At 40.1% G+C, this 144,179-nt stretch overlaps 3 protein-coding genes across 4 annotated transcripts; 1 reads left to right on the top strand and 2 right to left on the bottom strand.

Moving 5' to 3' along the window:
- Window positions 1-28,127: 28,127 nt before the first annotated feature.
- Window positions 28,128-52,993, bottom strand: SPMIP7 (sperm microtubule inner protein 7). The gene is given in 12 exon segments (XM_065669130.1): window positions 28,128-28,282; window positions 28,285-28,328; window positions 31,646-31,753; window positions 44,550-44,662; window positions 46,337-46,395; window positions 46,839-46,886; window positions 46,889-46,909; window positions 46,912-46,968; window positions 47,624-47,665; window positions 47,668-47,717; window positions 51,185-51,372; window positions 52,898-52,993. Coding segments are annotated over 12 exon segments (981 nt in total).
- A 908-nt stretch (window positions 52,994-53,901) lies between these two features.
- On the top strand, window positions 53,902-80,076 carry ZPBP (zona pellucida binding protein). The gene is made up of 8 exons (XM_065669315.1): window positions 53,902-54,064; window positions 60,162-60,242; window positions 63,151-63,276; window positions 69,707-69,850; window positions 71,626-71,844; window positions 72,143-72,216; window positions 73,772-73,949; window positions 79,885-80,076. The coding sequence occupies exons 1-8, from the start codon at window positions 53,938-53,940 to the stop codon at window positions 79,974-79,976; spliced, it is 1,041 nt and encodes a 346-aa protein (XP_065525387.1). The 5' UTR covers window positions 53,902-53,937; the 3' UTR covers window positions 79,977-80,076.
- Window positions 80,077-87,783: 7,707 nt separating this feature from the next.
- On the bottom strand, window positions 87,784-143,254 carry VWC2 (von Willebrand factor C domain containing 2). 2 transcript variants are annotated; one of them, XM_065669313.1, is made up of 4 exons: window positions 143,131-143,254; window positions 141,329-142,110; window positions 134,524-134,653; window positions 87,784-88,167 (listed from the first exon to the last, which is right to left on the bottom strand). In XM_065669313.1, exons 2-4 carry the CDS (start codon window positions 142,040-142,042, stop codon window positions 88,016-88,018), a joined length of 996 nt encoding a protein of 331 aa, XP_065525385.1. In that variant the 5' UTR covers window positions 142,043-142,110; window positions 143,131-143,254; the 3' UTR covers window positions 87,784-88,015. The 2 variants fall into 2 exon arrangements, with proteins under 2 accessions (XP_065525385.1, XP_065525386.1); XM_065669314.1 differs by lacking the exon at window positions 143,131-143,254 and adding an exon at window positions 142,289-142,352.
- Window positions 143,255-144,179: the final 925 nt, after the last annotated feature.

Below are 144,179 nucleotides of genomic sequence, written 5' to 3'. Positions count from 1 at the left end.
GCTTCATTACAGCCATAAACCTGTAGAATTAGCTACAGGTCAGATTCAAAAATCAGTGCTAAATAAGTTTTCTCAATATAAATTATGGAAAGAGGGCACTGATGTGCCTTCAAATCAACTTTATCCCCTTTCCCAAATCAAGTCTCTATGCTACAGATTTAATACTAGATTAATATTTCTGCCTCTCCTGAGTACATGGAGGAGGGCTATGATATCCCATTGTTTTTTCTCTTAAAAGAACCCTTGAAAACCGAATGCAGAGGACAGTGCATGCACCACTACTTCTGCATTACCAAATATCAGAGTGCAAAACAATTCCAATGGAGACTGTCCTCCACTTGCGTATTTCCTATAGAGAATTAGATGATTATATATTGTATCATGTGGCTTTGTAATGGCACACAATTATACAATTATGCTTATATGTCATATACATACTAACGGTAAAGTATGTACTTTTTTAAGTTCGGATTAAAAACCTGCTCCAACAAATTTGCTGTCCAAATTCCTTCCAATTTCAATGGAAAGATTTGAGGTTTTCCTGCAATACTACGTGTTTTTTCTAGCTTTTAGCTAGTACAAATCTTCAGGAATGTGCAATACAGGCAAATTTTAAGTGTTGAGTTCCAAAGTCAGACTTCAGGGGCACATGGAAAGAAAAGTCAATACACAAAGTAGAGCTGCCTTTACTGTTAAGCCTCACTAGATGTGTGAATTTGGGCAAATACCTGCTCCCTAAAACTAGTGTTCTCTATTGATGAAAAGTATTGTCAATAGACCAAGGAGCTATTATTGCTATATACTAATTAACCCTTCAGGGAACTGTAAGCAAAAAGCATAAAAGCTGACCTAACTTTTCATCTCTCAACTGGTTAGACTTTAGGCATTTTGGCTTTGGGCTATGTTCACAAGAGGTAATGGAGCACATGAATCCAGCATACATGTGATACTGGTATCCATTCCACTCAACAGCTGCCTAACCCTACAGATAGTTTTCTTTCTTCCAGGCAAATCCCTGATCTCCAGGCACACCAGACAACTGCTGAAGTCTTGATTCCTCTGTGCTAAACACTTCACTCCTGCCAAGCCATGATGGGATTTGTATTACTTCTGGGTCACCAGCGCTTAGTACAGCAAGTCCTGTACAAAAGAACAAAATGGCAGTAGTAGGATCATTTTACATATATTGAATACATTACCTAGCTAGAACACAGAAAATGCAAGATTGGGCCCTACTCTGAGAGGTGCAGAGCAAGCACTTTCAATTCACTGCCTGAGTCTGCTGAGGGGACAGTTTTCCTGGGTGTGAGGCACACGTTGGTCTAGAGGAAGAATGAGAATGACATTTGTAAATTGGCCATTGCTTATGGTTTCCATACCTGCCCTGCTTTGGTTTAATTTACCAGAAAGAGAACTAGTTTTGATGTAAATATTTCACTCTTGGAGAAGCAGCATGAGGCAGTTTTACCATCTGCTTCCATCTTGAGAGTTTTGAGAAGGTTGTATCAATACTAATTTTATGCCTTTGCTTTCAGGTTCCTCAAGCGTTTCAGCGAAGGAGTTACCTATAAAAGCAAGCTCATCTCTCTCCAAAGCATTTTTGAAGTAAGTTAGGGCTACATCCTTGTGCACAAACTGAACCACAGATGTCTTACATGGACACAATGTCAGTTTCAAGAAAGTGTGCTTACCAGCTCCACAAATAATCCAGAACTGTGTAACCAGCATCTCTCTGCAGTGCTGCTCTGGCATCCATTCTGCTAAATTCTCTAGTGAAAAACAAGGAGGCCACAGGAGGGCTTCAAAATTACTGAACAGGTATTTAACCTCTGAAAAGTGTGAAATCCAGGAAGAAAGGCACAGGTGATGGTGGATTCAATTCCTCCATTGTCTTCCAGTTTGAGCACTGACTCAAAACTTCCAGGTACCCTGCATGTTCACACAGTGTAAACCTATATTTCTATATGACACCTCACATTACTGAAGCTGGAGTCAATTTGGTCATGTGTGGAAGCAACTCGAGGTTTGCAGTATGGGTGGTCACATGCTGAAAGTACAGTATCACTTATCCTGGATAAAATCAGAGTGCAGTGCCGATTGTTCCATCAACTGGGAGTGACTATCCAGATACTAATGATCACTTAACTGTAATTTCCTTGAATTTTAGTTTAGCAACTGTTAGGGAACGTAAACAAAACTAACTTTCAGCATGTTACTTTTGACAGAAAAGTATTAGCCTCACATAAGAACACCTTAAAATATACATTGCTACAGATATTTACTGAATTCAGTAGATGTCTGCAAGGACTGACATGATCTCTTTGCTGCTATGAAGAAGTAAAAAAAAGAAGAGCTGGTCATCGACCTAACCTGACAGTTTGCCTTAAAAAGCATGAAATGACAGAAAGAATAACTCTGAACCTGTCTCTGCCTTCTCTTTCTGACTGTAATGGTTCTTCAGGACAACTTTCAAAGTCTGATTGATCCCCTTTAAATTAAGCCTTTCCTCATCATGTGTCTAGACACAGAGAAGAACAAGCACCTACTTATTAGCAGGGATCAGATCTGTTACTGATAGCTGTCTGGAATTCCCCACATGGGCCAGTCAGCTTTGGAGAGTGCAGAAACTTTTGCCTTTCCATTTTTGGCCCTTCTTCGCTCAGGGTAGCTACTGATAGTAATGTCTAAATTTTCCTGGAGAAAGAGTGACGCTTTTTGATTGTTTTGCCATTGACATACAATTAGTAAATGAGTCAGCACCTTCTTGTAAAACAGTAGTAAGTTCAGAGTGCTGAATCACAGTTTCAAAGGTACTCTAATGTTCTCTTATCTGCATAGGCAACACATTTTCTGTTTGTTTCAGCAGGGAGGCTATTATTCTGAGGCTGAAAAAATGGTTTTGTGGTCTCATGTCTTATTCTGAGATCAGCATTTAACTGTTTCATTTCACTGTGTCTGTAGCTGCACATGAGAGTTTTAATTCATTTTTCTAAGTGATGTTTAAAATCTTCCTGAGGAAAATGTACAGCCCACCCAAACTGCTAACTCCATGTTGTCATGGGTTTGGTTAATGAGTGTGGGTAGGGAAAGGTCATGCAAAAAAAGAAACTGTGAAAAAGAGGCAGAATGTTCAGTTTAGATTAAAAAACAAAAAGAAGTTTTTGAGTATGAAGTATGGTTTCCTCTGGAATGAAATACCCCATTCTTCACATGCCCCACTTCTACAAACCCCAGCCCCCCATATGCCACCTTGACCTTCCTGTGTACCTCTGTGTCACTCTTTCCTCCCCCTACTCTCTTCCCACATCCCTTGCACACTTGGCCAAGAGGGGGATGGTGTGCTCGGTGTCTGCCTCTGGATGATGTGTGTTGGTAGCCCAGCAATACGTACATTCTGGCTGGTCACCTGCCCTCTGTCACTAGGTTAGGCAGCGGCCAGCTTCTCTGTGCTTTCTCTTAGTCCAGGCTCTTTCCTCCATATAGACTTGAATTCTCTAGAAAGGCTGGTAGGAACTTAATATACGTGTGATCGAATTCAGCTGAACCTTGCAAACCACTCTGCTTGCTGTCTAAGGTCGTGTAAGAGCACAGCCCCATAACCCTTATGTCTTTAAGAAGGAGGGCAAGAAGAAAAAAAGATCAACTATAAACTCTCTGCAGATGAGGAACATGGTGAACTTAGGTGCTGGAAAACTGAGATTAAAGTTCAATAAATGTGATAATTTTACATTGGCTAAACATGCACTTCACAGTCCTTCTTCATTCCCTTGGTTTTCCTGAGAAGATAGGGGCACCATAGCTCTAGAGAAACCAAGAGGAATAAATGTTTAGGCTGTTTTCTCCTCCTTCTCCACAAACTGTCCTGTTCCAGTGAAAACAAATCCAGTTTTTTTCACTCCACAATGGGACTTCATTATATCACAATCTGTCCTTTCTGAGCCAAACCCTCCTTGTGTTGAAACCACTGGCAGGACTGACTTCACTGGGAGTAAGAGGTTCCTACATCCGTGCTGCCAAGTGAGTTCAGAGTTGGGGCTGTGAAGTCATTCTCGACACCAGGGCTCATTTCCAAACTCATGAAATCAATCCTATGCAATTTTCCCACCAACCTCATGTGTGGAAAGAACAAACATGCATTTCCCTGTAGAGGTGGAAGTATGCAATCACCCTATCTGCTTTCAAGGTATAATAAATTTTACACTTTAGCATTGATTCCATAGCCTAGTGCTTAGGTATTAATCATTTTGTTGCTTGTTTTTTATTCAGGGATTACTTTGGTAAAACCTTTCCTTCATATCCCCAAAGGAAACTGGAATAAACAATTGCCAAATGCCACATTTCCCATTGGGAAACAGCATTCTCAACCATCTGAACACTTGGTGTACCACCGAACAGCAAAGCTGTGCTACAGATAGTATTTATAGTACATTTTATGAGACCAAAAGTTGTCAGTTAAACCACTAGAAACTAATAAATGGGCCTAGTGTCATTTGAGTTGTCAACAGGATATAAGCTGATGTAAGGGGAACACCTACATTTTGTAGGCTTCTTTTGCACGCATAACTCTGCAGTTGATAGTCACGCTTGACTTTGTAGGAATGTTTTGAGTAAGGAATAAAGTAGTTTCCTCCACTGCAGCAGTAATTATCATCAGGTGACTAAAAGACATCTGTCATATAGACATGCTTAATTCCTGAATATGATGATGTCCAGTAACGTCTATTTTACAGTAAGCATTCTCATATATAGTTGTTTAGTTGAGTGAGAGTGCTAGCAATAGAAAAATCACAATATTGAAAACTGTCACTGTGCTGTAAAGGGTGAGCATTAAACACACAGAAGAGGGAAATATGATTTAATTTCATAAACAGAAAAACCTTTTGAATTAAATAACATTTTTTCAATGCATTAAAGCCATTGAACGAATTATCTGAAGAGCTTTGAAACTGTATTTATATATGTATATACAGGTCAACAGCAAAGCCTCTTTATATAAAAGAAATCAAATTCTTAGCTGGTAAGATTCTATTCTTTGTTTTTTCCCCCAACCATGTTCTGTGAGAGTAATTATTTCAAACAGCTGCTCTGCACTGCAGAGGTACATCAGTATCAGAGGCACAGGTTCTTATTGCCATTCTGTCATAAACATAGAGCATCAAGAAACTCTGACTGAAATGTAAGTCTAACCAAAGACAAAGGCTTGACCACAAGGTCTGAATCTGCTAGATTCAGACCAAGTACTTCTATGTGTCAAGATATGAATCTATTTATTTTTTGATTCTAATGATTTTTAATGATAATGTCTGGTTATCATTAATACTTCTTTATATGAAAAAAAAAGAAGAAATAAAATCAAACTTGATTACAGACCCCTAGTATAAAAGGTGTGTAAGTGGAAAAATCTGAAATTTTCACTGACAGAACAGCCTGACACTCTTATATGTTAAAATCTTGAAAGTTTCACACAAACATATAAAGTGTACCTCATCCCTTCCTGGAATTACAGGATAAAGCACACATGGCACCCTGGAAACATAAATTACAATCTCCTTAGAGAACATGTGCTTTTAAACAAAAGCAGAAATTTCCCTGGAAAAGAAGGCCAAGAAACTTGCCTGTGCAAACAGTTACCATGAAGAAATTGGTGCCATATTCTTTTTGGTTTGGAATAGGAAGTGTATGTGAAAAATATGGTGGGATTTTTTTTTTTTTTTCTAGAAATACATTAGGCTGTTTGAAAGAAGGAAGTAGTGAGAATCTCAAGTAGTAGTAGGATTTTGAAAGATTTCTACTATTAAAATTTACATAGGGTTGTGATAAAAGCCCCAGCGAGCCTTTTAGCTATGCCTTTCCTCATTAATCCTCTCCTGTTCAATATATACAGAGAGAAGACACCACACTGCTCACTATGAACTCTGAATTTATTTCAAGTTGATCTTAAAGAGAGAGGCAGTCTGGGGAAACATGTTTAAAACCTAGGAAGTGCAAATTCATTGTCAAGAGTTTTTATTCCTATGATCTGCTAAGAACAAACACAGTAACAAAGAATACACATCTCAGAGATAAACCAAAAATTTTAGAGTTCTTCAACACTGAAATTGAGGTAATAAAAGAAAACATAAAGAGCACACTTCATTCTCATACAGCAATGTTTCCAGCACACCTAACATTTTGCAGTGCAGACTCTGCCTTTGGTCAGATTGTGCTGGAGTATGGCTGGGAGGAGGAACTGACATTAAGGCAGATCTGCTGGTATGAGTGAGCTCATCAGCCCCTCTAAACAACTCACAGGGCATGTTTGCATTTACACATGGAGATACAACTCTCTACCATGGATTGACCTAACCAGGACAAGTTCAGCCTAGCAGTGAAATAACAGCACAGACTTGGTCTGGCTGTCCCTGGGACTCCAGGCAGATCTGTACAGCCCACATCGATTGGCATTTTGCTGACATGGTTATAGTGGCACTGGGTACTTGATCTCAACTGAATTAAGGCAGAGCTAGACCTGTGGTCACGCACAGCATGTCCCAGGTTCAGTGCACAAAGTCCATACAAGCTCTGAGTTTGATTCTGCTAGTAGGGAGAAACCTTCTTTATACAGCAGTTCTCAGGCCATGGCCTTTCTTCTGCCAGACAGTACAACAGAGCTACTTTGTTGGCTCCACTCCAACCCAGGATTCCTCTGGCGTGAAGGAGACTGCTGAGTTGCAGGCTTGTTTTGGTGTAAGGATGCAAACCATCTTGGTATGATCCTTTCCTGGATCCCGTATGAAGGCAAGGTGTTTATCAAAACAGCTTCCTGGTAAGCCCTGCCAGTTTAGGTCACCTATAAAGCTGTATGGCCATGGGCATTTGTGCTTTGCATTAGTATGTGATTTTTTCATAGACAAATGAGCTCAAATGGGTTATTGCTAAATATATTTTTTTTTCTCGTTCTCTTATATTCCTCTCATTCTCATTACTCTAGAATGAAACACAGATGCCCTTACGCTAGTCAACTTGAAACTAGAAATATTCATTACTAGATATAAATGACTGACATTTAAAACTGAAGGCTACTCCTCATTTCATAACTAACTGGAATGAGTCACTATCTGGGACATTTATCCTACACCTGTAGTCCAGTTTTTATTTGAAATCTCCCAGGAAAGAATTAGGATTTCCCAAAAAAAATGTCCTATACCAAAAGGTACTTCTTTCCCTAGATGGAGAATGAGGACATTCAAAAAAAAAAAAAAAAAAAAGCTAGATTTGCAGAACAAAACCACCAATACATTCACCTTGCAGTCTAGCAGAGCTTACTGCTCTGACTTGAGCACTTAAAATCCCTACACAATACATGCAGAAAACTTAAATGCTCAAACATGGGAGCCCACAAGAATCAGGAGCTCTCCAGAGCATGCAAAACCTGCCAAGGAGGTGAGTGCAGCTACAGCCCCAGCTAGGAGAGCATGAGGCATTTTTCCTACTGGAAGAAACCTCCTCCCCCAAGAATACATTACCTAGTTGTGAATTAGGGATCTAAGCCAAGCATCCCTGCAGAAGAGGAGCAACTTACCTGGAACTAAATGTTTATGGAACTCTTTCAGCATGTGAAAGTTTTCCTCATCTGTGAAGACTTGGACCTGCTTCTCTAGTGAAAGTCCCTAACTGATCAGAAAATAGGTCAATTTGTATCTAAAGCTGTCTTAATCCCATGTTTCATTTCCAATGGACTAGGGAAATATTTGTGGGTCAGAAGATATCTCCTCAACTTGGAGTCTTTGTCTCCAAGCTGGAGAAAAATCTCAGTGGCTAAATATAAATGATTAAACATTTGCTAGATCACGTCTTATCAAACTCTGAACTACTGACTTGATTTCACACACAAGATATCTTTCTTTGTTCTTTTAGGTTCTGCAAACTGAAGGTTATGATGATTCATTTTAATTTCTTCACTTGTTGGAAATTTATTTGAAATTAAGACATCCAAGAACAGATATCACTGGGATATCAAACTGCTTAGAGAAGAGGAAGAAAGTGAATGTGTGAGTGAATTCCCATATAAAAGGGAAGTAGTAGAAGAAATAAAAGCAAGGAAAATTTTAGTACATTTTTTGTCCTTTACTTGGCTATGAAAATGGATTTACTTAAAAAATAACTGAGTTTTCCATGGAAGAACTTTCCTAAGCAGTCATCTATCTATTCTCTATCACCTAGCTACCAATCCGCTGGTTTGATTCTTTTTCACCCACTCAATATCAAACCACAGCAGTTATTTGCACAGTTTGCAGCAGACTGACTGCTCCAGGGATTTCTTTCTCTAAATTCTGTCACTCTAAAGTGAAACTAGCTGGGCAGTCTTCTTTATCAATTGGCATCATAGCATGATATTATACCTTTGGCTCCGATTTCAATGCGGACATGTTTCAAGTACCTGATCTATTTGCCAGCAAACAGGCCTGTCCCAAGCCCACTGAAGTCAGTAACAGCCTTTCTGCTGGTTGGCCACATTGAAATTAACTAATGATCTAACACAAATAAATCAGAATATTTAACTGGATGTAAGAATGCTAAATGAGGATAGACCTTTCTTGAGCAGATTTTTAATCATAATTTTAAAGTCGTGTCTTTGGAAGAAGAATAATCATAGAACCATAGAATCAGCTAGGTTGGAAAATACCTTTGAGATCATCAAGTCCAACCATTACACCAGGACTCCCAGGATCACTATTAAACCATATCACTGAGGGCTTCATCTACACGGTTTTTGAACACTTCTACAGATGGGAATTGCACCGCTTCTCTGGGCAGCCTGTTCCAATACCTGATTACCCTGTCTGTGAAGAAATTGTTCCTAATATCCAGCCAAAACCTCCCCTGGCACAGCCTGAGGCCATTAATTCTTGTCCTATCATTTGTTATTTGGGAGAAGAGACCAACCCCCACCTCACTACAACCTCCTTTCAGGTAGTTTTAAAGAGCGATAAGGTCCCCACTCTGAGCTTTCTCCACACTAAACAACCCTAGTTTCCTCAGCTGTTCTTCATAAGACTTGTTCTCCAGACCCTTTACCAGCTTTGTGGCCCTTTTCTGGACCTGCTACAGCACCTCAATGCCTTTCTTGTAGTGAGGGGCCCAAAACTTACCACAGTATTCAAGGTGCAGCCTCATCAGTGCCCAGTACAGGGGGATGATCACTTCACTAGCGCTGCTGGCCAAACTGTTTCTGATACAGGCCAGGATGCTGTCGGCTTTCTTGGCCGCCTGGGCACAAGCTTGCTCATGTTTAGCTGGCCACCAATCAACACCCCCAGGTCCTTTTCCACCTAGCAGCCTTCAGTCATTCTTCCCTAAGCCTGTAGGGCTGCATGGTGGTTTTGTGGCCTAAATACAAGACTGGGCACTTTGCCTTGTTGAACCTCATATCATTGGCCACAGCCCATTGATCCAACCTGTCCAGATCCCTCTGCAGAGCCTTCCTATCCTTCAGCAGATCCACAGTCTCAGCTAACTTGGTGTCATCCACAAATTTACTGAGGGTGCACTTGATCCCCTCATCCAGATCATTGATAAAGATATTAAACAACACTGGCCGCAGTACCAAGCCCTGGGAAACACCACTAGTAAACGGTCGCCAACTAGATGTGACGCAATTTACCACCACTCTTTGGGCTCGGCCACCCAGCCAGTTTCTAACCCAGTGAATAATACACCTACCCAGGCCATGAGCACCCAATATGTCCAGGAGAATGTTGTGGAAGACATTGTCAAATGCTTTACTTAAGTCCAAATAGACAATGTCCACAGCCTTTCCCTCATCAACCAGGGGGGGTCACGTTGTTGTAGAAGGAGATCAGGTTGGTAAAGCAGCACCCTCCCTTCATGAACCGATGCTGACTGGCCTGATTCCTCCGTTTTCCTGCATGTGCTTTATGATCTCACTCAGGATCATCTGCTTCATGACCTTTCCTAGCTCTGAGGTCAGGCTGACAGGCCTTTAGTTGCCAGGGTCCTCCTTCCTGCCCTTTTTGTAGAGAAGCATCATGCTGGCCACCTTCCAAGCCTCAGGGACCTGCCCACTAGACCAGGACTGCTGATAGATGATGGAGAGTGGCTTAGCAAGCTCCTCTGCAAGCTCCTTCAGCCCTCTTGGGTGTAACCCATCTGGCCCCATAGACTTATATACATGTAGGTGGAACAGGAACTTGCTAGCCACTTTTTCCTGAATTATGGGGACTTCAGCTCCCCACCTCTGCCATCCAGCCCAGGGAACTGAGTACCCTGAGGATGGCTCATGTGACTATTAAAGACTGAGGCAAAGGCTTCATGAAGTAAGTCAGCCTTTTCATCGTTCTCAGTCACTAAGTTTCTCCTAGTATCCAGTAGAGGATGGAGGTTCTCCTCGGTCCTCCTTTTATTGCTAATGTGTTTGTGAAAGTACTTTTTATTATCCGTTATGGTAGTGGCCAGATTTAGTTCCATCTGTGCCTTTGCCTTTCTAACTTTCTCTCTACATAACCTAACAATCCTTGTACTTTTCATGGCTTGACTGTCCCTTCTTCCCCAGGTGATAAATTCTCTTTCCTGAGTTCCAGCACTGTCTCCCTGTTCAGCCAGGCTGGTGTCTTCCGTGCTGGCATGATTTTTGGCACATTGGGACTGCCCACTCCTGTGTCTTAAGGATTTCATTCTTGAAGAGTGCTCAGCCTTCCTGGATCCCTTTGTCCTTCAGTAAGTTTTCCCAAGGAATTCTGCCAACCAGCATCCTAAACAGGCCAAACTCAGCCCTCCAGAAGTTTAAGATAGAGGTTTTGCTGACTTTCTTCCTGACTTCTCCAAGGATTGAAATTTCACATCACATTGCCCACCAGTTCTTTGTTTGCAAACAGCAAATCTAGCCAGGCACCTCCCCCAGTTGGCTCACTGACCAGCTGTGTTAGTAAGTTATCATCAGCGTCCTCCAAGAACCTCCTGGATTGTCTCTTCTCTGCTGTGTTGTACTTCCAGCAGACATCTACTAGGTTGAAGTCTCCCACGAGAACAAGGGCAAGCGATCATGAAATTCTCCCAGTTGTTTGAAGAACACTTCATCTGTATCTCCATCCTGGCCAGCTGGTCTGTAACAGACTCCTACCAGGTATCTGCTTGGTTGGCCTTCCCCCAGATCTTCACACACAAACATTCAGCCTTCTCACTCACAACATTTAGTTCAAGGCAGTCAGTGCACACCCTGACATACAACTCAACCCCACCACCTCTTTTTCCTTGCCTATCTCTTCTGAAGACCCTATAGCCATCCACTGCAGCATTCCCATCGTGTGAATCATTCCACCACGTTTCTGTGATGTCATATTTCTCTGCTGCAGAATGGCTTCCAGCACCTGTTTGTTGCCCATGCTGCAGGCATTGGCATAAATGCATTTAAGTTGCCCCGTGGATCTGGACTCCAGCAGCAGTATGCTACCATGTGGCTCATTTCTAGCAAGCCCCCTTCAACCTCGTTTAAAGCCCTCTCTATAAGCCCTGCTAGCTCCTGGGCTAGGATCCTTTCTCCCTTTGGGACAGGCATACCCTATATGCCTCCAGCAGGCTTTTTGCCGTGTAGACTCACTGATGGTCAAAACCCACAAATTTCTGGCTCTGATACCAGTCACGGACCCACGAATTAGTGAAATTTTTCTGATGTAACCCTTGTCATTGATTGCGAGTGGCAGGAGGGATGAGAACACTACTTGGGCTCCTGAACCCTGAACCAGTCCTCCCAAGGCCCTGAAGTGCTTCTTGAGTCCCTTCAGGCTTCTTGAGGAGATTTCCTCATTGCCCACCTGGAAGTCTAATAAGTTGCAGGGCCATACCAAATGAGTGAGCTTTCTCATGAAGTTCCTCATCCTGGCTTTAGAAGCATGGCTTTAAGCCACAACAACTTAAGCCTACCTTACATCCAAGTACTGGTCATATGGTTTGTCTAAACAGTTCTTTTTTTCCAGCTCTTAAATACAGTTCATGCCTGGAAGAAAAGACTACTCAGTCCCTAAAAGCCTTTGTTTTGATTTATGAGAAAGAACACTTCAAAATTGCAAGGGTAATCAAATAACCCACTGCTCATATCAGCTGGCAGATTTTAGAACAGTAAGTGTATAAATTACTATAGATCTTCATACCAAACAGTATGGTGGTTTCTGGGACAGAAGCAGAGTCTTTTCCAGTTTTAGTTCCTAGATGTCTGATATTCTTTTCCTCTACCTCTTGAGGCTAATGTCCAAAATAGAAAACAAACAAAACCCCCAAACCAGTTCCTGTGTCTAGCTTCATGACATGTCAAACAGTTTGGAGAAGTAGGGGTTGTTTTGGGGTTAAGGTTTTGTTTTTTTTTTCTGTGTTGGTTTGGGGAGGGGGAGGGAGACGAGTCTTAATTTTTTCAGTAAAGTTGTCTCTAGGTAATGTGTGTTGGATTCAGGTGGTTAGTATTTACGCTCAATGGTTACCAATTAATTCAGTAGTAGCAAAGTTTCTCCATAGCTTTTCTTATTTTTTTTCTGCAAGCCCAAGACCATCTGTTTATAAAGCAATGGAAATTTTGGCTTTGCCCTTAGTAGAAAGAAACTTTTACCTATTATCCCCATACACTTATCTGTTCTTACCTGTTTACACACCTAGGCACTCGCTTTTCTGCTTTTACAAATAGATATTTGTCCTCTGCCCCTTAAATCATGTACACCTCTGCACCTCTTCCTTTTATGATTCCTCTGCTATCGCCAGCCATTTTATCCTCATCTCAATTTCTTCCTCCAGTCATTGCATTTTTCAGTCACATGTTCCTCTTTCCCAAAGTCGTCCAGGCTCGCCACTTCCTTTGTGATCTTTTCCACACCATCAGCATGTTCATTTCCTGTCCTTCCCCAAACCTTGATCTTCCCTGACTGCTTCTTCCTCAAATAGGGAATTTGCAGACCATTAATTGTGATTCAAGGATGAAGGCTATGTCAAATGTGAGGCAAGCTGAATTTTCCATTCCAGGTGTCTTTCCTGGAGCACCTGTATGGCATGGGAAGCCTTGTCAGCCTGCCTGTGCTGATAATGTCATGGAGGAAAGCAGCAACAGGTCCCAGTCTTGAGCTTCCCCAGCACCTGGGTAAGTTCCCCTCCCTTAGGCAACCCTGCAGTCTCCTTGCAGCTTCCTCTCTCCTTCACCTCTTCCTCTCCAGCAGTCAAAATACCAGAAAAGGGATTTATCTAGCCAATTGCTAGCCTGCTTACATATATATTTATTGGAATGGGCAATATTGTTGCAATTAACAGAAACGTCTAATGTGATGGTGCTAAGCACCTGCATAATTATTCATAGAATGGGGATTGGCAACTGCCATCTCTTTGGAAAATGGCAGCGCTATTCTTCACTTCCCTGTCAGGATTGCTGCAAAAGGCTCCAGGAAAAACTCAGGGGTCACAGCTGAAGAAAACCCCCCAGCCTATCCTATGTTATATTAGACAGCCTCAGCTATAATAAAACATAATTATTAAATCATAAGCCACAAAATCACTTACTTAGTGACAAGAAAACCAGAATTGAAATGAATTTAGCTCAGAGAAAGCCTTAAGGAAAAGTCTGTTGTAGGGTAATTATTTTCCTTTAACTTAATATTGACTTTTTACAGAATCACAGAATCTAAGAATCATTAAGAGTCGGAAGGGACCTCTGGAGATCATCTGATTTTGAAAAGCAGGTTTGGAAATTATGAGAAAGAGGTGTACAAGATTTAACGTGCAGATGTGCCTTCAGATGTGCCCCTGGCTGCCTGCAGTGTGCGGTGACAGGGTCTGCCTCACACGGCTCTAGCCGAAGAGTAACCATTGGGGTTTACTTTTGGATTGTCTCTTGAACTATATCCTGGTCAAGGCAGGGCCACCCAGAGCAGTTACGCAGGAATGCGTTGAGGCTGGTTTTGAATGTCTCCAGAGAGGAAGATTCCACGACCACCCTGGCAGCCTGTTCAGCGCTCTGTGGCCTTTAGTTTATGGCCATTGCTCCTTGTCCTATCACTGGACACCCCTGATAAGAGTCTGGCACCATTCTCCTGGAACCCACCTTTGAGATATTTACATGCATTAACGAGATCCCCTCTCAGTCTGCCCTTGACTAAACAGGCCCCGCTGCTGCAGTCCCTCCTTATAAGAAAGATGCTCCAGATCTTGATCATCCATGTGGCCCTCCTCTGGACCTTCTCTGGTAGTTTCTTGTCTGTCTTGTACATGGGAGCCCAGAACTGGACACAGTACTCCAGATATGGCCTCATTAGGATCAAGTAGAGAGGGAGTATCACCTCCATCGACCTGCTAGCCTCTCTCCCCTCGATGCACCCCAGGATGCTATTTGCCCTCCTGGCTGCAGGGGCACACTGCAGCTCATAATCAACCTATCATCTACCATAGCCAACCTTTTAACAGACCCACACTTTAAAAAATCTGCATAAAGCACATACCTTTGGACAGCTTGAAGATCTCTGCTGCCAGCGATGAAGCCTCCCACACTCTGCTTTCCAGCACCACCACACTTGTGCAAGGATGGCAGGGACTTACCTGAGCCTTTCTTGCCTTTGCTCCACACCCAGGGCCTGATGGTGGCTGTGACCAGCACAGCTGGATGCAGACTGTTGAGGAGCAGCCCTGCTGGGGCCTGGTACCCTGCAGGCCTGAGCTCACTGCAGAGCAGCAGCGCAGGGCAGGCTGGGTACCTGCAATGGAGCCTGTGGGCAGAGGGGTGGGTAAAGGCCCCAGGTGAGGCTGCTCACGGCCATCAAGACCCACTAGTGCTCTCAGGACCCTGCCATTGTTTTACAGGGATTGCCCAGCAGGGTCAGTGTCAGGACAGGAGTGGTGACTGCTGCAAAATGGCTGCTCCCCAGAGCAGCGGGAGAGCCCAGGTGGTCCTAGAGCTATCTTGCTTCTTAAAGAGAAGCAAGATGAGAATCTGTCTGCTCTTCTGCCTGAGTGAGAAGCAACTCTCTTTCTCATTACTTCCGAACCTGCTTTTCAAATCCATACTCCACTCAAAGCAGTGGTCCCTTCAGATGCGCCCCTGGCTGCCTGCAGCGTGCAGTGACAGGCTCCGCCTAATGCAGCTCTAGCCAAGGAGTAACCATGGGGTTTTACCTTTGGATTGTTTCGTACAAAATATCCTGATGTTTTCTGAACACTAGGAGCCCAAAGATCTCAGGCAGAGAGGCGCAACTCGGCTTTCCCGGGAAAATCCCTGGGAATGAGGTCCTTGCTCTGCACTGGTGTAGGGTATTTCATCTCTCCTTCTCTGAGCTGCTCTGCAGAAAAGGACCTGGGATGCTGACTGATGGCTGGCTGTACATGAGCCAGCTTGTGCCCACGCAGACAAGAAGCCAACAGCATCCTGGCCTGTATCAGAAATGGTGTGGCCAGCAGGGCCGGGGCAGTGATCATCCCCCTGTACTCAGCACTGGTGAGGTTGCACCTCAAATCCTGTATTCAGTTCTGGGCCCCTCAGTATAAGGGAGACATTGAGGTGCTGGAGCAGGTCCAGAGAATGGCCACAAAGCTGGTGAAGGGTCTGGAGAACAAGTCTGACGAGGAATGGCTGAGGGAACTGGGGGTGTTTAATCTGGAGAAGGCTCAGGGGGGACTTTATCACTCTCTGCAACTACCTGAAAGGAGGTTGTAGTGAGGTGGGGGTCAGTTTCTTCTCCCAAATAACAAGCGATAGAACAAGAGGTAGTGGCTTCAAGCTGCACCAGGGGAGGTTTACATTGGATATTAGGAACAATTTCTTCACAGAGAGGGTGATCAGGCATTGGAACAGGCTGCCCAGGGAAGTGATAGGGTCATCATCCCTAGAGGTATTTAAAAGACATGTAGATGGAGAGCTTAGGGGCATAGTTTAGTGGTGGACTCGGCAATGTTAGGTTAATGGTTGGACTTGATGATCTTAAAGGTATTTTCCAACTCAAACAAATCTGTGATTCTGTGGCTGAAAAAAGTGACATCAAACTGCTCATTCTTTTGAAGAAAAAAAAAAGAAAAAAAAAAAAAGGAAGAAGACAAGGGCAATCAGCAACCACCATGTTAAAAAATGGTCTCTGGTTACCTTCCAGTGGAAGTTAGGGTTTTTGCTACATGCTGGAAGGGTACAGCATACCCCGTTACATATTCTGATTATCAAACCGGTCTATTACAGGAATGGTATCCCCCTACATGTCTCTGTTAATGTTGTGCAATAATTTCCACTCTAGCCCACTCTTATCGGTCACCCACATAAATCTCTTGCTCAGGCTTTTATACTTCAGCTTGAAAAATTCCGCATTTGGCCTCTGCTGTAAGCTACAACATTTTTTGGAAATGTGAGGTAAAACTGTCTTCTGAGTATAAGGGAAAAGGAAAACACACTTCTCTGTGTCAAAAAAACCCCAAAACCGAAGCAAAAAATGTCACTGCTTTTTCACAGCTCTGGGGATGGCTGAAGACGAAAAAAAAAGAAAACAGTTATAAAACGAGTCTTGTAAAAAAGCAGGATATTTCCTAGGCTAGAAGGTTGCTGGGTTGGAATTGACAGCAACGTGTCTGTCCATGTCTTCGTGAACAGTTGTGAGTTTATATATACTTTTTCATACATATAGTAGATAAAGTATATACTTCTTACACTAAATATATTTTTATGTATCTCTTAAGGGATACATATATAGTAAAAATTTATATGTGTAAGTGTGCACTGTCCTCCATACAGGTACTGTGTATGTAAGTTTTTAAGGTACCTATAGAGAATCACATGTTGAGAGCAGGCAATGCAGTACCCAGCAAAGGCACAGGTAAGGTGCCAAACCCACATGCAGATTAAGTTAGAAAATGATTCAGAAAGTACAGTTAGAGATACTGAATGAGGGCCCATTGAATTTCATAGTTTTTCCTTTACTGATTTTGAAAATTCTAGGACTGGGATTTCTTAAGGACTGCAAATACCTGCGGGAGGGAGGCCTTGGTGTGCTTGCACAGGTGATAAATATGCCTCCCCAACTGCTCATCTCCTAAGCTGCCAAGGCCCCCCTTTCTGAAACATGGACAAGCCTAGCTTACTCTTTAGGCAAATAGCCACCACGCAGGATCTCTTCTCAGAGAAAGGGATTTCTATGTAAGCTGGTGGACTTTTGGCAAGCTACAGAAAGTGAAATAATTGCTTTTAAACTATTGCTTTTCTATTGGTTTTAATTTCCTCAGAAATTCTGTAGAAGAATTTTGCTAGCAGACGCCTGACCATGGTTAAAAACTGAGGAGAAAATATTTTCCATTGTAAGTGGTCTACTCACTTGGAAGGCAAATAACCTGAGCCAAGCACCACAGCAGGCAATGTCTGCTGCAAGCAGCTGATGCTCCCTCTTGCTTCTTCCACCCCTGCTAGCCACCCCTTCCCAGGAAAGCCATCACCTGGGAGAGATGTTAACATCAGAGGCGTGCAGTCCCTTCCAGCTGTGTAAGGGCACACTGTCATATCCTCTGTGCTTCCGCTGCTATCGATTGGCCCTTTTCTGCATTTTGGGACATTCTTACAAGTGCAGCTCTTCTAAAAAACAACTACTTCGAAGTGAGCACTGATGTCATTGCTGACATTATGCTCTTTCTATTTTACACATTGCATCTAGGCTTGTAACTAAAAGTGTCATGGTTTTACCTTGTATTTTGGAAATAATACTGAGTCATAGAATTCCTTCCTCCTATTTACAGTTTCTTAGCTTCTCTTCAGCAAGTACAAAAAAGTGTGCTTTTGACAAAACTGTTTTAAGAAAAGACAGACAGAAACTATTTTCAAGGAGATTATCTGAGGCACCAACAATTGGGCTTACTCTATCCCTACTGAAATAGTTCTTTGTTTTTAAAGTCTTTTATTTAAATAATAAAGAATAAGAGAAAACACCATCTGATCAGAAGTTGTCTGCACAATCTAGAAATGGTTATTAGACCGTGGGTGGTCAGGAGCCGATGGGCTTTCTCCAGTTCCAGACTAAAGCAAAAACCTCCATGTCCTGATTCTGCTCATAAAGGGGTTCTGGCCAACATCATTTCCAGAGCGTCATGGGATAGGAGCTTCCTAACCTCACACAGGGCACTTTAATCCAGTATGAAAAACGTGTCCTGAGAGAATATTTTAAATCTGCACTAGCTCTGTGCGACGGTTACAAGGATGAGGTAGCTGCAGATCCTATTCACATTCTATTGGTAGATCCTGCAGTTCACAGGTACTTGTCATACACTCTTGACTGTTTTCAGTTTTTGTTCTCTGACTGTACAGCCTCATGAAAAATGGAAAGAAGGAAAAGTTGTCTTAAAATCTTCACTAAAACTTCAAACAAACAGGAAGTAAAAAGAGCACAAAATTCCATTGCTCCAAATTTCTGGTTGAAATATTAATAAGGAAGTTCAGTGATCAAAGCAAAGCTTCTGGACTTCATAGAAGAAGGCTTTTCAGGATTTTAAAATTTTATTTTCCAAAAGACCTAACCTTTTGGGCTTTCCTGGTTGTGCTTTGTGTGTTCTGCTTGCAAGGTATACATGCTGTAGGTTAGAAAGAATGCTTTCTCATGGAGAGTAAACATTTTTATAGTGATCAATAGAATTAATTGAATTACAAATCCCATGGATTTCTCTTTAAGTAATCTAATACCCCAAATTAAACAGAAGTTAATCACCTTGCTTAATTGGGAACTCAGCAACTCCTTCATGGTTTTATAATTTTTGAAACGTTATAAGCAATTTGTATTTGTGAATAGGACTGAAAAGGCTTTCCTGTCTGATGGAGTTGAGGTGGAATGGGTTGATATAAAGGATCTATTAAAACATCATTGGAAAAAGCTCTATAGCTCATGCATTGGTTCGGTTAATCTCTATAGATTTTTTAATGCTATTGCTGGAAGGCTGGTTTTGGAGAGGAAGAATGCAACCTTCTTTTTTGTACTTCATGGATCCTTAACCCTTATTTAAAGAGGACTTTGGATTTTAGACCAAATAACTGTTCTGGTAATTATACCAAACAGTTTAAAAAAAAAAAAGCTAGTTAATGATGTTCAACATAAGTAATCATGTTAAATAGTGAAATTTAATTTCTTAAAAACTTAAATCCTCATATCTTTTGGAATGCATTGTACTGTAGGATGTCGGAGTAAATTAAATTCTCCCCTGCACACTAAAACATCAATTTCCTTATGGTAATTATCTGCTAGATTGGATCTGTCAGTAGCAGGGAAGCATGCCTGACATTATACCCTTTTTACAAAAAATGATTACAAAAAATTAAGACGAATGAGTAAAATTAAGGCTGCGGCTGGTAAGCCCATATAAAGCTCTCATAGATCACTTTACATAAGCTACCATTGTACTGGATACTAAGCTTTTAATGACTAGTTGCATAATGAGGTGAAGGCCATTAAAGAACAGCAGAGGTAACCGATCACAGAGATAAGAGCTAAAAAATGATTTTCAGCCAACTAGAAGCAATTTATTACACACAAAAAACACAGCTCTAACTGAAATGTCTGGATAGATGAGGAACTTTTGAAAGTTGACAGGATTTCCTTCCTGGGGAAGTTTTACAAATACGATGGGAGCCTGTCTCTGTCATATTAGATTCTTTCTCTCTGCTATTCAGTACTCCAGAATTGGTGTGGAGGGATTTTTTTCATGTTGTTTCTTAATATGGCTGGACTGTAGCACTGCATTTCATTAGCCCACTTGAAAGGTAAATTAGAGTGAGAAGTAACTATTATAAAACAAATTCTTAGCACACTGCCAGCGAGCAGTGTATGGAAACAGGTTAGTGGTTGCAAGTCAATTGATACCCTACCCTGGGCTGAAAAATAGCATCCATGTTACAGAACTGCCTCTCGGGATGGCGGGTGTAGGGTTGCAAGGTAACATATTGCTCCCGCGGCAGTGTAGAAATGAATATGTAAGTAAATTCTCTTATAATGAGCAGCCACTCTGGGCCAAACCAGAAAAAGTGCCTTAAAGGTAGCACAGAGTCAAATCCTGAGGTATCCCCATCTCATAAGGGAAACCACATCCCTAATTTAGACCAAGGGAATGTGGGAAAGAGTGCTGAAGGAGAGGCAGGAACTGCAGGTGCAGGTGAAAACCTGCAGCTGGGCTGTCTGAAACACTTGGTGTGCAGCCACCTTAACCGAGCCAGTGGGAGATACACCCATGGGTATATAAACATGTATATAAACATATGCACAGACACACACACAGACACACACACATATACATCTAACATACAGATGCACACACATACTAGCATATTTACTGTGTCTATATAAAACCCTATTGTTTACTGAAAAGTATAATTTTCACAGCACTTTATAACAAAAAGCCAGCCTGGGAAAGCTACTTTATCTTCTTTCCCCCTTCTTTTCCACATCTCCTTTACATGCTATTGAAGCTCAGTGGAGTCCTGGCTTACAGGATTCAACAAGGCTGGAAAAACCATAAGCTGCCTGGAGATAGGGGAGGTTACCACGGACAAATAGGAGGGTGTCCAAAGGAGGGACACAGAGGTGGGTGTGGGGCTTAAAGCACATCATCTAAGGACTAAGGAACTTTATCCTGAAGAAAAGGAGTCAGATGAGAGGGTGTAACTGCAATCTTCAACTAACCAAAGAAAGGTTAGAACTTTGTAATGGAGTCCAGTGTTTCTGTGAGGTGCAATTGCCGAGTTACATCAGGCAACAGTCACAGACCCTAACAAAGACAACACAAAGAAAAGATGCTCACAGGAAGAGTTGGGAAAGACTGGAATGTGATGCCCACACAAGTGTGGAGTCTCCATTCTTGGAGATTTTTCATAAGCCAGCTGGGCAAGACCCTGGGCAACATGCTTTGCCTTCACTTTGAAGGCCAGATTTTGAATGGGGGTTTATATAGATAACATCCAGAGCTCCAAACTACATTTTTCTATGACTCCATGATTCTTTTCTGAAACTTATGGTCATCTTATTCGCATAGAAGTTGTGAATCCTACCCTTATCGCTTCCTCAAAAGGGCATATCCTGATTCCCAGGATAGGCTTCTTAGGGAGCTGCTCCTTTATTGTCATTGTTGTCTTCTGGAACTTGATCTAGCTTATGCATGCACTGTGCCAGGTAATTCCGTGCATACTCTGAAACAGATTTCTGCAACTGTGTCTACGTGAGCAAATTAAACACCTCAGGGGACTGTTCTTTGCTATACAACTGGAACAGCTATGCTATTAGATTTTTAGCATGGTGCCTGACCTATTTTTGGTTCATGCTGAATGGCATTCTTCTCCACTGGCCCAAAAACATCTCAGACATAAATTCAGAAATTGGCAGGAGTTACCAATTCTCACCAGTGGCATCCTTGTTTTGGAGTCTCGCCAAGTTAACAGTACAGACATTGGCTGTTCCTTGATCCAAGTGCCATCAAGTGGCCCTTGACATGTTTTATTTCATCAGTACAGACACAGCCTCAAAGTCTAGGCAACATTCAAGTCAAAGGGTCAATTTCAGGATGCCATGGCAGTTGTGGACCTTGATGTATATTGTGGGGAGGAGTATTAATCTCAGTTTTCGATTTGAGTAATCAAATCCCATCTGATTTCTGCTTTAGGGATATATTGCCCTCCATGCACCAAATCTTCAGCCATTAGAAAGCTGCAGCCTGATTTACAAAGCACTGAATTCAGTGGAAGCTTCTGCTTTTATTTTTAGTATTTTACTTTTGCTTGTAGCTTGTCCAGTTTACTGATAAGGTGCATAGTTTGAGTTACCTTGCATTTAGGCAGCTTTATCAAGGCTGTCATTAATACTTCTCTTTTTTAATCACTTACATTTATGATGTGGCTTGCCTTCTATAACATCTTCAGTCACTCCAGTCATTTCTCCTTTATCTTCTAATTATTTTAAGTGTAAATCAGTTTGATTTACAGCCTGCTGACTGTGTCATTATCTGAGATGTGTACATACTAGCATATTTACTGTGTCAAGCTGATGGTGGCTAATACAATTATATGCTTTTTTCACTGATATCTGATCTGCTAATTAACTGGAAAATATTTTGATTGGGGTGACTGCTTACCCACATTATTTAATTGTCCCATGCAAGGGTGTCAGCAAAAAAAATTAATAACGGAGATGAGCCTAGGAAGTTCTGTGAGATTTTACACTAACAGCTTTTCAGCATAGGGCTGGAATTATACGACTAGAGGAATAGCAAGAGCAGCATGGAGCCTGCAGGAAAAGAAATTAGCTCACATTTTAATTTCAATACAGAATAATGGTAAGAGGACTTAGGTTTTATCTGCTCCCTTTCTGACTTGATTTTCTTACTTCCTTTACAAAGCAAGGTGCCCCGATCTCTGTACTAAAAGAGTATGTATGTGGAAGAGATAAAGTTTAAGAGAACTGAGACCATAATGCAGAGAAATTGGAAAGCCTTTAATCTGAGGTCTGTGCCAGGTTAAGTGGATTGGACTTTTTTAACAATCTTGGGTGGGCTTTTTAAGCTGAATTGACTGCCAGTCACTGTTGAACTGAACATGGTAGAAAGCTGCAAGTAATTTTATCAGCTGTGAGTTTTTACTTTTACCCTGTGCAAAATACGTTGGACGCTATTTCTTCAAGAAGCATAGTGGTCCTGTAAGAAACTTTGTTTCGTTTTTAAGCAGAAAGTCTAAGAATTACTTTTTTTTACTAAGAGTAATGAACTCACTGAATACTCAAATGTTCTTGTTGAAGGAAATGTCTGGATTTAAAAGATACGTGTCTGCTTTACTAAATAACTGCAGTATTTGTGTATTGTGAGATTTCTTCCCTGCAATGAAATGATTAACTACTGTAAGTGGTGCTGAGTGAGTGACCTATAGGGTTTTTAGTGGTCATTGATAGAAACAATAAGGTTTACACCACAGGATTCAGCAGGATATATGTTGTTCTAAAATTGAGAACCAGCGATGTGCTTGTGCTCAGTTTTGTCTGTAAGTACTTTGTTATAAAGTGGTAATTTCGTGAATCAAAGGGCCATATCAAAGATGAGAGAAGCTGCTGTGGTTTAGATCCTTATTAAGAAGTTCTGGAAATTTTATTTCATTTGAGAATGCTGAAGAAATACACGGCAAAATCCTAAACTGAGTTTACACATAATTTATAGGTACAGATTTGTTTCATGCAGAGTGACAACAAGGAGCCATATAATGCCTATTATCTAAAGATGGAACCTGTTTGTTATCTTTTTAATAGCAGCAGAGATAGGACACTGTCAGAGGCTTGCAGTATAAGCCATGGTAAAAGGAAGAATATTTACCATAATGTTATCCAGCTGCTGAGTTAGTGGTGCTCCAATGTTGCACAGTCAGGCAAACAAAGCCATCAGTCAGTGGAACATGGATGCCTAAAGACCTCTGACTTTCAGGGTCTGCATATATCTAAATCATAAATTTACTACATATGCTCATTACTAGACTAAGCAATGAGCACACAGCAACAGCAACTGCTTTGGTCCCATAAGCAGCTACACTTAGGACTGATTTCTATTTCTCTGAAGAAACCCCCAATGAAAATCAAAGTTAGTAAATGAGGAGATGATTCGGGCAGTTATTTTTATTCTCAGCTTTTACTGAGACACATTTCATCAGGCTTATCTCAGAGCTGCTGTTTTTCAGTGAAGATATGAGGCATAGTCTTGACTTCTTACCATCCAGGATGTACTCATTCCTTACTACAAAGCCAGCAATTGCATTTTTTAAATACAAATGGATCTGGGTGAGATGACAAGCAGCTGTTCTGACTCCGCACAAGATAGGTCAGTAGTTTGGGAGCAGTCTCCTCTGGGATGGCTGGATACCTCAGGACTGCTTTGTATTTCTGCACACTGGAGAAAACACAAAGTCCTGTGCTAAAGGGTAAGCCAAGCCTCTTGAGTCCCGCTTTACTGGGGGGAAAGAAAAGACAGCAGTGGCTGAGACATGATGAGATTTGAAACAAGGAGCTTTTTTTAGCTATCAGTGGAGAGGGATACTCCACTTAAACTTTGTTTTCTCCTCTGCTCTGCCCAACTTCTCCAAATAAATCGTACTTTATCTCTCAATTTCTGAAGGCCACACAAATTCTCTACTTGCTCATGATATTTTTCTAATTTTAATTGTACTTTATTAAATAGGAAATGTTTCCATCTACAGCAAAATGAAACAAAGTTTCCAGTTATGATATGCTTCTGGTTTCTGTCTCCTCTGTAAGCACCTTATTTTCTCCAGTCATTTTCAAGATTTCAGGCTAGGATCACCACAGCCTCTTATATCATATTATTTTCCTACCATGAAGTTGTTTATGTGTATTGTTTACCCAACAGACATTTCTCTTTCACTTGGTATAGTCATTACTAAATAATTCTGTGAGAAGATACAGGCCACTGATTTTTTGCAATTTGCATCCCCACACTCTAAGCTATGTTGAAAGCAAAGCTTTTTGGTCCTCTTGCTTTGGAAGTACATTAATATTTCTATGACCTTTACTAGATGGCAGATGAGAAGCATTAGGAATAAAATAACAAACAAACCAAAAGAAACCAATTTTTAAAAAAATGCATATTTCTGAACAGAGCAAGAGAGAAAAGAATCTAGTCTAAAAAAAATATGAACTTTAGCTAGTTATGCTAATTGTTCTGCTGTAGCCTATTTTTCCATGTCAAAATGTTTCTTTATGATCAATTCATTCAACATAATGCAAAAATGTATTTGAAGGGGTTCAGTAGCTATGCATACAAAAATATATAGATAGTATTTAGAGATATTTAGAAAGAAATAGAATAGTTTGAGGCATGTTTTTAGAGATATTTAGAAAGAAATAGAATAGTTTGAGACATGTTTATATACTGTGTATATTGAAGTGATCATATTCAAAGCACGGTCACTGTGCTAACAACTACTTCACATAAAATTACTTAAATAATTAGATTTCCAAAGCCTGCTGCTTATAAAGAGAAATTCTGTGAAACAAGCTGCAGATGTAGTGACTTTTTGTGTGGTGCAAACACTCTGCTTTTAGAAGACTATACTTTCTGAAGCCTTTAGAAGACTGTAGAAGAAAAACCAACTAAATTCTACCCAGGAAACCATTTCCCTCACAGCAGCACTGTTTTTCAGTGGTTTTACTACACACCGGAAGCCAACTCTGTTCCTGTTCATCTAGGTGTCGATGCCATAACTCAAAGGAACAGATCCAAAAATGATTTTTAATGACTTGAAATTTGACTGCTTTATGAACACTGTGTATAGATCAACAACATCTATGATTCAGCAAGGCATTTAAAAGATAGAAAGCAGAAGTTGCCCCACAAACTTAAGTATCTGTTCACTGTTTTCCAACTGGAGGCAAAACTGGCATTCTATAATAGCAATCCTCTTTCATATACTTTGGATCATATACTTTCTATCATATGCCAAACTATCAACTAGGGGGGTGTGTCTGCGTTATTTCTCTTTAGGATAGTGTGGAAGAGACAGAAAATTTTAAGACAGCAATAACCAGTTCACCATACCAGGAATCACATGAATCTAGAAGAGATCAGATTAAATCAAGTAGTGCTATTTATAGGATTGAAATGATGAGAAAAATCCCTTTTTGTCTTCATTACCAAGAGCAATGCTATTACAACCAGTAAAAACAGGGACGGATAGGCCTTATATTTAATGTGTCACATACCTTTTTTTTTTATTAATACTTTCATAAGTTCGTCTCTTTCAATACATGAAAATTTTCCCTCAAGGTTTCAAGGAATAGTCTCTCATAATCTTGGAACTAAAATATAGATTTGTTAAAATCAAATTAATTTTAAATTAAATGAGTTGTTGCTTGGACACAAGCATTTCCATTTCATTTGCAATTAAAGCCCAAGAGCTTCTTGATCTTTTTTCAAGTTTTCAGAGAAACTGAAAGTAACTAGAAACTGAGTTTAAAAACCTCCTTTCCTCCCCACTGTTTATTTTTTTTCTACATTTCTTCAGCTTGATCTAGCAGTATAGAGAAGTGTAAATCAGCCTTACATTTTTAACAGTTTTATCTGGAGGATTTCTAATACACAGCTTTCACTCCTTAGATGCAGAGATTCTAGCTCTCAAATAATCTGTAAGGTCAGAGAAAGTTATGCTGAGTTATCCAGCTAAGAGCCTGCTCCATTTTAAAAATAGCCTCCATCTCCTTAGATTATTGTGCTTTAATTATGCCATGTGTAAAATATTTTTATACATAAAGCAGCCAATCTGAACTTACTCAAGCGACGGCATCTGTCTTTGCAGTTAACGTTCTTAGCTCACTGCTGGTTTAAAATCAGTTTTCATCTGCTAGTTTGAATGGAACTGAAGTTTATGCTAAAGATATATCCTGTGATGCCACACTGTATTGTGCAAAGACAGTTCCTACACTCATAGCCAGAGTCAGATCACTCTCCTTGCACTGCAGCATAGGGGCTCTGAAAGATTTCATTGCAATCCTTCTCAACCATATAACAACATAGCCCTTGTAAAAGATTTGTAAATGCTTTTATGCAGTACATAATTCCATATGATATGATAAAATAAATTTTCAAAAGAGACTATGTTTTTATCTAAAATATTCACTGACTTGCATACATGCATAGCTCCAAAATGAACAAGCACAAAAGGCAAAGGCAGGTTGAGTGCTTTCTGTACCTATACATGAGCTTTAACTTTGCGCATGTAAATGCAAATTCTAATTTAATGCATACCGAGAAACTGATTAGATGAGAGCATCTTTTTTTTTAAACATATGGTATCGGTGATTTGTGCACAATGAAAATACAGAAAGCTAGAAGTGCTACAGTTTCTTTGTTAGGTCAGACATTTCAAGAACTGGAATCATTCTACTCCACTCTAGGATAAACAATCTGCTACAGTCTTATTAGGAGAAATGGCACACCTTAACATCAGTGCCTGCCTTGTTTAGCTGTCATCTCACATTCCTAGAGGCTTGTTTGTCCTCTATGACTGAGATCTGTACAGCAGTGTCAGGGATTTGCATGCTCGGTTCCCATTATTTTTGCTGAAGATCTTAACCCCTTTGTTAAGGGATGTTAGTTCTTTTTGTGGATTTGTTGTCTTCTGGGTCTGTGATTTATGTTCCTTACCTTTCAGTACTTCCAATGAGTCTTCAGTCTGCTCTTAAAAAGGCCTTTTGCCACCGGTGCATTTTAAAATCATTCACAGAAAGCCCTTAAGTGGCTATGGGAAAACTATTGCTTACAAACAAGTTACACATACGTACCTCAAAAGCCTGGAGAAAGCTTGCACTGGAGAAAAGCAAGCAGTAGAGGTAACAGAGCAGGAATATAGATGATTTGGATAATACAAGAGACTTTAGGACAGAAATTTCTGAGCAACTTGCCAAGATGTCCAAATGAAAATATTTGGACTATGTTGGCTCCTGGAGAACAGCAGAACTCTCTGATCTAAAAATTTGCATTTGGTCTTCTCTTCCTCATGGGTGCAATATCCTCATGTTGTCTACACCAACATCAGAAATAAAACAGTGCCAATACAAAGACTTAAGTCCTGGCCCTCCATCTTCCCTATTTAATGTTTTCAACTTAAGCATAACAGAATTAAAGCATGGATGCAAGCCACACAGTCTTAACTAGCCTCCAGACCAGAGATCATAACCTGGCTCCTTTTATTCACTACTACCACACACAGAGCCAGAGATTAAAATCTCTGAGGTTAAAATCTCTAAGATTAAAATATCACTCTGTGACATTTAACCATCTTTGCAAGGCATGCTTATGACAGCTGAGGAGAAGGGCTACTGCTCTGTAATGATTTCTTAGTTAGTAATACATTTACATATGTATGTCCACATGTGTATGTATATATATATATGTATGTATACACACAATATATTTATGTAAACAGATGGAACAGCTGCCACATCATTTTCAACCTTACTTAAGAAGGCAATCCAGTACAGAGAACAAGTTTCAAGCCTTTGATTCCTTTTGTTTTTAATATGGTTTTAACTGTCAACACTAGAAAGTCATAAATATGAGACTAATGCAATAAGGACTACCACAAACACCCACTTCTATGTTATTTTATTTTTGTTCCCTACTCAAAGTATCCACACATCTTCACATATTTCCTTCCTCCTCACTGTCAGACACTGAGGCTCTAGGTTATGGAGGAAAAAGGACTGACACTTTCTGAACTGTACCAGTTTGTTGCAAGAATTATGAAGACTAACTGGAGGCACCCTTTGAGAAAAATGTTCTGGTAATTATAATGAGATGAACTTCCATGTTTTGCTATGTATCTGCAGCCACAGAGAAAGAAAGACTTTCAAAATGTGTTCTTACATTGCTAAACGTGCTCTCTTTTACCTTCTCACTGCTTTGTTCATAAACAGTTATGCCCATTTGCCTCAGAGAATATTAACAATTTGCAGTATTTCATAGTATTAGGCTCAGGTCCCCTAAAAACAATGGTGGGAAATCTTCATAAGAGTTTTAAATCTTATTTTAAATCTTACTTTCTGTTTATACGTAAAGTGCTGAAAGACAGATCCCTACAGCAACTGTTAACGGGTATGCTCTCTGCCTCTTGACTCTTTTCAGACTTTCTTGGACACACAAGGTTGTGTCACAACTAACCTGCACTGCATATTTGAAGAACTGCCACGAAATGCCTCTGCTATGAAACACCTAAAGAAAAGCAGGGCTGCTTTTTCTCTAAGTGTTTTGTCAGTTCTGTGCTTTTCTGACACAGAACTGACCACAGAATCTTATGTTCACACACTCCCCAAACATTAAATACTTTCTTTTGACTTAAATCCCTTTTGAAATCTCCAAAGCAACTTGCTGAAAGGGTGCAACCTTTCTCTCAAAAATAAATTATTAAATTAATCTTACATTAACTATGATGATGCCAGTGAATTTCCATACAACTCGTAATGCAAATGAATTTGTGTTTTTTAGGTGGCAATGGGCACTTCATTTAAACACAAATCAAAACAAAACATAAAACGTTGCTTCCTATGCAAAAGCTAAACAAAGAATTTGATTGCACTAAAGGACTTCGAAACCTAATTTGCTGACTTCACCTTGGGATTACCTGGAAATAAAAATACATTAACAATACATCAATAAACTTGACATATAAAAATACTACTCATATTTGAAGATGAAGAAACTGTGTTTCTTCTGTGCTATATCCTGTACAGTCCTGTTGATTTCAGAATGCTTAAAACAGGGTATAATGGATTTTGTCCCACACACTGTGGAAGCTCCATGCAATAGAAACATAGTGCAGAAGCGGTTGTGTGCTGCCTGGTCTATCTGGTATTGCTGATACTTTTGACAGGAACATTTATTAGACCATGTTAGCAGTAGACAAGAGACTCCCTCTGATACCCATAATTGTCTTCAGGAGACTCGCCATATATTGTAGACACGTCAAATAAAGCAGCTATAAAAGCATCCACCACATGCAATCTGAAAGCACACTGCTGCTTTCTGACAAATTATTGCAGTCATGGCTTGAGAATGATCAAAGGGTGAAAAAAAAAAAAGGGTTGCCATTTTAAACACAGTAAGAATGAGATCACATCATCCATGAAAAGCATGTGGAGGTGAAGTGGGGTAGTCCGACCTCAGATTCCAGGAATAAACTCTTGTCTCTTCACCTCTCCACTACAGTATAGCTTGATCTGTGTCCACTGAAATCAGAAGGAATTTTTATAATTTATTTCACAAAGGGAAGGAACCAAATGTTAAGCATCCCTCTTTTATGGGCATCACTGTCTAATGTTGGGGGGAGATTCACAACATCCCTAATGGTATTACATAGCAGTTTCAAAGAGGGCTATGATCCCCCATCTTAGGTCAGTGAACACTATCTTAGACCACAAGTAGGTCCAGAGAAAGTAAAATAGGACTGTTACAATTCTGTAGCCGCAGGTACTACCCTGGGGAAATGTACCACTCAGCTTAGAAAAAGGGTAGTAAAACCTGCCCTACAATGTCTGCATATGAATGTGCTTGCTGTATGCTTCCTATACGTGCTTCTTCAAAACATCAGGGATTAATTCCTGGTTATGGAAAGTATCTGTCAGCACAGAGCAAGAACCATGTTCTTGGTATCTACTGAAAACTAAGAAAATTCACTATGAACTACACCCACAGTAACATCTGTGTAAAGTAAAGGGAAGTAACAGATGTGTTTTCCTTTCTTAGACCACAGTGGTGCCTACTTTTTTGCTCTTGAAGTTTAGTATCTGTCTGGAGTCTGTCGATGATCTTTGCCAAGATGCATATGTCTTTTTGCCCGTGACATTTACAAGCAAGTTAGTCTTGCATCAGGATGCTCTGGGTTCAGTTTTATTAGCCTACAGAGGCTCAGGACTCTCTTGCATCGTTTCACTCCCTGTCAACAGCAAACTGCGACTACAGGTGACTGCCTATTGTCTCAGTATAGCCACAAGAGAAAAAGAGCAGAGGTAAATAGATGTAGGGCAGCAGAAATGTAAGTCAGTGCATTTTTCACAGTGCTGAAACACTTGACAAGGTGAATTCTGTAAAATCCAGGCAGCTCCTCAAGGCTTTTCTGGATACTTTTCACTGGCAGTGCTGAAAAAGAAGGATTATGTGTTGTGAACAGAATTCTAAGGCAAATTAAACAGTTTAATGGAAGATAAATATCTCAGGAAACCATGGAAACTTGGGATAGCATCACAGTGTTCTAGATTACTATGGATAAATAGAAATCAGAATCATAATGGAGAGACAGGAAACAAATAGTTATTAAGCTGTTCTGAAGCTACTGGGAGAAAGGCTAGGTTGGTCCTTTGCTGGTGTCAGAATTCTTTGTGCTAACAAAAGGAAAAGGGTTTTTCAGCTGTTCTGAATTGTCCATCTCCTTTGAAACTAACAAGAGTTAGACACCTAAATACATCGTACTGGCCCATAGTTTTAACAAGCCTTTTATGAAAGAGCAAGAGAGACTAGAAATTACTGATTCACTTCATGAGGCAGCCACAACTGTGATGTGGGGCTGTGATGATTTCATAGTCACAGGGTTCTGAGCTGCATTGGTGTGGGGGCATGGCATGATTTTGCCTCTTATTGCCTTCTAAGTAAACCCACTCACTTTTAACAACTATTTTTGTATAGCAAACACACATTTCATATATCTGCCAGCACCAATTTGGAAATACAATACCACACAGTTTTCTTTTGGGAATTTTAAAGTTTGACATTCATAGGTCTCTTTCAAAACACACACAGATCAATCAATCCGGAAAAAAAAAGTAACTTAAACCATGACTTAGCAACCGTAGCTAAAGAAAAAATTCTTAGTGTAGAAATAATCCACATTTTAAAATTATGATTTACCTCAGTGTTCAGGTACCTCCCCAGTACATACCTTCCAATGTTCCAGAAAAAATCTAAAACCGCAAAAGGACTTCAGATTAGCATGACAATAATATGATGTGACCCAGCACCGACTGTTCAGTATTTTTTAAGCCAATGGAATGTCACGCTTAACATTTAATTGTTCTTTAACTAAATAAATGCAATTAGGATTTTCCCTGTAATCTTTCTGAACAAGCTGAGAAATATGTCTCATACCTACCCATGCATTCGTGCAATTATTGATGAGGTTGTTGATGGAAGATTAGAATTTGCTGGGTGAGTTGCTGACCAATGAACCTTGCCAGTGTATCCAGGGATATTTGGAGTGCTAAAGGAAAATTGGAGAAAGGTTAAATTAAACGACTATAGGCTTGAAATATGACTTACAGATCAGTTCTAAAATAGCTAGTGCTTATCAAAGATGGATGGGGTAAAAAATCTTTATAATACGATCCGTAGTCCTTAGAATGTATGAATTGTCATGGCTTCTTTAAGATCAATGAAACAACTTTATGATGATAACAAATGATAAACTAGCTGATGATCTGGCCTAAAATCTTTACTTAGACATGGCAAAAGTGAATCTTTTAGTGGCTTTTCCTTTTTTGTTTTCCCTGCTTTAGGTTGAATATCTGTATGATATTCATGATTACAAGCAACACTGAACCTCAAAGAAAAAAGGGGTCATGGGATTTGCATAGAACACAGAAAGCAAAGAATTACTCTTTTAAAATACGATAAAGATTTAGCTCATATTTAGGTTCCAGCTTCAAATACGGAGTTTAGGCAGCAGGTTTTAGGCCAACAGGTGTGATTTCTCACAGCCTAAACCACAAATGATTTCCCAAATGATTCTGAGGTTCACTAAATCTCCCCTAGAGTCCATTAAAAGTGTATTTACATTTATATGTAATATTATTAACACAGCTTAGACACATCAACCTAAATTCTAGCCCAAGTACACCAGTGGACTGAGACAGTATGGGCCACATCTTGGAAGACTAAAGCCTTGTGTTAATTCCAATGCTAAATTTTAATGTGAAATACAAAATAAAAGAAATTGAGAAAAGAATTCTACTTCTCTGAGGTAGTACAATAGAAAATTTTGATAGCAACTGAGGCAAGATGAAGCAGAGATGGACAAAATTAAAGAAAAAAACACAAAGGTGTACAAATAAGAATTCAGAGAGATAATCCTTAAGATTGAATCTATGAAGATAATTCATTAAGATAATCCATGAAGATTAAAGACTAAAACTCTAAGCCCCTAATAAAATAGCTTTTTTCAACACAAAGTTATTCAGAGAGCATCATCAGTACTGTTCTATATTGACAGCTCAAAATAGGACACTGATGAATTATACATATATCCAGCCTGCCTATACGCATGGAGGGAAGAGTGCATGACAAGCTGTTTCATCCTCTGAATCAGCTAAATACTTGGGATTGTAACCTTTACCTCCACTAGACCTTCGTAGGTCTTCAGACCACAAGAATGATAGATAACAGTGCCTTCTTTAAAATATCACCAAGGTATTTTTTTGTTTCCCCTGTACTGGATAAACTTCAACAGTTCCTTTAATTATAAAATGCATACAGATACTGGATTCAATACAGCCGATCAGATACTTCTCTGAAACTAAGTTCAGCACAAGATGCAAAACTGGACATATGTACCAAATGTGGTTTATCAGAAAATTCATTGACTTGTGTACTAGTGTCCTGGTTTGAGCAGCAGCAGTCAGTTTGGAAGTCCCCTCAGGCATCATGGCTTGAGCTCATGGGAGAGTAGCTCCGGCTCAAGGAAGGGGGGAAGCGACACTTCGAACGCACTTGCGGCCCCGGGTTCCTCCCGGGGCTACGCCTGTCTGAGCGTCGCTTCCCCAATATGTCCCAATATGTCGTTTAAACCACGACAACTAGGAAACTTGGATCTGGAATTCTTAACCAGAATAGCAGAGGTAATGACAAATTCTCTATCTACTTACCTCAGTTATAACAAAGGACTGCGACTGAACTATACTTGCCACAGGAACATTGGCAATATATGTTGTAGTCTTTGTATCCATAGTTAGCAGAAAGACCATCTAGTTCTTTGTCTTATTTTGGAGTAGCCTTGCACTAACTCAAACACTGTTATATTCCCTGGGCCATGCTCCAGTACATGACCCTCCAGAGAAGATGGCTTTGTAGAATCAGTACAACAGTTCTGCAGCATGAAGCTGCTACCTATAGTAAGTCACCAAGATGTTGGCTGAGCAAGTAACAAATCTGCTCTCTGTCTTGACAGAAGCCATGCAGGGATAACAAGTAGGCCTGAAAACCTGCTCAGCAGTAGAACGTATTTTCAGAATTAGCCAAAATGGCTCACAGACAAATTTGATTTTTTGTGTCAAAGTAGACAAGGTTTAGGTTACATGTGGATTAGGTAACTGTCAAAAATTTAATCTGCATATGCAGAGATCACACTGAGGGACACAGTGGACATTGGGTGTGTGCAAGTACAAGTGCATGCATTCATCTAAACCTGAAAATGAGAGATCACTTTGAAGGAATCAGTCAGACCATGAACATCACAGTGGTGGTGTGCTACATATCAACATGCATCTCTCACATGCAATAAAGAAATTCCATTGACTTCCTTAAAATTGTATGAGCATCACAGAGGAGGCAATAACAACAAGAAGCCCTGTACTAACTTGCAACATTTTAATAACCTATTTGAGTTCACTGACATAATAACTACGCAATTGTGGAGATATTAGAATACATTATCCACTGTGAGCCACTTGATTGATAAAATCTGACCTTAAAAACTACAAAACTAGAAGAAGAGAAAAAGACATAAGAAATGGCCAAATATGACCCAAAAATTAAACCTGAGAGATGGCTCAAGATGAAGACTTGTTTTAGACTTGTTAGAAAAGATTGACAGGAATTGGTATATTCATAACATGTGGGAAGGATGTAGCTCTGAAAGAGAAGAGAAATGGGCAAAGAGAAGCTAAAAGAACCAGGACAGTAAGAAAGCTTATACTACAGTAAAGCAGCTGCTCTCCTGGAAACCTGCAAAGAAGATGCAAAAATGAGCTGCGGTTATGTACGTGATAAAGCAGAAGAAACTGAGGTTAAAAAAATACCCCTTTTCTTTTTTTTTTTTTTGTTTTGGATCATGGTGTCTAGCTCCTGTGTGTGCTTTCTGATGATCCGCTAAACCCAATTGCTGCTGCTAAAGAAAACAATCAAGTGCCAGGCTATCACTGGGCAACATGCAAAACTTCTCTGTGGTTATGCTGTCGTCATCAAGCTTTCTTGCTGTAACCATGACATCTCTCTTGTTCATACACTTCCTTGTAATCACACTAGCAGCTCTTAGTCCCAACAGTAAGAAATATACAGTGTTGACAGTTGAATCTGTGCAAGCTCTAAGATTTTTCAGACGGAATGTAGCGATTCTGGGTGTGTCTGCTTTGGTGTGCCTTTGTTTTGTATGCCCACATAGGGATATCTTTGAAGATTTTTATTTCCTGGTAGTGGTCAGGAAAATAGTGTAGAATCAATTGAGCTGGCAACTCGTGCTGACATTTAGAGATATTTGATATGCCTTAAGGCATTTCAGATAAGCCCCCCTAGCACAGGACCTGCAGGAGATCCATGCTGTCCTGAAGCAGCAGCTGGAAGTGATGGTATAGGGTGCCTCCAGGGCACTGGATGCCCAGGTTTGCCATGTCAATACTATATCAGCTCTTTTTATGGGAGCAGAATCAGGATTCCCCCAAATAATTTATAACTCTTCAAAACCTTGGATCTAGCATTTTAGCTTGAATGACTGAGGTAGACAAGTTCAATGTGCAAAACTTCTGTCTAGTGAAAGCAATCTGGTAGATACTTACCTTGCACTTACAAGCAAGGATTTCCTAGCATCTTACTCTTTCTTAGAAACACTGTTGTATAAATCTCATATAACTAAATCACCAGATTACATCATTGTCGTGGTTTAAACCCAACCACAAATGATAATATTGATAAGAGAAAATAACAAGAGAATACGATACCACCGCCGAACGAGTTCGACCCCCCCGAAGAGCCAGGACAATCATTAACTAGCTCTTCTTGTTACTAGAATTATAAAATAGGCCTCTCGGGTCTCACGCACAGTGCGTAAGACTCGCAACTGTCCGCCACCTCAAATTCCCTTCCAGGAAGACTTAAATGGATTTGGGGCTTCTGAAAGAATAAAACCATCAAAATGGTAATACCCCAGAAATATTTTGAATCATGTTGAACTGAAACATTTTGTTTCTACAGTTCCAAACAGTTTTATTCTGCTTTCACCCTTTTCACCCCCACCCTCCTTCCCCCCATAACCCCACCTTACCCCCACCCCTCAAGCTAGCCATAGAATCTCAATTAGAAAATGTCAAAATAGGATATTTCAGCATTCCCCACCATCCATCCCATGCATAACTCAAACAGGAAAATCACTAAGGCATACATGGTGGACAAACTGTCATTTTCTGAAGAAAAAATACAAGATGGGAAAGCTTTTAGGCAGCTGAAGAAAATGACTACACAAGGTGCAAGGTGGCAGAGAGTTCTGTCCCCATCTAATTGTGGCCTGTGAGCTTTCTGTGGTAACTTGAAATTATAATGGGTGCTTGGACACAGTCAGTTGGAAGCTGACTGCACTGACAAAATATGACCAAAGTCACTACAGATACACTGATGTAATAGCATTTTGCCCAATGTCCTTGAGGATCCAAGGATAAAGAGTAGTTTCAGAGTATATCTTTGTGCAAGAACTGTAGGACTTGAAACACTTATGACATTGTCTTCTTACAAACTGCATGTATTAAGTTCCCATTTCAATCAACTGCTTCCAGAAGTGGATTTTGGTCAGATCCTGTCCTCTCTCTCTGACACACACAACCTCTTCGGCCTTGGACAACTCACTTCAGTCTTCTTAGTCTTCATCTTTCAAAAACTAATACTATCATCTACTTTACCAGTGTTATGGTAATGAATTAGTCAATGCTTCAAAAGTGCTGCTAAGTAAATAACACTTGGTTAGAATGCATATGTATTGTGTAAGCACTGCCCTCTACTGAGTCTTATGAGAGCTGATGATGAGTAGGAAGTTTTAAAATGTTAATGATTGACAGTTTTTTGTTTAATTGTGGAGGACAGGCTTTTCACGTGGAACAAGAAAACATAATCTATGTTCTAACTTCTTTTGTCAGATTTCAAGGGGCAGGTTCCAGTAAGTATCACAGTGAAAATCAGGAACACAAAAAAAAGAGAAGAGCATAAGTCAGATATAAAACTTGATAGATATGAACTGCTGCTGTGTACGCTGGAATGCACTAAATATGCTACAATACTACTGCACTAAGTACTGCTAACTCACTGAGTACAAGGGAGTTCTAACAATGCCAAGGAGGTGAGTTACTTGTCAGGCTGAGCATTTACCAGAGCCCTGCCCACGAATGCTGCAGTGGAAATCCCCATCACTAGTGTGGGAAGCTTTTTTTCCATTGACCCTTAGAACACCTGCAGCGCTAAAATACCACATAAAGCATAACTTTGTTTCAGCAGCTGATTGGGGAAGAGGTCAACAAAGGAAAAAGCTAGTGATGAGGGGTGGAGGAGAGCTATACAAAATTACATTCCTATAAACATGTTAGCGAAAAAGAGGACAGCAGATTACTATGTTGGGAATCCATATGATGTAGTAAAACTAGTTTCTCTATGGTTTTCAAAATTATTAAGTTCAAAATGCAATTCTGAATAAGAAAATCTTTTTCAAAGTAGTTGCTAATTACAAGAAAGAATGAATTGTGTCATCACTTATTTTCACTTATTAATAACATGGAAGCTCTCCAAAGTGCCCAGAGAATTTAGCAGTCTGAGTCTTCCTGGAGATCACTGTAGCTGTGCTATGAAGTTTCCTTCTCTGTGTAACTTGCCCAAATGAGCTGAAAATACAGTTTCATCAGAGTTCAGATCATCCTCCTCTTCCTTCATACCCATTTGGGCTGGAGCAGCAGTTAACACAGGCCATCAGGTTTTTAAAAGTGCACGGCACCTAAAAGCTTCATCGTAGTGTTTGTGGTCAGATTTTTGCAGGAGCTTAACAGTCAACGTGCACCCAGAATGAGAGCCCTTTCAGAGTTCTGGTTTTCATGTGTGGTTACTGAGCTATTTTTGAAAGCCTGTCTGGCTGCATAAAACACGCTCTTTAGCTCTCAGTTGCTTCCCCACCTAGTATATGATTAGCTAGGTTACATATAACCCCAAATGCATTATTAACCCTCCACAAATAAATAAATCTTATAAGCAAATAATTAATAATCAAATTGGTAAGAAACAAAGAAAATTTGATCAATGAAAACAGGCATAAGTAATTCAGAGTTCAAAGTCTTCTAAAACAAATTGCAGAGGTCTCAGTTCCACAAAATATATGAAGAGATACCCAATTCTATCCCTGCTCAGGAGATCTTGTTAAGTATATACCTTTAACTCACTGATTCCAATGGAATCTACACTTCATGAGTTTGAAAGAAAAGAAACAAAATACAAGAAGAGAGTTTCAAGCAGGCAGACAATTAGAGAAAGTGGAGGGGGAGAAGCAAAAAAGAAAAAGAAAATATGAAACAAACACAAAAGTCAGAAATTTAAAAACAGAATGAAAGCCACTTGAGCCACTGGACAATTGCTGTCCAGGATACCTAACAAAAGCACACAAGCAACATAACAATGAAAATACAAGAAGAAAAAGCATCAAAGGATTCAATTTGGAACCTCGCTAGTTAGTGACATAAAAAAATGAGAATCAAGCCTGCAACTCCTGTGCTCTGACCCTGTAGTCCACTCGATGGTGCACTGAGCTGTAAGACAAGATCGTAAGTTCTAAGAAAGCCTTTTGGAGATCTGCTGGTGAAAAAGTACCACATTAGACATATATTTTTCAGAGTTCTCTTTCACAAAAGCTTCCTAAGATTTTCATTCGATCTTTAAAAAGAGCCAGAAAGGGATCTTTGCACTTGGCAAAGAAATGACAGAAGATTCCAAGTTTTATGCATACACTGCAACATAACTAAGCATGAAAGAGTGGAACAAGTTCATGGGGCTGTTCAGCCTGGAGAAGAGAAGGCTGTGGGGAGACCTCAAAGCAGCCTTCCAGTATCTGAAGGGGACCTATAAGGATGCTGGGGAGGGACATGGAACTGCTGGAACAAGTCTAGAGGAGGGCCATGAGGATGATCAGGGGACTGGAGCACCTCCCGTATGAAGACAGGCTGAGGAAGTTGGGGCTGTTCGGCCTGGAGAAGAGAAGGCTGCGTGGGGACCTCATAGCAGCCTTCCAGTATCTGAAGGGGGCCTATAGGGATGCTGGGGAGGGACTCTTCGTCAGGGACTGTAGTGACAGGACAAGGGGTAACGGGCTAAAACTTAAACAGGGGAAGTTTAGATTGGATATAAGGAGGAAGTTCTTTCCTGTTATGGTGGTGAGGCACTGGAATGGGTTGCCCAGGGAGGTTGTGAGTGCTCCATCCCTGGCGTTGTTCAAGGCCAGGTTGGATGAAGCCTTGTGTGGGATGGTGCCTTGTGTGGGATGAAGCCTTGTGTGGGAGGTGTCCCTGCCCATGGCAGGGGGGTTGGAACTTGATGATCTTGAGGTCCTTTCCAACCCTAACTATTCTATGATTCTATGATTCTATGACCCTTCATTAGAGGCTGTAGTGGTAGGACAAGGGGTAACGGGTTCAAACTTAGGGAAAGTTTAGATTGGATATAAGGAGGAAGTTCTTTACTGCAAGGGTGGTGAGGCACTGGAATGGGTTGCCCAAGGAAGTTGTGAATGCTTCATCCCTGGTGGTGTTCAAGGCCAGGCTGGACAGAGCATTGGGTGAGATGGTTTAGTGTGAGGTGTCCCTGCCCATGGCAGGGGGGTTGGAACTAGATGATCTTGAGGTCCTTTCCAACCCTAACCATTCTGTGATTCTGTGATTCTGTGATCATAATCAAAGTCAGGAATGCATATACAAACCAAGGATATTAAGAATGCTACATCCCAGGGCTGGAACAGACCTCAAGAGATGATACAATTGATCCCTTTCCCTAAAACAGGCTTTATTGAAATCCTGGAAGAGAATGAGAGGAACTGAACTGAGGAACTGAACCATCCAGTCTGACCTGAAAAAAACAGCTTCACATCTTCATTAAGGAAATTCCCACTGATCATCTTAGACTGCCACCAGATCACATAGTTTTGATTAATAAGTTCAGATTCATAAATTTAGCACTTCTAGATGAATCACACCACTTATGACATGGATTTTTACATGTGGTGGAGGCTCCCACAGCTATTCCATGTCTGAATCACAGAGGAAAAACTGAATAAAATATTGCTTAGATTCCTAACTCTTCACTTGTGACTCATTCTAACTTTCAAGAACTATGGCCATCACTTGTGCTAATAATTATTTTTTTAAACCATGTTTTAGCAAAGCACCATTTCAATAGCTTAAAGCTCAGAGTTTGGAAAAAAAAAAAAGGCATAGGCTATGGCTCAGGATACACGAAGTTTGATTCCTAGCTGTACTATAGATTCCCAGTGGTATTTGCCAAATCACTTAATTACACTGCACCTGAATTCCCATCTGTAAAACTTCCAAATTGCATGGCATGGACTTCAGAGCATTATCTACAGCGTCAAGTATGTGCACAACAGCTTTTCACAACACTAATCGTATACTAGGAGCTTTTAGGCACAACTGCAGCGTAAGTCCTGCCTTTTATCTTTTTTCTAATTCCTTAAGAAAAAAAGAAGAAAAACAGAAGATGGTTTCCTGTTCTGCCAAAAGGAAGAGAGGGTGGGCACAAGGGTAACATACAAACCATGCCCAGGTTCACCACTCTTCCTGTTTGTCTCTGCAAAACTACATGACAGATGACTCTTAGCTAGTTTCAGCTTTGCTAATAATTTGAATGGCAACCACTTTCTTGCATGGTCCGGGCAAGAATAGTGTCTCGCTCCAGAGTTATGCCCGAGTGACAGTGCTGTTGCCCAAGTGCTAGAGGCAGGAAGTGCAACTGCTAGTCCATGAAAGAGTGAAAGTGACTATTTACAAAGAGACTTTTACATCTTACAGGCTTACAAAGATTATTTATGCTTCTAAATCCAAAGCATGTATCTCATTTCTCAAGGATTTTGGCAGGAGTCTAGTAGCGTCAACACCTTTATGCATCTTTCCAGAACTATTGGCAAACATACAAAACAAAAAAAAAATTCTAAGGATCAATGGTATGTATTCTTTCTGAATTCTTCTTTTCTTCTGCTTAAAATCATAGCAATCCTGATGTCTGACACTCACAGACAAAGAATAAATATGGAAAATGTAATAGATCTGTTCAGATGGGATTGAGTTTTTCACAACTTGGAGATGTCAGAATCTGTTAGGTCTCAGAAATCTTGGTCTCCTGGTTGCCAGAAGTCAATGAAATCCATAGCCTCGTCCACTAAAAAAACCCAAAAAGGAAAATGACATGGAGAGTACTAGAGAAGGTAATACAGAACCTGTTGCTAGAACTTACAAATCTACCATGATATCATACATTGCAAATAGCTCCAGACAAGATGTCTGTCTGTTTGAAAGACAGTGTACACATCAGCTTCTATTGTTCAAAGCTCTACAGCAATAACAGTATGACATGGCAGAACTAAGGGTTAATAGCTCTGCTAACTTCCCTACAACTCAGAAATCTCTGTTCAACACTATACTGTATGCTATGTGTGCTGTATTTTTAAAGCATATTTCTCAGTAATAATTTTATACTATTTTATGTTCTAATTCAAGCAGAAGTTAAAAGTTAGATGAAGGCTGTGAGAAATGAGATGACTTGTGCAGGAGGTGAGATAAAACAATCAGAATGGTGCATTATGTACGTAAAAACTTGGTAATAACAGGTTTGGTGCAGTAATATAGGTTAAATTTGAGGATTTTACAATGCTCAGCACTTTACTTTGCATGTGAACCTACCGCTGTGATGAACAAGGATGTGTGAAGAATGATGTGCTGCCCCCCATATGTGTGTGACAGCATGTGATGCATTACCAAAGGCTATTCTCCCTGAAACTGATGTAAGAAACAGAAATGAACAGATCTAAGATGGAGCTTAGAAATCTCAGCTACTTCCAAGGCAGCTCCCAGTAACTAGGAATGTTTAGCACGTACTCTGCCTTATGTAAAGACCAGAATTGTGCTTTTTCTTCAGAACAGAGTGGGCAATATTTTTACAGCTCCTCTCCCTCTGCTTTGCCCAGTGAAGTATCCCTTCTGTAGTTTCCTCACAAATGCGGGCTGTGGAAGACCACTGAAAGGCCAGAAAGGAAAGGCCTGTGCAAAGAGAAAATCTAATTTTGTGAAAAGACCAGTATCTTTCCTCTTTTCTTTGATAATTTTTAGTTCCTACCATTAAGTCATTACTTTACCATTTTACTTTCTCAAAAGTTTGCAAATAAATGCTTAACTGCCAGCTCAAGCTACTAAAGACAACTTTAGGAAAAGCTTAAAGCAAAAACCTTTGAATCTCAAACTTCGTGATCTATCTAAATAAAAAAGGGCTCCTAATAGCATTCAGGGAGCTTTTGCAAACTCAAAGGCCATCTAGTGACTAAAGTTAGAAATCACACATTTTTAATATGGCAATATTCATTGTACTACACATCAAAAAACAGCATGTGCATTTCTACCCACCAGACTTCTTCATTAATAATAAAGAACAAGAAGCATTTAAAGTATGAAAGTATGGCATAGTTTGAAAATAAACATAGTTTTTTTGGAATTAAGGACTCTTCAAAATGGTATCAGCAGAAATTCCTGTTGCATGCTAAGCTCAGACCCTTCTCTTCCAAGTCCTCCCCACTTTAGCCTTGCATGGAACACAGATCTATTTCCTGATCACAGAATCACAGAATCACAGAATCCCAAGGGTTGGAAGGGACCTCAAAAGATCATCTAGTCCAACCCCCCCACAAGAGCAGGGTAACCTACAGTACATCACACAGGAACTTGTCCAGGCGGGCCTTGAATATCTCCAGTGTAGGAGACTCCACAACCCCCCTGGGCAACCTGTTCCAGTGCTCTGTCACTCTTACAGTAAAGAAGTTCTTCCTGATGTTAACGTGGAACTTCCTATGCTCCAGTTTACACCCATTGCCCCTTATCCTGTCACTGGATATCACTGAAAAAAGCCTAGCTCCATCATCCTGACACCTACCCTTTACATATTTGTAAACATTGATGAGGTCACCCCTCAGTCTCCTCTTCTCCAAGCTAAAGAGACCCAGCTCCCTCAGCCTCTCCTCATAAGGGAGATGTTCCACTCCCTTAATCATCTTTGTGGCTCTGCGCTGGACTCCTTCAAGCAATTCCCTGTCATTCTTGAACAGAGGGGCCCAGAACTGGACGCAATATTCCAGATGCGGCCTCACCAAGGCTGAGTAGAGGGGGAGGAGAACCTCTCTTGACCTACTAACCACACCCTTTCTAATACACCCTAAGATGCCATTTGCCTTCTTGGCCACAAGAGCACATTGCTGGCTCATGGTCATCCTCCTATCCACCAGGACCCCCAGGTCCCTTTCCCCTTCACTACTTTCCAGCAGGTCAACCCCCAACCTGTACTGGTACATGGGGTTGTTCTTCCCCAGATGCAAGACTCTACACTTGTCCTTGTTGAATTTCATCAAGTTTCTCCCCGCCCAACTCTCCAGCCTGTCCAGGTCTCGCTGAATGGCAGCACAGTCCTCTGGTGTGTCAGCCACTCCTCCCAGTTTTGTGTCATCAGCGAACTTGCTGAGGGTGCACTCAGTTCCCTCATCCAGGTCATTGATGAAAATATTAAATGAAAATATTAAACAGCACCGGTCCCAGCACCGACCCCTGGGGAACTCCACTAGTCACAGACCTCCAGCTAGATTCTGCGCCATTGACCACAACTCTCTGCCTTCTTCCTTTCAACCAGTTCTCGATCCACCTCACTACTTGATCGTCAAGCCCACACTTCCTTAGCTTATCTATGGGGATGCTGCGGGAGACAATATCAAATGCCTTACTGAAATCAAGAAAAACTACATCTACCGCTCTACCATCATCCCTCCATGATGGTGGGCATTTACAGGAATGCCTGTGTTAAGTAGTCTCAGCTTTATTAGGAACCACAAGTCAGGCGTCTGGGGGTATGATCTAGCAGATGTGCTCAGTCTAGCTTCACATGCAACCTTTCTCAATTCAGAAAAATGAAAAGGTGCTTGCCAAATTCTTAAAACTTGGTTGTGCAAGGAAGGAGGGGATGCTCTGATTTCCATCCCAGACTAGGTCAGAGGCTGCTGATCATGAAGAGTTCATTATACTATGACAGTATATTGCACTGGGGTTTACCACAGACAACTTCTACCTCCCAGGGTGTGCACTCTAAGGGTAGCTTTTGGGCTGACAGCCATTGTCAATCCATTATGACCATTCTGTACTAGATGACGGCAGGGTCACCTGGGTCACAGAGCAATTCCTGGACAGGAAAAAAAGAAACACTAATCAACATTTCTGGTTTAAAAGTGTGATGCACAGTGTTAGGAGCCTAATTTCCCTGAAACTATAACATTAATGTAACACAATAAAGAATCAGGCCATAATGTTCTATAACAAATTCATACTTGGTCAAAACAGGTGGCACTTAAGCTTACCATAGCACAAATAGATGGATAAAATCTGTTATACCATCACCTCAGTAGTCTGCTCATTTTGTATCATCTTCCTTTTTATACCTGGGCTGAATGATCACTTAGATTTACACAGACCTACGTGGTAGACAGTTACCACTGTAGGTCATTTACTACTGATTCAGCTCTTAGAAAGGACTCTTCAAGTTCAACTTTGAATCTGAAAGGTCACTGTGATTCCTGTGTTGACGGAACTCATTCAAGTTATTAAAAAGAATAAGGAACTTTCCCTCCAATTTTTTTTGTTCTTTTCACCCAAGACCAGATAACTATTTTCCCCCTTCCCAAGTAACAAGTATTCAAGAGGCACTATCAGAACCATGCTAATAAGGAAAGATACTCTGCAGTGATTGTGAAGTGAGGCTTTGAAGCTTGCACATGGCTAAGTGGTATTAAGGCTACACTGGCATTGACAATGTCTTCAGAATTTCCTGCACCAACACAGCCATTGTTTGAATAGAAAGGAAATCAAAGATGTGTGTACATTATTCATTAGACAGCTGGTGGAGGCAGCTGAACTACACACTGCATGCTCCAAAGTTCTAGTTACTTATTAAAAAGGTCCACAAGAAAAAACATGGAGATGAACTGTCCTGCGTGCTTGGCATGTCCCAAGATGAAGACAATTATGTGCTCAACTTGCAGCACATAACAAATGACAGCTCTAGAACATATGTGCATAGAGGCAGCTTGGGAAGGATAGAAATAGGATAGAAATGCGTAATCTCTTGTTATTTTAGCTATGCCCATAATCAGACTGGGATATTCTTCCAAAAAGGACATAATGGATATTAATATCTAGTTTACAGGTAACAGGCTGGAGTCACCAGCAGGCAGAGTAGACTCAGCACACACTCTCCCTTGGTACCAGAAAACACTTTAAGATTAGATAACATAGTCCAGCTACAACTTTTGCTTCAGAAAATGAGAGATGGATTGCTAGGGCTTAATCAAAAATGTAGAAATGACCCAGGGACATTTTGCTTATATATACAAAGGGATATGACAGATTCAAGGCCTTCAGCTTACACTGTTAAAGACAAAATAGGTAAATTACCTTTTTTTCACCAGACAGAATATTTTGATAGAGTATTTATAAGGTCCCAAACGAGAGGTGGTGACAAGTCAAAGTTTTGCTCATGGAATGATGAAATAAATGCTCATTTGAATTGAGTAAAAGACCATGGTAAATTATTAGTTTGGCATATATGCTAAATGACCCTGTTCAGCAGGCAGAATCTTGCCTTTTACTCTCCATCCTCAGATACTGGGACTTCATTCAATTTCCTTAGTATAGTATAAGCGAGTCTTTGAAAAATAATTGCTTCTCTACTTGTGACACTTCTTTAATTCATTTCTTGAGAATACAGGAAAACTTAATATCAGGTCTAAGTTTCTCTTGGTCTGTCCTTGTAAGCTGCTCTCACTATCCACATCTGTATTTCTGGGAAAGCGCAACATTCAAGAAACTGTAATGATAGAGGTTTTTATCCCCCTTCCACCCTGCAGAGATACTTGGCTTTCCCATTGTATGCCTGTTCGTGCCCCATAGCACACCTGTCGATTGAGTCCGCCTGAGCAAACCTGATGGCTCATGGCCTGGAAAGGAGGCTCTAGTTTTTCTATCTTTCTTTGACCAACCTTTCTTTCCCCATCTCTACTTGGCTCTTACCTGAGCTCTTCTGAAACTCCTGTCACCCTTTCCTGGGCTCATCTAAAATGTTCCACTCTGAGATACAATAGTGAAATACAGAGTGAAGAAAAGACACCAACGCACAGGTGATTGCTTTATATTCTACAGACAGCAGATAAAACCTTGCATTTTTACATGTGCTTGATTACCACAGTATTTTTATGAATGACACGTCTTAATAAAAACATCAGATGTATGGAATCTCTACACTCAACTTCACAAATTTCTCTATTCTGCTTTTTACACCTAACTCCCTCACAGGAGAAGCATGCTAGAGTGTACTTTTCAAAAAATTACTGATTGAATATCTTAACTTCTCCAGTTATAGAACATTGCTGAATTTAGTCTATTGAAATAATTAACTGTACACAGACTCCATCAGAAGTGTTCAGAGGACCCTGATATTCCCCAAAAAATCAAAATTAGGAATCAACAGGTCTCTGTGGAGAGGTAAAAGATCTTGTTTGAAATCTGTCCCAGAAGCTTCCAATAACTTAAAATCATAATTAGATGCTTCTTGTAAGGCAATGTTGCTCAATAAATTTGGCTTAATAGATTTTCACACAGCAATCAGAACCAATTGCAGGACTGAGTTTGAGTTTGGTAAAAATAACGATCATTACAGTTAATAATCACAAGCAAACTAACTTAATGTGAGATTTGTTATGGTACAGCATCATTCCTGTCAGCCAGTTTTTCACCAATATCCTTGGCCTCTCTTTTGGTACTGTGCATGCACATCTTCTGTACCAATTTACAGGGGAGGAAGAGGTAAAACATCCGAAATAATTTGAGGCAATTGCTGGAGTGCTCTATGACCTTAATCGCTCACTTGGGACTGTTTTTATTTGAAAACATTGCTGTGCCTGATCTACACAAAATTCAGGCTAAATTTCATTAGCAAAACCCAAAACCAGTTGGCAAGAAATTGCTCACTGACTTGGCTTGTTTTGGGTTCAGGATTGTATCTCTGTTCTGTGAAAGAGGATCAGCCAACACTTCCACTTTGATTCTGGAGGCAGGATTTTGTGAGGTATTATATTATCCTGAGGAACTTCTTCATAAACTCTAGATGAACAATAAAAAAGAAGACAGAAAAGCTCCCATTTAATCATTATTGAATGACACTGGTAGATAGATGATAACGAATTATGTGACAAAGAAGGACGTAAAAAATAACAAAGGTGTGCATTTCCAGGTTAAGGAGAAATTAAAAGCCCAGAATTATATGTTGCTTGTTGGGGAACAAGTAGTTATGGTACAGTTTCACGGGCTTATCTTCTTTAAAACTGTCTTACTAACTGAAAGAGGTAGCTTAGCTGCCAATAAGCTTACAATGATGATGGGATTAATTTTGTCTAAATTTGAATAATCAGTTAAGTGAGACGAGACATAAATAGAGATTAGACACTAGTCATATCATGCCTGTGTCAGGCGCTGAAGACAGATGTACAGAATGCCCTTATGGAAACCCCAGTTTCTCTTCATTGCCTATAGAGAAAGTGGAGATGAAAGGCACAGACTGGATGCAAGCTTTTAGGTAACTAATATTCATGAGATGAATCCAACGCTAAATGCTGATAAAATACCACAAGTTCTGAGTGATATAAAAATTGTTTGTAGTCTTGTATGTCCTGCTGCCTGAAGGTGCATATTAGCAAAAAGAAGATGAAAAATACAAGCAAAGCACAAGCAAAACCTGTTTTTTAAAAGAAACTCACTTTTAGTATTTGATTTGTAGAAATAGTCCCTTGCTTTTTTGTTCTCCATCTTGTAGAAGGATCTCCTGGTTCCTCAGCAGTCTCACAAGCTCCACTGCATCTCACTCATTCAAAAACTGTGTACTGTTTTTGACCTCTTATATTTTAAAATTAGTAGGAGTATTGATTTCAGTGGGTCCAGCAAGAGACAATAATGCCAAATGAAAGGTTTGCAGATAACTGTCGCAGATTTTTTTTGGTTAGTTCTTTGCTTAACTAATCTACTTTTCTTTATATATGGAAAATAGAACACATTACTTTCTCTTTTATCACTTTGCAAGAAAGGGCTACAAATCATCCTCTGAAAACTATAAATTAAGCACAAACCTCATCAGTTTATATTGGAAAGATATGTAAGACAGGCACAGCAAAAGAAGCAAAACAAAAAGAAGAAAGTCTTTGAAAAAACAAAGCGTCACTGCTTTTGGGCAAGCGAAAAAACAAACACACAGTGAAATATATAACTGCAGGGATGATAATCAAATCCAGCGCAAAACCACAGTTGCTTTATTCAATGGCACTCAGCCCTCCACAGATTATTCTGAGCTTTTCTGCATTATTTCTAGATGACCTACTAGCTTATTAGGCAGCGTAATATTACACAATTAATTGTGCTATGAGCAATTATTTAATAGCACAGATATTCTCAAGCCTACTGTAGGCTATTTTTCATTCTTAGTTGATTGTTCCTATGCTGTAATAGTTATGAGTGTCCTTGAATTGTTAATTTGATGTTTTTCAAGTTGCACATTTTTTGCTCTTTGCTTTGCATGTTTTTGCCTCTGACTAACTTTTCTTTTATCTCCTTCTGCAGGTAAGCGAAAGGTTTTATCTCCCTAAGTATCTATGTTACAAACTGGGGCTGCACCATCACTGCATACAGTCATTTTCTATCATTATTTAAAATGTAGGAGAGGCTGGAATCTTACCCTGATATGCCTCACACTCAATGTGCTGCTTAATACTGGACTAATCCTGGATGATTACTTCTCCAAAGTAATGATTACTTCTCCAAAGTAATGATTACTCTGGATAAAATACTTCTTGCTGCAGGACAGGAAGCATTGAGAAAGGAACTCTTCCTATACAAAGGCAATTGGATGATCAGTATGATGCAACCACAATTATTTCAACTAGTTCTGCATAAAATTCTTCAACAGAGCCTCTTAAAGTAACAACGGAATAAAGGTAAGAACTTCACATGGATAAATAATTGATTAGAAGATCAGAGAAGGAGGGAAAGGGGTAAATGATCAATTCCCCAGGTAGATGGAGATCACTGGTAGAGAGACCTGGAGGTAACCCATCTGGGCTTAGAACTTTGTTGCTTAACATATTCACAAATTACTTGGAAATAGGGTGTTGAAAGTTGAGTAATGGGTTCAAAAAGCAAACGGATATGTTCACGAAGGCAAATCTGTGAATCCGTGACTACTAAATACAAACACACCAGCTCCTTGTCATGAATCCCTGGTCAACAAATCATCACATGATATGAAAATATGCAGGGGAAGTATGATGACATTTAATGTTAATTATCCACAGTCTTGGATGGAACACTGGACTAGTTGGGCTTTTGGACAAATCCAAATATGGCCACTCTACTGGCAGCATGAGTTAACTGCTTATTTCTTTTAGAAAAGGGTGACTACCAAGTCCAGAGGTAAACTCTATAGTGCTTCCCATTTCCCAGTTTTCAGAGAAAACTGTGTCTACAGGCGTGTTAGCTTCCATCAGGGGCAAGAAGTCACCGCTGCTCCTCATCAGACTTATCAACTATGCTGGTTCCTTCTGCAATCCCCATGCCCATCTCTGTGTTAAGCCATACAAAATAGAATAATAACTACAAACTGGATATGAGGGCCTTGTCACCGGGTTTCCAGGTACAAATGTACCTGTACAGTCAAATTCTGAGTGAGAGAATTATACAGGCAAACACTGCCAACTTCCTAAAGGCCTTGTTTTCTAGCACTGAGCACCTTCACTACACCAAGCAAGAATACATGAAGAACAGCACTTCAGCTGTCCCCCTTCCCTGGCAGGCTCTGATGCTCCAGTCCTAAAACAACCTTCTTTTTCAGCTTCTCTGGGTTGTTATCACAGATTCTCACTGTTCAATAAACTTGCTCCACTCAGTAGATGCAAAAGACTGGTGGGGAAGTTCAAAGTAACACTGTTGACTGCCCAAGCCATAGCACTACATCTTCTCACAACAAAGAACCTCCTGTCTACTGCAGATGTTTGTAATACCTCTGCTCATCCATGTCAAAGGCTGCTTCTGTCTCTGCTTTTCTTTTTGTTATATTTTCCATTCATCTGTGACACAGTGGAGAAAGTGACTGTAGAGTTTGCTTGCAAAATGCCTGACTGATCTCGCTTTCAGCACAACTTCCCCAAACAACTTAGCTGTGGAATGTCTTGGGACTGGTATCTAGAAAGACTAGCAACTTTCATCACGTCACATGCCTGGGGGGTTTGGTAGTTGGGCTCTGAATCATATAGCTGAAATCTGGCATTTGTTTATGCAGTCTTATTAAAAATAGTAGCTTAAAACTCAACTATTTTTTATATCTCTATTTACACATTTGCAGTTAATACCTCAGCATCACAGGAAAACTTGTAAATGAATACTAGGTTTGGAAGAACATTTACACAGCTTTCTTTAATACATTTATGCTGGACTATATGTTTCAAGGTTTGCCCCTGAGTTAAGTTTGACTTTATCTGACAGCTTCAGCAGAGTCAGTATTTCACTCTAACAGCAAACTTTACCCAACAAAATATCACCAGAAAGCCGTTGGACAGTTTCTGTCTGGTTTGTGGAACTACTCTCCATTTCAGACCACTTTCTTAACTGTAACTCAGGTTACTGACTTGATGTTCTATTTCAGATATTGTCTGTGTTCTTTTCATGTGTACCTCTGCCAGAATATCTCTATCGCTGCCTGCTTTTCTCTACATTGGAAAAGTTAGTGGTCGGATAGAACTGCATATCTCAACTCTTCTTTCCCTTTCACTTTTCCAGGGGCTTGCAGAAAAACCTCAGCTGATCAGTTCTGCTCGATGTCTGAAGTCTAAATTCATATGTACATGGAGAACACAGCAACTGAGAAATGAGTGAAAATAATATGGGATGAGCAAGAAGGGGGAAAAAAGGAAAATTTTTTTATCCCTTGTGGTTACTCGGGCTCTTTTGGGTTCTGTTATATGACTGCAGTAAGTTTAAAGGGATTTAAAATGCAAAGTTAAAAGGCAGAAACAAGGAACCGAAACCACTGCCTGAATTTACGGCATGTAGACACTATGGTGACAATAATGAGGCCAAAGTATGCCTAACCATGAAGTGAGTATTAGCTGTACAGTAAAATGGAACAAGGAGCTTATTTACATTTCTTTACCATGTTCTAAGAAATGGCTTCCCTCATCTCTTAAGTATGTTGCCTGAATTTGCGTGAAATTTTGTTCTATCTGTAATGAGCTATGAAAATCACTGGAGTTGGCTTAATCTGAGCAGAGATCTACTAAAGGCACATCATCCCTATTGGAGGGGTGAATGGATTGAACTTTAGGAAAGAACTGATGCTTTTCTCTTCAAAGGTAGCAAAGCCATGTCTGTTCTCGGGACCTCTCACAGCAGGCAAGCACATCTCTAAGAGGCTTAGATACTGTTGGCGGTCCATCTTGTGAGCTGGTTCAACCGACAAGGTGGACTTTTTAAAAACACTTACATGCCTTCCTTTCAGCTCAAAAGGAAGCAACTGTCATTCTCTTCTATTGTCCTTATGTGGTAGTAAACTTAAAAGAGTCTGCTTGCTCCTGTTTCGCCACGTTCCTGAAGTCCTAGCCAGCAAACAACAGTAAAAAGAGAGGTTATCCTCCAGGACATCAGTGAATAGAAAACGTAAACATCAAGGAAGTGGTTTAAATAGTGAATTCTCTTCTGAAAACAGATTTATCAGGTATGGTACAAAAGACCAGAGCCATTGAGTGAGCAGAGAGGTTTGGGTTACTTTTCTTCTTGAAAACAATGGAAACCACCTCACAATGAAATATCTCCTTGTGTGAAACATGGTTCATGCATACCACAGTAATCTAGTCCTTCAAGGGGACACACGTAGCAACTTGAAATGGCACTACAAATTACTTATTCATCTAGTAGAGAGAAAATGAAGAAGTTTTCAGCCTTACTAAGAATTACATGGTGTTTTTATTTAAGTATTTTGAAATAAGCTGTTCTGTTGGTATCTAGATCACAAACATGAATTAACAGGAACAAGATTTAACAAATACAACTGCAAACAAATGCAAATCTGGAAAATTTACAATTATTATTTGGAGTAAGTAAATCATACTGACATCAGAGTTTTCCATGAAGCTTAATTACCTCCAGAGTTTTGCCATTTGTTCTATCAGGTTGGCAAATCCATTGCCAAATCCACCTCAGCTCAGAATATGCAGCACTCATCTCCTAATCCCAAAGTTGATGGTGTTCATTTAGCAATGTAAACAAAAGCAATCTGATTTATAGAGGTCCTCTCTTCATAATTTCAGTGCCATCTGCAAAGGCCTGGCACTTCAGAAAAATCAAACTACTTTTATCTGGACAGCTCAATTCACTTTGTTTTGTGGCCTTGTCGGAAAAAAAATAGGGCACAGAGCCTGATCATTCTCTCTTTTATGTTAGTCTCACACAGATGCAACTTCCCTGAATTCCTAACTTGCTCTAGATTAACAGGAACTCAGATATGGGCCTAAAACTTATTACAATACAGGTTTATAGTAATAAAAAAGCTGTGTTCTGTAATGCAGAATCATGGTGTGGGTTTTTTGGAGAAGTTTGCTGATGAAGCAGGAAAAAAACCCCAACTTCCTTCTTTATTAAGACATCTTTCTTATATAGGTCACAAGAACTAAAATGGGTAAGAAGTGGCAGCTGAGAACATTGTATATGCAGTACGAGTACTATAAGGCTAAGCCAACACTATGAAAACTCAGAACTTTGCCTGACACATCTCTTGTCCACTTCCTATCACACTCATCTCGTGTCCACTTCCTATCACACTCACACACTGAAGTTAGTGAAAAGATAGTTCCAAAATTTTACTTCTGCCTGTAACAAGATTTTGAAATGCCATACTGGTGTCTGTATTTACTGACTCTCAGTTATCTCCAAATCAAATACAACCAGCTTTACACTAGAATAACACTCAGTGCTGCAAACTGACCATTGCTTACCTTCTCCTGGAAAGCTTTAGACAGAGATGGCAGGAGAGGTGAAGACACAGGACCGAGGTTAGGCACAAGATGGAAGACATTGCAAGGATGGCTCATGGTTTTTTGCATTCATTTTGCAGAGTGAAATACAATTAAAGCTTTATTTTGGATTTTGTTGTCAGGGATTCTGTCCAGGTCATCCTGGGAAGTAAATGTGCCATGGAAGGCTGAATAATTTCTATTGTCAATTTTCAAGTGTTTCAAAGAAGCACATGGACGAGCTAGTTATGTGTCTAAGCTAGTCCTCTCTACTAGATGCCCACCTTTTACTTTGCTTCAAGATTCCTGTCAAACAGCATTTTTGGTTCCCTGGCACAGTAACATCATATCAGATCTTCCACACTGGGTATTTTTCCTGCCAGACTTCATCCACTTCCCAGAAAACTCATCCCCTCTCCTGCCCATTCTTTCAAAAGATCTTTTCTCTACCAAAAGCAAATTAATCTGATGCCATGGAAACATGCAAATATCCTGGCATACCAACACTTTATTAACTGCCTTTATGGAGCAGCACAAGGAAGACCAAGCAGCACAACTGTCAGTGCTTGCTTTTTTGACTAGCTCAGCCTAGTCCTTTGGTTTCGCTATGAGAACTTCCTTGCTCCCTCCTGGTTTTGGGAACAACAAACTGACCGTGAGGCCGGCTCCCCATACCTCGGGCAGGCCCCGGGCGCAGGCCGCACCTGCATTCGCCCGGCTGTTCCACCAGGAGCTGCGCCTGTGGAGCGGGTGCCTGAATGAACTGGGGTTAATTACGCACAGCCCGGCGGCCGGACGATTAAGGGTTCGCGGATGTGAAAGCCTACTCCCTCCTGTCTTTCGCCAGCGGTGCCGGCGCGGAGCCTGGCACTGCAGCAGGGGAAGCCTGCCTCCGGCAGGGCAGGCCAGAGGCAGCGGGGCCGCCACCTGCCCTCCCGCGGCTAGCACCGCCCGCGGGGGCCCCGGCGCCGTTGCGAGGGGTAACGGCTGCCGCGCCGCCTGAGGAGGCGCTGCGCCTGGCGATGTGCTGTGCGGAGCGAGGGAGGGCGCGGAGCTGCAGCCGGCAAACCACCGCTACTGCCGGCCGCCTCCCGGCCCGCCGCTTCCTCCTGCTGTTGCTGTTGCTGTTGCTCGTCCTGCTGCGCGCAGGTAGCGTCCCGGGCCGGCGGCACACGGAGCTCGGGCAGGGACCGGGGCGGCAGCGGGGAGCGGCGGGCTGCCCCTTGCTCGCGGGGCCTGGCAGTGGTGGCAGCTCCGGAACCTCGCTGCTTCCCGTGCCGGCCCTGCCTGGAGCATCGGGTGTGAGTTCCGTAGGTTTTACCGAGTTCACTCCCTGTCCGCGCTTCGTCCTTGCCCTCATGCATTTATTTAGTGTTCTATAAAAGCAGGTGTGTGTCACTGCATATGTAACCCTCTCTGCAGCCTGTTACTTCTGTGTTACTGTTCTATAATACAAGAGCTGTGCCCTTTAGCATCCAGCTGGTTCTGTTTCACCCCTACTACTTCTCTTCCCATCCACACACACCATATGCACCAGTGGAATAAAACTTTCTTTCCACATGTGAAGATGGGGATGGAAAGCTAAAGGATTATCTAAGTAATCTCTTTTTTCCTCAAAAATGGTGAGTGTTGAGGAGAGGGGTGTTCTTCCAAAGAAGCCTCATGCCTGAGTCGGGAGGTGACACCACAGGCGAGTTGCATGGGGAGTGAGTAGCTGGTAACAGCAGTACTCCGCTAAAACAGCTGCATCACTTTGTGAAGGGCTCCAAGTTAGTTAATAGCTAGGCTCTCAGTTAATAGTTGGGCTCTAAGTTAGAAATAGTTATGTGGTAGGATGCCAAGATGTACATATCTGGTGTACTAGTGCTGATTTTGTACCCACTGTATGCATAATTAGAGCTGTCAGGTGTCACTGGCTGGCAAATTCTGGTGATAGCCTCTCAACTCGAAGACTCAGAATAGCCTGAAAAGGCGGTCTCTGCTTCCTAGTGAGGCTCTGAAATTTGGAAATAGGGAATCCCTTAGGCTTTCTGATTGTTAGAGTAGTATGAAATGGTTTAATTTATACATTAGTGTGTATATATGCTAGATCTTATTCAATGATCTGGTTATGACTGAGTTTCACTTAAGAAAATCAAGTTTTTTTCCAGGAGCAAGATCAGAGGTGAAGTTCAAAGCTGTTCTACTCTCTGACAAAATCAGGAAAACTATGTGCAGTATTTCAGTATATATTCACTGAAACATCTGTCTGGTTTTAGTAGGCATAAGAGACATTGTCACTTAATAAAAGGTCACTTATTTCAGTTTTATTGCACTATTGTCTTATTAATATAGTCTGAGTTCAGACTGATGTAAAGAATATGAACATCTTTGAGGATTTTGTTTGTTTTGTTGGTTGGGTTGGTTTGTTTGTTTACTAATGCTGACAGTTTTGGCTTACGTGTTTTTCCTTAAGTGAAGAATTAAACTTTTTGCAGACAATGTGGAGCGTGGTTCTTAAAATGTCTTAATTACATTTGACTTTTCTAAGCCATCTGTAGGAAGTGTCCGTCTTACTGAAAAGGCACATTTTTAATTTTGGCTTGCTGTATGAGAAGGAAAAAAAAATTCCTTTTTGACTTATTGTCGTGGTTTAACCCCAGCTGGCAACTAAGTGCCATGCAGCCACTCATTCACAAACACACCTCCCCAGTGAGATGGGGAGAAGAATTGGAAAAAGGGTAAAAACCTGTGTGGTGAGATAAAAACAATTTAGTAATTAAAATAGGTACAATATAGTACTAATATGAATGAAAAGAGAAATAACAGAGAGAGAGATAAAACTCAAATTGAAAAAAACCCAAGTGATGCACAGCTCAATTGCTCATCACCTGCTGACCAGTACCCAGCTTAAGCTGAGCAGCGATCTGCCCTTCTGGTTAACTTCCCCCAGTTGACACACTGAGCATGACATGCTGTGGTATGGAATACCCATTTGTCTAGTTTGGGTCAGGTGTCCTGTCTGTGCTCCTTCCCAGCTTCTTGTGCCGCTCCTCACTGGCAGAGCTGAAAAGTCCTTGATCAGAGTGAGCACTGCTCAGCAATAACTGAACCATGGGTGTGTTACCAGCATTATTCTTAGACTAAAGCCAAAACGCAGCACTGCACCAACTACTCGAAGAAAAATGACTGGTACAGCTGAACAGCAGGACACTTGCGAAGTGTGTTAACACTGTAATTGTCAGAAAGGAAATGTGAAAGCCTACTTGAAAAACAATATAGTTTATGTCTGGCAGGTTAAACTCAACTGAGACAGGTTAGAAATGGCAGTTTGTTTTTTCCTATATGACTTTTATATGACTAGTAATAGAAATGGTAATATTTCTGCACAGCACTTGCCATCAATAGGCAGCTTAGAAATGCCAGCTGTAATTAAAATGCTTGGATATAGAAAAACACTTGACTATTAGCATAATTGAGCAAAAATAGTTTAAGTCATGTTGCTATTTATATACTCTTGGTGCAGAAATCTCTTTACAAAAATTATCTCAAAACATAATTACTTTGAAAAAACTTTCAGCAACTACCGTAACTTATATAAATCTTTTCCTATCGCTTCATGGAACTTTCATTTATAAATAAATGAGTTGAAGGTAGGCCAATTGAACATTCAAGTAGTATTTAATTCATGAATAAATTGATTGTTTAATTATTTAAGGCTCATTTTAAACTCTGTTTCCTGTTACTACAATTTTTAGACCAAATTTAATTTTCTGGTGAATTATTGTGAAGCAATTAATTTTACAGCTGTAATGCTCATTTTAAGACTAAGAGATTCAGAATAAAATGTTTTATGAAATAGTAGAATATACTTTATGCGAGATTCGGGTGAATGGCATTTCCTTTCACCTCAGTGGGCTTAGGAATGAATGCTCATGCAGTCAGTGCTCACCTCAGGTCCCTCATTTGCACAGGAACTGGAGAAGGACTCCACTTTACCTGACCGTGGAGGAGCGGGGTGGGGGGGGTTGTCTGTGCAGGTACAATCCACCTGCTACTTCTGGTCTTGAACTGAGACTTTTCCCCCTAGAGGCAAAACCCCTTACAAATACATGAGCTCAATTGCTTTGTGTTTTGCAGAATATCTGCCAAGTAGATTTTAAATACATCAAAGAGGATGCTAATGTTTTGTACTTAAATTTAACTTACTGCAGGATCTTTGGCCTGTTTCAGTTGCATAAATCAGTAGTAAAGCTGTTGAATTTAACTCCATCAGATTTGAAAGTCACCCAATGAATCTTCAAGTAGCATAGAGACTTTATGTGGCAAATATATCCTTGAATTCCAGTGTTGGGGAATGGGAATGGCTTTTCAGGCAGCTGAGAAGTTTGAATCACCCTGGGCTTGAGGGTGAATTACCGCAAACTTTCATGTGTCTGATAGTGATGTAAAGCTATTTTTCTTCATCTATCTTCTTCTGCAAAAGGAACTGTTGCTCACACCTTGTATTATGCCTGTAAAAAGTACAATGAGGAATCACCCCTACATATTTCTAGTGCATTGGTCTGCTTAAAAAGCTTAATTTGTGGAATTAATTCAGACATCTTGTTTATTTTTCTCAAAAATGAGTGAAACAGCTTTTGCCACTGCTTGTTAAGTGCAGGTTAGATTGAAGGGATGGAATAAAAAAATTAATAACTTTAAAATGTAGTTTAAACAGATCATTTATCTGTTACTGGCTTTTTGTAGGTCTTTCTAGGACTTAATGACCTCTTGATACTTTTTTTTTTTTTTTCCTTAGGAAAAGCATCTTTCTAACCTAATCACACATGCACTTTTAAAATTAAGAGTGAGAATAGAAAGATCATTTGTGCTAGAGACTGCTACAGAAAACTCTTATTTAAATTCCAGGTGGTTAGGAGGAAAACAAAGGAATTCAAATAGGAAACCTGAAAAAAAGGCTTGAAAAAACCCTAAAAGGCAGTGTAGAAAGTGAGGACAGACTATATGAGAGTTGGGATGTGGATAGAAACATTTACTGACTGAAATGGCTGCTATGCAAGCGGATTGTGTATACACATGAAAGAGCATTTAAGATGATTTTCTCGAAATCTAGCATGCAATGTCACTGAAGGTACCAGAAAAGTAATTCCAGAAGTTTTACAGTACCTTCCTTCAGTAACTATGTTGCTTCCACTTTTTCTAGTTCTTTTTAAATAAACAGTTCAAGAGCTCCATCTTTGGGTTTAAGCTATTACTGTAAAAAAAAAAAACAAAAACAAAAACTACTACTTTCCTTTTGCGTTGATTTAGTAGTGCTTATACATCTTATAAGTTATCTGTATCTGCTCATACTTTGTCAGTTTGCAGTGCTCAGCTTTTCTAGATGCATTTGTTCAGTTGGCTTCTGATAAATTTTCAATACTTTCTGTATAAGGTTGTTTTTTTCCAGTTTTTCATTAATTTATTTGGTTTTGGTGGATTATGTTTTTTCTTTCCAATTACAATACATAAATCAACTTGTCAGTTCATAAAATATTTATGATGTACACTGATAATAGTTGCAGAATGAATTTTAAAACAGACTGGATTTCAGGTAGGATTTATAATTTGCTGTGAATTAGCATGCTTTTATTAAACTCAAAGAATATGCTGATATTTTTTTTTTCGTCAGTGGAGAATCCAATCGAATTCTTTTGGGAGCTGAATTTCAGAGAAAAATGAGTTTTGTTTCTGCCAGTGCAGCAGAATTCTGAAAGACTTAACATAAATGTTCCAGTGAGAAAATGTTAATCTATTTTGTTTTTCAATAAAATCCCTCCAATCCTTCTAGGAGGTCTTTGGGGAAAATTATGTTATTTGAAAAACTTTGCTTCTCAAACGAAGTTGTGGAAGTGATACATAGTGAAGCAATATTGCAAAGTGAATTAAACTGTTAATCATGGAAATCCACCATATATAAAACTGCTTTTATGATTATCTTCTCTCAGTTGTTTTTTGGTTTTGTTTTTCTCAAGCAAGGTTTGATTTCTTCCTCCTTTCTAAGTATTTTAAGCTGCGTACTCTACTTACATTCTGAAATGACAAGTACAGAATTCTTTACCTTGATTATCTTATCCTGATAGCTGGAGAATCTGCCTTGCTTCTCTTTTCCATAAGAACACTGTTGAGAAGTACAATTGCCATTTGTATAATAGATGGGGTGAATTGATAATTTCTCATTATTGCTTAAATCAAGATAAATCGAAACAAAGATGGGACTCGACCCCATCTCTTTCATTGTCCCCAGATGCCTTCATCTATAAGCAGTTTACCAGAGTATTTACTGTTGCTTTTAGTTTTTTTTAATATTGAACCTAAGTTAGCAACCAGCACTGACCTGGTGCCATATAATTATTTAGCTCATCTTCATAAAATAATTGCTACTGATGATATGTTCAGTATTTTATTGCTTTCTTGTGTATTCAAGACTTTCTATTCATTTATTATTTACTTTGCTTCCCAGATTCCCCCAAAGAATTAGAAATCACAGGCATATTTTAACTCCCAGTAACCCACGTTCCTTCCAAGCAGGAGGTGGAGACAAAGAACACAAAATCCTGAGAGGGCTAATTGCTCTCATCTTTCTGCTGGCTTCAGTTCCATATCTCTAGAAACTCCTTTAAAAGAAAGTTATATCTGACTAGTACTAGAATACCCACCTGAAAGATACTTCATTTTTCTTTCAGAAGCCTTGCATATCTTGCAAAGCTTTACAATCTTTATAATATGATTGTAATTTCTATTTAAAATAGAATAAATGCAAATGAAAGTAGCCATTAAAGACCTTATATTTCATTTCAGGGGGAAATTAAGAAAATCATTAATGGTCAGTGTATAATACATTTATTGACATCCCGACTGAGGGATGATAACAATGCAGCTAAATTTTATCCTCATTTGTAGAGTGCCTATTCACACTTTCTCCATTATGGACAATCTTAATTTAAAATGTGACAGTTCTTTTGTAAAACATGAATATTTTTTAAACTTAATCTAAATTTAAGTGCCATTTAGAGTAAGGATGCTTTTTCTGGTATCAGGCCTTTACCATTGTTTTTTGTTGCCTTAATGACAGTCATGCGTTCTATAAGACATTAGACAGATTTTAACCTAATATCCATTGAAGAACAAGTCTATTAATGAATGTAGGTTAGCCTAGAGTATGCTGCTTACTTTTTCATGAATTAAATGGTTGTATTAATGCCATTGTTTCATCTTTTAACAGTTCAGCCTTCAAAGAGATTTTTAAGAAGTGCAGGGCCAAAACACGACAACTTAAAAATAGTGGGATCTGTCATATTCCCAGGTATTTTTCTTTAAACATAATTTAACAATTTTTTGGGAGAATATTTGTTTTACCAAGAAAAGGCCCTTCTTTATCATACCCCCTGTTGTTGAATTGTTTACAATTGTTTTAAGTGGTTTAATTAATTACAATTCTGTATTGACATATGTATACATAATAGGCCATCCCACAGAATGTATTTCTGTTATTGGTATTTATTTTGATAATCATTTTATGCCTATAATTTTTATGAAACCAAGATAACTTTTTTTCTGTCATTGTTATAACAATAACAATATTCTGTGCACTCTTCCACCTGGCTTTAAGACTCTTGCTCTGAAATACTGCTTTCTTACACTGTAGGTATTGCTATTTGGTCTTACTTGTTATGTACACAGAACTTGGAGCTTGAAGTTTTTCTATTTTACAACAAAAAATAAGACGAGTTAAGAATTAATTTCTTTCTAAGTTAAATCAATCTAACCTATGTATATAATATTATGAATTTCTTTTCTCATTAATCAAAATAATTGTTGGAAAATCTGAAAATTAATTTATAGACCACACTGTTCCTCACTGCCATATATTTACTCATGTTGCTTTTTCTCTGAATGCACATTACTGGCTTGGTTTTGGTGATACTCTTCCCCGTAGATTTCTCCATATGTGTTTTCCAGTAAACGTAGCATAACTAACTAGTAGCATATCCAGAAGCAATATTTCTGTTTGTCTATAAACATGGCTACTACTTGAATGGCAGAGGGCAATTTGAAAGTTAGAACACAAGATTAAAATGATTTATCCCAACTCTGTTTCTAAACAATTTGGTATTAATAAAGAATGTTTCCACCTTCTTTGGAATAGACCAGTGTGAATATACTAGAATTTGCTTCAGTGTTCTTTTGAGATGCTGGATGACATCTCTATTTTTTGGTTTTTTGTTTTTTTTTTTTTTCACCAAAATTTTATTAGACTTAATCCTGCATTTTTTAAATCCTGCAGTTTTAGAATATCTCACATAAATGTTCTTTTTTTTTTTTTTTATCACTGTCTAAACCAAATATTTTTATAACAGTGAGAATATGAACAAGTAATAAAATTAGCAAAGAACTTTAATTAAAAGAGTAAGACTTTATTTTAAAATGCAGAGGAATAAGGTCATACCTGGTAGATCTTTTTTCAGCCATTATTTTCTGTCAGATGCCCTTGTGTATCCTATGATACATGCTTACAAAACTGTCATGGAAATTTACAGTGGTGGAACAGAGTTTTCCATCTTCACAGGTTATGATAATAATAACACCATAATTTTGTTACCTTTTATGATGGGTATGTAATTATTCTTTTTTATATTGCCATGAGACAGAACAAAGCAACCTTGAGGAAATAAAAAACAAAAATGTGAAGAGGGAGACATATGCAATATATACAATTTTTCCTCAATAGTCTACTGCTAAAGCCAGTTGGTTAGTAAATTTTGAGAAAAAGTACTAAGGATTTGCAATGGAAGAAAACTAATCATATTGACAGTTGCATTAACATGTAGAATTCATATTGATTTTCATGCTTCAGGGTTAAAAACTGAAACACTACCTGTAAAAGACATTAATTTCCATGATATACTGTTGTACAATTGAAAAGATATACTTTGCTGTTTTCTGCAGTGTAAGCTACTGTAAAATTATTATTAGCTGAGGTGGACATACCTACTGATCTTAAGACTATCAAATACCTAAATTTGTTCGTATTTATTAAATGTTATATCTAAGTCTTTATTCTGTTTAAACAACTTCATACTTTAATGTGAATGTAAGTAAGTTTTCATATTTTAGTGAAAGCAAACAATCATACCTGGAGAGGAAAGAAAACTGTGGTGGCACTACTGCCAGTTGCCATAATGGAAAAGTGACAACTTTTTCTGAACTTTAATCCATTCCTGTAACAAATAGCTTAAGTTGTTTTCCACTTGCAGGGAATCTGAAATAGTCAAAGGTAAGATAAAATATGGTAGTTTGCTTATTTGATTCAGTTTAAATTATTAGTCAATTTTATCAAATCACAGACGTTGTAGTAGCTGTAATGTTTTATACTAGTTGTAGCTTTTCAGTGGCATGAAGGTACCCTGATGCAGAGCATGGTATACTAAAGTACACATTTACTGCAATATAAATACCTAGCCTCAGACTTCTGAAGAGGATAAATGCTTTGCAGAGTGTCAGTAGGAAGGAAAATGTAACAAATTGTACACACTGAAATCCTGCATATTGTGGAAGTGATTATGACTACACCAATTGTAGTTTTTAGAAACAGTTGCAAGATCTAGAAGCACCTGTATGCTACAAACTGCATACAAGACAAGCATGCCTGCTTTACTGTGGGAAAATACAAAGTAGATCCTTTACTCAGTTTGCTTCCTATCTCATTATCCCTGAATTAAACAATAGGAAGCTCACCATTTAGTGAGCTACAACATTAAACCCTTTAAAACAAATACATTCTGCACTGGTAAAAGGCAGTACTATTAGCACTGTTAATAGAATAGAAACAGCAAATTTTCAAGTCTGAGTATCCTGGACCAACATACTGCAACTTTACTCTCTACATGTGTGTGTTGGACTCCAGTTGAGACAGCAAGCTGCGGAAGTCTGTGCTTGTGAGAACCCACTAAATGATATAATCCATTCAGGAGGATATTAACAGCGCACTGTGGTTCTTTTTTACATGAAATAGGCCTAGAACTATAAAGAATCCTCTTAGTTTTATTTTCTGGGGAAAACAAACCCGATGGTAGAGGTGACAGGACAAGTCTCAGAATCAGAACTGCGTTCAAGATCATTGTTGAACCACTGTCTTGAAATTTATATAGCTCAGTGTTAGGATACCATTGATAAATACTTGATGTTAATGATATTTTTATTTCTTTTTTCAGTCAAAGTTTATGTCAAGCTGAATCACAACAGCCCACGTATTTTATGTCTGACAAATCGTCTGCGAAACTTAGAACTGATTGATCCAATATTCCAGTGGACTGGACCAGGTGGTGTTCTTTCTTCAGGTAAGGATTTATATTCTTACATGTCCCTTGGCACCTTCTTGCTTTCTTCCCTGTACCCGCAAAGAATCATGAGGGTGGGAATGTAACTGAGGGTACACTGTGAGAGTGCTTGTATGTATACCATATAAATTAACTTTCACTTTTCAGAAAGAAAGGGGTGGGGTAACCAAACTAAAACACATCTCCAGGTCTCTGTAGAGAATAATGCCAACTGTAAAGAGTGCTAGGTGGAACAGGGCGTGTTGGATGCAGCAGAGGCTGAGGTTGAGTGCTCTTTGTGGCGCTGAGAGACATCGGCAGTATTTTGCAAGGACAGAATAATAGGATGATGGGCCATGTGATCTCGCCCAACTTCCTGCCCAGTGGCAGGCGACCATCATATATGAAGCTGCTCAGGACCTTGACCCTTGATTCAAGGGAATCTGTACCCTGGGAAATTTTGTGTCTTTTCTGTGCAACCTGTTTTTTTCTTATTTTCATCATAATTTCCCTTACTGTGTTTTCATCATTGCTGCATGTCCTTTTGTGGTGCACCTCTTAAAAAATATGGGGTATACTTCCCTGTATCTCCCCTTGGGTAGTGAAGGACTGGAATTCCTTCCTCAAAATTTTCTAGGATAAAATTTCCAGTTTTCTTTGCCTCTTGTCCTATGCGTCAACTCCTTAATCATCTCAGAAAGCTGCTTGTTGACTTGCTCCAGTTTTTTATTATCTGTCTTGTCAAAACTGGGCACAGTATTCCAGAGAGCTCAAATGAGTTCTAAGTAGGGAGAGAATAATCACTTAGCAGGGAACCTGAGTTCTGGTTTTTGTTTCCTTCTGTGCATCTCATTTGCCCTTTAGTCTAACTTAATTTTGAAAAACAACAATAAGCATAGTGATGAATTTATAAACCTGTTTAATCTCGTATTTATTTTACAATTTAGGTTATGAATCATTCATCCTTTTACAATGGCAGTGTTTCCAAAAACAATTTGCCTTCCTCTTAGTCTGTACTAGTGTTTATCAGAACTCTTTGGTCTTATACTTTCCTGCTACGCAATCTGAACTACCATTTACATCACAGTGATTCTTAATTCTTAACCCTCTATATGCCATCCTTCATAGTAGAGCATTTCATATTTATATGGTATCTGACACAGTTAGATATATTCAGAGTTTTTACTCTGTATCTAATAGCAGGCTTCGCCCTAAGAATTTTTATCATTCTGTGCCCCAAAGTGCTATAGGTGGTTTTGCTTGTACTTAAGCCTGTGGGTTATGTTGTTTTACATGACTGCTGATCTCCCTTGGTATAGATATACACTGGTTAGCTGAATGTCCTTCATTGTAACGAATTTTGATGCCCAGTCTGTGATGCATGACAGACACAATTTCAGATATATTGTCATGTGTTTAAGTACTGAGTACTTAACTGAGTCAGATTAGAAAGGAGACAATCGGCCAATTCACAATTAACAAAAATTGCCTGTTTCACCCCTCTGGCTTCTGTTTACTCAAACTGCAGTTTCAACAGTGTAGAACAGAAAAATATGGAGACCTCATACTTCTAGCCGACAGGTTTAAATCTCTTTGGGCAGATTACTTCAGTAGTATCTGAAGTTGCTATGCCAACCTTGGTTAACTAGCAAGACCTTGGTTAACCTTGGTTAACTTGGCTCTGTGGCAACTTCAGGTATCCTAGAATCAGCAGCAGGTGGCAAACATTACGGTAAGAGAAGAAAACTTGTGTTTGTCTGACATAACTTTCTAGAGGGATGAGAGAGGCTATAGAAAAATTATTTTTAAAAGCAGTAATGAGAGGACTTCAGCCTCAGCCACCACAATTTTGGGTAAATACCACAAAGATATATTAGTCTCTTAGGGCTGTTGTCACTTTTTTGTTTTTACTCAAAGAAAGCATAAATAGACAAAAAGCTATTTAAAGTTTTTAGTTCCTGAAGTGTTTGCTATGTAAAAGGATTTTATCACTTGGCCTCAATTTAGGATGGGTGTATCCGTAATGGCTAAATATTATCTGTGTTTTGGTGTGACTAGTTAGTCTTCAAATGCCTATTGTAGCAAATCTCCGCAATAGTGGGAAATTAGGTTTCCTAACCCTTGCTTAATACATTATTTAGTACTTTTTCAGTGTGATTGTAGGAAAGAAAAGAATAATTTTAGTGTAAACGTAGAACTGTGAATTGAGTTTTAGGAAAGACTAACAAAATACTGCTTCTTAGAATGCTTCAAAATAAATGCAAATATTTAAGCATAAAGACTGAAAGAGGAGAACCTATCTTTCACTGTACTATCTGTCATAGTAGAAATATCAGGTTCTTTTTCAGGAACATTGGCCTTTGACACAGCCGTATGTGTCAGACATCGTGACTACAGTAAAAGCTCACAAAGAGCAGTAAACACTTTTCTTTCTGTAGCCATTAAAAACCAGTTCTGTTCTTTGAACAAGCAGTTTTGTTCAGATAGCTCCAGTCGACTTATGTGTGCTTGAAAGAGTAATGAAAAATTAAATACTGCACAAAATGTAATTTAAAATCGTTACAACTTCAAAATTAGCAAGTCATTTTTCTTCACTTAGCATAGTGACTCTTTTTTACTAAGATCTGGAAATTGTACTTGGAAATTTTTAAACAGCTTTTGGGCTGGTTGAGAATAAGAGGTTTTTCAAAATATGTTTTAAGTGGAGGATAAAACCTTCAAAATAATTACTTATGTTCTGGATCTTAAAGTTTTTCTGCATAAAACAGCAATTTTGATAGTGTTCTGATCAGATATGTAGAACAGAAAAGAGAAAGCATTTTGATCTTTATTTCCAAATGCAAACATTAGAATGCTATGCTAGTTTGCACCTAGGAATTTGGGTTTACAGAGAAGTTACTGGTTTTCATACACTCTGACACCTAATACATGTGTAGAAGGAATATTTGTTGTAGAAGATTGTGACTCTCCTTTCACAGGACTGAAAAAAGTGTGTACTATAGTTTTGTAGAACAAAGCAACTGACAAATTAAATACCTGCACCCAACTTCTCAACTGCAAGCTGAACCCCAGATATTCTAAAACCTGCTATTGGTATATTAACCAGGTTTTCTATGGACAGGCAAGGAAAGAGAATGAGAAGAAATATGAAGCTTCTTTTAATAGGTGTGTATATCTGTACAGTCATGCTATCCTTATAACAGATACATGACTTATACATGTTTCCTGAGAGACAGTCGGAGTCCTGTCTGATCTACAAAACAGAGTATGTTTCATTCCTAAAAAGCTTTTCAGGTGAACTCAAGTTTATTATATAGGGTATTAGCTTTTGTTCCTGTACGTCTATAATTAATCACTGAATTTACCTATTTGGACATTCTCAGATATTGCATATTTAAATCTGAACATGCAGTTTTTTGTTTTTTTTTAATCTGAAGATTAGAATTTAGAACCTGGATTGATAGCTGTTTCTGAGTGTCTGAAAAATCTGTTTCTGAAAAGCCCATTGGCCTGATTCTGCTGTCATTTACTTCTATTCTTAACATACAATTTCAAAATACAGAAGTTGCTCTGTTGTAAAACTGGTCTGATTGGGTAGACGATGGGGAGTAACTTTATTTTTTTTGCATTGAAAGCACTGGAAGGAGTATCAATCTGTTGGGTTGAAGTTTAGTAAACAGAGAAACTAAAATGTAGGAACACTTAGATTCATATATAATTCTACAAACGCATGGACACTTACGGGATTTAGTCTTCATAACAGTTCTCACAGGAATAGCTCTATTTTGTATCCTTTTAATTCCTGAAGATCCTGGAAAATGGTCTAGCTTCCTTTCTTAGCATAAATTAAAAAGAATTTTCTATTTTAAGTTATTCTGGTTTTCGCTTACTCCAGGGAACCTCTGAATTGATCACATTGCTTTTTGTCCATCATGTATGTAAAATGCCTCCTGTGTAATACAGGCATATTAAATCATATAATGTAATTTGCATCACAAAATGTGAGGTGAAATCCTAGTCACCTATCTTATTGAACCTGATGTAAAGGAATAACATGGAAAAAAGATACTAGATTTAAGAAAGGGGTGAATAGCTCAACTACTTTCAAAATTTTGTTTTATGGCTAACAGTCTGTTTTGTGACCCAATCTCATCTGAGAGGCGGTATTCATCCAGATAATCCCATGTAGGAAGGCATTTTAAATGTGATTTCTTATATAACACTAGGGGGAAAAAAACCCCAAACCAGCAACATAACAGGCTCTTGATTTCATGATCCAGAAGGACATTCTTTACACACAGATATACCATTGAAGTAATTAATAGTTATGATGTTAAAATTGCAATATTTTCTGGTATTTAAAGCATTCATTGTTCAAGGTAGGATAAAATTCTGTAATAAAGATCTGTGACTCAATCCATCAGAGGAACGCTTTTTTATTTTTACAGAAACTATTTGTGACCAGATCTCTTCACTGGATTTCCAAGCTTTGTCTTTCGCAGACTTCTTGTCATCTTTGCAGTTCAGTAATGCATTTTATAAATATAGCAAGGCTGTCTGTGATATGTCTTAAAGGTGTTCCAGCTATCCAGTCAACTAACAGTGGTGTTCCTGGCCTGCACAGGGCAGTTGCATATGCCAAAGATGAGAACTATAGTTCTTAAATCTATGCTCTTTTTTTTCTGACAGTATTAATCTGGTAGCTATTCCAGCATACAGTAGCAAATGACATCCTAGTTTATAGACTTAGCATCCTGAGTAGGTCGTCATCAGATTAAAAACCTCTTCATCATCCAAAAAATGGAAGACAGTGTGCCATTAATTTGAGAGCCTAAGTTGATATGGAATCCGAAACCATTTTTGTCAAAGAATTTGCTCTTTCAGTCTTTTTTATAGTAATGTTTAATGTTTTTTTTTTTCCTTTTTTACCAGCATTTGAATTTTTTTTAAGTGATATAGATAAAAAAAATTAATTAATTAAAAGCTTAAATGGTTTATTGAGGAACAAAGTTGTCCTACATCCTTCTGCCAAGTACGTTAAAAGATACACTTCAATAAGGCTATTTTTTTCCAGCATCTTTTTTAAAATCACACAGCAGGAAAGTCACTGTGCATCTACATAACATGTTAGTTTGAATAGAAGTGTGGCTTTGAAGTAAATTGCTTGATTGTACACACTTACCATGTTTTGTTTGGATCATGGTGTTGTCTTTGAGTGCACAAAGTAGATCCATTTTGGGTGAAGCTGATTGTAAAGGTTTTATCTGAAAAATAATGTGTGCTCAATCTGTAAAACCAGCTTAGGACTGGTCTGAAGTAAATGTCATAAGATGCGTGTGGTATAAATCTCATGTCCTTAGCATTGATTTTTTCAGTTTGAAAATACACTGCTCTTGCACCACACACATTGACTAAGCTTCCATTGTCTACATAAAAATTCTAAATTATTTAGGATGTTAAAAAGATTGGGGGGTTGAGGGGGCATCTGAAAATGGAAACAAAAATTTATTCTCAGTATTTTATTAAAGTGAGTATTTTACCTTGAAGCCTACTAGAATCAGCTCTAGTCTAGTGGCTCCCAAGGTTTTCTTTGACAGCAAGATGGGCTGCATATTACTATTTGACAAAGTCATTATCTATATTGCTACTGCCTGAGGACTTTTCAAATCAGGAAAGGACTCATCGACTGTCATGATTTAACCCACATGCAGGCTACATGGCTCATTATCAGTGCCCAAATCTGACCTTAAGCAGTGCTTTCCTTTCTCTTTAAAAACTTAAAGAGCCACGCTTATTATTTGCCCTGTGAAGTAGGATCCTGCTTCACCTCTGCCTTGAATTAAGGCATTGTGTTAAGACTTTGGCCACTGTAACAGTGCTTATCTTTCCATACAGAAGGATTATTTTACAATCTTAAACATACATGATTCTCATTTTGGCATATACATACAATACTTTTTGGAAGGTCTGTTATATACTACTTGCTTAACTTGAACTTCCTGCCTACTGTGAAGTTTACTGCATGTTAAACACTACCAGCAGCTAATTCATCAGGCAGTTCCTGAAGACTGAAAGGTTAGTAATCAGTTCGACTATATATAGAGGTATAAAAAGAGATTATTTGCCCACTTTGTGCTTTTTTTCTTTGAGATTTTTGCCCTTGGAAATAGTTATTTGAGAGAGCAATAGATGTCTAAGATTAAACAAAAACAGGTTTCCAGGACAGCTTTGCTAACCCAGTACTTAAAAACACAGGAGCAATAAGGCATGTTTGAGTAATGCTGAACTGAGTGACACCCAATCAGTTTCAATTCCTGAGTCCTGTGTCTTCAGCTGAATCCATTATATTAGTATTTTGTGCACAGTTTAACATTAAATAGCCATTTTGATCCTTGCTGTCTACATTTTTTCATTATGACAACTAAATTTATTTCATTATTGTATTTATTAGAAAATAGCAGTGTGAAAATATCACCATCAGGAACTTTAATATTGAGACACTTCAATCAGAGTGGAGTTTACACTTGTTCCATTGTTTATAAACTAACAGCAATGCAACCTGTTGAACACCTCATAATAAAATACCTTATTTATGGTAAGTTATGAATCCATGTGTGTCATTGCTTTGAAAAAGTTTAATTTTAAAAAATATGTGTTCCTTATTTTAAATAAGTAGGTTTATTTAGAATTTAATTTTCAGAATTCTGTTTCTCTGGGAAATTGTTTTTAATATTAGTTTCTACCAGGCAGTTCACTTAATGTCATTTATAGAGCCTTAAATGAAGTTCAGTGGCTGACTGAGAAACTGATGAATACAGTTCTTTTTAAAAAAAGAAACATAAAATTTAATGAAATGTAACAAATTGTACAGGCAGTAATCCTTAATAACATTAAAATAGTATAATTTTAAACTGAATTATTCTTTATGAGATTGATTTTGGCACAGCTGTATTTTTTTCACACATGTTAATGCCTTAATTCTTACCTGCTTGTGCTTTGTAAGTACGTATCATTTAATAATGTAATATTTGTAGCTTATTCTTTCCTGTTCTGATTACATTTCCTTCTGTCAGGGGCTAAAAAGTCTTTGACAAAGTGAAAGATTGTAAAGGCAATGTCACTTATTCATTATGAACTCTCCTTTAAAGGATATTTTATTCTTGTGGAGATGTGGACAAGAGCTTTTCTTGCCTTCAGCAAGAACTATGTCTGATCTTGAATTTAAAAGGCGAATCAGTGCTCATTTAGAAACACGGTAGAGCACAATAACCTAAATTAACCTTTGATGTAAATTAATTTTACTTTGGTACAGTAACCTTCACACAGAATAGCCCTGACTTTTAGCAGCTAGCTTGCTTGACAGAACTGCAGAGGAAGAAGTTTCTTTGAAACTGTTTTAATGGAAAAGGTCACAGTTTTCAGTAATGCAGAAATATGTCCTTATTGAATAAGGATCAAATCTGAATATTAGTACACAAAATACAAGTTTTATGCATATATATATATATATATGTAAAGGAATATGCAGCAGCAAGGGAAAGGAAATTGGGGGAGTCAAAAGCAAGGTGGAGGATCTAATAAGCTGTCTTAATTGGGTACCATATTTTGGATTTTTTGCTGCTGCTTTTAGCTGGTTTGGTTTCTATTCCTTTGTTCTTTCTTCCTTGCCACCCTCATTTCTGTGATTATACCTACACCATGACCCCTGTTCTTCATTCTTTTACTCTTATATTCTATTTAACATTGTGCTCTGTTGGTTTTCAGCTTTGGGCAAGTAGAGTGGTTATCATGAAATAACTAGAAACATGCATTTTATGGTACATTAGCTTAGTTGTAAAAGATGTCCAGGTGTGCATTTAGCTTTGCAGTAAAGGTGGAATAATTTGTGCTTACAGGGAAGGAATTCCTGTTCATTTTACTAGTTCATCTTTTGTTGATCTGTGGGGAATTGAGGTTTTAAACCCTTTGAAATAATTTGTGATAATTGACTAAAAATATTTGACATACCACTATAACTGGCCATAATGTGTAGGATTAAGTACTGTGCTACATACTAAAGGATATTTTGTATATTTCTTAACATTACCATTCATAGTCCTGATCCTTTTACTGTAATCTCTTGTTGTTTTAAAAATGAAAAAAATCAGTAATAAAGAGTCTTACCTGTGGATATCAATAAGAATCTCTTAAGTGTTTCCAGTTGGCCCAGCATATACTATTTTATCATTAAAAGTTCTCTGGGGGTGCAAAATAAGCTTTGTTTATAAATTAAGTATTGAAATTATTTTTTTTTCCAAATACACAAATTACTCTTTTTTTCTTTTTACTTCATAAATGTTCATTATCATCTTCCACATTTTTTCCCTGCAGCTTATTCTGATCCTAAAAATTACTATGAGTTCACAGCCCAGTATCACACAGCCCCCTGCAACAGTTCTGAGAACGCTTATTTTGAGAAAGCATTGCTTCAGATACTAAGCAATCTTGTTGCTGAACTTTCTTGTGAGGTTGCATTAATTAAGTCAGAATGCCATCATGTCAAAATGCAGAGAGGAGGTCTACAGAATGAAAACTTCTTTACATTTTCAGGTAAAAATCTGCCTTGCTTTTAAAGTAAATAATACAATTCCTTGTCATTAGAATTAACAGATAAATGGCAGTTCCCATAAAAGATTTAAGTATACTGAAACTGAGACATAGACATGCAGTATCTATGAAGATAAGCTCTTATTTCTTTAAATCATTGAAAGTTGGACATCTAAAATATTTTAAAAAGTCCTAAATACTTGCATCAAAACTAGCTAGACTCTTAAAACAGTTAATTAAAGAAATAACTGTTGATTTCATTGATTTTGTTCTTTTATAAACAGATTATGTTTTGTTACAGTTACCTCCTTAGACAGAGAAAACCACAGACTATGTCAGCAAAGAGATTGTGATGCATTTTATAGACTAAACAAGGTACAGTAGCTAATGTAATACAGGAACTACCATAATAAGCTATTATCACAATAAAGTATAACAACACCAGAAATAAAACATCTTTAGTTTAGAAAATTAATAAATCAATATAAGAGTTTAAGTGCATATAAAAAAAATTTCCATTAAAATTGCTAATATTCTAGTTCTGATATCGATAAGGCAGGTTATGCTACCAGATTTAAAGGCAGTATATTGAGTATAAAAAGTGTCAAGACAACTGGGGAAGCTTTGAACATACGCTCTCTTACAAATATCAAATGTTGTTTTGCAAATGCCTTTCCATCACTTCAAAGTGATTTTATTATTGATGTTGTAGAGTTTTAGCTGTTTGAAGGCATTTGGCTTTTACAGTAGAGAACCAGAAGCCAGTCTTGCTTATTAGGTTAATTGTCAATTTAGAGGTTCTTAAATGGGAGAGGAGAAAAGGAAGGGAAGTACAGAAGGAATACTAAGATATAGCAGGTATGCAAATTGTGCTTTGTGATTCCAGCAGAGGGGTGAGGGAGTCTAAAATAACATTGAACTCATTAAGCAGCTTCCATCCTGTCCACTGTAAAAACCCCTAAATTTGTGGGGAAAGCTCATTATCAAAGGCCATCTTTTTCACACAGAAAAAGAGGATCAAATTAAAAGAGCATGAATAAATTTGGTTTCTTGAATTGGTGTGTATACTGAATCGTGCCAGCCTATTAAAGGTTGTTTTTTTCTTTAGCTTTATATTTATTTATTTATTTATTTATTTATGCAAATGAAGCACCGTCTGGAAATGAAGCATTAATACTATTTTACTGTTAAGTGTTTATCAGATTGGTAATGGATCTGTGTGTTTGTTCTATTAGTTAGAAGTCACATTTTGAGATTTAACTACAATGACTTAAAATCTTTAATATTCCAGTGGAAGACACTTTATAAAAAATGATGCAAAATTCCAGAAAAAAATAAAGGATTTTAAAAAATAAATATTGCCTTTAGCTAGGGAGACGGAATAGATGAGATGGAATAGAGCTCCCTTCTATCCTAACATTTCTGTGATTCTGTGGTGATGGTTCTGCACTGATTGAAAGGAATACTTTTTCTATCTAGGACTGTATTTGTGCAAAACTTTTTGAGTAATTAGTCTTCCATGATATGGTATTAATAATCCCCTTATTTAACTTGGCTTCAAAAAAAGTTTGGCATTTTCTTTTTGTTGAGCAGAAATTGCTAACAAAGGTGGAAATTGAATATATAAGTGAACCTAAACTACAGTACCTATATAGATGGGAAAGCTGCGCTTCTCTTGATGTTGAGCTACAGATGTCTAATATAAGCAAAATTGCCATGGATTAGATTTTAAAATTCCATTTATATAAACCTGAACACTATCAAAGACGTTGTATTAGCTGATCAAGGTTTATCTAAATTAAACCCAACATATTCATAATATCAGACTGCCCTGTTTCCATTTAGCTACAATCAAAAGATTTTTGTCTTTTCTTGTATTCTGACCTCTTCCATCAAAGATTCTGATACAATATTGTTTGTTTCAATTTAGGCAAAACACCTTATAGAGAGATTTTTTAAGGAACAAGTGGAAATTATCAGGAAAAGTTCTGAACCATTGCCAAAAATATACTACATTGACGGTACTCTGCAAATGGTATGGGTTGATTGCTGCTCTCCAGGGTATGGAATGAATGCTCAAATGCATCCAGAATGTCCTGGGTGTTGTGGTAAGTGACAAATTAATTTATTGTACAAAGTATTAAATGCTGTTACAATAATTTTTGCTCTGATGCAACTCAGTACTTTGTTACTTAAATTTGTAAAAATGTTATGACATAACAGGCTGTGATCCTGTCAAGGTAACCTGTAGTAGATCAGGTTAGTACTTGGGTATAATTCTTAAGACCTTGTTGATTTAGATTTTAAGCTAGACCTGCAGTTTCCATGGATTGATTTAAATTAAAATAAGGAAGATTAATTTCAGACCTCTAGATAACAGTGGGGCTTTCTGGAATTAGCACAGAAATCTATAATGTGACATGGTATCTTTCAAGGGGTTTTTGGGGGGGGGGTTTGTTTGTTTGTTTTTTAATGGTAAGATAAGGCAATTATTTTTGTTCTTAAATTTATAAAAGGGTACATAATAATGCATAATAATGCAATTCCTTTAACTAATTACATGCTACACTCCAGCTATGTTTAGCATCATAGTTTTATCTGCTGTGCACCTCCACCTCCTACACTAGACAGAAACACTACCTAGTCATACACTAGTGGCAAGATCTCTGTTGAGCCCGAATCATAACAGACACTGCTTTGGCAGATACAAGGGCAAGCCTTCACATCTGAGGTACCCAAGAATCTGAAACAGTCAGTCCTGAATCTTGACTGATTACTGCCTCCCATAGTTGAGGATATCATTCCCTTAGCATGCTCAAACATTCACTGTTTTCCTTAGTTGACCTCTTTGTAGAATTAATAATTTCTTTTCCCAGAATCCAAAACACCATATCATAGGCAGTAAAATGGAAACAGTCCTCTGCTTGTCATTCTACCTCAAGGCAAGATATGAGCTTCAGTTATTTCTAACAGATGTATCCTGCATAATCTTTAAAACCTCAGAAGACTACGTAGACTCCCAAGGAAATAAAACTTAGTAATGCATATCCTCACCACTGGAAGGCTTTTTTTGAAGATATTTATGTAATTTCACTTTATGTAGTTCATACCTTGTTCTGTCTTCTTGTTCTGTCTTCTTGTTCTGTCTTCTTGTTCTGTCTTCTCGTTCTGTCTCACTAAATCTGTAAACAATTCTGTTAACCTTATCTTTGAAGTAGCTATTGTATATCTTAGAAGACTGACCTTTTTTTTTTTTTTTCTGATATTGTCTTTGTTGAACTAAACCACCCCAAATTCTGTCTTTTTGGTTGTGTTTGACTGACCTCGGTTCAGCCTGATTACTGTCTACTCTAACTTCCCTACACTTGTTTTCAGTGCCTCAAACATGATGCAGCAGTTCTAAGAAGACCATGTTAACATGAGAGGATTAGTTGTGATTTGCTAAAATCCCTGGATCTTTTACTTAAATATGAAGTAAAATATTTTCCCCATATATTTGTTTAGTGGGGGAGCTTTTTCCAAAACACACAGTTACTCATAGAAATATTTTGAAAAACACATTTCCACTGAATTACAGCAGAGTTCAATTTCTTGGGTTATGCAATAATTTCCCTTGTAGCTGCAGAAACCAAGTTCTATAAACCAGATAAAACAATTTTAAGGCTCATTTTAGAATTCTTTGAGAGTTTTGGTCTCTTTAGCTACCCTTGTTTTGTAGCTAGAAGATCAAGCTTTCAGTCTAAATTAATTCATAGAAAGTTCACACTTGTTTGCCCTAATTGGGAGAATGCCCTTTAGCTTAAGTAGATTTTGGGGTTTTTTTGTTTCCTATTTTATAATCACAAGCCAAGTACTTGCTTTTGTAAGAGCTTTCATTCAGTAATCATATATGTCACATGCCTTATTTTGAATTTTGAGCTCTTAGCAGTGCCTTTGACATCATCGGTGCTTTTCTTTTGGTCCTAAGAACCTCTCTCTCACATGATGTAACAGTTCCATGCTTCTCCTTCCCATGAACTGATTGTGCTTACAGTATTCTTTAATCAAACAAATATACAGACCTTTCTAATTCTTTTATTTCTTCCTCCCTATTTAAATCTTGTCCTTATTCACAGCTTCTCCCAGTTTTGTTGTCAGCATCATTCATTGGGACTTCTAATTATCTTGTTAGTAGAAACATTTAGTAAAATGTGTTTAAAGACTGTTTCATAAGTTATCCTTTTAGCAACTTCTGTTTTTTTAAGCAACATTTAGTACTCTTTTTAAATTTTCTTCAAATCATAGTCTTCTGTAGTTTATTACATTTGTATGTGCTGCCATATCAGCTGCTTTAAAATTAATTCCACATTGTCTTAAGATAAACATCAAATTGTATCACTTTCCGCTTACCTGCATGTGTTTCACTGTTTATTCCTGAAATCTTTACATAGTATAGAAGTCTCATCAGCTGTTCTGTGGTTTCTGCGATTCTTTTTTCCTTTTCTGCAAAATTTATAATACATTTCTTACCAGTCATAGGTTAGCACCAGTCATAGGGAATCATGGCAGATACATTGAAAATCTCATATTATCATCTGTGTTACCCTTTTACAGGCTGGTTCTATTCTGGAACATGGTAACAGATGTTACTCAGACTTTCTGGTTTGAAGAACATTAAATCTTGAACAGTGTTACTGTTTCTAGTCTCCAGGTCTTGATAAGTATATGACAGAATGAAAGAGGTTACAGACTAGGCCCAAGAACATGGAGAAATAAGATAGTACAGAATCACAGAATCACAGAATCCCAAGGGTTGGAAGGGACCTAAAAAGATCATCTAGTCCAACCCCCCTGCAGTACGTATACCCTCTGCAAGTTGCATAAGCAAACCTACTCTACTTTTACTACTTATACAGCAAAATAGCTAGATACTCAGTTACACCTGTTCTTTCTCCTCTGTAATTTTTAGAATAACAAAGTTTATGTAGTCTTGTAGTAGTTCTGGTTCCTCTATGCTGTTGTGCAGTGCTCTGTGAACAGTGCATCATTCACACTACCATCACACAATTTGTGCACTAAGCATAACCCTTTCACTTACTGCATAATGTACCAATCTGAACCTTCTGTATTAGAGCTTCATTCTTTTTCTTCCCTATGCTTCAGTCTCATGTTCTTTTGTATCATAGTGTATCATCATTCATCTTTCCACCCTCCGCTTTTATATTAAAATGGCATTAAATATTGAGCTATTGCCTCACCTGCTACTCCCATTTTGTAGTCTAAATCTCTTTTTGAATTAGTCAATCAATCAAACATGTTAACCTGATTAGTCACTGGGTGATGTATCTATTTTTAGAGAATCTTCTTGGCAGAAGACACTGGTGGTAAAACAGATCAGAATTTTGTTCATCAGGTACCACATAAGCCTCAGGCACAACTCCTTTCTGTGTAAGTTTGTAGAGGCAATGACTTAAAGAGTCACTGATGATTAATAATCATTACTGCTGATTAGTAATTCCATTCTGCCCCTGTAAAGCAGTCTTGAATAAACAGAATTGATGAGTACAAACATCTTAGAAATTATTTTAAATTATTTTGTCTTAATGCTAATGTTCATCTGCTTTTAAAGCCCTATTTTATGTTAAATAAAGCACATTATTCCAGGATAAGTTAATTAAATATTTTGGTAACAGCCATGAGGTATGATCAACCATTACCTTTTATTTAATGTAGGCAATTGAGTCATTTTCATGTCATCGAAACTTCTAAATACAATTTTTCTGCTTTATAAATCTATTTTTCTGGGGTTTTTTGTTTTGTTTTTGTTTTTAATCAGATGCAGCTGTGAGATTAATACAGTACAAAATGTCGTATGTTTCTTAAGGCTTCTCTGGAGACATAATTTGATACCATACCCTGTACTAGCTTGATGAAATATTTTTTGTCCTGTGTTATTATTCTGCAGAGCTTGATTTATGTGATATTTTTAGTACATTAGATACTGAATAGTCAGTTCTAATTTGGTTTTCTTCAGTTGTTTCTCACAGCATGGTGATTATTCATCTTACTGAAACACAGTAACTTGAAAGTTCAAAAGGAAATATATTTTTCAAGAGAATATTGAAATAGTCCTAAAAATCATGAGAAAGTGCAAAATACTTAGCTTTTAGGATACAAGAACAAAATATCAGTTTGTGAGGTGTGTAGTGTCAAGTATGTAATATACACTGTAAAGATGGAATATTTTGCTAAGATGTTTATACTTTCAAAGTGAAAGTATACCAATGGGAGTTTTCCATTAGTGAAAAGGCTGAAACAAGTTAAGTTTACCAGTTAAAGAAACCTTCTAGCAGCTGGCTAAATTAGCTACAAGTCCCTACTTCAGATTTCTTTCCCTTTTTCATGCTTTCTGCTAGATAGCAAACAGATGGCACTTCGGAGAAAGAAACTTTTTATCCCATTGTAAGGGAAGCCTAACTTGCTTTATTTAAATGAACAAAATTCTGAAGGACCACAAGTGTGCCTATATTCTTCAGTAAAAAGAGGATAATTATTCCTCTGGTACCCAAGATGACTGATTTTCCAGACTAGGCCTCTCACTACAAGAAAGACATTGAGGTGCTGGAGCAGGTCCAGAGAAGGGCAACAAAACTGCTGAAGGGTCTGGAGAATAAGTCTTATGAGGAATGGCTGAGGGAACTGGGGTTGTTTAGTCTGGAGAAGGCTCAAGGGGACCTTATTGCTCTCTACAACTACCTGAAAGGAGGTTGTAGAGAGGTGGGGGTCAGTCTCTTCTCCCAGGTAACAAGCAACGCAGGACAAGAGGTAATGGCCTTACACTGCACCAGGGGAGGCTGGATATTGGGAACAATTTTTTAACAGAGAGGGTTCTCAGGCATGGGAACAGGCTGCCCAGGGAAGTGGTGGAATCACCATCCCTGGAAGTGTTCACAAGCCGTGTAGATGAGGCCCTCGGTGATATGCTTTAGTGCTGGTCTTGGCAGTCCTGGGGTAATGATTGGACTTGATGATCTTAAAGGTCTTTTCCAACCTAGCAGATTCTATGATTCTATGAAAATGCCTTTAGTTACATGCATTTGTAAAGCTCTCTCTTTCCCATAAAGCCACCTTGGTATGCCTATACTGATGTACAAAAAAGACAAGGTTTTGATGTCATCTGCAGAAGCCTCCTCTTTTCGTAAGACTGCTAAAGCCCTCTTTAGTCAACAGCAGTGGCAAAATTGCCAGGCCAAGCTGGTAACAGCCACTGGGGATCAAGTGAATCCTGCCAGCCTCAAAACAAATGAAGATAAACCAAACCAAATACTGAAAATCCTGCTGAAGGTTTGTGCAATAGTGACTAAGAAGTCATTATTAACCCAGGCAAACCGCAATAACCAGGTAAGCATTGACTCTGCAAAAGCAAGGAAGCTCTAAATTGCCTTTGCACAGTGAATACTAATGCCATTAATTAAAAATCTATCCTAAAGAAAGGCTACTATTGCCAAAGAGAAGTATGATACAGGATAGTCATAACCAAATAGCTCAAATTCTGCTTTTTTTCTACCAAAGCATAATGGTGAGTTGTCTTTTGTGATGAAGTCATTCTGCAGATGACTGTACAGACGTCAATAAAAGGCATGATCCAACAGGAAAATATGTTTCATCCAGAACACTTGTTCTGCATCATACACTGATTTTGGGTTTGATACTTTATTTTTTCACTACTTCTTAATAATTATGAGAGCTTACACTTCAGCTTATTTTGTCTTGTGTTACTTTTATAAGCAGCTAAAGCAGTTTATTTAAAATGCTGTTGAATATAGGCCATATTAAAATGTAATTGATGGACAGATCCCCTGTAAGCAGATGGAGTGGAAAGTGATGAAAAATATGGTGTAATAAACAGATGATGCATAAAATGTTTCATCATCAACTAGCAGAATGATGGAAAAAATTTGATCTCTTTTCAAATGATGAAGATGCAATCTAAACATTTTGAATGTAAATATTTTGTAGTTATCATTTAAATACCACATTTTTCCTTGTTTTTCTTGTCCATAGTTGTATGCAGCCCAGGATCATACAATCCTAGTAATGGAAATCACTGTCTTCAGTGTGACGGAAGTTTGATGTACGGAGCAACAAAGTGCTAATGGCTGAGGGATTTATACTCTTGCAATACCTCTTATGTATTTTAACATGGTAGTATTAATAAATACTTTTAAAGTATGTACAGTTTGTTTGGCTTACATCAATAAAATGCACTTTTTTTTTTTTGAAGAAATAAGCATATTGGTGAAATGTTTTAGGTCATATCACTTAGAGATACTTAATTTTTTAAGATCTTTAGAACATCTGTTAGGTTAATACCAATAGAAAAGTAACTCAATCACAAGAAGTAAATACAAAGGTAGAGATATTTTGTGTACTTAGTCCTTTGCTGATAGACTTCAGCTCCTCTTGACACGGAGTGGAGTTAAGCATCTGTATTTTAGTTTTATCTACCTGTCCATTTATTCATCGGTTAGGAGGATTATAGTAAATAGCCCATGGTGTACCTCCAGCACTGAAAGGTCATGAATGTTGCAATGCAGCCTCAAATGCAAAAGCGTCCTAAAAACTTATTTTCAAGATGAATTATAATATCACTACTGACCAGTTAGTAACTTCGTCCCAAAGAATGTAAAATTCTGCTTGGGTCAGTCACCTATTCCACCTTTAAAGATACCACATTGAGCATAAGACTTTTGCTCTCACCTGAAGAAAACAAACAATAACGCAAAATACTGTGGTACTTTTTATGATATTAATCTTCTTTACTTTTGTAAGACTGTTGAGAATTACTAAGCAGTTAGGTCAATGCATTCCTTGTATTTGTCATTCATTAATAGTCTTATTTAAATTGGTATTCGGTAACAGAATCCTGTTTAAAATCGTATTTGTCTTGTATTTGCAAGTAATACCCCATGCAAATTGCAAAATTTTTAATGAATATTCCAAATTTTATACCCTTTTTCTCCTTAGCTCTTTGATCTATTTAGTTCATGTATAAAAATTAGCTAGTTGGGAAGGTAATTTTTAGTTGTCATGTCTGGAAAACGGGGATTGCAGGCTCTAGTTTTTCTCAAGCATAGATATGGAGCAAAGGTTTGAATATGTATATTGTCAGGAACCATACTCTGAAAAAAGTTATAAAAAGAAATTCTGTGCTACATCTAAGAAGTAATCTTGGAATATGTTGTATTATCGTGAGATACTATACTATCCCACTGCTACACTGTTTATGTGTCAGAGCCTGAAGCTCCATTTGGAGCTTATGTTTTGATCTGAAGGACACAAAAAATGAAAACAGGACATTTGAAAGTAACTAGTGAGACTGTATGATTCCCCTTTCTGGTTTGAATGGACTTTTATACACAAAATACACAACTAAGGCATTTGAAAAATCTAGAAAATTGTTAGCATTCTACAGAGTGACACTGTTCATTGCTCAAACTCTAGTATAAACACCGTTAACTAGCAGAATATATAAAATAGCTCTTTTTATCAAATGCCATATGAAAATACATATTTGGGAAACAGCTTGTTAAATGTTTAGCAGTTAAGAAATTAAACTCTATTTAACTGTAATCAATAGAATGACTAAAGGCTACCTAGTCCTTATTTTTGTGTGGTAAATAGAAATGAACAGTCCCCTCGGTTGCTACATTAGGCTGAAGCACTGCACATCCGTATGTTGTGTTTCCATAATTTCCTACTCATAATAGTATTAATTAGCGTTGCTTTGAATTATTAATGGATAAAGAGAGAGCACAGGATGCAGTATTGTCTTTGTGAAAACACAGACTTTGTTTCTGCTAAAAAAATCACCATACCAAGTTAACACCAGCACATGGAACTCCCTACAGTATGGATAACAAATCAATTTGAGAATTGCCTTCTGAAATGAATGCAGCTTTTAAGGCAATAGCAATATAGATTAAGGAGCAGTTTGACATTTTTATATATTCACCTTCCCATTGCACATCAGAAACAGAAAGCTCTGGTTGGCAGACCATTTCATCAGTTAAAGGCATTTATAGAATTGTCTCTATACTTTGAGGGAGAATAATAAAGCTGATGTGGTTTTCACAGGCATACTATACACACTAGAATATTGACTTTCTTCTCCATGAATACATTTTTGTGTTTTAGCAGAATACAGAAATGATGTTTTTGAGTCCTCCTGACAGGTGAAATTCATTTTTAGTTCACAGAGTTTGCACACTGTTTAAGGCTTACTGGAAAAAGGAAATCAAGCGGCCATAAAGGTTTAATTCTGCTTACTATGAAAAAAGCACTTTATATGAGTATTTGTTAGTGTTCTCCCTCATTCACTCTTTGCAGTCAAGTATAAATGCTCCACTACAAGAGCAATCTGTGGAAGAAATCTTGATTTCAGTTAACAGTGTCAATGTGGCCTTCTAAATTACTCTTCATTTATGCTGGCTTCACCGAGAAAAGAATTCTCATTTGCATACATGCTGTACATATATACATCACTCATAACTAAAATATCATAGGTTTACTCTCTTGTGTGGTTAAGAAAGCCAGAAGAAAGTAATTTCTTTGTGTATAGAACCATGGAAATAAGTTTTACTTTTTTATCTGTTCCCCAAAGTAATCACTTGTTGAACTCGCTCTCATTTCCTCATTCTACATCTGGTATGTGTTTGATATTTTTCACTTTGTGTGAACTGATATTTGCATTCCCATTTTCACCATTTTTCATAAATTCACCTCTTTGCCACAAGGTAAAATCTGTGCACAGAAACACTCAGCACATACATACACATATTCATCAAGTAACTTGCTATTCTGTTACTATAGTCTGCCTCTTCAATAATAGCTTTAGTTATGCTGTCTGGTTCCTAAAAGCAATTATCTTTTTAAAAGCAGGAAACAGTGAAGTGTTACAGAAATAGCATTACTATTCACGAATAGGCCCAAATGAACCTAGTATGAACAATGTTAACAGATATTTTTGGCAAGTTGAGAGTTGATTGTTTTTAAACATCAGCTTTGAGCTGCTGATTATATCAGTGTTTTCCTATTACTACTTAATTAATATGACGTATCAGTATTTCCACATAGCCTCACCAGGTAAACAATAAGATTTCTGACTGCCCTGATGACTGGTGACTGACATACAGATTTGGAGTTTTCCTTTGTTTTAAAAGCATATAAAATGCATGAGGCACATATTATATACGAGCAACTGGAAAAACATACTAGGTTGTATTTATTTTTTCTTTGCTTTGGGAGTTGTTTAATGTGACATTTCAAAAGACTGAAAACTTACATTGTCGGTGTGGTTGAGCAGAAGTATTTTTTTTTTAGAGGAAAAAGGATTCTGGGAAGGAGTGTCTGTCTCTCACAACTGAACAAGTTATAAACTTGCTGGTAGTACTTAACTTTTATTCCAAAATTTGACTTTTTAGATAGCCAGAAAAATAGTCTGTGGTATTCAGTTTAATGCTATCTCCTCAGTTTTTAATGCAGCAGGAATATAGGGCAGAAGGTGTATTTTTGCAGCAGAAAACCCCTGGAACCCAGGCTGTGAAGAAAATTCATTGCCTGATAAAGGAAATAAATGGAGCGTTTAGCTGGACTGTATTAGAGTCTTAAATATGTGCCTTTCAAAGCCTCCTACGTATTATGGAGTTATCATAGTTTAGATGATATTAAAATTACCATAAAAAGTAATATTGAATACTTTACAATCATGACAATATCGTTTATATTACACCATAAGAGAACAAAAGAGATTGTTTTCCAAAGTGAGGGAACCTTTCATCATATCTTTTTCTTATTTTTACTATAGACTTTAATTCAATGTCACTTAAATTGGGATTTCCATTTTACACTTCTGGAGATCATTCAGTCCAATACCTCACTGAATGCAGATTGAGTTCCAGTAGGCTGCTCAGGACCATGTCCAGTCAGGTTTTGACCACGCTCAAGGATGGAGACTCCATGACGTCTGGGCAACATCCTCTAGTATTCAATCACTTCTACTGTGTGGTTTTTGTTTTGTTTTCCCATCTCCAACTAGAATTTCTGTATTTCAATTTGTGCACAAATATATGTCTCATTTACTTACTATTTTCTTTGAAAATCTCCCTATGAAATACCTGTATGACACTGTAACCAGTTTTCTTTTATTGAATATTCCTACCGTAAATCTCAACTCCTCTGTTTCCTATCTTTCCTTTTTTCCCTTTTCCCTTTCAAATCTCACATTAAGTATTTAAGTGAATATCAGCACTTCTATTTTTGTGGTTTAAATGAGTAAAGAATTCTACTGCACACTAACTGCGATTTTCTGATTACCTGAAACCACCTAGAATGCAATCTCTTCAGGCACTTACTTGCACAGGTTCGAAGCCAAATCCATGTATATTTCAATCCTACAAAAATGGATGAGGCCAAACCAAGAGTTAATTTGTCTTGATTTCAACTAGGAAGTAAGCAGAAGCAAGTGAAGTAGAAGCAAAAGATCTCATATCCATGCCAATGCAGCTACATAAGAACATGGCAGAAGAACATCCATTATCCAAGCAACAGACCTTCAAAATCATTCATGAGCTATCAGTGTGTCTGGATATACAGCTTTTATAGACACAACCCACCTGCAAAACTGAAGAGCTCCTCATATGCAGGATGCATAATGCTGTTTGCACTGAAGCAAGAACCAGCTGAGTGCCTAGGCTTCAGAGGGGAAGTCACAGAATCACAGAATCACAGAATCCCAAGGGTTGGAAGGGACCTAAAAAGATCATCTACTCCAACCCCCCTGCAAGAGCAGGGTAACCTACAGTACATCACACAGGAACTTGTCCAGGCGGGCCTTGAATATCTCCAGTGTAGGAGACTCCACAACCCCCCTGGGCAACCTGTTCCAGTGCTCTGTCACTCTTACAGTAAAGAAGTTCTTCCTGATGTTAACATTATCTAGAAATTGGTTCACTGGAAATTATGCAGATGGCTCTTTTATTTTTTTAAGGCAAACTATGAACAGGTATATTACATGCCCAAATCATAGTTTTTAGGTCAGTACATGTGGCCACCATGGCAGTTCTCTTTTTTGCTTAGAGATTAAATTAAGGCAAATAGTTTCCAACTGCATTCCACAATTGCTGTTTTTAGAACTTTTAATCTTTTATTTTCCACATTTTCATTTTCCACTCCTATAAAGAGAAAGGAAGTTTTCTGTTTTAAGCCTTTGTCTCTGTGAAGTGACATGACACAGCAGGCTGCAAATCTCAGCTCCCCAACTCCATTGCCAAAGACTTATGCACTGCTTGGTTCCATCACCTCTTGGAAATTGGCTCTCAGGGTCTTTCCATGTGTTCCCTTCTGTGCTGGGGTTGCTGATGGTATCACCTTGTAGTGTGTCTGGCTGGGATTCTTCACAATAGGTGGTATGGTGCTCTGTTTTAGATTTTTGACCAAAACAAGGCTGGTGACATACCACTAGTATTTCGGCTATTGCTGAACAATGTGTGTGCACAGCATCAAGGTCTTCTTTGTTTCTTATCCAACCCCAACCAGTGGCGCTGCAACAGAGCCTGGGAGGCGACACAACCAGGCATGTGACTTGAACTAACCAAAGAGGTGTTCCATGCCGTATAACGTCTTCCCCAGCAGTAAAATGAAGAGGAGCTAGGTTTAGGTAAGGTTAGCTTTCTTTTGCTTGGGAGCTGGCTGTCAACTGGTCTGCACATGGGAGGTGGTGAGTGATTACTATTGCATATTTTTTTTTCTTTCTTTTTCCACTTCTTTGCTTATTAGATAATTTTCATCTTAACCCGTGAGTTTTCTTACTCTTCCTTTCTTTTCCCCTGTCCCACTGGGATGGGTGGTGAAGAAGTGAGTAGCTGTGTGGTGTTTAGCTACCTACAAGGGTTAACCCATAACACACTGCTGCCAGCTGTGGTTCCACAACTGGGCAAGGCTGTTGAGAGCTGCCCAAGAAGAGTCACTCAACTCATTTCCCCATCTCTGGGACAACCAAAGACAGCTCATATGGTAATACCTGCCCAGAGAATCTGTGGCTGCCCCATCCCTGGCAGTGTTCAAGGCCAGGTTGGATGGGGCTTTGATCAACCTGATCTAGTGGAAGGTGTCCCTGGCCATGGCAGGGGGTTAGAACTAGATGATCTGTAAGGTTCTTCCAACCCAAACCAGTCTGTGATTCTGTGATTTTACTACTGGCTAAAACTGCATGTGGCCAGTGATAGAATAAAGGAGTTCCAAAGCCCATTATGACTTCTACTTTACTACATAAAAAAAGAAAAAGGATATCAAAAGACGTCTGCTAGGAATTCCAGCTACTGGAGAACAGCATTTCCAGTACAATGTTTACATATGTACACATCCATTTCAGGGTTACTTTGTTTTTGTGTGATTAGAAGCTATTTAAATCAAATAATGCCTTTCCCTCTCCTGTCCTTGAAATGGGACAAATACTATGCGTGTCTTTGCCACAGGATGGACTGTGCAAGAGACAGCTCCTTGATTTTGGATTCTGTCACTCCTCTTCCTCTCCTGTACCACCACTGGGGAAAATAACACCCAGTGACAGACAGACACATGCTCAAAACACAGATGAAGGTAATAACTGAGATCCATTGAAGTCACTGGCAAAAGTCCCATGGTTTTTAGAAGTACGAAAAAATCATATTTCATATGGCTGCAGACCAGCTAACCAGGTTACACCATAGAAGCAACTAGCAAACAGTAGGTGGGAATTTAAGCAATAGTTTTCTGTTTTCAGCTAATGATGCATTAAGTCCTCTCTCTAGCAAAAGATTAAAGGTAAGCACATGTTTAAGTATCTTCTTCAGCCTTAAGAGGTATTCAAAGCAGATGCAGTGCAGGAGTTGGTGACAAGCTAAACTAAACCCAAAACGCATCCAAGCAAAGGCTGTTGGTGGCTGAAGCAGAGAGACGTGATTCACCTCACAAATAGTCAGGGTCAGCTTCTGTGCTAGAAACCCTTTTATGGATTCAAAGACTTGGTTCTAAACCTGTGTCCTCAACACAGTGTTACACATCTCGTACAGACTGCCAGACAGAACCCAAAAGTTGAAGCAGCATGAACAAGGCGGCAAGAGCAAGGCCTAGGGAACAGTGCAGCTACTAACCAGCTCTCCTACCTATGGGTTAACAACATGGAGCTGTATCACTGGAGGCTTGTTTGGCTGCTCTAGCCCTTCCACACTGCACTGCTCCACATTCGTTATGCATTACATTAATAATGCTATGTGATTACTTACCATAATTTCCACCAGCTATATTGTTTATGTCACAGAGAAGTCTGTCCTGCTGAAATATGTTATGTTTGAACTGAGTATTAGGTAGTGATATTGTCGGATTAAATTTTTATAACAGCAGCTATGAGAGACCAGCTTCCTGTTACCCACTGCTCCAAGTTATCTTGGTGATGGACCAGTAGGTATGCACCAGTGGAACAGAAAGAAGGAGCTGACCCAGCTCTACACTACATCAATATTCTCTGAAAGCATATGCTACTCCATTCTCTTCAAAAACAAGACTGTCATTCTTGCTTTTGAAGCACATTTTTGTCATATGCTTCTTTCCTGGCCCACTATACTGAAAATAAGCAAAAAAAAGAAACAAACAAAAAAACCCAAAACCACCAAAAACAACAAACCAAACCCAAAAAACTCTGAGAAAACCCTTATATGATGAAACTAGAATAGAAATGCAATGTTTTAGCCATGGCGCATGTATACAACAGGGCAGGCAATCACAGAATCACAGAATCACAGAATCCCAAGGGCAATGATACAGTACTTTAATCTGTATTGTCTATATAAAACATTTATTTTTAAGCTCTATAATGATATTATAGAAATACATAGAATATTTTATAGAGTGTATTTTAGTGTACTCACTGTGAAAATAACACATTTATTAAGACAGGTATTCTTATGTCCAAACATTTTAAATATATGCACTTCTCTGCCTCGCAGTATTATGTTACTTTGAAAAAGAAAATATCAGCATTTTATTCTTTGCTCCTCACCAGAATCTTCTCATTCAGATTTCCCTGGGTCATCTAGGGTGCTCACTGCTGTGAGATATTTTATAAAAACCACGAAAAGTACTTAGATTTGTAGATTTCCTATATTTGCTTGCATTCATGTCTAGTGCACATTGCTTGCCGTTCAATTCGCCAAGTGCCTTCTTCATAAGTACAGTGACATATAGTGCATTCATCAGTTTTCACCTCCCGGCCTGCTGGAATGACAATGGTTTCTGCAAAGCAGTTTGGGCCTAAAAAAAAAGGAAAGAGTTTATTGTGTGACATCAATAGCACACTGTAATCCAGCATAGTTCACTTTTAGTCTGAAGCATGGAAAACCTAACACAAGGTGAGTAACGCAGGGCGCATTAAACAAGAATGAGCATCATGCCCAAGGCTGTCCTGCCCTGTACAGGGGAAGGCACACTAAAGGCTTTCTGTGAAACATGGAACTGCGACGGTGACCTCGGCACAAACTGACAATGCAGACGAATACAGATTTACGCTAGCGAAAATGCCAGCTATTGGTAATGCAACAGCGTGACTGTAGTTTACTAGAGAGCTGATTGTAAGTGTTATTACTTTTTTCCCACTGGAAACAAGCATTGTATTTCATGTGGTAATCAAAAGATCAGATTAGTTTATTTTCCATTTCATGTGAAAACAGTCATTTTCCAGTCGAATGGAATAGTTCTAGCCTCTTCTGAATGGAGATGCTTTTTGTGCATAAAATGCAATATTCCATTTTATGTTAAGTCAGCAAGTCTACAAACTCCCCTTTTCAAAGTACACCGAAATAGCTTCATTTCCAAGGACATGACAGGAGAACAACTCACAAGCACAATGTTCACAAGACAAATCTAGTTCTTTCAGAAGGTGACATCTTCCCTCTGCTGCAGGAGGCTGTGAGTACTGTATTATCTGCAGTCCTGTTAAAAAGAAGTCTGATTCTGCCCTGAAAATCCACATACACTTGCAAAGCAGCACTAAATCCTACCGATCATCTATCTGTACACTGTCACATCCTTGGGGGAATTCATCCCTTCATCACTAAGCACACACAAGAGCTGCTTGGGCAGAATCTGGCCACTCAACAGCACTTTGGTGGCACTGTCCATCACGGTATGATGGGCCATAATGGCCAACATATATTGTCATGATACTGCTGAAACTCTTGAATGAATATGGGTGTGCAAAACATTCATCAACTGCCAACCTGTTTGCCATACAAGTAAATGAATTACAGATGAGGCTCTGTCTTCCACTCCCAGTCTACTCTGAGACCTAAGCCAAACAGTATGACTGTTTCTCTTTTTTAAAGTGCTTCCTCTGAAAACCAAAGGTAGGGGCACGCTGCACATTCTAAGGCACAAACCGAACAGCTACAAATCAACCTAAGTAGTTATCTCTTCAGATCACGTTATGTATTTGGGTACTGACACAGCAGCCTGAGAATTAGATGCTGAACTGGCAGTAATGAAGGCCTTTCCTCTGTGAGGAGCCACCCTCTAAGAGAGACCTGCAAGACCTGCAGAAATTTGCTTCACCAAGTCGTACCATTAATCCTCTGAATATTTAAGCTGGTATTTATTCTATCTCTAACATGTGGCTTCTTTGATAGTTTTGAGTGGCTTCTTGTCCAGTCAAGGCTTTGGATGCAGAACAGATAGCAAAATACAGCATACCTCACGTAAAATTACCTGCTTTACTAACCTAATGTTACTGTGATACTTTTGTGTTTGCAGGCCCCTCAGTCTGTCCATGCAAGGTATCACTCTCTGGACAACCCAGGAAGGAGGACTCTGGCGTGGCAGACACGCTCCTGGGTCCCACCACATGCTGCGAGGTGCCCCAGCTTTCACCTGAGATGAAGCAGTGTTAACAATGCTCTCCTCAGTGGAACTTTACAAGATTTCAACTCTAATCTATGAAATTCTGTTTCATTTAAATACAGAATTCTTCTTGCGCCTGATGAACTTTCATCCCAAGATGGGTTTGTCTGCACATTGGGTAAAGGAACCTGAGTGTTTTGCATGCTGGCCTGTAATGGCCCCGTGTTTTACAACGCTGTATGATATAAAGAGTTAAAATATTAAAAGCAGAATCTACTTTCCACGGTGAGTTCATATGAAACCTACAAGACCACCTGAAATTTAAACACTATGTAAAAGGCACAAGAGGAACACCAGTGATGTCAATCCTGTGTGCAGGATTTATTTCATTCTGGGAAAGTAAATGTTACAGGCTGTGCTTGGTTACAAAAACCAACTAGGGAATGAAGTAAAAACAGTGCAACACACACAATGTAATTCACTAGGATTCCAAATGTAAATGCCTCCATTCACAATTAGCAGCACCTCAATGCAATGTGTACGAGTCCTTCTTACATCAGAAAGTTATTACATGTAAAGATACAAGTTAGCCCTCAATAGTTAAACTATTTTAGATGGGGAAAGTCACTGCTTGGGTAAAGCTAAATAAAGAAGAGCAATAACCATCTACTTGAGAAAGGGACCCACAAAAGTAAATGACAGCAACAAATATTTTTTTAGTATCATGCAACTTTTCTACAGAAAATTGCCTATTTTCTGGTTCTGCATTTGCACCCATCATCACTGTAACTGCAAATCCAATACAGAACTTAGACTGGCAATAACCATCTGGTATCCTTGCCTCATCTTTTTCTTTGCAATACTGTGTGCACACAATATTGTGGTTAATGTTACAGAAAAGGTCATCAATGAAAAGGCTGAACTGACTATATTACTGCAACACCCTGCACATAAATGTCAGTATAATATAGTGTCCAAACAAGGGAAAACAATTCCATCGCTCTCCTTTTATCATTTCTCCAAACCCTCAGACCTCTTCTAGGGAAAAAACCAACCAAACAACTGAGCTTCACCCCAAACCTCATTCAGTTTTGAGCCTGTATGAGCTAGCCCTGGCTCTTGGTGTCTTGTGGCCCACCTTCCACCAAGCAGGCGATGCTCATCCCTTTTCTTTTCCTCTGAGGAGCAGTCACAGAAACCAGACTGGCTAGAGGCAACTGGTCTGCAGCGATGAAGAATGCATGGGATGGCAGTGGCAGGACCTGGCTGCACTTGCACCTCCAGCAGTCCTTCCTGGGCCCTGCCAGTCGCATGGATGATGCTGATGAAGCAGCTAATGATCCAATTCTGTCTGCCTAAAAGCACAGTGGGGAAACTGAGGAATCAACGATTTTAAGCAGAGTACGCGGAGCAGGTACACAAAGGCTGGCATTAGGGTTGAGTGTTATTTTCTCACTGTTTCTTAGCAGAGGGAGGCAGCAGCACATGTCTCCTCCACATTCAAACTGGATAAGCTGCCTTGAAGGCGTAGCATTTGCCAAAACTACTGCTTTACTTGAAACTGGGCAGTTTATATTGAAATATCAAGAACTTCAGTTTCCTATCATAAGGGGCACACCATTTTTTAGGGTTTTTTAAATGTTTGCAAAATTACCTGACTTAGCACATGAAAAGCATTTCAAAGTGAACGGGGGCTGTTCCAGCTGCAAAGCCGTGGTGTGGTCTTTCTGACTATAAGTTGCTGTTGCAGGAATAGTGGATCTCTTCTTGGTCTACAAAGCAGGCAGCCTGCTTTCTGAGCTTCTCCTTGGTGACACTATCCTGCCCAGCCTCATCACTTGGTGCTCCTGCAGTGCAGCAGTGGCTTGTTTGAGCTTATTTATCTATAGTATAAACCTCCTGGGCCCCATCCCCAACTTGCATACACATAGCTCTAAGGAAGCCAGCAGTGCTGCATGTTTTCACAGTACATGAAGATTTTGCCATATCACTCTTAAATCTGGCAGAAAATTCAATATGACATATTGTATCAATTCCAAGTGCAGCTTGAAATCTAACACGACATCATTTGTTTTCCTAAAGTATGTACTGGCACTGTCAGACTCCACTTGAGCCATACCATGCTGGTATCAGCAGAGGTTTCTTTCCTAGGGCTAGGGCACAGTTGCTGCTGTCTCAGTGATGTCTTGAAGCAGCTAGTTCAGTGCAAATCCTCAGTTCTCACGCTGAGCACTAGAGTGGCATGCAGCTCTCCGCTTCCCTGCGTCTGAAATAGTGAGTCCTGACTTCCAAAAGCAACATTTATATTGGGATCTAAGGAACTAGGAAGACATATTGGTGGTTAATTCATTGGGCGTTCACAATGGGATTTATTGATTTGGGTTCAAACTTAAACAGGGGAGATTTAGGTTGGATAGAAGGAAGAAGTTCTTTACTGTGAGGGTGGTGAGGCAGTGGCACAGGTTGTCCAAGGAAGCTGTGGCTGCCCCATCCCTGGCAGTGTTCAAGGCCAGCTTGGACAGGTCTAGTGGAAGGTGTCCCAGCTTTTGGCAGTGGAGTTGGAAATGGATGATCTTAATGTGTCTTCCAATCCAAACCACTCTATGATTATATGATTCTATGAATGGGATCCTCACCTTTTAAATGCTTAAAAAGTATAAAAATACAACTGAGGAGGCTGCTGCTATTGTGATTTTTTTCAAAGGGTTTACACTGGTCCTGTGAAAAGCTTCCACTGACTTCTATGTTATGCTTCAGAGTTGACAAATGCAGCAACCTAATTAAAATGCGTATTTTGTTATCTCAGAAGAAAACAGCCAATACCAATTGTCAGCAGAGAATGCCCAAGCCACTCACCTACAGAAGCAACAGCACCTGTAACCTTGACAACCTCACAAGAGGCTCTTCTGAAGCTTCTCCTCCTCCTCTCCTTCCACAAAACCACAGCTGTACACTACAGAGTTGTGCCTATTTCCTCTGCAGCCTGCCCTTGCTTTTGCATGGGCACATGTTCCCATCAGTTCCAAAATGTAAGATACAGCAATTTGGTAAATTGTGTTTTAATCAACTGTTTTCATCATGTGTTAAACCAAATTATGGACAAAGAAATCTGTTTGACTGCGAGTTAATGCGTTTGCCTGGAGAATAAGTCATGGCAAATTTCCACCTATTAGAACTACAGTGACAAACTCTGTAATATAACACTTTGATGTAGGACTGCTTTGGGCTCTGCATTGTACTTACTCCCTAATAGCTTTTCTTTGAACAGCTCCTTGCAGCAGTCAAACAGGTCACTTCCACGGTACCTGACAGCAGTCCCATCTACCCTGAGTTTTAATGGTATTCATCACTGCAGTATTAGCACACTTTGTAAATGACACAACCTCAACATGTAGCTTAGCCCCAATTTGTTTCTAATTTACTTCACTTTCAAACTTCAGGGAGAGATTTCCAATGGTTACAGGAAAAGACAGACCCTACACTTTGCCCTGGAAGTCTTGAGAACCACGACATTTCACAAGAAACACCTGTGCTGGTTGAGATTGAAGGTCCACCTCCAGCAGCCAAAAGGAGATGCCTGGGGAGGTATATGGAGACACAGCACGCAAACATGCCCAGCTTCCAGCACTTTCTGAATCAGAGATTTTGTAAATTGCTCCAGTGCTTAGTTAATGAAGTTAATGGATGGAGTTAAATACATTTCTTTATGATGAACCTCTCCAATGTCCTGCTGAACCCATATACACAGCACTTGGTGGCAAAGAGGTCCAAAGCTCTGGTGCGCAGGGTTTCCTGTTGTTCCCCAATGCTTTCCACCCACCATCTAAACCTGGTATTCCCAAGATCCTCATAGTGGAAGAAGCAGTAACAACCAGGCAGTAACAACCACTCCCTTTGCTTATAGATCTGCATGATGCTTCCCTTCCCTCCCATCACCTCACTTGCAGCCTGAGGAGGCTGGTTCTGAGCTCTCACCATGCTTGCTGACTTCCCCCCACCTCTCTCCCAGTTCTGTTACCTCTGTTTTGGGCTGAGGACCAGACCTGCATACCACAAGCAAGTTGCAGAAACAGCACAGACTTACACAGTAGCACAGTGGTATTCCCTGTTTTGTTTTCCATTTCCCTCCTACTCCCTGACATTTGCCTTTCTGTTGTGACCAATGATTGAAAACTTGAGCTGGCGTTTTCATGACACTGAATTTTATACCAGATAAAAATCATATAGAAACAAACATTCCACTACATCAAGTCAAATCTGCTGCTGCCTTTCTGCATTACAGAAAAACTTCGCTTTCCAAGCAATGCTACTTGACAATCTTCCATGTTCAGTAAGAGTGTTCCTGTTGTTCAGTCATTTCAGTAACACACCAGGGAAAGTGAGGCCTTCCCCTCACCTTTCAGGCACTTCTTTCTGATGTTAAGACTTCCTCCAGGAAGTTTACTGCAGATGCCAGTTAAACTGATGAAACACCAAGCTGGAATAAGGGATGTAAACAATCTCCTCGCCTGCATTTTAAGCTGTCTGCTGCAGATGACCTGGAATGCCACAGCACAAACCCAAGGACTCTTCTGCACTCCAGCTGGAAGTTACAGGGGAGGTGGGACAGCCAAGGACCAAGCCATGGATAAAGGGTAGCTATACCTGCCTCCCTTATGTACCTGCTGAGATGTCTGAGGTGGATTTCAAAATGTGCTAATGCAGCATGGGGAGACAAAATAAAGCTGCTCTGCCATGCTGCACTGAAACAGCAAGATTTCTGAGATGCAGGCATTAACTCCCCCATCCCTCTCAAATCTAATCACTTCCTCAAGAGATGGTATTGCTACCTACTTTGTGCCCTTCTAATCCCTCATCTCTTCTTAAGGGTCTGTATTTCCCTGACCCGATTTTGTTTCCCTCTCATGCGGACATATATAAATACATCTATCTCCTGCGAAACATCAGCTCGGAAGATAAAGCGCAAAGAGCATCTGGCATAAGTCGCCTGTGACTAGGATTACAGCAGACTCTCATCCTCTCACAAAAATAAGTTCATCACCCCTGCTGCTGTCACGATTCTGACTGCTCCCAATCCAGCACAACCTTTTACTTGCCTCAGTACCTTTGGATGCTACTGAACCAAGTCCAGAAAAGAGTTTTCAATTACAGAAGGACTGATGGAGACCCAATTTCAAGAGCAATGTGGGACCCTCAAGAACCGTGTATTATTTCTGTAGTTTATCAATGCCTTAAGACAATGGCTGCCAGAGAACCATGGCAATAGTTCTGAACAGTACTGAAAGTTTATGAGACTTTCAGTAAACATGTATATAAATGAAAGGGAGAAATAAAGGTATTCATGCATTTGCTGATTTTAGCTAGCTGCTATGGGAAGTAACAAAAAGGCAGTGTGTGCAACGTGCTATCTTTCATGAAGGTGGTGTTTTGCTCATGCTAGAGGCTTGGTGCTTTTCAGAATAATAAAACTCCTCCCTCTGTTAGGGTGTCCCGGGTTCAGCAGTAGCAGTCATTTTTCTCCTTCTTAGTAGCTGGTGCAGGGCTGTGGTTTTGACTTTCAGCCTGGGAACAGCACTGAGAACACCGATGTTTTCAGTTGCTGCTCAGTAATGTTTACTCTGACCAAGGACTTTGTGAGTCTCATGCTCTGTTGGGGAGGAGGGGAAGCCGGGAGGAAGCACAGACAGGACACCTGACCCAAACTAGCCAGAGAGGTATTCCATACCACAGCACGTCATGCCCACTATATAAACTGGGGGCAGTTACCCAGAAGAGCTAGATTGGTGCTCGGGTCGGGCTGGGTATTGGTTGGAGGGTGGTGAGCGGTTGTATTCTCTTCCCTTGTTATTTCCCTTATCATTACTATCATTGGTGGTAGCAGCAGTGGGTTTGTGTTATACCTTAGTTACTGGGCTGTTCTTATCTCAACCTATAGGAGTTACATTTTTTCGATTCTCCTCCCCATCCCTCCGGGAGCAGGAGTGGAGGGGAGGAGGTTGGAAGGAGGGGGAGTGAGTGAGCTGCTATGTGGTTCTGGGTTGCTAGCTGGGCTTAAACCATGACATAGGGTCATGCTTTGTTAGAAGCACAGGGGACTGACAGATTGAAAGAAAGTCTGTCAAGGGCAAAACAATTAAAAGTAAGATTTTGTTACCTAATTTAGAAGGATGGGTACCGCAGCATCTGCTGTGAGTGGACAGACAGAAGAGAGCTCGGTGAAGTTCTCCAGTAACTAAATGGGGCAGTTGTATCCTCAACGGCACTGCTTTGGCAAAGTGGATAGCAAAGCTCCAGCTGTTCCTATAGTCTAACCGTACCTCTGTGTGTGTGTGTGCATTTTCTTTAATGCATAAGATAGAACAAGCTATAATCCTACTCAGAGTTGGGCTTTAATATTCTGCTTATAAGACTCACAAGACCTATTTATGATTAAGTTCTATTGCTTTACTTTTTCATTTGTCATGCTTGGCAGCACTACTGATCAACATTTAGTTCCATCCCTAGTCCTAGAAACTGAAGTGTCCTGATGTCCGCTGGGACACAAAACAAAGCCACCATGGCCATTGGACAGATCCTTTCCACCAGTGATTCTTCCCAGCTCTGATTCTGCACCCCCTTGCACTTTGTGGTGATGTTAGTACCCCTGGAACGACAATGCAAAATGCTACCAAAAGCAGGGCTGCAGTTACCTCTGCACAGATAGAAGTTGCTTGCAGAAAGGGAATGGTCCATAACCCTGCCACTGCTGCTGGCCCCTTGGATTTTCACACGTATTCAGAGAGCAGAATTTGAGTCTGCTTTTTGTGTATTGAATAAAAAGAAGCAAAGGAACATCGACCACTACACAGTCCAATTCTGCATGAGCCAAACAGACAGCCTCAGAGCATAAAAGGTACCAATTAAATAGGAGGCTTGAGTGCCATAAAAATAAACTCCATCAAACAACTTCCTTTATCAGAGAAAATATAGAAAGACTTGAATGCTCTGCTTAAAATGATTTTCAGAAGTCTTGCAACTTGTAAAGAGATACTGTGTTCCTCCCAGAAATGGCACCAATTAGACATGAGCTGAACATCGTGTGTATCTTTCAGAAAATAAACACATAGAAGCCAGCAAGATGTGCATCAATTCTGCACTCAGCTTTCTTGCAGCTCAGGCACCACCCAGACTGTTAGGAAACTAGAGACTCAGGGCTTGAAGGCAGCAGCAAAACTCATGTCAGATGCCTCCTTAGATAACAGAAACACCCAGGAGCTGGCACTGCTCACCTGCAGCTGACTGCCAAACCTGCCCGCTGGGAACAGGCTTTCACCGATGTTATGCTTGCAGGGACTACCTGCTTGTGCTCCCCAAAGTTCTCTGCTCCCTGCTTCACTGGCCAGGCTAGACCGTGAACTAGCCTGGATTAAAGTTGCCCTAGAAGACAGGAGGGCTGGTTTTGGTCCAGGATATGATCTGCAGATCAGCATCCTGCAGAGATGCTTGCAGTGAAGTGGGGGTACGCAGCAAAAACATGAGCTACTTGCTTAGAAAACTATTTCTGAAGCCCAGAGAGGGCAGTCACATCTCAGAAACCAAACTGATAAATTGCTAAGTTTTTCCTTAGCTACAGAAGCTGCTGCAGCATTGCCAGGCACTGTAGGGACAGACTGCCAGTGGTGGTGGAATGTTGTGTGGGTTGCAGTGGGTGAGCTGCTGCCTGCCCCAGCACTCATAGCATGGGGGCTGAAAAGCTCTGCTGCTGAGGTTAATGCATCGGGGCTAATCCTTCCCTTTCTTAAGCTGTTTATTCATCCCAGTGACCCTGCCTGGGGGCCTGGTCGAAGCCCTACTCAGCACTAAGACATCTTCACACTGTAAAACATCAGTTGACTCTTCAGACTAAGCAAGCCATGTGAAATCCCTTTGTTGAAAGATCCTCAACAAGTTACCCTAAAAACTATTATGCAAATTTAAATAGACTCAGCACTTCTAAAAGCACACACTACAGGCCAGTAATTTAATGCATCAGAGATCTGCTGCAAACCCTAAAAGTACATTTTAATTAGCCAAAACACAGTAACACTGGTGGGCTGCAGCATCTATCAAGCAGGTTAGTTAGGTCGCTGAGAAGTGTTACAGCAGCTTAGGCGGTGATGTGCAGGATTGTATGTGTCAGGAAACACACACTAAATGCAGGATGCTAATGAAGGAACAGATTTTGAGAATTATTATGGAAAAATCCCTAAAGACTTCAACTAAATTGAAAGTTAAAGTGGTACCAAAGCATAGTATAATGCTGCTTTGGCAATGAAGTGGAATCTAAATCAGAGTAATTTTCCAGTCACTATAAAGCACTGGGTAGTGACAATATAAGGATGGCCAGTGGCTACCTACTGCTACAAGGAGTTATTTGATGAAAGTAACAAAACATTATCAGCCAAGCATCAGCCATTTTCTCACCACATTTTAGAATAAATAGAATACTGTTAAATCAGGGGTTAACTTTCTTACTGAGGTGATTTATTTATGTACTTGTGATCTTCAGTATTACTCTTACTGAGGATGATTCATATCAAAATACTGAATGTAGTGTCATTCAATTCCAGAAAGACTGTCACAGCAGACAGTAACAACTCTCCCAATTAAATAGTTCCCTTGCAAAAATAAGTATTTTATAAGGCATTGGTTTTGCTTTTTGTTGTTATTTTAGGTTCTGTCATCATAACCAAAGCTTTGGGGTTTTGTGTTAATTATGACTTTAGCGGCTTGCCTACACAGACGGATTTCTAGCCCCTCATCCAAATTCACTAGAGGTGGTTTGCTGTGATTGTAGTTGTACAGATGTACTTAACATGTCTCTCTCTAGATAATCCGCTGCTGAAATGATACACACTAACCTAGAAATAGGCATCATCACTGAAGGAGCAATGGTTTGGGGTTTCAGACACTCGCGTGACCCTCTCATACAGGCAAGCTGTGAGCAATGTTGTCAGCTGCTCGAAAAGGTAACATAAGCTGAGACTGAAAGGGAATAAAGTTAGTGCAATAACAGAAATAAGTGGTCCATCACATCTGAACTGCTCAGCTTCATACCCGGAGACTGTTCCTGTGGCAGTTTCTGGACTGTATCTGCGATGTTTGGCTCATTTTATCCATTTTCTTTGAGTTACGTGACAAAAGGTAAGAACCCAGCAGAGATCGATATCAGTGCAACTGTTATTTAAAACATTAAAAAACACAGTTCCACAAAGGTCTGTCTTTACTATATATACTGAAGTCTGACCGCCTTCTCTTCCCCTTCCACCTCTCCTGCTTAGAATGTTTCAGAAAATCTGCCTCCTAAAAGTAGATAAATGGTGCCCTTTACGACAGGGATAGAAGTGACAGCGATCTGTGCTGAAAAATGAATTATAATTGTTAGCGTGTCATACATCACTTTAAAATACAATGACTTCTAACAACATCCTTTGCCATGCATTGTTAGCTTCACTGACTGAAATAAGAAGCTGTATTTCTGAAAAAACAGGTGTAGTGCACTGACATCAGAATGGAAACCGAAGAAGCTGTTTCCTCACCAATCCTAATGAATTACTACTATCTTTAGGTGTGAAAATGTATAAAATATACAGTTATAATGCTGGTAGTTTTAACATGTTATTAATATTATGTGAGAATACCTCTAAAGAACAGGTATTTCTCCCTAAGAACAAAATATCAACTCTAAGATGCACCCAAGTTACTCCACAACTGAGAAAAATCACAGTACTTTCATGAGCAAAAGACAGGCTATGCTTTGCCCTCCACGCTGCTGAATCAATAATTCTACCTTTACTTGCCCTTTAATGATTTTCCTCTGGTGGCTATGAAGCACAGCACTGAGACAGCTTGCTTTTGAAAGACTGTATTTTCTGCCTGTTCAGGAAGCCAAAGAGAAAGTATCTGGAAAACACTGCTGTGAGAGCATGCCCTTCCTACCCCTCGTACCCTGAGCTGCTCTGTTCCCATGCTCCACCAGGATGTGACCCAGAGAAAGCTTGGCTTTGGTACCTACACCAGCACACTCCTGGACAGCCCTGGGAACAAGTCACTCAGCACCCAACTTTGCCACCTAAACCCAAGGGATCCGGTCTGAGCCAGCCATTTGTCTATGGAAGGAAAGGAAGAGTCACCTCCAGCGGCAAGTCACTGCACCCCCTTCAGCCACGTGCTGCAACAATGGTTCATAAGCCTGGTCTGCAGGTTGTTCTCCTCACCAGCATGCAGATGTCCTCCTCATGGTTCAGCCCAAGTTCTGACATGGGCTTGTACTGCTTGCTTATCTCATAGAGCTCTTGCTCTGCAAGTGAGGTGCCCAACAAAGCTGCTCTACCACTGCCCTGCTCAACTGGACATAGGAGAGAAAACATAATGAAAGCCTTAGGGGCTGGGATAAGGACAGGGAGAGATCACTCAATTACTGCCGTGGGCAAAACAGACTCGACTTGGGAAATTAGTTTAATTTATTACCAATCAAATCAGAGTAGGATAATGAGAAATAAAACTAAATCTCAAAAAACACCTTCCTCCCATCCCTCCCATCCTCCTGGGTTTAACCTCACACCCAAACTCTTTACCTCCTCCTCCGCAGTGGCACACGGGGACAGGGAATGGGGCCTGTGGTCAATTTATCTTACACTGTTTCTGCTACTGCTTCCTCCTCAGGGAAGGACTCCTCACACTCTTTCACTGCTACGATGGGGGATTCCCCCCATGGGAGACAGTCCTCCACCAACTTCTCCAACGTGAGTCTTTCCCATGGGATGCAGCTCTTCATGAACTGCTCCAACAGTTGCAACACAAAAATTCATCACTATCAGAAGTCAATTCCCTCTCATTTGTGTCTGCTTCACTATTACACAAATGATGAATCAGCAACTGGCTAAGAGAGATCCTTTGGAATAGGAAGAGTGGAAAACCAGAAGATGGAAGGGTGATTCATTGCAAAGGCAAAAGAGGAGGAAGACATTAGTGCTGGAAGAAACCAAATTAGTGGGATTGCAAGCAGGAAAGAAAAAGGCAGGAAAACAGGCCAGGTGACTGGCAAAATTATTTTAAGGGTTCATCTCTTTGTGGATAAGGAAAGAAAGGTGATTCAAAGTGTGAGACATGAATTACGAAAGATACAGGAAGTGGCTTTGTTAAACGGAAAAGATTGCCTCTGTGAGTTATGGAAATACTTTCATCTTGAGTGAAGTGCAGCAGCACAGAAATTGCATGTCACTCACAGGGGCAGACATAAAAGGATATCACTACCCAAATGAAATCTTCTATAGAGTAGCGCTCGACTTCGTATCTAGTGTCTGAATCCAGCATTTATTTTCCCATGCAGTTATTAGCACGCATTTTCTTTCCATTACACAGGTGTGTGAAATTGGGAAGGGCACAACAAAGGAGTCAGTTACCTCAGAGGAGACAGAATTGTATGTACATGGATGCATGTCAGCTGGGTCAGGGTCTAGTGAAAGAAACAGAAAGTCATGATGGTAAACTGCATGTTTCCTTTCACATTCCCACTGCAACATTGCTCACTTAGAGACCTCCATTTTCTCATAATCTAAGCAGCCAAAATTCGTATTCTCATAATCTCATAATCTAAGCAGCCAAAATTCATATAATGAAGGTTGCAAAGCTGTCTGCTCCTCTGAGAAGGAAGAGACAAGATATCCCCAGACAGCACTTGAACTATTCAAATGTCCTACTGCTTAGCCAAAAGCTCTGGAGGATGCAAGCACTACCAACATTACTGAAGCTCCTGTTCACAGGAGTAGCCAGCAAAGATGCTCTGGGGAAAGCAAGAAATCAGAACAGGCCTTTTGTTAAATTAACAGTCCAGAAAACTCTGTCTTCACAAAAACCAGCCTGGCTTCCAGGCAACGGCCTCCAGGATGGCCAAGCTGCCACTGGGAGCCTGGGCTGCATCTTGGATCTCTCTTTTTCTTTCCCAACACGTTAGACCTCTGGAACAGTTATTGAGGCATGAAAGCCAGTCTTTGTATTTACAGTAATAGAATCATTGCAAACCTACTCTTAAATATTTCCACATGTTATATATCTCTTCTTGTAAAATTATCCCCAAAGGCAAGTATTATGGAAATAAAAATTCTAGGGGAAAAACAGCTGGTGCTTTAATGTTTATCTGAAAGCTATGTTTGTTTTCTCCTAGGCAAAACCAGAGCCATATGAAACTGTAAATGATTCCCGAGACACCCTGAACTGGTTTTTGTAAAACTTAGATTAGTGCACTTAAAAAAGAGGAGCAAATAAAATGAAAGCAGCAAAACTAAAAATTATGTTTTACTTTTCTAATGAAGTTATTAATCCAAAATGTCCTACAACCAACAATTAAGCACTCGATTTACAATGCTAGCTATTCCATTTGTCTTTGGGGTATTCTTCTACTCTACAGTGATAAAAATGATCACTGCACACCTGCCACATACAAGGCATGAGCTTAAGGGAGACCTGGGAAGCTGGTGTGGAATACAAGTCATTAGTTTACAGAAAACCCCTAGAAGGGAAAACTAAATTAAAAGGAGGAGCTCTTAATTACAGAGTGGACCAAAGTGTTGAAAAATATGTGGGATTCAGAGACGTGGAAAGTGGATGTTTCCTGGAGAAAGCCAATGTCCCAGCAAAGGGGGAATATCAGCCCAAGAGGAAAAAAACACCAACTCGTTTTGATTCATTCCCCTTCACAAAGTGTGATTTCTGGCTTGCTCAGGGCCTTTTGAACTGATACCAGAAGCTTTAGTAGCACAATACGTACTTGTAAAGTCTACAACCACTAATGGATTAGTAATTTCTTTTCTCATTCTTTATTCCAAGTATGTGTGCAATTATGCATGTCATTGAAATCTGTGTATTAATGTGCATAAAAAATGAGTTCTGTAAGGAATCTCTGCGGAACGAAAGCTTTGGATGGGTTTTCAAGAGTGGCTGGAGAAGAGAAAAGGGGAGGAGGAGTTTTAAGCAGTCTCATTTCTACTAGAGAATGCATGAAGACTGGAGGACAGAAGATCTGGTCCACAAACACCCGAAGAGTCATACGATATCTACACTGATTTCCTTCCCTTTATATCTGCACCTTTTCTTGCTTATTGCATTGTAAACTCTTCAGCGCTGAGGCTCTTGCAAGTTTTGGGTTTTTTTTTTTTTTGCATAGGACCTTGCAAGTTAGATCATCGATCCTAATTTGGAAAATAATTACAGTAATTATGATGACCATTTTTCTTTCTATAGGACCTTTTAGGGCTTTGCCTGATAGTCCAAATGCTAAGTGTTAGTTATTTGCCACAGCTACTAAATTATGAAGTAACAAATCTCATTGAACAGCAAGGAAAAGTTCAAACTTAAAGGAATTCTCTCACAGGTGTGTTACAGATGAAAGAAACAAAAAATGGCCACAGTCAGAAAAGCTTTCAGGGCTCTAACATTAGTAAAACAAACGTACACACACATGGTAACACCCCAAAATTAACAAGGTGGTTCTGCAGTGGTTGAGTTGCATATGTATCTATATCCACCAAACACTAAAAACCCACACACAGTGCTGTGGGAGCTGGCAAATATTATGTCTCTGTAGAGAGGGTATAAGCCTTGTCCATGTGTCCCCTTCTCCACCTTCTTTCCAAAAGGAAAAGTGGCATCCTTTTCAGTCTCTTCCTGTTGGCCAGCCCCATGCCTTCCAGCACGCTAGCTGCTAATCTTTGCACCCTCTTTCTTCCTGCTCCAGCCTTTTTCAGGTGCGGAGACCAGGACAGCACACAGTGCTCACACATGGGTGTGATGGTGGCGGAAAAAAATGGGACCATCTATCTTATTCTCATTATCCTTCCTGATTATGGACAGTATTTCCAATTAAGGGCAGTATTTCACTGGCTTTGTTACATGCCGCCACGTATCAAGCTGGTGATTTCAGAAACCTCTCAGTAACCACTCCTGAGCTGCAACAGCCACTTCCCAGCCTACCACAGAGGCACCGTCTAGATTAGTCATCCTATGGGCATCACTGTACACTGAACCTTACCTGTCATCTTTTTACACACTTGTTTTGTGAGCTACTTTTGGAGATGTTTGCCACTGGCGCGGCATCTGACTATCCAAAAGAGTTTTGTACCATCCAAACCATGGAAATCAACTGCATGCTCCCGGCTGCAGATGTCGATTCCCTCAGGAATCAAGGCAGGAATGCCTTGATCCTCATGCCCCTAGCATTTTGCTCTAGGGGACTCTCTTTCTGTGAATGTACCTGACCATTTTTCAAATCCATGCAAACTCCCGACAGCCAAGGGAAACTGTGGCAATGACTTCCAGTCTCACTCTAACATGTAAAAAAAGCACATACATCCCTTTGCTTAGTTTGAGCCTTCACATAATAATTTCACTGAGCTAGACTAGTTCTTTTAATATGAAAGACAGCAGAGGTGTTACTCTGAGGATGAACAGCTGAAGTTCTTGATAATAAGGATTATCTCCTTTATGATGCCTTCCAGACAAGGATTGCAAACCCTATCTTGGGACTTACATGCTGTACGATTAGCCAAATGTCTATGAATTTATAGTTTGAGGATCTGTTCTCTTTCTTAAGCAAGAGAATAGCAACGATTTTTAACACAGTTTTCTCATTATATTTTGAAAAAGAGAAAATCACCTAAATCTTTAAACGAAAGTGACCCTTTTTCTTAAAACTGCAGTACAGAGACACCAACCAGTTTCTAACAACCATTAAATACACTCTTGCCATCTAATGTGCATATGGAAATAAGGTTTGCAGTATTACTATTTTACAGGCTAACAAGGGATCACTTCATTTCGAAATTGCAGAACAAAAAAAAAAAACCACCAAACAACAAAAAAACCCAACAACTCCCCCACCCCCAAAAAACCCCCTAAACCTGAGAATAATTTTTAAGGGAAGTCTTTACCATAATGCTGTGAATAAGACCACTTTAATGCTTTCAAATAAGACTAAAGCGCTTTGGAACGGAAACTTTTATACAGAATTTTATACAGAATTTTGCATAGTTCTAGGCAAATTGCATCAAGGAATAAAATACATCAGGGAGTCAATCCCCTGAGGCGTGAGTGTCAGTTGATTTCTACTTTATTAGGAACACGGCTCCAGGTAAAAATATCCCAGCAGCAGGGCAAAATAATCCAGTTGCAAAGATAAGATTCCCTGAGGGAATCATATGCAAACAGAAGCAACGGCTCTTCAAAATGCCAGTGATAGAAAATGCAGTAAACCACACCTTCATCTTTGGCTAGGGCTGCAAACACCAGAACTGTGAAAGGATACCGACTAAGTCAAAACAACCTAATCACGGCTAAATAATCAGACTGATAAAGTCAGATTTCTGATTTTAAGCCTCTTTGTCACGTGCCATTTTTCCTGGGCACAAAGTCTTAGCAAATAAAACACCTGTACACATGTAATTACATGACTCATATTTTAGTTAATTATGGCATATTTACGCATGTTAAATAAGACTGTGGTGACAAGCAATGACTGAATACAGATACTGGTAAGTCTGAAAGGGGCAAATTCTTAAAATAGGATAAAATGTCAGATATAACAGAAGGCAGAAAGAAAAACTGCTTTTTATCTATGGCACTTTCTCAGTCTTCATTTCTTTTCAAAGGGGAGCTTTTAAAAATTGTACTCAGTCACTTATTCTTCCCAATAACTGATCTATCACATGTTCTTCCTGCACACAACATTGCTTTTGAAAGACCATTTCAAACACTGGTTTCTGGTTAAAAGCCAGATTTCATTTCCAGACTGTTAAAAAGTGAGAAAAAAACATCTAAAGGAGAGGACTAGCCTGCCAAGCCATATTTGACCACAGCTGACTCCCATTACAGACAGACTTCCTATGGCTTGTTTTCTTATTTGTTTGCTTTCTATTAAAAGAAAGATGTAAAGAAAAGCTTCCACTCCAGACACATTTATTTTTTCCCCCTTAAGATGCTCCTCTGCCCTGTGTTCAGTCTTCAAACGTGAGCTCCTTGAGAAGACTGCAGGAAGACTGTAGAGGGCATTCAACCATGTACACTTAGGAGAACAGAGCACCTTGGCCACATGGCAATAGAGGATGAACAGGGATGGTAAAAGAACGTGCGGAAAAATAAGAGTGAGGAAATTACACCAACAAGGTTCCCACACTGAAATGTGCATGTCTTCATGTTCAGACAACCAGGCCCAAGGCATGATAAAGACTTCAAAAGACTATAAATCAAACCTAAGAGTACCCCTTCTTCCTCCAGCTATCAAAGCACGAGCACATCACATTTAAATGAGCTCTTCCAAATCTACCCCACTGCCAATTCTATGTGCATTGCACTAGTACCTATATGTTTCACAACAGACAAACCTCTGAGGCCCTGGAGTTATTATTACAATGATTTCCTCCAAAAACATGTTTGTTGTTTTCTTCTAAAGAACCTCCCTCCAAAATCACTCCCCTCTCCCCATCAGAGCTTTACACTGCCTGCAGAAATTACATTAATTAGCACTACCTTCTACAAAGACAGACAAGAGGTTAGGGGAAAAGCAGTAATCACTCAGTACCTCATCTCTGGACATGCTGGACTACACTTACATTTGTTTCTCAGCGCCTGCGGAGATGCGAACAGGCACAGGTGTCAGATCACTGCAGCAGTGGACTATAAACAAGAAATGTTTTTTGAAAATATGTTTGTTTGAAGGATAGAAGACAAAGATTCTTTGAAGGATTACAAGGCAAACAGTGGCAAGTCTGAAACAGTGTCATACGCCTTCAGCTGCATGAGTACAGGGGCTTCTAAAACTTGAGGGAAGATTTACCCAGCTAGAGGTGTAATGAAACATGCCTGGAGAGCACACTTAAAAAGCGCCTCAAGGGTTGCTCTTGGCTGTATGAGTTTTGTCTGTCCGTCTTGCTCAAAACATGGAACTTGTCCAAGCACTTTCAGGAAAACACAACCAGCGATCAGCCTGCTCCTCATTCCCAGCTGGCACTTGCAGGTCTCCTCCTCAACATGCCAGCTTGGAACTTCCCGAATCGCTACTCTGTGCTGGATCACACTCTCACAACAGAAATACACATAGTGAAGTTCCATACAGTGGAAAACAGCTTGTTCTGAAAGCCAACAGTCTCTGGCCACATGCTCTTCCACAGATACCTAGGTCCTGCTACCATTGCACAGGCTAGTAAGAAACCAGAGAAGGGAAGAATATGCCTGTGTCAAAAGACTTTTTATTGAAGAGATTTATAGAAAGCAACAGATTGTTGGTACAAAAGCATATAGAAGATAACTGATGTGAGAACAGAGTCCGTCAGTTAAGATACACCATTCTCATTTACTGGAGAATCGATTACTTTGCATGGATATCTTACCTTTGCAAAATCAGGTATTACTGGTTCATTCATTCTGAGGCAATTCTAGGAGATTATTACAGGAGAAATTCCAAAACAATTTTTTTTTTTTTTTTAAAAAACAAACAACAAGCAATAGAAGGCAAGTTTTGGTTCCACCAAAATCACGGGAAGCTCTGACCAGCCCACAGTCACAGTGGCAACAGTATTTAAAATATAGTGACAAGAGTATAGAAATCAACCACAATCAATACTGTCAGCAGTATGGTAACAACCCTACTTTTTCTCCCACTGAGTAGCACTAACTCCATGTGATAGCCACACACTTATTCCAATGTTTCCATCTGTCAGTCATGGAGGAGAGAGAAACTTACAGTCTGAGCTGGAAAATCTAAATCACACAAGTTTAAGCTGTACAGCAGAATTTTCTTTCTATACAGGACTGCTTTGCCACAAGGGCACCTTTTCAAGATGGTTACCATGATGAAAATTGAATGCTGAGGTGTTAATTTTGTTCGTCAATTTTGTCTGTACTTCAGTTACTAACAGTCCACGGGGTGCTGGAAAGTTTTTGTGCCATTAAAAAAAACTCCACCTGCTTGAAAGTGCATCACATATTTGTTCTGCAGCTACATTCTCAACAAATTTTCCCAGTAGAGCGCTACAAGGCACACTACATAAGATGCAAGTTTCAGCTGGCTGTCACCACAGGACATATCTTCATGGACTGTTCTTCTGTAAGTTGCCCAGATCTGCATGCAAAGCGCAATTGACAAAATCTCGTGAAATACTAGTGAATAAGGATGCTGGTACTACCTTGGGAATTCACATAGCTATATCACAGGTTTTCAGTTGTCAAAGCACTTATCAAAGACTGATGAGGGAAACACTGTAGCTGAACAATAGTAAAGGACAGATGCAACTTGAGCAGATGTTTAGTATCTGGAAAGATCACTCAGCTATTGAAGCCTTTTTTATGCAGTTCTTAAGCACTCTGGCAAAAAAACACCAAACGCTGCTGGAGCAGGCCCTGTTTGCCTGTTGACGCATCAGTAAGCTCCACCAGATGTTGCTGGTGATACACTGGCTACACAAAGCAGAAAGGCAAACATTCAATAACTTCACAAAGATCACTTTGAAAGCCATTTTCCTTCACTTCAATGTCCTGATCAGGTGTCCTAGTGAAAAATACATTTTCAGAGCTAAACATAATTAGGTCTGCAAAGATCTCAAGAAATTAATTCAGACCTGTTTTTAACACTCAAACAAGAAAGAGCAGGACTCAGGGAGGTCTTTGACACAGTTGCCTTGGCCCCTTTCCCACTATGCTGCTAACAGTAGCTAGGACTACAGACACCCCCCCCACACACACATACAAAACAGTCAATTTTACTTAGAAGAACAGTGCAGCACAAGCCCTACTGAAAACCTTCCAAGGCCATCTATCTGAATTATTGATAAATGGAACACGATCCAAAGAATTGATGGTGTAAACAAAACATCTATAAAGTTTCTGGAATGTGCTCAACAGTAATAAAGGATAAAAAATTCTCTGAACTTACATCATGCTTTTATTAAAAGGATATTTCCAAAAATGCCCTAACATAAAATATGGGATGGAGCAAAAACATTCCTTTGGAGCAAATAGCTGCAGGTTAAAAAAACAGAGGAAAAAACCCTATCAGCTCATCAACATTTACTGAAGGCTCGTGAACCTGTGGGTCAATGAAAGCTAGCCTAACCTACCTAATAACAGAGAGGAGCTACAGAACAAGTTTCTCTATGTCTTTGATGAGTTCTTCAGCTAACCAAAGACTCCTGTAAGAAAATCCCTCTTCTCAAATCACATCTATACCACAACAGCTTTGCCTGTGCTCCATCCCACACACAACAGACCCAAATCAGTCCTAATACTGGTGCTACATGTGTACACGTGGCATTCTGCTCAGGCTCTGCAATGATGTAGCATGTCCATTAAAAGAGAAATTTAAAATGTGCAACACAAATTAACCAAAGATTAATCACGTTGTTAATATGGGCTCAAAATCTGCAAGCACTGACAGATCAAAATGCCTTTTCAGTGCGGTAATTGATGAGTGAACTTGCAGGCATGGAAAACTGGGAAATCTACATAACTGGACAAGCATTTGTTGGAAAATGCACTCCTGTTTGTGTGTGCAAATGTACACCATGCTTTCTTTTGCAGAAACTGCAGCAATTCATATGCCACCTCCACATCCCCAAAGGCACAATGACAGTCATCAATAAACACTACCACAAACTTTCCTTTGCCAGAACAAAACCTTATTTACTCTCTTCTCATCCAGCATTTAAGAGAAGGAAAGAATACAGCTCCTGCAATACAAATGTCTCTTGCCAGGACCAACAAGTAATGGATGGATAGCCAATACTAAAAGGAAGACTGGAGATTCAGTAGATCCCGAAGTAGCCTGGAGCTTTTGAAATGAGTTTGCATGAGTTTGCAAGAAAGGCTTGACAAATCAGGTATAGAATTATTTAGTTCCCCTCTAATCTTTCAAAGTTGTCATCCATGGATAGTTATATATATACATATATTTAAATATAAATGTCTATAACGCATATATATATATACACACACACATATATATGTGTGTGTGGGTGTCATCATTAAGAATGCATTTATCCTTCCTAGGCTACCACTGAGAGGTGGTCATCAAGGCCAAACCAGAACCTAGAAACAGGCAAAAACCAACCCAAAACTTGTCACCTCAGGCTGTAACAAGTTGAAATTTCTGATTACAGCTCAATGACTAAAACATATTGGTGGAAGACACCTACCCTTTTAGAAGCATGGGCCAAAATATATTTACCATGTGTTATGGCAGCCTTTCAGTAGCATTTTCTGCTCAGGAAAGCTAGAAGATAGATTAAAGCAATTACACAATACATACCAGGGGACATTACTAATGGGACTGAGTTGTGATCCTGCCATTAGCTTGTTATATATAGATGATTTTATACACAATGTATAAGCTGCTCTTGCCAATGAGGTATTGAAATTACACCAATAATAAGTGTAGGAGCAGGGTTTTCAAAATGAAGAATATGTACATGCACACATACATGTGTATATATATATATACACACAACTATGCTGTATTATATAGCACACTATTATATAATGTAAATATAATTATATACTGTACTGCATGTCCACAATGCAGAAAGTGTAAAGAAAATGACAGTATTATATGCATATGGTTAAAATATTAGAAATATATTAGCACCATTGTCATTGCCAGAAGACTGCCAACGGCAATAATTTCTTCTTTTACATTCTTGGCAAGAACTGGGTTTGCTGTACCAGGCTTTTTTTGATACAACTCAAGTATTTTCTAATACTAAAGCAGTGTACAAGTTGCAGGGATGTACACGTGCTCTCGCTGTCTGCTGATGAGTCTGAAAAGAACACCAAAGCCTGTGGGAAGGGCGTTCAGGGCACTGGCTCTCCATGGTTCACTTTAAAGCTGTTACTGCAAAAGACCTCAGCTCTGACAGTGTTCACCAGTCAACGGTGGAAACTAAATACTTGATCCTGGGAGTAAACAGCATTGGTCCATTTCGCATGAAAATTCAGAGTAAAGGAAAGCAGATAAAGACTGGAAAAGTCTTTGTTCTGCAAGCTGAAATTGAGAGTTATAGGCTTAATCAAGACTTACAGGGTTTGTTTTGCTATTTAGAAAACACTGTACTATCAGGAAAACACTAAACGAGAGCTCAGGCTCCCTTACAAAACAAAATAGATGAGCACACAGACTGTCCTGGGTTCAGCGGTAGCAGTCATTTTTCTCCTTTGTAGCTGGTGCAGTGCTGTGTTTTGACTTTCAGCCTGGGAACAGCGCTGATAACACCAATGTTTTTAGTTGTTGCTGAGTCAGGTTTACTCTGACCAAGGACTTTGTGAGTCTCATGCTCTGTCGGGGAGGAGGGGAAGCTGGGAGGAAGCAGAGACAGGACACCTGACCCAAACTAGCCAGAGAGGTATTCCATACCACAGCACGTCATGCCCTGTATATAAACTGGGGGCAGTTACCCAGAAGGGTTAGATCACTGCTGGGTCAGGCTGGGTATTGGTTGGAGGGTGGTGAGCGGTTGTATTCTCTTCCCTTGTTATTTCCCTTATCATTATTATCATTGGTGGCAGCAGTAGTGGGTTTGTGTTATACCTTAGTTACTGGGCTGTTCTTATCTCAACCTCTGGGAGTTACATTCTTTTTATTCTCCTCCTCATCCCTCCGGAAGCAGGGGGAGGAAGGAGGGGGAGTGAGCGAACGGCTGCATGGTGCTGAATTACTGGCTGGGCTTAAACCACGACACAAGCCCAGATTTCTTTTTCCACAGAGCTAGCACAGACCTTGCTCACTCACACCACGTCTGGTATCTCTGTTTCGACAGTGGTGTACTGGAGCAAAACAAACCGCACACAAGAGAACAGGAGGACAACCTAGATGAACTCATTCTTAGTTCTTTAGTCACTTCTCTTGAACCTTTGCCTAGAAATGAAACCAGCTGTTTTAAGGAGCAGCAAGTCCACCTGCTTCAAGAGAGGTCTCGACTGAGGATCAGGACTTTCTTGGGTTGCCGTGCCAGGCAATGAGAAGCAGCAATGGATTCTGATCCCTGCAATCAATACAGCCGCTCGCTACTCAAAACTCAAAAAAGGGATCATAGAATCACAGAATGGTTTGGGATGGAAGGGAACCTAAAGCTCATCCAGTTCCAACCCCTTGCCATGGGCAGGGGCACCTTCCACTAGACCAGGTTGCTCCAAACCCCATCCTGGCCTTGAACACTGCCAGGGATGGGGCAGCCACAACTTCTCTGGGCAGCCTGTGCCAGTGCCTCACCACACTCATCGTGAAGAATTTTTTTCTACTATCTAAACTAAACCTCCCCTCTGTCAGTTGAAAACCATTGCCCTCTGTCCTATTACATTACATGCCTACTACATTACATGCCCTCGTAAAAAGTCCATCTCCAGATTCTTGTAGGGCCCCTTCAGATACTGGAAGGCTGCTATGAGGTCTCCATGCAGCCTTCTCTTCTCCAGGCTGAACAAGCCCAACTTTCTCACCCTGTCTTCATAGGAGAGGTGCTCCAGTCCCCTGACCATTTTCATGGCTTCCTCTGTGCTTGCTCAAGCAGGTCCATGTCCCTCTTGTGCTGGGCTTACCAGAACTGCATACAGTGCTCCAGGTGGGGTCTCACAGGAGCAGAGTAGAGGGGGAGAAACACCTCCTTGCAGGCCACCTTCTTTTGATGCATATAGTTAGCTTTCTGGGATGCAAGCCACCATTAATACAACCATTACCCCCAAGTTCTTCTCTGCAGGGCTGCTCTTAATCCATTCTCTGCCCAACCTGTAGCTGTGCCTGGGATTGCTCTGACCCAGGTGTAGGACCTTGCACTTGGTATGGTTAAACTTCATAGGGGCTGGCACTGTCCCACCTCTCAAGCATGTCAAGGTCCCTCTGGATGGCACCCTTTCCTTACAGTGTGTCAACTGCACCACACAGCTTGGTGTCATCAGGAAACTTGCTAAGGGTGCACCATATCACCAGCAGAGATGTTGAACAGTGCTGGTTGCAAATCCAATCCCTGAGGAACATCACCTGTCACTGGTCTCCACTTGGACACTGAGTGCGACAATACAGCCAATTCCTTATCCACTGAGTGGTCAACTCAGCAAATCCATGCCTCTCCAGTTTAGAGACAAGGATAAACTATTTCAGAGTATTATTACTACTATTGGGCATGTGTTTGTGGGCAATTATTTCAGTGGAAATGGTATCTCTACGAGAAGAGTCTGTGGTCATCTTACACTGATTATAAAATACCCATTTTAAGGATGTAATCAGAAACCCTAATAATAAATGTAAAGAAAATAAAGAATAGTGCAACTATGCTTGCATTCCTGTACAGGAAAACACCAGTTTGTGGTTTCTCGCCTTTGAAAGACTGAGAACTATTCACTGATTTTTAAACCACCTTAACCACAGCCTTCACACAGGATTTGAACCTAATAATGCCATTCAAAGAAACTACAAGGAAAGAAGTAATTACTCACAGGCTTCAAATTTTAACTAATGCTTCCTGCTGTAATAAGACTAGGGTATGTTAAAGGGTGCCTGGCCAATGGAGTTTCAGATGGCATGCTTATTTCTTACAGTAGCTTTTACCAAGTTGTAAAACTGAAATCATTAATTTAAAACCTTAAAATATCGACATGATATGTTTACTACCAAGTCTTAAAAATAATTGGGTCATTATCATTAAAAGCTCCTTAACTGACTGCAACTTGAAAGTGCTTGCAGTGGTAGAGATATGATGTATAAAATGAAGATATTTTTAATCCCATTTTTAATGCTATGTGATCTAAACAACCAAGACATCAAAGTCTGAACACTTTCTAAACACATGGCTTTTCAGTTTAATGACATCCAGTTTTCCATTGCACTCTCGTCTTTGTCCCACACCCTTCAACCTTCCCGTTTATTTTAAATGACATTAAACCTGCATCAAAGATGTACAATCCTAAACCTACAGCTGGGCGAACGATACCTACAGTGGCAGCCCCCTGTTCGGAGCAGTCAGCATCAACTTGCTCAGAGGTCACTATTTCCCTTTCAAATGATCATTAGCTTCAAAGCACAGGAAAATGAGCCAACATATTCTCTAAAAATCAGTAACCCAAAGATGATTTCCAGAGAAAATGAATGACAGCCCTGATGCGCCAACTCTCCACTGCTGGTTTTGTCCTGATTCCCACTGGAGCTTAACAAAGTTGTCACCAACCGGTTTGACAGCACACCTGACTACCACACTGCTGCATGCTAACATCTATCGTTTAAATCACAAGATGGTTTAGAGACAACTTGCTTCTACCCCGCACCACTGGTGGCAGCCTCCAGGTGCCGCAGCTGTTCCTTGGCGAGCTCCTGCCTTCAGCTTCAGCCGTATGTGCAAACACCCTCTGCAGTCCTATTGGATTTATCTAGGGCACTGCCTTCTCCATTTCCTGTTGTCCCAGCAGCTTGTGTAGCATGAAACTAAGGTTTACCCCATTTTGCTAGCTGGGACACGTGGAAGGCAGAAGAGGAGGTAGCAGCATCCCCTTCCAAGGCATCCACATCTCAGCTTGTGAAATACCACTGTATAGATGCGCCAATCTCCTCTCGTCAGTCAGCTGTTGACACATAGTGCACCAGCTTGGTAGAGTTAAACTCACAGGCTGCAGAGGTAAACAAGAGACCTTTCCAATAGTTCAATACCTCAATACCTTGATTACCTCCAGCAAGAACTACAGAGCACCTTAACACACCAAGACTGTGTGTGCAGACTCAGTGTCACTCTCTTCCTTCTCCAATTCTCCTTGTCATTGCACAATTATTTATTTAAGATGCAAGCTGTTCAGACCAGGGCCTGTCTGCTTCCTCACCTCACAGCTGCCTTTCTGTTAACAACAAACACAAAATAACACAATTCTGGTGCTTTGTTCCTGGTGGTGTTTGGTTGTTTCTTCCTTTTTTCTCCAGAGATAAGTGTAGAAAACAGTCTATCCTAACTTCAATCTGTTAGGACTGCGTGACCACAAGTCGTGCAACACAGTCAAATCAGACCTGATAACTCAAAGCTCTATCATTGAATCTACATGTCGATATACAGGACAAGGAAGTCCTTCCTTGTAGTTGTATTAAATAAAATCTTTAAAATCATTACAATGGCAATCTGAATTCTCTTGTTCGGCACAACTGAACATAGCAGAACCCCACAAGAAACATTTGTAAGTGTACACACAACTCAACACCTGTACTGTCGATTTTGAAAACACTACAAATAGGCAATGACCCAAATCTAACCCGGCTACATTCCAAGTCAGAGAGTCAGAAGGCTGGCAATTAAAATTATACTAACCAAGAAAACAACCCCAAGAGACACTTCACCTTTGTTTGAATGTAAACCCCTATCTAAGAATACCTCTTATACTTTTTTCTTTTCCCCAAATAAACCAGTCAGTATTGATGGAGCTAATAAATACCTAAGTACACACAGTCTTAATGAATAGATTGGACAAAGAAGTGGAAAGTTCCTCATTTGCTTAAAGATTTACACTTTCTTTGTAGCTTAATGAAAGCAATTAAAGAAACAGAAGTCAGGGTCAAATAAGCAAGCTTATTAAACTGGAATAAGCATGTTAATGAATCATAATTATGTTTAAAGGTGTCCTGAAGGTTCTTTACTTTGTTCACTGGCCAAGTATTCAGATTAATGATTGAAGCTATTCTCTATTTTTTCCGTACTTTCAAACTTCCTGTTGGCACAGGATTTTCAATACACTTCACCAAATTGTCTCATTCATGAATAGTAACAATAATGATCAGATTTTTTTAACTCCATACTTAATACATACCCTTCAGTGCTAGCCAAATGCTAGCCTATGTTTTGTAGCTGTAAAAGGCTATGTGTCATGGTAAGAAAACCACTGTCTGAACAGAATAGGCAGTTGATAGTTTAGAAATTAACAGTTTGGAGACTGTGGCATTAATAATTGTATTTACAACATATTCCTTATGACAAATATGCATTTAGACTGGAAGCTTGCTAAAGCAGGGATTTACTTTTTATTCTTCATTCACATAATACTTACTAATTGATCTAGTCCTGGTTCACAGATTCAGAATCTTTAGTACTATTGCAACACAAACAAGACAATCACGAATGTAATGAAAGCTGCCTCAAGACTGGAAGTCTCTCTAAACAAAAGACTCTTTTGACCATGTGGTCCGAAGAAGGAGGTATTGCGATGACATGATACATTGCTTGATGTGGTCAAGAAATCTATGCTACAAATCCTTTTTAAGTTACTTCTGCTGGCAAACATAAACCCAAGCAAAGGCAGCTGTGAGGGAGTCATTTTATACAAGCAATGATCTATTATCACTGCCAAAAACTTCATGAGCTACAAAGTGTCACCAGACAGACCAGAAATGCTTGTTTCAGTACTTCCCATTTGAAACAGATGTAATCTCCTTATAGTGAAAGAGGAAGAAAAAGAAATTCATATTCCAAACATCCAATATTTTATTCCAGATGATATCTGTGACATTTACAAACAGAACTTAACATCATGGTCTTCCCTCTAACAACAGAGTGTTGGGATGTTATGGACTCATACTCTTAGGTCCCCATTCCCTGAGTTTCTCATGCTCAGGATACTTACCCTAAACAGTGAAAATCTGGGAGTTCATAAAGTACATCGCACAGAATTTGTGTGATATTGAACTTAAGAGGACATTTTGCATGCAGGGCTGCATCTTATAGCTTCTCCTCTTTCCTCCGCTCTCCTGAAGAAACAAACCAATTTCCCTGTCAGTTTTTTGTGCTTGCAAGAGACCAAATCGTATCTTTACAACCTGCAGCACTGAAACCTTTTGCCAACAATGAAAAACATCACCTCCGTTTACCCAGGAAAAACAACTCAGAAATGAAATCACTGAACCTTTCCGTAAGTTCCTCTGCTGCCCACTGCTAGTTCCAAGGTCATAAGAAATCTGTTATGACTAAAGGCAACAACTAATTAAAAAAAACAAACAAAAACCCCTATGAATTTTCAGCTACTTCTTGAAAACCCCAGTGCCTCGACTGACTACAGATTTCTACCACTAACTTCCCTTTTTAAGAAACATTTAGCTGTGCCAAGCGCCCCCTTTGTCTTACCCATTTTAGATAAAATTCTCCTGCCAAAGCAACAGAACCGTGCTGTGATGAAAGCCAGAGTCAGACACATACAAAATCTCAATAAGCTCATCAATAAAATGGCTGCTTAGCTCCTATCCTAGGAGGAAAGTTTTAAGATGCTGATGGATGACTTTGCTGAGGATGATTAAAACAATGAAATAAATCTCGTGCTTGCAGCAGTACAGGCCAGATTCAGGGAAGACAGAGACACAAGCAGTTTGCTCCTGTCTGCCTTGCAGGGTTAAAGGCAGCCAGGCAGATGCAGGGTCTGTGCAGAATATACAACCATCACAGCTCTGCTTTCCATGCCTCATGCTCCCGAATTCTTCACGTGCAAACATTTGGACTTGACCCTCTGGCAGAGTATATCCTTCTCCCCCAGACATAGATAACAAGAACATACATCAAACTGCAAGTAAGGGTGCCTCTCACCTACCTCAGTATGGGTACCCAACCTTTTTCTTCTAGAGTGCTATAGTCTAATTCTACCTCTCCCATCTTCCTTGACTCCTCTACTCTTATTCTTCTTCATTCCTTTCTCTCATTTTTTCCTCACTCCCATACTTTCCATCTCCTTTCCTAACATCACTTAAACACCCTTTGAACTAGAATGTTGGCAGAATTAAAGATCAGCTTAGATGACCAAGAAATATCTGCAATTATAATTTCTTCAAGCAATTGTAGTTGCTTACTGTACCAGTGTACCAAATCAAATTTATCAGGAAAAGAAACGTTACTTTGTTGCATACAGTCAAGGTATCCCAGACTTTTTCCAAGTTATTTTCCAAACAAAGGGATGATAAGCTTTTTGCCGAAACTTTTTGCATTTCAATAATTATACTAGAAAAGGCACCCACACTTCCGTCGCAGCACCAGAAGAGATGGGTTTATGCTCTCTGCAAGTCTGCATGTTTACGAACACAGACATAACAAGAGCTAGCAAATTCTGGTTTACTCATTTACAAAATGATTCTAGACAGGGGTGGGGAAAAGAAAAAAAAGCAACCTTTTCCTGTGAGTTTTCCCTCGCTTATTACAGGCTTTTTTTCAAAACCTCTATGTATCAGCATGTTCCTGGGATACAATAATACTTTGTTTTCTTTTAGCATTCTGGTGCATATAATCTTTATCACAGTTTGGCATGGCTTTGCTCTGTGCCTAGCAGTTCAAATTCATACTAGTGGGAAAATGGCTAGTGACAAAATTCAAGCTGCAAACCTGATAGCTAGAGACCTATCTCAATCCCGTCAGCGGTCTCAAAGCTCATGGAGAAAACACATAGACTGCACACCTGTTCCTGGTTAAACAAAGAAAATTGGATTTTTATCAGTCTGCCTGTCACCTTTTACACAGCACTGTTTTGTCAAGAGCCTCTAATGAAAGAGCTTAGCAGCAGATAAAGGACATACAGCTTTGACTGAATTCATAGATTTATCTAAAATATTTTCCAGCAAGATTTATATTATATTCTTTTCAGTGCTGTAATAGGGTTACAATGCATGGAAATGGATGTCTTAAAATATGTACCTGCATTACTGCATATGACTGAGAGGCTCCATTAATAATGATGTCTCTGAAGATTTTGGTTTTGCACATAGTCTTGGAGAAAGTTCAAACATACAGTCTATAATCTATATTAATTTTGGCTGGCATTTTGAATGGCAGCCCTAGGTAAAAACAGAGGGATTTTAGCAGTTTGTATGCTAAGATATAACCCAAGAGTTAACATGTTCATTTCCTTCTCTTGCCCATGTCTCAAGGACACAGTACCTGCTTCACCAGTGTTCTTCTCCAACACTATTTCTGTGGTTACCGAGGCACCATGTAGCTGAACTGTGTTGGAGATGGCTGGGCTGACTATGTACTGTGCTCATGGAGGTCTATACTACATAAAGACCTAAAACAATGTTGGCTGTATGACACTGCAGCTTGAAGACCTGGAGGTCTTTCTGAAAAGCCAACCTAACATTTCAGTGGTACCACAAGAATGAAAGACACTTCTGAAAAACTGATTAAAAAAAAAATATAAAGCAACACAGAGCTTTTAACTGTCCTCTGAAACCACTAAAAGAGTAAGTTAAAAACCAACAAAATGAAAACAAGAGTCCCAGTAGCAGACCAGTAGAAGAAGCTCTCCCCACAAAGCCGGAGATGCAAACTCGAGTCCTTTCCCAGCTCCTTATCTCAGGCTACCCTGGACAATGCAGTTCCTAGCAAATACCCTTCCATTCAGCTGAGGAGTCAAAGCTGAATAAATAACATGCTAACCACATCATTTCTTTGTGCACACAAACTGCAGGAAACTTATGAGCCTCAAGCACACTCGCCAGATGGGATAATTAGGCTCAGACAGATCACTGACCTTCCCAATAAAATACCCCGGGAATGGAGGTTGACAGGAATGGAGCTCAATAAATCTGTGTCATGTTATCACACCCTCAAACAATCCATGGAAATTCATCTATACTGATTCATCCAGCAGCCCTGTATTCCTGTGGGTGCATCTTGTGAGGGCTGAAATCATCGGATTTTGAGTATTCTTCAGTATTCTTTGCATTTTCTTTATGGAAAATAGGGATCAATAGTTCACTGCTGGGAACTACTCAGTTGTCTTTCCATGAAAATGATCAAAGCACTTATATATGCATTTATGCTAAGCTATTCTTTCTTTAATTGTCACTGAGGCTGGTTTGTCACACTAGAACAATTTGGGGAAGTCAAGGCTTTGAGACAGCACAAAATGCAAATACTATTTCACCTTCCATAAATGGAAGACATGACACCCATCTAAATAACACTATTTTATCTGGAATTATATAAGTAAATATAATCAAATAATCTTATGCTTGTAAATAAGTTCATTATTTTAGAGCTACAAAGCCCACATGAGACACTGCGCTCTCCCTGAAATCACAGAGGTTTCCATCCTTTCCCCGTAAAGTCTATTTTTCCTTCCTCGATGTGCACCATGATGTTCAAACACATACTGATGAATAATCACATTCACAAAAGGCTACTCTGCTATTTTCCAGGCACTGTCATGTCATGTAATTCTTTCACATGCCAGTATGCCCTAAACCAGAAAGGATTAGACGCTGTGCCAATTATAGCTCAGTGCAATCTGCTATGAACAAAGCACACACTGCAACCCCAAAAGACAAGTAACTGCAGAAGTTCACGGGCAGAAGAAAATAGCAACTCCTTGAGAGTCCCATCACTCCCATGGAGATTAGGGCTGGCTCAGTGAGCCACAGCAGCTGGCAGCATCTTTTCCTATACCCCTGTGGCCTGTCATTCTCAGGAAGCCATAGATTTAGTTTATCCAAAAGCTTTCTATGAATGCAGCCTACAAACATGTTATATACCCCACTACAGACATGCAGCTCCACGCGGCCATACACTAGACGTTCTTGCATGAATGCATCCATGGCATGGGGGTTGGAACTAGATGATCTTAAGGTTCTTTCCAACACAAACTATTCTACGACTCTGTAATTTGAGACTTGCACCTATATACATTACTTGCACAAGTAAAAATGGGGCATCAAAAGCTAGTCTTTTTTTTAACAAAACACACATATTCCAAAAATCAAACTAACTAAATATTCAAATTCAGCTTGCAGCCAGATCTACCTTTTATGTACAAGTTCTTTCGCTGGATATTCAAAGATGATTGCAATGACCTATGCCAGCATTAGAGACAGGGCTCTGGTGGGGAAGTTGTATGTCTCTGACTCCACATGATGCACTCCTACACACTTCCTATATACCCAGCTGTCAATGTGCAAAAACCAGTGAATCACAACAGCACTGTAACAGTATCTGTGTATCTAACTTCTCCTCCCAACCCCCGGCTCAAAATCATTTTAACAGCTATTCAGTTGGAACTCTGCTAATGAACTAACCCATAAATTTTAAAAGAAATGCATATTTTTAATTATAAAGCAGGCAAGTAACCAGGGAGGGAAATCAAGAGATAATAGATCAAATCATCATGCCATTTATCTGGAAGTAAATTAGCAGTCAGCCCAGCAAAACAAGAGCGGTTAGAAGAATATATGAAATGAATCAACCCAACTATTCAAGCTCAGTATTTTACCCATTTCATGCAAGTGCCACCTGTGCCACAACTACCCACAGCCTGAATTTACAATCCACTACATGATAAGAGATTTGACCCTAAAATTACTTTAACACTGACCTCTAGTGACAGTAGGTGGGACTATACCTTTTTATGGGGCTGCCCAGTTGGGAACACACCTTCAGGCTGCACCCACTATGGAGGTTGCTTGAAACTCCAATCCACAGCTAATCCCACCGCGAGGGTCATGCAGCCAGGGTGGGACCTCCAACTTGAGCACATTAGCTACAGGCATGTGTGAATTATGGGTCTGCAGATATTTTACTATTAAATCCAAACCTGGTTTTGCTTCTTAAAAAGAGGAAAAGGCAACAATCCTGAAATACAAACACTAGATTTTGAGTCTTGTAATGGTAACAAACGTATTGCAGCATAAGCTAGGCACACCTAATGACATGAAAACTGCTCACAACTTCAGGCAGTAAATCAAAACATCATCTTTCATCTCAGGGGTTGTAATACCAAGACAACCTTTTCTCCTGTAATGCTCTGTAGCAAAAATAGCCACGCAGCTCTTGGTACAGTACTCTAGCAACTTTCTCTTAAGAAGGAGGGCGCACTTATGGGAGCAGGTATTTTGCCCATGGATCCATCACAACATAGTCCAGATGTACGGATGAGCATGTTACACCAAGTTGCCAACCACCCTGTATCACGAAAGTAGTGAGAAAGCTACAGCTGTCACTCCAGTACACAGCCCACCTTACTGCCTTTGCATACAGAATCACAGAATCAGAGCATCGTTCAGGTTGCAAGGGACCTCTAAAGGTCATATGGGCATCTTCAACTAGACCAGGTTGCTCAGAGCCCTGTCCAACCTAACCTTGAACACTTCCAATGATGGGGCATCAACAGCTTCTCTGGGCAGCCTGTTTGAGTGCCTCACCAATCTCATTGCAAAAAATGTCTTCCTTCTATCTAGTCTAAATCTACCCTCTTTCAGTTTAAAAACATTATCCCTTGTACTATTGCAACAGGCCCTACTAAAAAGTTTGTCCCCAGTGTCTGTGAAGTCAAACAAAAGGGTAATGGCCAAGGCCCACTGCATGAAACTGTTTCAAGAGGGAGTTTCCAAAGTGGGAAGTGCTTTCACTAAGCATGGTGTCTGACGACACCTGTAGCATATGTATATATACATATATATGTGTATACACATATAAATAACATGCTCAGGAGGCTCTAAATCTGCCAGATGGATCTCAAAGAGCGAGGACCATCTTTGGAGCTGATCCCACCCTGGCGTAGATATGAATGGGTTTTATATAATCTGAATTGAAAAAGTTCCCTTTGCATTGCCCAGACGTTGTAATCTGTGTATTTCATTCAGACTAACATGACTTCTGCCAGGGGAGATTTCCATTTTCTGCCAACTATGCACCCCGAACATTTGTCTCTGGTAGCAGACGTCAAAACCAGAGCCCAGAAAACTTCTCCTGCCCTCCCCAAAACTTGCTTCAGGGACTGAACGGTTTCCAGACTGCTCCTCCAATTAGCCAGTACCACAGGGGCTTTCACGGAAACACCTTCCCATACACAGCCCTAGCCAGGCGACTGCACACACAGCAGCACAGTCAGGGGAGAACACCAGGGCCCTGAGGGAGAGCGCACCACCACAGACCTCAGAGCTAGAGCCTAACCAGTCATACCTAGGCACACACACACACACAAACCCATGTATTTCAATGTAATTGACTTGACTCTCCAGTCATTTTGACTGGAGAGAATTTGCTGTCAGAACAAACTTAACTAAGAAGACTGAAGATTAAACACTCGACTGATGCAAAATTAAGAAGTCCTCTCATACTGACAAATGCATTACCTGCTCATAATGAAAACTGTGCAATGGAGAAAACTTCTCTGCTGAATGAGCTGCCAGCAAAAAAAATCAAAGAAGTGATCATTTTTCAGCACCACAGGCATATAAATGGTACAATTGATGCCAGGCAGCCTTTAGCAACACACCTGGACATCGCTTCCCTCAATACTTGGACCTGACAATACTTCCATGTTTTAGCAGCTTACCTAATGACAGCAAAATGTGTCAGCCACAGGAGAAGGAAAATATACCTTATATAAACACACTGAAATCAAAACCAGTCTGAGGATTTAATGTTTAGGCTACAAACTAGGTAATGAGACTTCCTCATGTATTCCAGCTGTATGTATGAGAGCTTAGGGATGTACATGGATAACTAGAATTAAGTATCTGTGGAAAAAGAGGAAGAGAGATATACACAAAATAATGGATGGAAAATTGCCTCTAAGTTGTCATAATCATTATCTGGCTTGGACCTCAGCATCAACATGAACTGGTCTTAAAAACAATCATTTGTTCATGTTAGTGGCTGCCAAACCTCTATCTAATCCTTTCATTAACAATATATCAGGTTAGCAAGCTGCCATGGCAGGAAAATAATTAGCTTTCCATTGTGGGGTGGCACATTCTCTATTGAACTGACATAACAAATAACTCCATAAACTGCTATAATTTATTTGCGTCTGAGCCTTTTTTTTTTTCCTCAATTAGCCCTTCAGAATATTGTATTAAATACACATGAACTGTAACTACAGAAAGTCTTTTGACCAATCTCAGAAGACTAAGACAGTATGGATAGCTATTACACAAGCAATTTATGGGTGACCTACCTTTAGGTCATTTAAATAAAGCTTGACAGAATAGCTGAAAGCAGACCATGACAAAAGACATCCTCATTAGGTGTCCATTCCATCATCTGCATGTACTGAGTAACATGCTGTTGTGTCCCAGCACACACGCAGTGATTGTACAACGGTTATATGGGGAAAAAAAACCTGCTGCTGTTTTAAAGATCTCTTAATTATGTCTGTCTTCTTGCCTTACCAAGAAGGTACCTGTACTTCTGTGATGGGTTTGGCTGGGCCAAAGTCAAGACAGCCTAACCTTTTTTCTGCAAAGCACTTTAAAAGTGGCAGTTCAAAAAAAGAAATTCTAAGATGTGGACAATGTGAAACAATGTCACATTTCTGCTCATGTAAAAATTAACTCCTATAAGCAGGTTTCAACAAGGCTTTAAAGCATGTCACCCCAAGCAGTTTTACTGCAGCTAGCTTAAGGTGTTTTATTCTTTCTATCAAAGATATAACCTTTATTGTGATCCTAGGAAACTGCATGTCAGAACTATCTTCTGCAGTGTGCTCATGGGTTAAGTACACAATGCATTAAGGACTGTATTATGTACAATGCCTTTTGATTTTCTTGCTTCTCCCTTGACTTTGTATTGTGAGCACAGAGAAGATTTTCACTGGCAGCATCCCTCTCCCCCAGCAGCCCGCTTTATCACGTGATTTTTAATTCATGTGCTACCACTACTAAAGACCTCATCTGTTCTCACAGGGGAATATTCAGCTTTCTTGCTGCTCTTCTCTGTACTTCTGTAACCTCTTCTTGCTGAGTGCTCAGCAAACACAGAAGATTACACAAATCAGGTGGGAGGAACCAGCCTTTATATAATAGCATACTTCTAATAAATGCAAGCCTTTCTTAATGAATCCTGACAGATGTTTACATACAGCATTTCACATTCATATTTATCTAAAACCATTTGGCAACAATCTTAACAAATGGTCATCAGGATATCCAAGCAACTTCTTTCACTACCTGACACAATGGTTTTGCCGAATTTCATTTACCATTATGCTCTCTTGTTACTTGGCTTCATAAGATATCATTAACAGCCATCATAAGATATCATTAACTTCTGTCTTTAATAAGACTCACTAACTGTCTACCTCCCTCAAAACCGCCCAGCTTAGCCAGTGATTTCCCTCTTAACCTCAAAGTATTCAAGGGAGTTTGAGATCCTACTACCAGAAAGGAATAGGAACTATTTTGGCATAAGAACTTTACTTTTTCTGGGGAAAGCGATTAACACCATACTCCTGTGAAACTACCTTTGTGAAAGGAGAGAACACTGCAAGCATTTCAAACACAAGAGGCTAAAAAGCAATTGCCTGGATATGGACCTTCTTTATTCAATGCTGTTCACCAAATAGTATTTTGAGTCCTGATACAACGCTTTATTTGTTCTTTTCTTCTTGCCACTGTTCCATCTGATCAATTCCATTGGAAAAGAAAAACAACTTTAAATTACTCACTGGGTAAGCACGCAGTGAAGTTACAGCTGTCTTTTCCATGGGTGATAAACAGCATGTATCTTGCTGCTCATAAAGAAAAGTTGTCAGCAACCAGGGTGCAACAGCAATGGCTGCAACAAGACAAGAAATGATGCAGGAGAAAAACGCTCATCATTTCTAAGACTGAAAGGTCAGTTGCATTTACCTGTGCAACTTTTTAATAGGCTCCCCCACCCAAGGGCTACTGGCACAGAAACAACCAAATAAGAGCTGACAACTCAGCAAAAAACCAGGGCATTTAGAAGAAAGTGATGTTTTCCAGTAGGAAGTCATTCCTCTAATGGAAATTTAACTAGCACCAGTGTATGCAGTAAAAAAAACACCCCACAAACAAAAAAACCCCAACCAAACAAACAAAAAAAGCCAAACAAAAACCAACCAAAATTACATGGTTTTCCGAAATGAAAATAGAGAAGGTTTTGGTTGCCTATCACCTTTGTCATGTTAATCATTCTGGTAACTGTGAAGGTAAGGAATTACTTAAAAACTGCTGGGGATTGGTTGGTTGGTTTGGTTTGGTTTGGGGTTTTTCTTTTTTTAATCACTGCTGTACAGCTGAACATGCTCAATGAAGCAAAACTGCATGGATAATTACCCCCGTGGAAGCAATCCAAAGGTTCACGAAATAAAAGCTGCTTCCAATTTAAAGATCAAGGTTTTAAATTAGGAAAGTACTTGAATCTCCAGCTGATAAAGATGTTTTACCTGCTGGGCAAAGGTAATGGTCAGGGACTTAACTCAGGACTCCCACAGCACACAGGGCAGGGGAGTTCCCCTGTGCAGCAGTTTGAAACAGTAAGATACCACTTAAAGAGACAAGAAAAACAAGCACTGACATTTTACAAATATTAATAAAAAATACCAGAGGCTTTTAGGCTCTCCCCTAAGAACCTGTCACTCCCCTTCCTCCAGAACCGCTAGAGGAGGAGAAGTCAGACCCTACTCAAGCTGATGTCAGGAAAGGAAACAGGTTTTCCTCTTCATCAGATCTGTACTTCATTTACCCTACAGTTCAAACAGGACTGAAAGAAAACCTCTGCAATTGCTGTCATGCTAATGCAAGACCTAAGACATAACCCAGAGAATGAAGTGTAACAATGAGTTAAAGCAGACCTTGCATTAGCAATGCTGCACTGCATGGAAAGGCCATTGTGGTTGCAAAGCACAAACCATAGAAGAGCACAGTGTTAAGAAATGAAGTTTAATGGAATCAGCCAATTCCCTGCTCCCATCCATCAGTAAGTCACATGGATCAATTCACACCTTCCTTAATGCCTAAACCTGAACTTCCTGTGAAAAACAAGCAGAGAAAAATTGCACTGCACTTAGAAGTTAAAGGAGATTTTTGATTACACCATTTATCATCAGAGGGATACTATTAGTATTATCAGAGGGATATACTAACGTAACGCAACACTTTAGTATAAACCTCCACCTCCCCTCAAAGCCAACCAAACTCTTGGATACCTCATTTAACACAATGGAATAGCAATGAAAAAAAACCCAGAAGAACGTAAAGCAAAACACACAAGGTATATATCTTCATTACTCCTTTTGATCACACTACAAAATACTAATCACCCACATAGTCCTATTACTGTACTACCGTAGCACCTAGCTAGTTTCAATTTGCAAACACGATTATCTGCAGAGAATACAACTGAGAACTTACGTGGACAGTTACAGTGGCTCAGCTAGCACTGGGTAATGCATTAACCTATGATAACTCAGTTAGGAGCAACACAGGGCTTCAGAGCTCATAATTTAACCAAATAGCTAGTGTTCTACTGATAGGGAATATTATTCCAAGGATATAGTATACAGTGAGATGCACTTGACAAGTATTTCAGACCTTGGAATCTTAAATGCCCCCAAATCTTTGCCGCAATTTCAATTAGTGAAAATACAAAACTGAAGTAAACACCAAATAGCAGAATGGGGGAACAAAATCAACACTGGGAATACTTTCTCTAATTAACGCAGCATAAAGAACAAGACAAAGTTAAATCTTCAACTGCCACAATGTCTTTTCTGAACTTTGACCTGCAAAGAACGAACACTAGGGGCAGTGTCTGGAGGAGGAAGAGGGACAATATGAGCTCCATGATTATTTTCACTTCGTTTTTAACATGTCGCCTATCTCCATATACATGTGTAACTAAAACTGCAAATCAAACTCAGAAAATTATTGTAGTAAGAACCTAAAAACCAAAACAAACACCCAAAGCAACTGATTACTTCGTTTTGAGGAGCTGTTTCAACTAGAAACAACTGTTTCAACTGTTTCAACTGTGAAACAGTTAGCTGTTTCACTAGAAAATAAGCAAATCCACAAATGCATGTCTGTGTAAAAGAGAAGCTGTCAGGAAAGACAAGCCAAGCAATAGCATACTGTTTACTAAAATACTTTGGTGGTTAACAGCATGAAGGCACTGTCATGTCTGAACCAGAACCAGCACCCAGGACTACACAGGATGGCAGAATACATGAAGCTGCCTTGCTGAACAGCGTAAGGTACATTGACATCTCTCTATTTATTTTGTGTGGGGGGTGGTGGGTTTGGGTTTTTTCTTGTTTTCTTTAAGAAAGTACATAAAAGTTGACAGAAAAGTTGTTTTTCTTCTCCCCGCATCCAATCAGAGTCTCTTCTTCTGTGAGCACAGAGCATTTTCACCTTTCTGCTCCTGGAGCTGAAGCAAAGAACCCAGGAGCCATGGTACACAGCAGTTGTGACTACAGCAAGAGGAGCTGCCAGTTTGTTTCCCACAGTCACCTGGGACCATCATTGCTAAACAACTGTTTGGGGTACATCATCATCAACTTGTGCTTCAACTCACAGTAAAGTGATACCCCCTGCAAGGAGTTGCCATGAAAGTGACTGATACAGCAGAATTCAGCTGTGATATACGACTTAAGCCTGCAGTATCAGGTAAGAGAAAAACTGCCTGCCAAAGAAACGCTTCTCAGGCTCACTGTAGCAGCCTGTAATGAACAAATCCTGCAGAGTGAGTTCTGGAAAGCTTATAGGATACACTCTTCTTATATTTTTAATAGACTCTTCTACATCCTCCTATTTAAGTATAAAGTACTACTTTAAATACTGAATACTAGTATAACTTCTGACTGCCATCGTAAGTTTGAGCAAAATGAGAGGATGCTATACACTCGGGGAGCACACTTACTGCTGCCTTTTGCCTCCAGAACTCCCAAGTGAAAGCATTTTGGCTTCTTGGTGAAAAAAAAAAAAAGTATATATGTATATGCAATAAATAAATACCTATACACTATATACAAAATACATATACACTATATAAATAGATTTGTCCTAGTAATCAACTTAGGCTCAGTATAACTGGATACTTCTGCATGTCTTGAGACAGATCCTTCTCATCCTCTGACAGCTTACTATCATTAGAAAAAAAAAAAGCCATATACCCTGGAACTCACTTGTAAACTAAATATCCTCAGAGGCAATAACACTACCTACCGCTACGTAGCCAGCTCAACCTGAAAATACCAAGTCAACACTGGATCCCACAACTGTGTACATGTATGCGCATGCGAGCTGGAAACGACAAGGTCTATGTGGCTTTGGCACAAGGTTTTGCTCAGCCCAATTTGCAGCTGCAATCCATGCACATTTAAACAGGTTCTGATCTAAGTGGAAAAAAATCCTAAGAAGAAAATACTGTGATTTCTGCATAGGAAGCACACACAGCTTGTGTAGCCACCAGCTTTCCCAGAGCGGAGAGAGGAAGTGAGAGCGGCGAGCAGAGAGATGAAATGGGGTTAAAGAAATTCCTTGTGTTAAGGCGACACAGACGGAACTTCCTCACAACTTCATCAATAGCAGAAACCAACAACAGAAACTACTGAAAGTTGTTTACTGATGTCATTTACCAGATTTGGAAGCCACTTTAAATGCCCAATGCGGCCAAGAAGAAGCAAGTCTGATATTTCTTCCTTTCAATACAGAGCTGCCAAAATACCTGCTACAGTTTTTCAACCTACCTGCATATTCAGTAGGCAATTTACATCATACACAACTTTTCATGCAACCTTAATGGTGCTTTTCCCCCTGAAATATTCAGTCCCCCAGAAACATTAATATTTCCTGGTTAACAGTCCAATATTATAAATCAAACAAATACTACACTGCAAACACAGGCATTTAAATGCCAGAGCTAAACACATCAGAAGGAAACAAATCATTGGCACACACAGTATGGGTGGAACTGGGATTAGTTTGAAAGGATTTCTTGTTCATTAGGTTATTATTTTTTAATGCAAATTCATTTTTTTCTTATAAATTTTGTTTCAATCTTCTAAACTAGATTTTACAGTAATTTTATGATTCCTGTATTTTACATCTAGAAGAGACCACCATAACCACCTGATTTCATCCCTTCCTTAATGAAGGCTGAAGAACCACTCTTAGGCTTTAAAACTTCTGGGTCTTCTTTGCTATATATTAACTGCCAAAGCATGACTGAAAAAGGTATTTAAAATGAAAGTAAAAGGAGGAATACAGGACAATCAAAGTCACTGTTTATCTACATTTCACAACAACTAAATTCCTGATGTTTGCAATAGTCCTGCCTTGACCTATACCTGGACAGCATTATGGTACTTTCTTCATTGCTGAGATTGAGGCATATACGGTTGAGGGCATATCATATTTTATTTAAACACACCACAGAAGGACATTAAATTTTACAGGTCAGATTCTTCAAGGTGCTTGAGCAAAGCTGGAGCTGCAGGGAAGAGCAAACAGCCAGCTCATGTGAGAGCTGCCAAGGTACAGCTTCCCTTTCTCTGCCCAGAATAAACATCCTTCAGCCTTGTTTCTGTTGAACAAGTCCCTTGGCCCAACACAATCCCTTCTTCACCTGGATTTTAGAGGGACAACAGCTCACAGGTGGTATGATACTGCCTCGACCAACACCAATTTTTTTAACAGACCACAATGAAGCAAAGTCCCATTGTACAGTTAGTTGCAAAAGGGGCTGGAAGTCTGCCAGCATTTGGCCCCTTTGAAAAACCCTTTGTACAGATGTAGGTCCCCACTTGCCAGTTGAGAGGCACTCTCAAGTCACCTCATGCCTATACACTGTAATTCTACATAAAGGTACTAACGCAAGCTTCAATGCGTCAACGCCACAGTATGGGTATACAAAACCATGACCATTTACCCGATCAGATCATGTCATGTTAGACCCGCACTTTACTAGCAGCAACCGTTTCAACCACAACACGTATATTTCAACTGTAACTATGAATCTAAATATGAAATGATGTCCTGATTCATGCCACCTAAGGCACTTGACTGCATCCAGCGTAAAGTCTCCCTAGTGCATGCCCAGTGAGAATAGACAAGGCATCTGTGAACATTCCAGCCCTGAGAAAACACATGACTCCCTGGGCACCAGCACTTCTATATACAGCTATGAGCCCTCATTGATAGCAGAAGCTCAGCTCTACCTGCTGCAGACATAGCATCCTGATGCACAGATAGATAAACGCTAAGAAGGCACCGGCATCAGCTTTGTCTTGTCCAAGGCAATCTTTCAGCCATATAATGAAATTAAAATCTCTCAGGGACCTTAGAACAAAATGCTTTTTGGTCTAGCAACCACGCCTCCCCCTCCAGGCTCCATGTGGATTGCAGGTTTAATCTCATCCTCCTGCAACAACACCTTCAGGAGTAGGGCCACCCCTGACTCCATCAACTGCTCTATTGCTTCATGCTTCAGACAAAGCAGCATTCAGCTGTGTATACGTATTAGGGCCCTAATACTGGAAATAGAAGTGGAACAGACAACCAAAGGAATTTAATCTACCAAGGTAATTCACTTCCAGTATGACCCCCACCCCCTACCCACAGCCCCAAATGAATCAGTGTCAAGTGCCCAGCCTTAGCTCCTCCTAATGTAAAGGGAATTGTATGCCTATTATCTTTACCCTTCACTCTGTACAAACTGTAGAAAGGCCTGTACCCCATACTAGGCTCACTGATACTGCTGTTAACAGGAACAGCTTCCACAGAAGTACTACACTGCTAATACTATGAAGTAGGACAGAGATCTGAATTGGGCACCTGTTACTTAATGCAACTCTCTGAAGTCACATTTAACTTTCTGGATATTTTTTCTTGTTGTTGCTGCTGCTGTTGGTTACTAAAAGCATGAAGCTCAACCTTCAACCCACACAAGAAGAAAACCCTCCATCTCCACCCTGCTTCCCTGCAGGGCACGTACATAAGATAAACACAAACCAGCTCCCTTAGCTGTAGTGACTTAAGACACAAAAAGCAGAAAAAATCACCTCACCCCAAGATTTTCTCAGTGATGTATCACCTTTTATCCCTTCTATACACTGCTTTTCAGAGAGATACTTCCTCAAAGTACTCCCTTGTGCCCACCCACAAAGAAGAAAATACTATCTTCAACTACGGAAGTATCTAGGCTCCTCCTAGGAATTTGTGATGTGATAGAAAACGCTATTAGATCTTACACACAAGGCTGTTCTTCACTTTGCAAGTTTTCCATTCATTACTTCTTACATTCAGAGTAAGTCTGCACCTACACTAGCACACAGTTGCACAAGCCCAATGCACAGTTACCTATCCCTCATCTGAATGATTGCCAGCACATTTGTGGAATCAATCTGGGGGAGTCAGCTAACCCCCCTCATTCCCACAAGGGATAACGCACAGCGTCTCACACCTGCCAAGAGGCTGAATTCCTTAATTTTTAATAATGGCAGGCTTTCACTAGATTTCCATAATTCTTAATCAGGCATTTGTATGTGGTATTATCAGTGACAGATGCAGTTGCTTAGCTCTCACTCTGTTGGTTCACTGCCAGCAACCTACAGCCCAGGCAAGTTGGGAAACTGTTACGTATTATGATGTGCCAGGAAACGGAGGGAAAACAGTTGGTTTGTTTGCATTTTTGACACATAAAAGTTAGTAAATATAGAGAACCTAAACTTCACCTCCCACCCCTTCCTGCTCTGCCAAAGGCAGGATACAAATCATGGCAGCAGCTACCTCACTTGTACACTCTCCACGGCTCCACCTTTCCCACTATGCAGCTTATGCAGCGGAGATCCCTGTACATCACCCAAGCTCTTCTGGGTCACTAATACAATGTTGTTGACATCATCGCTGTGACAATCAACCCTGAAGCATAATGTGATGATTGCTTCCCCAACTCACATTCACAGCACATTTGTTCCAGCAGGCTTGAAAATGAGGGGACGAGGCTGGCTAGGTTTTCTGCTCAGTAGGTTTTTGCACCAATCTAATTAAAAACATTTAGCAATTCACTGAAGTTCTCTGCAAAACTCATGTGTCCCATACTTAAAAATCAGCTCTGAAAGCAAACAGCCTGGTTTGGGTTTTTTCTTTATGCACTTCCCAGATGGGGAGGATTCCTCAGAAATTTCTTTGTGACACCATACTGAAGCTGCTGAACCAGAAAAGTTGAGCTTTTTCTGAGCTATATTGCTTTTGTTATTGTTAATGGCTTTTTTCCTCTTCTAAAAGCTAACAAGGAAAGCCACTCTTGGTTCTCTGACATGCAGAGAAGTGACAGTACAGCTCACTGGAAACAAGACAGCTCTGGTCACCTTGGTCTGAAACTGGGTCAGGGATGCCAGCTTGTGGTTATAGCCAAGGAATATGCAAGTAATGCTTGAAACTCAGACACTGAGGACAAGATCAGCCTTTTCCTGCAGGCAGAAATAGGGTAATTCAGCATTAGCACTCAGAGAAGGCAGCCTCCTCACAATTAAGGCATGCTTTATGCACAGTTTTTAAAGAAAGTCTTCATTTCTGGGAAGCATGTCAGGGTATCCACACAAGCAGCCAAGCCAAGCCCTGCACTGCCATACCACCTTAATTGAAAGGCAAGGCACTGCTGGGAGATGGCCACCGCAGTGCACTATGCTGATGCTTGTAGGAGGACATGCACCCATGAAGTCAATCCAGCTCCAGTGTTAACACTGCTGGAGAAATCCAGTGGGAAAGACTACATAGATTTGACGTGATATGCTTGTAACTCCATCCCCCATACTGAAAACAGACCTTTTGCCTGCTGAGAGCCATTCTGACCTGGGGAACTGCAGCAAAGCATGGCCCACACAAAAAGCCTTTGAGCACATCAGGAAAGCTCTTGCCATCAAACAAGTGCAAAAGGATGCTCTGCACTGGCTAGCTATCACATCACCAGCTCCTAAATTCAGCCTGCCTCAGAAACTGTCCCTGAACGCCTCAAAAAATGCCTGTCCTCAACTCCAAAAGCAGAGTGCCCTTAAGCTGTACAGCCAAGAACAAATTCCTTCAGGGCTGTAACAACCAATTAAGGGATGTGAAGCAATTACTTTTATACCCATACAAATGAAACTCCTCCAATGCAATTAACTATCCCTTATCATCTACTGTTGAATTTGTGGAAAGCGTATGCTGTACATTCTTTCCTCCCCTAGCTTTTCCACAATTTTAATCAGTTTGGTTTAGCTAATGCAATAGAACCTACCTATTCTACAGAAATAATATGTCTGCAAATTATCTGCATATTTTTGAATGTCTTTTTTTAATTTTAAATATAATTTCATTTGAGATTTTGCAGCTTTCATTTCTATTAATAAATTATCATTTCTTCTTTATAAGCGATGAGCTAGTGTGTCATGTAATTTCTTCCTCTAAATAGACCAAGACTTTGATCTAATGCAAGCCCTTGCTGGGAGTAGACAGACTTTCTGTCTAATTTAGTTACAAAAAATATTCAATTAAACTTGGGAGTTTAATTCATTTAGTTATGAAAATTAAATGAGCTCAGTAAGGTAGATTTTATTTGCCTCAGAAAAAAAAAATAGAAAAAGGAAAGAAAAACCTCTGAAAGGGGATGAAATAAGAAGGGAGAACAAAAGTAACTTTTCCTGCTCACGCTGAAAAGTGGATAACACGAAGAGCCCTGAGTTCTGCTTTGTGTGCCTATTTCAAACATGTTCACACAATGAGTTCATGCAAAATTTATACCCAGAAGCCACATGAATGACTGCTATTAATACCCTAATTGTCTCCTGGGTAATAAAAAATCCCTATAGGTCATAAGCAAGTCCATCTCAGCCAAGGGAGGATCTGACTCCTCACACCAGAAAACACAATCCATGCACAACGCTTCTCCATCTCCATTTTGGAGGAAAAAGAAAAATACTGGAATTAATTTCAAACCCAGAACAGCAAAACATGGATATATCTGACAGAAGCCCTCTTCTCATTGTACAGACATCACTTACCGTTTTTACAGATAGGACAGCACTGATCAGGCTCATACACAGGATCCACACACTCAGTCTGGGGGCAAGCAGAGACAGTGCACAGCACTTCACCATTGGCTTCACAGCGACACTTCTCACATGGAGAAACCTGAAACACAAATCCAGATATCTTTTATCTCTTTCACTTAATGCCCTCCCGAAGTGTGCAATGCCTACCTTCCCAACTGCGAAATTAAGGAACCACAGCAGAAGAAAACACAGGTTCTGCTCTGAACCTGCACACAAAATGGTAAAGTCAAAGGGATCTTGCGAACAAGAACTCTGGATTTTTAAGACAAATAAAGCGAAAATTTTCCTACCAGATTTCTAATCCAGAAAAATTAACAATTAAAAAAATATCTAATTCCAGCAAATTAAATTCATAACTTAGATGAATTCTGGTTTAATTCTACTAGAGGGTCAAAAAGCAATTTAGCAAAAAATATTGTATTTAAAGAAGAGAAATTTTGCTAAATTAAATATGAGCCTTCTTTTGATGGAAATCCTTATTGCAATTTTTTCCAGGTTTTAAAGTTTTTTAGTAGCAGGAAGTTGCATTTTATTGAAAATTACCAAAGAGAAGTCAGGAAATAAACACCCTCCGAATTCAGGTATTTCCCTTAGGTTAGTTGTATTTGGACCATCCTTGTAATACTTGCAACCTTCTGAAGAGAAACTGCAATTCAGAGAAAGAGGTACAGCAAAATACAGGTCATCCTTTTTACCTACTGAAATGTTACTGGTTTTGAATAACCCTACAGAATAGGAGCACCATGAGATAATTACTTGAGTGACCTACTTCAATGAAATTAATTCCAAACAAAACAGCATCAAGGCCCCATTTAGTAAAAAACAGACTTTCAGATGTCTGCATTTGCCACATGTACAATTCTAGCTGTCCTCTTCAGTGTCCCTGACCAGGCGTTGTACACTGTATACAATGAGGTCTTCATATCACACAAGGAGCTGGTGGTATAGGGAAGCAAGGGTGCTGAAGAGCAATAAATGGAATAGTTAAAATCTCGTTGCTGAACTCCAAAAAAAACCACATCGTCATCCACGCTCAGAGCGCAGGATGAAAATGCAGCTGAATGTTATTATTAGTGATCCTCTAAATCTATAATCTGGGCAAATTCTTGGTTTACTTAAGGATGAGGTTGTTTTTTACGGATCCTTTTCAATCCGGATTCCAGCTGATGCAAGCCACCACCTGTCACATTTTTCCAACAAAAGCAGGACAACCTCAAATCTAAAATCCCATTTCTCTCTGAAGAATCATCTGGATGTCCACATGCAGATCATCTATTAATTTTCCCTATTTCTCTGGCAGCCCATCACATTTTTTTTTTTTGTCAAATCCACTCTCTTGCTTGCTTGCCTCTTTCACATCCTTCTCACTTCCAGACTTAAAACATGCTGATGCTTGCACAGCATCATATCCAACTAAATGCTCATCCATGCTTTGCCACTTCTCTTCCCACCTGCCAGGGCTGTTCTTTGCTTATGCACTTGCATAGCTTTCATGCCGTCCCTTCCACTTAAAAGCCTAAATAGGGTCTCTTGCAGTGTTGTGTTTTTATTACTACTTATTTCAGGCTTCCTTTGCTAGCTACTCACTTCCAGTTTCTTCTCTACCCAGGGTAACACCACATCATACAAAACATATACATACACACCATACACCATATATAATGCTACAAGGAGGCTGACAGCGTAGTACTGCACATTTTTATTGCAGGCTTTGGGACAAGAACTTTGTCCTGTAATTGTTTATAAACTGTCACGTTCCCTTGCACAGCTGGAGTGTCACCAGATGAGGAGGTTCCTGATCCAGTGTTCAGAGTCGAGAGGCTCAGGTATCTCAGGTAGTCACCTAAACCACACATGACATTTTGAGTGTTTGGCAGACCTGAGCTCCTAACTATCAGCAAGTCAATAGTAAGACTACGTCCCCACTGGAGTTACATCCAGAAACAATACTTACTAAATTATGAAAACATGCCTTTTAAGAAGGACTGATTTTTTAATTGTTAATTTTTAAGGCATCCTACTTGATTGAAGCTAGTAGAATTCAATTCCAAGGATCAGGATCAACAAGGCAAACCCATACCTTTCAATCAGCTTTAACATTTTTTTTTGCCATGACTTGAAAAAGATGCAAATTTGCCAATCAGAGTTCAACGAGACAAGTAACTACTACAACAGATATTCCCTCTCCCAGGACACTGCTTAGTAGCGGTGCCATTCAATATTAGAAGTGATGTGAAAACTAGAATATCTGGTGATAAGCAAGAAACAAGACAGCACACAGATGTTATTCCTTAAATCTCTCATCTGTAAAATTTAAACATATTCTAATTACGTAGGTTGTTTACTAGAATTCCAAATTTGACAGAAGCCTAAAATTCTCAGAACAAGAAGCCATTTCATGAAGCACTGAAAATACTACTGAACAAGAAACAAAACTGTTCTAATCTTTAATAACAATGATTCAGAATAACTCACTTCCATCCTATACAGCACATACACTTGAAGACTACATCTTTCATGAATGCTGTACACTGTTAATGTGATACTGCAGGCATCCTGTGCAATAGATCATGGGATTTCAGGGCAATACACACCTTTAGTAAGTACTGTCATCCATACAACCCACCAATATGAGTAATAGTAGCAAAGCTAAGGAAGGTCTCCATGTGTTTATTTCTACAAAGCTCTTTTCAGGCATGTAAGTGAACCACAGTGGCTACTAAAATGATACCGGTGTCAACCTTTATCTGTTCCTCTTTGGACTAAATGGCACTGCATTGCTTTTTGTGTACCATCAGAATGTAGCAGGAACTGTAGAAAAACCCCACTACTTTCTGCATCTTAATGGCAGATTGATACTTGGAGACATAATCATCACTAGAGAGAGAAAGAGACAATAAGACTGCGTGTATATGTAACAACAACTGAATAAATCAGAATGAAAAGACACATTTGGTCCTTCATTTCCTCTCTTCTACTCTTTATAACGTTCGCTCATTCCCTGCAGCACAGTTTCTAGTGGCAGCCAATGCAACGAGCATCCCACTTGTTCATCTGGGAAACAACCAGCCCAGCAGCATTCATGCTTAACACATCTGACATAACCAGGCTGGACTGGAAATAATACCACCTATCAACTTCTCTCTGAGGACTAATGTTACCACAACTCCATGGTTTACAGATGAAGCTATTAACTCTATAGCATCAATAGTTCTGCCTATGCAAAAACTATGGGAAGACAATAAGAGGCACAGAAGTTTACGTATTCACTAGGCAGCCATAAACCCCGTAGAAAATAAGAGTACAGATGGCAAAAAAAAAAAAAAAACAACACAACACCACTTCTTTAGAACTGTTTAGAGGGAAGTTTATGAGCAGATGTATAAATGGGGTTGCAGATGTTGTAAAAAAGCAAACACACCATTGTGTAAGCAGGTAAATTTCCCACTAGTGGGGCATGAAGAAAACTGGAGCTTAGTAAGGGTAGTAAGTTTACCCAGCAACTTAGTGTAAACTGTGATAATTAAGAAATGACAAATCATTTGCACTCATTAAAGTGCTGGTCTAAAGCAATTTGAGCCTTCTCCTCTCCCTCTCCACATGCCAAACTTTAATTAAAAACAAAAGAATACAAAACCAAGCCAACAAAACACATGAATTAGATATATATACATATAATCTACATTTGGTTCCTTCAGCTTTGAAAGCATCTAAGTTAAAAAAAATAACATCACTCATAATCCCAAAATTATTTGCTATTGCGCTGCAATTCTTATTAATATTTCCTTGTTACACAACTTAGGAGAACATCACTGGGGTTAGGCTGACAAGAACAAACATACCAGCCTTGGCTTTACTTCTCTGTGCCTTCAAAATACTACAGATGCTTCAAAAAGCCATTTGGGTTTGTCGACTTCCAGATTTATTCACAAAGAAATACAATTTGGGGTAGCAGAGAAATTCTACAAAAGACACACAAAGCAACAACTTTCAGCAACGTCAGTCTTTTCCAAATGTTACACTTCTGAAGATAATCTATGGTCCTTGAAGGCCATGGCTTTGAAAGTCAGCCTACATTTTCTAATCTCACTTTGAGATTGAAAAGTGTCTAGTGGAACACATGCTCAGCTCTCTCCAGCTCCAGTGAAGAATTTTATCCTCACTGCATTTCATCAGCTGAATCTTTTGCTCCCCGTTCCACTCATATGGATGCTGTGGTCTCTCTTCCATCCTGTCTCATGATATCCACAGGGGAGTGGAGTGGTGCTGATGGAAACATCTTTATGAGACCTCATCCTTCCCCCACGCCTGTGTTGTCTTTTGTGTTGACATCCATGTCCTTTTTGGAAAGAGAAAAATGCATTCATACAGACACACACACACACACACATAAAAGCAAAGTGTGCATGAAGGACTATGAACCAAAGAAATGCATGAAAACCCCCATTTCCTGGCACACTCAGCTTCCAAGTTAGCACTGGCTCTTGTCAGGGCAGATTTTTGTCATGCCAAGCCATACATGAATTTCATATAAGCAAACTCCCAAACCTGCATGCATGTTTACATACCTATACATAAACACTTGTGCAAGTAGCATCACTTAAAAGTTAGGAGACCAACTTTTTCTTTGATGTCTGGTACTCTTTGCCACAAACAGTAGGTGCAGACACAGAAAAAAATCAGATCACTGTCCATTTATAGCTCCTTCCTTGACCTTAATGAAGAGATAGTATATTAGTAACCTCTCCAAGCCCATCAACTTTCAACTCGTAAAATGACCTTTGAAACCATCTGCAATTACTTGCATTTACAATGGCTTCCACTTAGCAGCACCAATGCGACTACGTTGTACCTTACCGCACCAGACATCTCCACTGCTTGCAGTGGCACAGGCAAACATCTGCATTTACAGTTTTGTGCTCACAATACTGGGATCAGTGTTGAAACTCAAGTAAACTCCAAGGTTCTCACGTATCAAAATAAAGAGACTGCAGTTCCACTGCCTAACTGTGTCAGTAACTTGCCTTGTGCATTCCAAGCAGGCATCCCTTCTCACGTTTTCAAAGCTGCCTAACACAAAGTGGTAAGGGAATTGATGCTTCATTACAGGAAGGTATCAACATAAGGGCTGAAGGCTGAATGAGGTTAAAAAGAAAGCTGAAAGCCAAAGTCTTTTCAGAACATCTCTGTAAATGTCAGTGTTCAGCACTCCCTTCCTACCAAGGCTGCCAGTCATGCTCAGATGTGAGAGGGAGCTCTAAGGTTTTATTCTCTCACTAGACACTTAACAGAATATAGCATTTTAAGCTTGCTTTACAGCCATTAATATGTCACAACTGTAGAAAAAGACAAAGAAATGCAACTTGTTAGATGAGTGTGAATGAAGTCTGGGGAGAAGCCTTTAAAACTGACCTAAGAGAGAACGTGTGCAGCATCATCACTGTTTTGGCCCCCCCTCAGAATTAACTTCCCTGGCAAAGGAAGGATCTCACAATCCATCTCTGAAAAGGTCACACCAACTAGCCACTGCTAAAAGTGGCTACCTTCTCCCTCCTAAAGTAGAAAACTGCCATCCTGAAGCTGATCACGATCCTTGAGGGTTACATGGGAAAAGGGAGGATGGTATGACGCCTTCTGCCACGCTTTGAAATCCACCAGTGCTCTACACATTACTGCAGAGAGCAAGGGAAACACCTTGGTTTATTCTGGAGAGGGTAATTCTGCTCCTTCAATTATTTATTTTTCAGTAAGTCAAAGAACATGAAAAGACATTATGAATCAAAGTTATGCTTCCAAAAACAGGCAAGTACCACAGGGAGCAGAGGTGGCAACTTATTTACAGCCTTCACAAACACATTTTCTCTATCTCAAGAGGGGCTCAAGCTTCCAGAGCCCTGAACTAGATTTTGTACTCCCCTCAATATATTCAGCTCAAAAATCTCTGGTGTGTTCAGAAATGGGTTTTGGACCAGCCCTGTGTCTAACAGTTATTTACAAGCAAATTCCGCCTTTTCTGCCTGCTCACAGATCTCAGCCACAATAAAATACTAAAGGGAAAAGGGCAAGGTAAGCAACCCGTAAAACTTTTCAGCACACTTTAATAAATTGCATTTTCAATGATAACAACCTCGCACAACAATACTAAAAAGGCCCTAGTCTAAAAGGATTTCCCTAAACATGAAGCTTTTCAAGTCCTTTGCTTAGGTATCTTCTGTAATCCAGATTGCAAACCATTGTTCCTATCAGAAAGATGGCCCACAGTCATTCTCAGAAAGCGAACATTATGCAACCTTGGCAGAGCTGTTTAAATGGTTAAGAAGAGAAATGTCTGCTTCCAAAAAGGTACCATCACAGCCTGACTAGGAACAGAAGCCAGCTCACAAAAGCCTGTTCTCCCCCGTGCAAGGTAGAAGTTTCACAATTAACAGTTAAATAAGGAAACGAATGTCTTCCCGAAAATTTTCATCAAATCCATATCGCCATCGAGTAGCATCCTTTCAAACAGCACTTCTTACTGTAAATACCAAAGGAATTAACGAAGATCAACCCCCTCATTTAAAAATGTTACAGTACCACAGAGCAAGAAAGGTCATGTTTAAGGGGAATATTTTGCAGCACTGCAGAAGCAGTATTAACACAGAAATGAAAAGGGGAGGGAGTGCCAGAACAGCCCCCAGAGAAAGCACCTGAGGAACATAACACCACTTTAAACGACAGAAGGACCCACGAAACGACTTCCGGCTTCAGCCCTTACCATGAACTCCTCCAGGGTCTGGTAGGTTTTCCCTCGGAACTCGCAGTAGTTCTTCCTCTCCTTGCACTGCGGGCAGCACTGCGTGGTGTCCACCTGGATGCACCGCGGGTGCAGCCGGGGGCACTCGGGCTGTATGCACAGCGGGCCCTCTTCAGTGCACAGGCAGGGGCAGGCAGAGGGGCCCGGCGCAAACTTCTCCCCGATGGCATAGACGAAGCCGCTCTCGTCCACGCAGCCTTTCCCTCGGTAGTCCGGGTAGGCGTACTCCTCCGGGGGTTCAGGAGTTACACTGGCAACAGCTTCTGGGAGAGACGAATCTTCAGCTACCTGAGGTTCCTCGGGAGCAGCGTCCCTCTGCTCTTGCACTGCAACACTCCCCGATTTACTGCCTGTCCCCTGGCTGTTCCAAGCCTGCTTTTGCTTAGTCCAAGACTCCTTGTTCGAGTAGTTCCTGTTCCCTTTGCTCTTCCAGTCCCTGCTCCCCTCCTCCCTCCCGCTCCTGCTGATCTCATTCATTTTCCCTGGGCCTGTCTGGCTGTCCCTTGTAGACGTGTGGTCCCTCTTTTCCTGGCTCGCCTTTATCTCCTGTTTGTCTTGAGCCTTGGCCAGTTTTTGTACAGGTATGGTGGAGCTACAGAGGGCAACCATGAGGCAGCAGGTTACGAGAAGAGAACTAGAAAGAGCTCCAATTGCCATTGCAGTAGAGCTGGGCATCACCTACTGCATCCCACAGGGGACACTGCGTTCACATCGGAGGGAAGCGCTTCACAGATCCACAGTCCCTAGGAAGAAAAGGGTTAGGAACACTTCAGCTTCTCCACTTCTTCCCCCCCGCCTCCACTGATTCAACATCTCAAACAATATGCAACCTGTCTCGGTAGTTTATGCAAAAGGCAAACAACAGCCTGGTGCTGCATCCCTCCTCCTTCCCCCCCCCGCCAAGTCTTATAAATAGCAGACCTCCGGGCACGGAGCGGGCGCCTTCGGCTCCGTGAGAGCACAACGCGTAAGTCTGAGGAGTTCAGATTCGCAAAGCCAGATGCATGCAAAACCCGGCACATCTGAGGGTTATTTTTCCTTCTAAATGACAACATGTGAAGAGCACGCACGCTGAATTAAACAGCTCCCCAAAACACAGGAGAGTCCGGAACAGAAATTACCAGAGTGAATCCTATTCGCTGACTGCACGCATGCTGGTTGTCATTAACCTCTTATTCAGTCTCAAGTATGCTGTCGGTTTGGAGTTGTTTATTTATTTACCTACCAGTGTGCACATCTCTGTTAAAGACAACCGAAACGAAGTACATCAAAGCGCGTACAGCCAGACTATCTCTCCTCCGAACTACCTAAACAAGCACACACCACCCCTTTCTCCCTGTGTCTTAAAGGCAAAGCGGAGCCGTTGAGAGTTTCCGCAGCAGAGGCTCAGTTAACCCACAACCTCCACTAGCTCAGCGCCGCTCCCGGCTCCCGTCCTGAAACCGCGGCACACGAAATTGGAGAAAACCAACCCAGACTACGTACACTGCTCCTCCGGCCGCGATGACCGACGGCACTCCAGGCTCCCGGCACGGCCCCACCTCCGAGGTACGGCTCCCTAAACCCATGTAAAGCCGCCCGCTCTGCCCGCCCGCCTCCCCCGACCCTCACGGCGGGGCAGCGCGCTCCGCCTGCTGCCCAAACTTTCCGTCGGGACGGGCAGTACCGCCCGAACCCCTCACGGCTGGGTGGTGAGGAGCCGGGTCCAGCCCCTTCACCAGCCCGGCAGCCTGCCCCAGGTGCCCGGCCCGGCGCCTTCCTACCTGCGCTGGAGCCGGGCTCAGCCCCGCCGGCGGCTCGGAGCTGCAAGCCTCACCCCGCGCCAGGCTCCCATGGCGGGGCCGCGGGCGGGCGGCCGGCGTCGGCTTGTTGCAGCCAGCCCGCCCGCCGCCGCGGTCCTGCAACGCCTGCAGCGCAGCGCGGCGCAGCACGGCACGGCACGGCGGCCAGCCGATCCAGCCCCGCCGCCCCAGGGGCGGGCTCCGCCGCGGCACCCGTTCCTCTCACATCGCGGCCGTGCGCCCCCGTCCCCGGGGGCGGCGGCAATGGGGCAGCACGGGGCGCTCCGCGCTGCCCAACCCGTCCGTCCTCCCTCCGCCGCCGGGCGCAGGGCGGGGATTCGCCGCTCGGCGGGGGGGCGGCGGCGCCTGGTGCGGCCGCACGGCCCCCCTGCCCGCCCCGCCCCGCCGGTGGTGGTAGTTGGGGGGGGACCGGACGGACGGTACGGAGCAGCTGACCCGGTTGTATAGCTGAGCCCCGCTGGGGCGATGGAGGCGTGAGGCTGGGGTCTCCCACTGCGGGAGATCGAGCGGGTGCCGCGGGTGGGGGGAAGCGGGGCAGCGCGGGTTCGTCTGGGGTCGGCCTCGCACACGGGTGGATGAAACTTTTGCCGGTGTAAAGGTGTCAGCTCGGGATGGAAGCTTCGCGGAGCCTGCGGCGCGGCGGGAATGGGCGCACTTTCCGCGGTGTGAGGCGCCTACCGGCTGCCGAGGTGATGGCCGATGCGGAGGCAAACCTGCGGTATAGCCGGGCCCGGGGCGCTGGCAGCGTTTAGCCGGGGCAGCGCCGGCGGTGTCCGCCTCTGGTGCCCGTGCTGCCGCATCAGATCCCGCTGCTTTAGCTGTCTCCTGCTAGCCTTCGCTGGCGATGGAGCGGTACACGATTTGCTACCTGAAATATTCACCCATGCTCGTGGATAGTGGATGGACACTTAAATGTAATTGCGTTTTTCTCCTTTATGCTCCTTGATAGAGAGAAAGGGGCAGAGCCGTCTATTACAGATGTGATGGCTGTAACAGAGACTGTTGGGACA

This window comes from Lathamus discolor, chromosome 2 (assembly GCF_037157495.1).
Source record: "Lathamus discolor isolate bLatDis1 chromosome 2, bLatDis1.hap1, whole genome shotgun sequence".
Lineage (NCBI taxonomy): Eukaryota > Metazoa > Chordata > Aves > Psittaciformes > Psittacidae > Lathamus > Lathamus discolor.
The sequence above is the reverse complement of the archived record's forward strand: the minus strand, read 5'-3'. Positions and strand labels throughout refer to the sequence as shown.

What these genes read in the sequence shown, in the direction of transcription:
- VWC2 (XM_065669313.1), bottom strand. Translation starts at nt 142,042, where the DNA reads ATGCCCAGCTCTACTGCAATGGCAATTGGAGCTCTTTCTAGTTCTCTT. An exon ending in AGACCCTGGAGGAGTTCATG is followed by an intron (nt 134,654 to 141,328) that starts GTAAGGGCTGAA and finishes TTTGTGTTTCAG; the next exon opens with GTTTCTCCATGTGAGAAGTG. An exon ending in CTGTCCTATCTGTAAAAACG is followed by an intron (nt 88,168 to 134,523) that starts GTAAGTGATGTC and finishes CTTTTTTTTTAG; the next exon opens with GCCCAAACTGCTTTGCAGAA.
- ZPBP (XM_065669315.1), top strand. Translation starts at nt 53,938, where the DNA reads ATGTGCTGTGCGGAGCGAGGGAGGGCGCGGAGCTGCAGCCGGCAAACC. An exon ending in GGGATCTGTCATATTCCCAG is followed by an intron (nt 60,243 to 63,150) that starts GTATTTTTCTTT and finishes TTCTTTTTTCAG; the next exon opens with TCAAAGTTTATGTCAAGCTG. An exon ending in AAACTTCTTTACATTTTCAG is followed by an intron (nt 71,845 to 72,142) that starts GTAAAAATCTGC and finishes GTTTTGTTACAG; the next exon opens with TTACCTCCTTAGACAGAGAA.